General features: G+C 50.9%; 3 protein-coding genes across 3 annotated transcripts; 1 reads left to right on the forward strand and 2 right to left on the reverse strand.

The window, feature by feature from the left end:
• Positions 1–27,301: 27,301 nt before the first annotated feature.
• On the reverse strand, positions 27,302–31,068 carry CUNH8orf90 (chromosome unknown C8orf90 homolog). The gene is made up of 2 exons (XM_055626319.1): positions 31,002–31,068; positions 27,302–27,762 (listed from the first exon to the last, which is right to left on the reverse strand). Exons 1-2 carry the CDS (start codon positions 31,066–31,068, stop codon positions 27,302–27,304), a joined length of 528 nt encoding a protein of 175 aa, XP_055482294.1.
• Positions 31,069–44,638: 13,570 nt separating this feature from the next.
• LOC129690806 (maestro heat-like repeat family member 5) lies at positions 44,639–109,857 on the forward strand. Its single transcript, XM_055626656.1, has 30 exons — positions 44,639–44,709; positions 44,949–45,052; positions 45,896–46,041; positions 46,849–46,977; positions 64,743–64,902; positions 66,035–66,087; positions 73,050–73,157; positions 73,448–73,564; positions 74,498–74,617; positions 75,455–75,601; positions 76,219–76,341; positions 77,020–77,099; positions 78,226–78,361; positions 80,234–80,329; positions 81,414–81,518; positions 82,635–82,770; positions 83,025–83,197; positions 85,954–86,103; positions 86,697–86,851; positions 95,553–95,712; positions 96,639–96,820; positions 103,428–103,589; positions 104,028–104,142; positions 104,907–105,050; positions 107,550–107,726; positions 108,215–108,370; positions 108,864–108,986; positions 109,151–109,253; positions 109,380–109,454; positions 109,698–109,857. The coding sequence occupies exons 1-30, from the start codon at positions 44,639–44,641 to the stop codon at positions 109,796–109,798; spliced, it is 3,807 nt and encodes a 1,268-aa protein (XP_055482631.1). The 3' UTR covers positions 109,799–109,857.
• A 1,122-nt stretch (positions 109,858–110,979) lies between these two features.
• Positions 110,980–119,931, reverse strand: Ptp4a3 (protein tyrosine phosphatase 4A3). Its single transcript, XM_055626782.1, has 6 exons — positions 119,874–119,931; positions 116,257–117,172; positions 114,459–114,551; positions 112,812–112,942; positions 112,174–112,248; positions 110,980–111,418 (listed from the first exon to the last, which is right to left on the reverse strand). Exons 2-6 carry the CDS (start codon positions 116,359–116,361, stop codon positions 111,301–111,303), a joined length of 522 nt encoding a protein of 173 aa, XP_055482757.1. The 5' UTR covers positions 116,362–117,172; positions 119,874–119,931; the 3' UTR covers positions 110,980–111,300.
• Positions 119,932–142,199: the final 22,268 nt, after the last annotated feature.

The raw sequence follows: 142,199 nt of genomic DNA on the forward strand, positions 1-142,199 counted from the left end.
TGTCCATTGTCTTCTATCTCTTTATCCATCTATCATCATCTCGCTATGTGTGTATCAAATATCAGTCTCTCTAGACATCCATCTGTCATCTTCTTCCCTATCATTGTTACCTGTCTATATGTCCATCTATCACCTCGCATTTCTACCCATCTATCTACCTGTCATCTCCCTCTCTCTGTGTCTAGCTATATATCCATTTGCCTATTCATCTTGTTGGTGTCTGGAGACCCTGAAAAACTCACAACCCAATGGCAAGAAGAGATTCCAAGATTAACAGTGACCGCATAAAAGCAGTATTAACAGGGATGTGGGGAACACATTGAACCACTGAGCTATCTCCAGTCTGAGGCTAAGAGTATATCTGCCCAGGGTGTCATAGCCATGGGTGGCAGTGCCAGTCAGAACACTATGGGCATACAGTGCCAAAGCCCAGCCTTCTAGGGCCCAGGGCTCATTGGCAAGGCACAGTCACATCTGGCTTCAGAATTTTATCTGCTTCCTGCAGCTTACAGCTCTTGTTCCTATATGGGTTGAATTTAGCACCACCCATAGTCCCTCTACAGTCACCTAGATGCTGGCTGGGAGTTTGGACTGAATTTGCAGCAAAGAGAAGCTAGCAGCCTGTAGGCCGTGCATGGGGATGGGACATTTATCTTGTTTGACGGTTCTTGGAATGCCAACAATAAACGCCAAAATGAACATGCATTAAAAATATTTCCTAAAACAGCAACAGAGTTGACCCCCTCAGGCAGTCCCATGGAGGGTCTGAGAGAAGCAGGGACTGGGTAGGAAAGTTTTTTACTAGAAACCCTCCATTCTAGGATGACAGGAACCCAAGGATGAGACAAGGAGTCCCTCATAGGCAAGATGGTGCTTGTAGCAAAGAGAAGGGGCCTGGGAACCCTCGCTCTCCCATTACCTGCCTGCCATGTGCCTCTTACCCACACACAGGGAGGTGGTGCCAGGAACGGTTTCCTCCAGCAGCAGAGCAGCTGTGTCTACTCTTCTGGTTTGCACTGGCCCCAGAGAACCAGGAGGCTTAAGACCTGCTTCTGTGCACGGCATCTGCTAACTCACCACCCTGCACCAGGGTAAAAGGCGTGTCGGTCAGAGCTGACCTTAGACGTTGAGCCTCGAGACATCACCACGGTCACGAGCTCTAGCTAGCTCTCAGGCTGAACAAGGATGCAGAAGGTGACAAGTGTCCTCAAAGGACACGGACATGAAGGGAAGAGGGCCAGGTGAAAAGGGCCAAAAGTGGGAGGACGTATCACATGCCAGGGGCTGGGGGCTTGCAGGGCCGGAGGAGACAAAAAGGACCACCACCAATAGACCAGTGACACTTGACCCCTCCCTACAGAGCTCCAGGGTGTCAGGAGGACAAGTATCTCCTGTCCAGTTGCCTGTTTTCTACTACTTGGCTGTGGCCACAAGGCTTCACAGCTCACTCACCTTGACCATGGGTTTACCCAGGACCCTTCTGGGCTTGTGGCTCCAAACTGCGGGTGCCAACTGTCGCACACACACACACACACACACACACATCCACACACATGCTGTTCACTGTTTGGAGGTGCTGGGCTTAGTGTATGAACCGCGGAAGCTCAGGCATTGAAACCTCAGTTGCTCTCTATGCAGTGTTGGGAGGTAGACCTGGAGAGCAACTTGGCTCTGGAGGCAATGGGGGTGGGAACAAGCCATTCTTCTCTCCCACCCCACCCACCTTTCTGCTCCCCACTCTGGGTTGCCGCTGCGCCAGACCCCTATGCCCCTTCCCTATAACGCCATGATGAAGCAGCCTGACTCTGACCCTCCCAGCTCCTTGAATGAACTTCCTTTCTTCTTAGTTACCCAGGTACAGGTATTTTGTCTCAGCAGTAGAAAATGAGCTAGGACAAGGTGAGGAGGTCACAGGACTGCATTCTCATTGGTGTGGTTGCTGCTGGGAACAGTAAATTTTTTTTTAATTTAATTTCTAACAAGGATACTAAGAGACTAGACCCATGAACCCGTGTCAGGTCAGGCCAGACTGAGCAAATGCAAGCACAGGAAGCTTAGGCCACTGAAAGGACATGGTACCTCAGAGGAAGGAAGGTGTTTATTGAATGGCCAGAGTGACTAAATCTCCGAGGGAGCTGCCACTCCATCCACTGCACAAACCTCCAAATCCCAAGGACCTCTTGAAGGATCCCTCCCTGTGGATAGTTCCGGGCATTGTGGTCTGAGCCTGTGTCCCTTCTGTCCCCGAGGAACTGTCACAGGGGCAGTGGTCAAGGAGGAAAGCTGTAGACCGGGAGTGCGCAGCAGGGAGGAGGGCGTGGGAGTAGAAGGATGCCTTGTTAGCCATGCTCTTTTGCCTCCCGCCGTCCATTTGCTCTGAGTAATTGTGTGCAGGGTTGGCCTGGAGCAAAGCAAACACATGAAGCAATTCTGTGTCCTGATCAAAATGAGATGAGGTTAAGTAGGAGACCAAGTCCATGGGAAATTCAACTCGGCAACCCACTTAGTCCACTTTGGCATTGAGAAGGCATGCACATGGAAGCAGAGACAGAGAGAGTCCTGCCAGTGTGGGCAGGACAAGACTCCAATTCCGGAGAAGCAGGAACTGCAGTGGGGGAGCAGGCTGTGTTCAAGCAGAAAGGGGGTGGAATGGGTCTGCACAGCATCCCCGTTGGACTGGATGAGTTCATCACACAAAGAGGGCATATGTCATACCTATGTATGTGCTGCACACCTACTGCACGTGGCCTTACTCAGACCAGGGCAGAGGCCAAAAGTCCCCAGAGTTCCCAAAATCTGCTATGCAATGTCTCAGCTCCTGGTATCAGTGGAGACACTCCTGGCCAGGTGTGTCCTGCTCCAGGCCATGCACACCATTTGCCAATCACTGACTCACCCAGCTCATCTTGCTAACTATGGTGTTTCCCTGCAGAACCTAGAACTAAACCATACAGACTTTGAGATAAGAAGGCTGACCCCCATGGAGTGCCAGGAAGGACAGGAGGCCCAGCTTCATGACACTACTCGATGGTTGAACAAAGGACAAAAGCCCCATAGAGCCTGCCACACAGACAGACAGACAGACAGACACACACACACACACACACACACACACACAAGCATGCTCATACTGCTTGGATACCAGAAGCTAGGTTTTGCCTCTTCAGAAGAGCTAATATGAGAAGCCATAATGAAACCATAATGAAGTGAGCCCAAGCTGCCTAGACCTCTGGACTTACAGAGAAGGTGACTTCGTGGAGTCCCTAGTTCTGTGACCTGCATTCTATGGCTGAGGCTACAGTAACCAGCACAGATCAGAAGTCAGCCTAGGATCCAGATGAGGAAACTTCCCAGGGAACTATATCCCAGCCCGACCTCAGAAAAGCAGGTAGGAAATGTGGCATAAGGATGGAATGGCCAGGAAGGTGGGATCAGGCCCCAACTTGTAGGGACTCAGCCCATGGAGAGGAAAAAAAAAAAAGCATGGACCAGTTCTGCCTTTCAGAGCTGGTGCAGCAAAAGCAACAGAGGCCTTTGCCCTTGCTCGTGTCCTCAGTCCCAGCTGCATCTACTAGAAGAGGCAGGAAGAGCAGGTGAGGCCTGGCTGGTTCCTCGGCCTATGCCTCAGGGGATGGCCTGCAGGGTTCTTCCTATGGCCAAGGGAAGAGCTAAATCTTTCTACACAGATCCTTGCTTCACACCACGCACAGCCGCAGCAGAAAGGGGTCCCAAGGTGAACAATACACCACACCACATGGCCATACCTAAGCCTCTGCCCTTGCTTAGTGTGATGGTTAGTTTGGGTCCTGATTGAAAATGAGAAATGCCAGGGGGTTAGGAAGCAAGGCTCCAGGGTGTGTTTGAGTGCTTACGAAGGCACTGGTTTAATCTGTTGGTAGATTCAAGTTTGAATGGACCTTTTGGGGGGAGGTGGTAGAACTGTAAACAGTGGGGCCTGGGGAGGATGACTCACCAGGGCGTGTCTTTGAGAGGCCCTGGTCTCTTCTGATTTCTCTCCTCTCCCTCCTGCTGTGAGTGAGCAACTCTACCACCACCATACTCTCTTCGTTGAGGTCCAGAAGACACAGAGGCAAAAGGCCCTGAACTTAAACCATTAACCAAACTAAATCCTTCCACCTTTAGCCTATGTCTGTCCTGTATTTGGTCATCATGGTGGAACTTTGACTAATATAGAGGCCCAGGGTTGGGAGGGATTGATATGATGTGAGTTATTTCCACATCAGTAGCTGAAGCTACTGCTACAGAAAACTAACTCTCCGTATATCACCCCTGACTTACTGGGCCTGGGGGGCATCTCGCTCTACCCAGTGATGACTGCAAGACCAGTTCCAACGTCCGGCTCTGAGGCCCCTGTGTGGTGGGGTGCCACTCACCACACTGTACCGAGCAACAGAAAGCACTAAGCGCCCTGGCCTTCCCATCGGGGAGGCACCAGTCTCACGCGAGTCATTTCCAGTATCTATGGGTACCGCCCTCCACAAAAGACAGCACTGACCCCCGACCCACAGAGCCGTCGAAGAGCTGGGAAAACAAAAAGGGTGGTCTTTCTGCGGTCCTAATTCCTCACTCTGCTCCTACGGATGTTCAGCCTCCGTGGACTCCAAAGGGGCAGCCTGGGCAAAGAGCAGGATGCAGAGTACTGATGATCAGCACATGGAAGAGTCAGTTAGAGCATCACGTTGGAAGACCTCGGGACGCTGCCAGAGTAAGGACTTGGGGGTCTCAACCCTGAGCCAGACTCTGTAAACTGCTTCAGGACACCATGAGGGAGGGAGGGCCAGATCCCCCACTCCCATCCCACCCCACCCCACCCGTGTACTCTACTTCACCTTTCATCCCCCTGCATCCTCAGTGGGGCCTCTGCTTACGAAGAGAGGACAGGGCCTTATCAGTGTTAACTCAGCAGCTGTATTTAGCTCTGAGATCCTGCCTGCATGTGCCATACCAACCTGTGCCAGGTGACACGTCACTGCAAACGCAGCTGCTGCTGCCCCTGGGAACACTCACAGTGACACTCAAATGCTAAATGTGCTCCAGGCTGCCTCCTTCAAACGTCACTTTCTGAAGATGATGGTGGCTCTGTCGTGGGGCTCCCTACCCACCCCTATCCTTACATTCCTTACCCTGGAACACAGAACACGACCCTCCATTCTCCCCACACATTGTGATGGAGACCTTTAATGGAGGCCACTGAGACCCCAAAGATCAGGTAGCTGAATCTGCCATCCCTCTTTTATTTTCTGAGGCACAGCAGCATCCAGAATTAGGATCTCTATTGTTCATTGTTCCCCAGCCATGTGACTCCGAAAGTAGAGCTCCTGTGTCCCCATGTCCCCACCCTGTAGCATACAGCATGAACAGGAAGCAGATCCTAACTGTCCACGCCGAGGTGAGGGCTGGCATCACATTGAGCCCTCTACAGACTGATCGGGTGAGTCTGGGTCAAAACAGGCTCTGAAGCCCCAGATGATCCATAGAGTCCAACAAGAAGGAGCATGATCATAAGATTCATTTCTTGGCTTTCTCCTGCTCATCTGTCCTCAGCAGCCCATGGTCCAGTGGTGGGCCCCCGACACTGCCAACACAAGATGGAGCAGAAGGCTGATTCTGAAGCTGAAAATACCTCTGAGGCATTTTTGACAACTAAAATGCCATGTCTGGAATGGAGATCCTAACTACTCTTTCACGGGTCATGGCACCATCCAAGGGTCAGAAAGCAGCCATCAAAGGATCTTGGACTTCCAGCCTCCAGCACTGGGGAACAAACGTCTGTTGTTTTTGGAGCACTTAGTCTGCGATATTTTGTCAAAATGCCAAATGGACCAAGATACCAGCTTGTAGCACACTTTGCTTGAGCAAGAGACTTGCATTGTATTGTCCTGGGCTGGGCGTGTTTGTTTCTGCAGCCAGACCTCATTTGGCTGACTGCTACACCTTTAACTCAGGCTGGGCATAGAGCAGCAGCCAGAAACAGCCCAGCAAGTAGCCTAGGGGGGAGACAGGACAATTGAGACTTCTACTAGGATTTCACTTTTCCCATTTTTTAGAGGAGCCTCACCCACCCCACAGAGCTACATTTGAAGGGTCAGACACTGTAACCCAACTTCATCCATGCCCCAAAGCCAATCTTTACTTCACAGCCCCATCACCTTCGCACAAGAGAAGAGGCTTTCTTTAGGTTCAGAGGCAGGCCTCTGGCTCACTAGTCAAACAAATGTTGACTGCTCCAGGCCCTTCCTGTGAACACACAGGCATTGGTCAAAGGGTGGAAGGCTTCGACATAAAACCGTGGTGAGTCTTATCCTGAAAGTCCTCTCTTTGGCGGGTCTCCACCCACAAACTCCATAAACCCAGTGTTTTCCATTTCATGCCTGTTACATAGATGGTTGGGTTTGTGAAGAAGCTCTGTAACCGTTAAACCACCTCAAAGCTTTCTGGATTTGAGTGGCAGGTCAAAGTGGTGGTTTCCCTCAGGGAGATGCAGAGGACGGCACAGCCGGGGCCAGAGGCAGGACACAGGACACTTTGAAAGTTCAGGCAGCCTCCTCACCTCCCCCTGCTTAAGCCAGTTGTCCCACTGCGAGGACAGCCCGTTATAGGTGAAAGAGATAGATAGTCTATGAGCACAATCTTTTCTTTGTACACACACATACACACACACACACACACACACACACACATACAAAAGCAGTCAGGGTCTGGTGAGAAGCGAGCAGGCCTTTGGAGGCTGTGTTAGCTGTCTATGATGTGTAACAAACAAGTAGCCACAGGACCCCATGCCTTCAAACATCTCCAGTTATACTAGGTTTGAGTATCCCCTTGTAATCACAGCAGCTGGGAGGTGGAGATAGAAGGGCTTCAAATTCAAGGCCAGCCTGGGCTGCATAGTAAGACACTATCTAAACGAAATAAAAATAAATCTCTGTTTGTGAACCCTAGGTTCCTCCCGAGTCCAGTGCTGCCGGGGTGGCGCTTGGCTCAGTTGCACAGTCAGAAGCCATGGTTGTCCTGTCAGCTTCCGGCAGCCTTGTAGGAAGAATTAGGGACTGAGGTTGCAGGACCAAGACTAGTCTGCTGCTGTGTGATCCAGACTGCTGTCAGCAGCCCTGCTCTACACAGCAGGACTATGAGCAGTTGTAACATTATGAGGACCTTGCTCCGGGCTTCCCTCAGCTCCCTGATTCAGTCCTCATGATCTCCATCATGAGACACAGCCAGCGGGATACAAAAGACAGACAGACTCTATTCCAAGGTAATGTGGGACATTCTCAAGGGTGAAAGTGGGCAGTGGCCACGGGGACCCCTGCGGAGAGAAACATTCTCAGAGATGCAGTGAATGGTACCAGAAGGACCACTGTACCAGCTTGCGTGTTTACAAAGGCTCTGTACTATTTTCTTGAGGTCTCTAGACTTTGTGGCAGCTGCTGGAGGGGCATTCTCCCACCCGGGTGATTGACAGGATCATTTGGATTAACTCTGAAGGGAGGGGGGACATTGGTCTCTATCGGAAAGCCTCTGCTGGACAGCAATCTTACAATCTTTTAGACAGTTTAAAATACTCTGCCTCCACACAAGCCCAGATATTCAACTAAGATCCTTGTCATCAAAGCCATGCAGCTCCTGGTGCTAGCTGTGTGGATTATGAGGGAGGAGTTCATCTTCAGTGACCTTCAAGACAGACTAACATTAGGGTAAAGCCCAGCTCTGACTGCCCCCAAAGGCCACTTGTCCAATGATGTCAATGGAAGGGATGAGGGATGGCGAAAGGCAAATAGTCAAATGCTAGAAAGAGGAACAAAGCAAAACACACACCCGTCTCCAGGATGTTGACATGAGGTTTAGGTTTAAAGAGAGGAAGAACTGAGGAGGTGGGTGATGTAAGAAATCTGAGTAATTAGGCAGTCCAGGTCAAGTATGGTCCTTTGTCAATCTTCATGATTCGATAAGATGATAGGAAAAAGTTCTTGTTGCCTGAGGGAAACCAGGTGGTTCCTACCAGATGATCTGTCCCACGGAGGAGGAAACTCTTCATCATTAGTAAATACCCCATTCTACAGCTCTGATGCTCTGGAATCTAGAACTCGGAGGCCACGGCATCCAACACAAGGATGGCTTCAGCACCATCACCCTGCCTGGTCCACAGGTGGAGAGACAAGACTTTAGGGACATATGTCTCACCCTCACAAGGTACAGGGAAAGCTGAATGGGCAGGCTTCCCAGGACACAGAAATCCTGAGGCCGCCTTGACAACCAGAGGCTTAAGAGCTAGGTGTCAGAGCTTGGGCCTCTGGTCTCTCCCAGGCTCCCACAGCACAGTGAGTTGTGTGGAAAAGCAGCGTCAGAGGGCTGTGGCCATGGGAAGGTCCTACTTTGCCTTCTCTGTTTCTGTGATCAATACAATGACCAAAAGCAACCTGGTGAGGAGAGGGTTTACTCATCTCATCTTACACGTTACAGTCCGTCTTGGAGGGAAGCCATGGAAGGAACTCAAGTCAGAAAGAAATCTGAAGGCGGGAACTGAAGCAGGGATGGCAGAGGTACTAGCTTGAGCCCACAGCTTGTTCAGCTACCCTTCTTATGCAACCCAGGCCCACCTTCCCAGGGATGGGACTGCCTACAGAGGGGCTATCCAGACCACATCAACCGGTAATCAAGAAAATGTCCTACATACATGCACACAAGCCAACCTGATGGAGTTAGTCAATAGAGATTCCCTCTTCCCAGGTGTGTCTAGATCTGTATCAAGAGGACTAGAACTGTGACAGGTTGATTCTGGAGACAGCATAGCCTTGACCCTTTCCCTCCCATCTCTTGGGCAGAATTCTGCCAAATGCTTCAAGAGCACTGAGGTGGGTTAGGTTTGGTGCGGTGTGAGGATGGCAGTGCCCCTGATGCAGGCAGCAGCCTCTGTTCAGGGTAGGATCAAAGGACACCGCTAGCGTGCAGTCGCGTCCTGTAAACGCAAGGATCATAGCGATGCTGCCACCTAGAAAGAAAAGACCCGGGAGGAAGGAAGCCTGTGCCCAATGCCTAGTTTCCTTCCGCCCAAAGAGGAGTCAAATTTTCCACTCCCAATATCTGTAGCTCTGCAAATGGAAAGACCGCACACAGCACAAGGCTCTGAGGGATTTCCACATACTGACCGTGCTGTGTGCCATGAGGCTTGGGGCAGAGGAGCCAAAGGATGTGAGCACACCTGAAGCAGGCCTGATTGCTGCAGTCCTCAGACCCAGCCATCTGGGGCGACACTGGGTGCAAAAGACTGGGTGCCCTTGGCTGAGCAGGAAAACTCCAGAACAGGCTGGGGCCAGGAGACGGGCACTTCCTGCCTGATCCTCATTTCTCTCCTTTTCATGGCAAATTTCCGCCTCAATTTCAGTAATTACTCTCCACTCAGCCTCATTCTTTCCTTCATTCAAGAAGGGGAAAAGCATACTAGAGTCTCTTTGGAGAAGGAAACTCTTTGAGATGGTGCATCTGTTCCCTTCATGGGGGCGGCGGGGTGGGGGTAGTGCCTCCGAAATTTCACTCTCTGTCCTTGTCCCTTCTCCACATGGCTTCTAGCCTACTACCCAGACATCCTTACAGGCCCAGAGCTGTGTAATGCAAAGGTGGTATGTAGTGGCCATTTCAGGCTGGCAGGTGGGATGGGTCATCTCCTCTGGGAGAAGATGAAGAGAATAGGGTCAGGGAGGCCACAGTTAGCCAGCACCCACCAGCTCTGTCTGAGACATGAGGACTTAACCACAGGTTCTGGAAACTAAAACTTGAGAGCTTCATTCAGCATTCTGCTGACCCAGGGTGCCCTGTGCTAACCACGGGGAAAGGAGATCAAGTCATACATTCACAAGTTTGGCCAACAATTACCAGGCACTATGTGGGGAACAGGCTGGGGGACGCTGTCACTGAGGCTCTCAAGAAATGTACAGTCCTGTGGGGGAAGAAAACAGAAATCACAGCCACACCCAAGGAAGAGGTGGCATCCCAGAACAGGGACCACAGGGCCCAGACACAAAGCTAGGGAAAGATCTCCAGAGCAGACAGGGTTTAGACAGGCCAGGGACACCTTGGCACAGACCACTCAGGGCAGCCCCTGAAGGCACCACACCTCACCTCCCACAGAGGCTCAGAGCTCCCGACACACTGCTAAATTCGAGAGCACTTAGCATGATTCATTAATCTGCCAGGAGCTTTTTTGAGATCTTAATGTGGTGTTTAGAATCTATTTAACTGGGCAACAAAAACCTCCAACACCAGGCAAAAGTAGATCATGTACACTGAGCCTTCCAGGCCCTGGCTGCCACTCCCCCTCTGTACGCTCCATGGCCCTCATTTAAAACAAGTGTCCAGTGCATCAAAGAAGGTGTCACTGTGGGCTGGGGAGGGTGACATAAATAGCCCTGTACATCTGTGATTAGAATGCAAGACGGATGGTCAAGGTAATTCATTGTTTCTAACTTAAAAAAAAAAAACAAAAAAAACTAAGTTTTCCATCAGCTCCCACACGCCTGCGTGAATCCTATCTGCTTATGTAAATAACGCTAACAGTGATAACATTAATTAGCAGAATAAGGCTTGTGCTCACTCAGCTGCAGATAGCAGGTAGTTGGGGAGAGGATTAATTTCTATTTTAATTAGAAATGTATGTTTTCGGCAGCTTGGCCTCCAGCACCGAACAGTGTCCATGTCCAGGGACAAACTCTGATTCCTTCCAAATGTGGTGACTTCCTAAAGGACACTGGGGGACATCTGCTTCTGAATGGCATCCCTTGCCAGCACAGAGCTGGCTAATGACAAAGGAAGGGATGGGATGAAGGCAGTCTTGTCCGAGGGGCCACAGCCTGTGCAGGACCAGCTCCTCACCTGATCCGCCCACACTATTCCATCTACAGCAGCTGCCCCAGGTAGCTCAGAGGGCTGAGGTGCAGTCAGCCCTGTGATGCCATGAGGATGCTATGAAGAGGAGCTGCAAGGAGGTGGAGGGGTACCAACCATAAGGTGGGGGTCATTTGCCTCTAATGCACCCAGTACCGGAAGGAGCCATGAGGCGAGACTGGATATAATGGACTACATAGAGCCCCGGCCCTAAAGGGCATAAGGTCAGGCCTGCTCCACCGTGCTCCTGTGCTGTGCTCACATGAAGAGGGGACCAAGCAACTCCTACATTCCACGCATCTGCAGCACTGTGCTGGTGCGCATGCTGGGCTGTGGCTTTGTATTGGTTTAACAGGAATGGGTGGTGACGGATAGGTCTTGCTTCTGTTTGAGTCTGCAGCTATACAGAAGGTTAAAGGACACTACCAAATGGACAGTGATGGTCAGGCAGTGAATGCCTCTCCTCTGATTGCCTCCTAGGAGGAGGTTAAGCAAGTAGTCCCCAAATCTAGAGAAAAACTGTGTGCCTCAGATTCCCACTCTGAGCAGCAGCTGGACCCTTAGGCTGGAACTGGATTTTGAAGCTAAGCTTTAAGGTGGTGGCCGAGGCAATATGGGGCTATTAGACTCCCATCTGTGACATTTGTCACACAGCCTGTCAAACCATACTGGAATGGGAATCTGCCCTTCACAGACCAAAGACAACTAAGGTGCCATGTGGCAGGAAGTTGGTCCCAGCGTGGGCTGGCCACCCCACCCCAATGCAGAAAAACAGAGGCTGGATGGCAGCAGGGGGGGGTGACCTTGGAGCAGGAGTAGTTGCCAAGATCCAGGCGTCCATAGGGACACTCTTGCTCAGTCTACCTGGAGCTTGCCACTCTCCCCCTGTAGCAATCAATCTCCAACTGTGTAGGGAACCATGGCACTAGTGAGAAGTGTACCAGTGTGTTTATGGGCCTAGTTAGACCCTCTGATCACTGTCCCTCACAAGCTGAACAGTCAGGGACAGGACATCCTGGGCCTGTTGCCAGGCATACTCAGGCTCTCAAGGAGTCACATAGGTGAGTGAGCCCGTGTGTATATTTGTGTGATATGCGTACATGTGTCTGAGTGGGTACGAGAGGTGGGTATGTCCGTATGTGTCATTGTATGTTCGTTTTGTAAGTGTGTGTGTGTTGGCATCTCCATGAGTTGATATCCATGTAGCATGTGTGAACGTGGGTCCCTGGCTGCCTAAGTTCACACCATTCTCTTCACTTCACCCACAATTAGGCAGCTTTGGTCAGGCCTGGGAGCCCTTGACCCTCTCCTTCCTTATCAGAACACATGGGAGGGGACCAACCCATGAGAGATCCACAGCCTCCTTGTCCAAGGCTCTCACATACAGAGTCGTTTGAGACGAAGGCACAGCCTTGACCACTTCTGCTGGGCACGCTCTCAGACTAGCCATCCTGATGAGCTGCCCTCTGCCTGCCCTCCCTGATAACCCCTCTCAGCTCATGAAATCTGCCCATGAACCTCATCATCTGGCTGGGACCAGAACATGCCCAGTGTTCCCAGAGGGCTCCATCATACCCTGACCTAACACCTTCCATGGCTCCTCCACACCCCAGCAAGGAGGCAACAGATGTGTGAACTAACCTCCTTCAGAGACGACACCTGTTATTGGGTAGGGGAGTAACAGGCTCCCCACATCTGGCCAGCAGCATATACAGAGTGAGGCACCGTTTATGAACCAGCCCATCAAAACCCCAAGTCCTCAGCTGACAGCTGCACCCCTTAAGCAGCTCTATGGGAGACCACTCACTCGGTGGCCAGCCATGGACCACCTGTCCTGTACCAGGTTTCAGGATGTGATGCGAACAAGAAGACTTCCCTAAGAACCTGGCATGGAGGGGGAAAAGGCCGTGGACTTGGGGCCTGGAACTACCATGAGGTCACAAGCCATGGTCAAAGGAGTTTCCACCTGACCAAGAACCTGAGACCCTCATGCCCCCTCTGTGAGTTTCCTAGGCACCCCCCACGCAGAGCAACCCAGTGCCTGAGATACCCTGCCTCTCTATTTCTGAGCTCGGTTTCCCCATTTGTGAAATGCACTGCGGAGAGTCTGTGTCTTAAACTGTCCACTACTCAGCAGTGTGGGGTGTGCCAGACTCCTTTAGGCCCCTAGCTATTGCTCTGACTTCAGGTGACCAACCTACCCTTCCTCCAATGACTCCTGAGCCCCAGAAGCTTCCAGAATCCAACCTCCTGCCCTCAAGTGGTCTTTAGAGCCCCTGAAAGCCCTCAGGAGCTGTCTAAGAGAGCCATCCAAGCTTCTGAAGCCAGCTTAGACCTAGGACTACAGACCAGCATCCCGGCTGAGGACAAGGAGCTCTAGGAAGCCTGGGGTTGTTCTCGGGGGGGGGGGGGGGTTGTCGGGGTGCAACCAATTTTCTCTCATGAAGCTGTAACAAGACATCAAGGAAGAAAATAATGTCCACTATCCCTACCTCACTCTAGAGGTGAAAGCAGAGCTGGGCAGGGACAGCTTTGTTCCCAGCAACAGCTAATTGTTGCTCTTACCCAGCTCAGCACTGCACCTTGGCAGAAGGCAAGAACACTGTCTCTCCAAGTGGGTGACTGAGTGCAAGCACCTTTTACAGCCCTCTCAACCAATCAGGTTCCAGAGAGGAGGCTGGTGGATAGCACAGCATGCAGTTACCAGGATGAGTGACTTCCCAGTCCCCAGAGGTGACACCAGGAAGCAGGAGGGGGTGACTGATTAGAGCCTAGAGTGTGCCTCAAACCTTGCTCAGGTCACACAGATTGATCATCCAGCCCTGAACCCCTAAACTAACCAAGACACAGGCCTCACACCACTAGACCTGAGGTTCAAAAGACGATTTATTACTGGCTCCCTGGGTCCGTCCCTACCTGGTACCGGGAAGATTCTGACCATGATAATATATCTCATCCCTGGGAACTTGCATGTACCAGGCCCTCCTGTCCTGTCCCCAGAGCTTCAGCTCCAGGGCCCCATTTCATATAACCCTTTGCTGATATGGGATCTATCAGCCTCCTAGTTTACAGAGGGGGAAACTGAGTCACTGAGAGGTTGGCTTGATGGAGTCAGGTAGCCATCTGAGCCTTTTGGCTCCATGTCAGGCCACCTGTGCTGGGAGTAGGCAGAAATAAAGAGAAACAAGAAAGAGGGGCAAGGGTAGCCTTGTTTCAAGCAGCCCCAGGTTTGACAAACATCCAGCCTAGGAGCTGGGCAGCCACATGTGTGAACCACCTAAGCTCTAAAAGGGCCTTTGGGAGAGGCCCGCTAACTGCAATCCCTCTGTTTCACACATGACCAACTTGAGTCCCTGAGGTAAACTCAACATAGCTCCCAGTCCCCAATGAGCCAGGCCAAGTACAGATGAGAATTTAGCCCCCCAGCAAGGTAACCAGTGAACAAAAGAATAAATAAATGAGTCTGCTCCCCACCCTACCAAGGACAGTGTGCTCTGTCCCCCAAAACCCCGCTCTGTCTTGTGACTTCCGGCAGCCCAGTCCCATTCTGTCTCACCTTCCATGGGACCTGGTGGACTCTCGAACTCACTCCCCAGGTTTCCTTACCTAAGGAAGGGAACATTACACCTGCCAGGCTAGTCCTTTGGAATGCCCTAGAAACAAAGGTGCAGCAGCTAGCACAGCCTCCCAGCCTCAGGCCCCACCCATCCTCCTACTGTCTGAGTCAGTGACACAAGGCCAGCAGTACCCAGGCCCACAGTGCTCTGGCCGGAAGCTAGAGAACTGCAGCAAACAGCAGAGCCCCTCCTGCTGCTGGCCTCCTGCCGCCCCCTTGAGGCAGCATCTGTTCCCAGCAGGGATGGAGCTGGCACCCAGCTGCTATTTTTGTGCATGTAGGGAGTCTGAGAGCTTTGTCTAGACAGCTCCAGGCACACAGGGTCAATCCTACCCTCCTCTGTCCCATCCTGGCAGAAGCAAAGGGCACCCTCAAAGCCAGATTTCCACTCCAGAGTCATCTCGAATACCCAGTGAAAAGGAAGCAAGGCTACAAACTCACCCTGCAGGTCACAGGAAGGGTTGGGACAAGAACCCAGAGAGTACCAGATCCTACCATGCTACCCCAGTCACAGCCATTCCTATCCAGCCAGCCCATTCTCCCTCTATCATCATGCAGCAGTAAGAAAGCAGGTCACATGGTGGCCAGGTTGCCAGCTGCAAGAAAGAGGACCAGTTGCTCACTATGTGGCCCTGGAGGAGTCAGGCCCTCCATAGCCTCAGATTCCCCTGAAAAACAAAAGGATACTCCTTTCTTAAGGTCTACAGGAAGGTTGTCACTCCTGGCAGGCACCGGTATCCAGCACTCTGCATACACCTAGGCCCAGAGAAAACTTTCCAGCAGTGTGGCAGTACAGCTTCAGCACTGCCAACAGCAGCCGGGAGCATGGCATCTCTTGAGCATGGGGATACAGTGATACCGGGCTCTTGGCCCATCATTTTTGGACCCAGGAGAGCTTATGGCAGCGGCAGAGCAATGGAAGGAGCATTATGCTTTACAATTCCTAGTCCTCCCAGGAAAAATACAACTATTGGTGCTTGTCACTCAAACAAGGATACAAGAGCTCTCTGAGGACCTCTGCCCTCATGGAGTGTGGTGCTTCAGGAGAGCCCTTGTACTTCAGGAAGCTGGGAACGGGGCTGGAATGTGTCTAGCTAGTTGGTTTGAGCAGATAGGGGAGGGCCCCAGGGAGAAGGAAGGCTAGGACCTGCCCCACAGATCCAGGCTCAAGGTCAAGATTTTGTAAAAACAGATTCTTTTCCCATGCATCTTCAAAAGCAGCTGTAAGTGAAATGGACCACTTTTGGTGTGTTGGATGTTTGCAAGTGTGAGTGGCTGAGGACGTGCTGCCTGCCTGAGGCACCACTCCAGTCCACCACTTTGATCTCCCTCCTGACTCAGGAACTTGCCCTTGCTCCTGCCTAGACCACAAGGGCAGGTAGTACCCAGCATGGACACAGAGAAGGGCAGGTGCAGAGAAGCCTAGAGCATGTGTGTAGAAGCTGCCAGGAAAACAGGGCTGGCACTCCAATCATGCTGTGTGTGCACAAGCCAGAGAGAAACAACCTCAGAAGGATCTTGGGCTACACAGTCTGAGCATTGCATGCTGGAGCCAACCAGAACTTGGGATGGGGAGACTTCGGTGGACCCTGTGTAGGAGGAGAGGCAGCTCTTCCGGAGGTAGAAAGTCCCAGTACTATGTTTGACTTGAGGCCCAAAAGTCACCAGGAATCTTCAGGAGAGGGATGTTCCTGGGAGAGGGCAGAGTAAAATGAAACACCTTGAAGTAGGAAAGACTGGAATGGAGTGAGATCTGCCAAGCCTTCCACAATAAAGCGGGAGGGTCATGGAAGATGTGGTGAGCCCTCTCCAACTATGTGATTGTGTGAACCCCGGGATCTTCAGCAATCTTCAGGCTGCCAGAATCTCACATCAGCATACTAGAGGAATGGCCAAGGAAACCACCATTCACTCATGCACTCGCCCAACAATTACCAAGCACCCCATCAGAGCAAGACTCTCCGGAGGAAGGAAGGAGAGTCTTGTGGACACTGAGGAAGCTGGAGGAAGGACTCAGGAAGCCAGATAGCAGCGTTAGCTTCCTCCTCTGAACTGTGTGAACCAATGAAGGTTCCTGAGCGAGGAGGAACCACAGAAACTTCACCTCTGTGCAACAGCATCTTTTGGCTGTGAAGTCGGGAGACTTGCTGGCAGGCCAGCAGTGTGGGAAACATGGCTAGGCAGGTTACCTGGGAGTTGTTTCTGCCATACCTTGCTGGTGCCTACAGGATTCGAGCACAGGAAAACCCATGGGATTCCGGCTGAGTCTCTACTCAGAAAGGTGTCACTTTTTGAAAAATGTGAAAAGAGGGCTTGTTAAAGAGTCAATTGCACCAATTAAAGCAGCTTTTCTTTGGGCAAAAAAAACTCATAAATACGACAGTAAAATATGTAATTTGCATAATGTCTTCATTAATTCGCTGTTTTCATTATTGCCACAAAATAAAAGTGACAGATCCCAACAGCGGAGACCCTCTGCCAGCACCCAGCTGGGCACCGTCCCTGCAGTGACCATGTACTAGCACTGAGTCTCTGCAGTCATCATCTGCTGGCACCAGGCCAGACAAGATCCCTGCATTGATGCCTTCCTCCATATGACTGGGTGACAGCTAGTCCCATGCTTCTTCCTGGTAACCCACTAGGGAAGGCAGCAACTCATGGGGCTGTGGGTAGCCATGGATTGAACAGAGGGTCATCAACACATCTCCCACAGTGGCTTGAATGACACCCACCAGCGATCGGATCCCAGCCCAGCCACCTTCCCCACCTTACCATTCCAGAGCCCAAAGGTCTTCCCCGGACGTCCCACCTGCCAAGTTTACCTGCACGAGAGACACCAGCAGAGGGCACTGAGGCCTTGGTCCGGATCTGATGTGAGCAAGATTCTGTTCGGCTGAGGTCAGAGCTCAGACCGTGATCAGCAAGGAGACTGTGTTTGTAACCAAGACTAAGGTTCCGATAGTGCCCGATATCAGCTCTCAGGCTATGGCTGACATCACAGCTCAGCCTAAGACCAGGGTCAATGCTCAATAGGTTACTGGGATCAAGGCTTAGCCTGTAGGTGGGGATTAGGGCTCAGTGCATGGCCGAGATCAAGTTTAACATGCAGCCAGGATCAGGGCTAATGCAGTAGCTAGGAAATGAGTCTTAAGAAGAGGGAGCCACCTCACCCTAGCCCCACTCAGCTCCAGGGCCCGTGCCATCAAGGCAACGGCTGAGGAGACCCAAAGGAACCAACTTTCACTTCTATTGGCCAACCACACTGTTTTCTGGTTGTCTCTCTCCCTTTCCCCAGCCCAGCCCAGCCAGGCAGCAGGAGAAGGTGTAATTAAAAATCAGGTTTGTTAACACGAACGCAACATACATAATATTTAAAACATCCGAGCGCCTTTAACTCGCTACCAACGTGCGCTCGCTCATTAAGCAGGCATTTTTTTCTACGGCAGCAACACTGCAAATAGCTCTTATTAAAATGCTCAAAACACCATCTGGTCCTTCACCAAGACTCCAAAGCTGGTGGAGGTGGCCCAGCACGCTTGGAGATGCAGAGATTCCTGGCTTTATCTGCTCCTGACCCCAACCAGCTGTTCTGGGTTCTCATCGGCAACCTCACCCTCCAGCCCACGCCATCATCACAACACCCTGCTTTACGGGTCAGGATGCAAGACTCCCCAGTCACCAACTAGGAGAGGCTGTACAGAGCTGAGTCTGGGTCCTTCTGATGTTGGGTCATCGTCTTCTAGCTCTCTCCAGAAGTATATGAGGTAGCAAAGAGGAAGGAGATGGGAGCCTTACCAGTCTATTCAGCCAGAAATAAAGATGGCACTGTCCCCTCAGAATGTCCACCACCATCACTGAGGCTTGGAGGTGTAGGGTAGAAGCCTACACCTCGGTCAAAAGACCGAAGAAGCACATGCAGAAGTGTTTTTCAAACTCTGTGATAAACACAAGGGCTCCCAATTGGACCAGGGGGACTCTGGAGCTGTCCTTGGAAATGAGGCCATAACCTGCTGGGGTCTCAGGAGGAGCTGGAGCTGTCCACGACTGCTGACTTCCAGTGCTGGACCTCAGCAGCGGAAGGAGTGGGTAAGATCACTCTGAGAGGTGGAGCTACAAGAAGGGCAGAGAGACCTGATGGGACCCGAGAGCTCATGAGCCTGGGGGAGCCTCAGGGTGCTGTGTCCCGCCTGTCGTCTGCTCTGCAGCCTGCCAGCTCTGTGCGTCCGTGTGACATGAAGGTCAGGACTAAAAACCAGGGATCCCACATTCTCCTGGGCCAGTTCCCAGTACAGAGACCAAACCAGCCCTCCGCACACCATCTCAATCATAAAGTCTGCAGAGCTACAGTGACAGAATAAGAACCACAAAGCATGGGGAACCCAGAACCACAGAGGCCTTCCTGTTACGCCCACAGAAAGTAGCGTGCATGGGAGCCCAGAAACACAAGCACGTAAGTGCACTGACTCTTACACACTGCTGTGTCCACAAGCAAGAACGTGTGTACGCAGAGGTATACACGCACACGCTGGCTGGCGATACGGCATGATGTATATACATCAGCAAAGATGCTTGCACACATGTGCCTGTGTACGCGTGTTCACGGCACAAGCAAGCAGGCAGCAGTGCACAGGCATGCCAGCAAAAACTCACACACACACACACACACACACACAGAGAGAGAGAGAGAGAGAGAGAGAGAGAGAGAGCAGCATCATGCATGCACTTGGAGGCAGAGCGCTTAAGTTCCATATGTGTGTTACACTCCCGTCTCATGTTCCCCGTGTTTGTGGCTTCAGTCAGTACTGACGGACATGAGGCGTTGATAACTCTGTAAGAAAACAACAGTCAAAATTCCAGTTTAAAAAAAAAAAAACTGATTTAAGACATGTGCCAATGCTACACAAGTATAGGAAAGGTCTTTTAAAGGACATGAAGAATATCCCCCTGGCCCATCTGTTTTCTGGGTCCTTCAAGGAGAGGAGGCCTCAAAGCCCACAGGATAAACCTCACATGTAAAACCAGTCCTGTGTCCCTCCGCCATCCCTACTGACCACTTAGAAAGCCTACGAGCCTGGCCGCCAGTTCTAGAAACCCCAAAGACAGAGTAGATCTTGGCTAGGGGAGGGGGATATGGGACCGGGGGCTGGCAAGCGTAGCCCCCTTTCCCTGCACCAGTCCCCGCAATAAGCAGAAAGTGTCAACTTATTCCCAGCTGTTGTTGCCAAAAAAAGAAAAGAAGAAGAAGAAAAAAAAAAAGCCCTCAGGGTTTCAAGGAAACTCACAACAACTTTAGAAAATGTGAGAGCAAGATCGATGGTTCTGTTTCTCTGCGCATTCAGCCAAAGCCAGGAACCTGAGTCTGTCACACGCATTTTGGAAACCCCTGGAAGTGGGCTGGGCCAGGGGACCTCCTTCAGGCCTGTCGTTGTTCCTCCGCAGGCCAAGCTGCCTTCCTGAAAGGGGACATCTTTTCTTTTTCTTTATTCCCAGGAATAATGGCTCTTGACAGGAACGACTCCCACTAGCAATTAGCAGTGATTAATGTAGAAGTCCACTGCAGCCTGGAGAAAGCTCTACAGGAGGGGTGGGCGATGCTGGCATAATCATGGCCTTGGCACTGGTGCCGAGGCCCAGTGGGGGCGATGTGGGGACTCCCCGGCTCTAGTCAGTGCTCTGGGCCTGGGACTGGGCCGACAGCATGATGAAATGACAGGCTGAGGTCAGAAGCCACGATGGCTCCTCCTATCACAGACACACATACTGAACACACAGGCAGATCCAAGCCCTGAGTGCCTGGAGAGTCGTCAGTCCTCAGGATAAATTAGGCAGAGTCCTTCGGTCTACACAGTGGTCACTTGACTTCCCAGGGAGAACAGGACTCAGAGATCCATTTGCCCAGGACTTTGGGACCCCAAAGTTAGTGCCAGACACTCTTTTTGTTTGTTTTTCAAGACAGGGTTTCTCCGTGCAGCCTTGGCTGTCCTAGACTCACTTTCTAGACCAGGCTTGTCTCAAACTCACAGAGATCTGCCTGCCTCTGCCTCCCAAGTACAGGGATTACAGGCTCATGCCAGACACTTTTCTTGCCTTTGCTGTATGCCTCAGTTTTCACAACTGGGACTGTGGGAGCCACCGTGAGGCCTGGGGCCTCAAGTGTCAGGACCTACTGTCCCTCTATGTCAATCCATTCATCTCTGTCTCTTGGGGCCCACAGCTGTGCACACCTGAACTCCAAATATCTGGAAACCCATCTCATCTGCCCCAGCCCCTGAGGTTCTTGCTTCTCTAGCAAAGCTTGGAGAGAAAGGACATAGGGCTGTCAGCTCTCTCTCTTAATTGAATTTTAGGGCTCATTAGTACTCAGTAATTAGGGGAGCAGGGAGCACTCGTCACCCCAGCAACAGCCCAACCATTTGGGTTTGAACTGGGCAAACCGTAAGGAACAGCCCTGAAGTGAAGAGCCCCACATAGGAACTAGTGTTCACCCGTCCATTTCACTGACTAGAAGCCCAGGGCCTGCCAAGAACAGGGATCTGAGGACAGTTACCCTGGCCCTTTCAGCTCTCAACCACCTGTGCAGTCCTCGCTCCTAGGGCTCAGATGCCCAGTTCACCCTGCAAGGCCTCCAAAGCTGAGCCTGGGCTGTCCCTCTAGCCTCAGCCTCCCCACTCCATCCCAAGCGTGGTAATGACCGCCACCTTTGGGCATCAGGACATCACCCCTGAAGCAACCGTTCTCGTCTTCAGGTAACTCCTGCTGGCCCCAGATCCCTCCTCCACCTGATGTGAAAATCTAGAGCAGCCCCTGCCCCACCAGCTCACTAATGTGACTCCCCCACCTAGTCCTGTAGTCTGGCCTTGCCCTCAGCAACTAGACATCCTTCTGGTTTCCAGGTCTGCCGACCCCAACCTTGAATTCACCTTCACTGCCCTACCGAACAAGCCCTCTAGCTTGTTGCCCTGCAAAAACTGTCACTGACTGTGTCTGTGTGTGTCTGTCTGTGTGTGCATACCTGTGTGCGTCTTGTGTGTGTTTGTGTGTGTGTGTCTGTGTATATCTTTGTGTGTCTGTGTGTCTGTGTGTGTGTCTGTGTGTCTGTCTCTCTATGTGTGTTTATGTCTGTGTCCTTGTGTGTCTATCTCTCTCGCTGTCTGTGTCTGTGTGTCTTTCTCTCTCTGTGTGTCTGTGTGTTTGTGTGTCTCTATGTATGTCTGTGTGTGTCTGCATGTCTATCTGTCTCTCTCTCTGTGTGTCTGTGTGTGTGTGTCTGTCTGTCTGTGTGTGTGTGTTTTTGTCTGTTTGTGTCTGTGTGTGTCTATGTGTGTGTCTGTCTCTATGTATGCATGCACATGCGTTTGTGTGTGTGTGTGTGTGTGTGTGTGTGTGTGTGCGCGCGCGCGCACGCGCGCGCACGTGCAAATTGTACACAAAGTTGGGTGTCTTCAGCTCCCAAAACCTTAGTGATCCCCTAGGGGTGAGACACCCTCAGCCTTAAGAACACATATCTATTCATGTCATTGCTAGGTTCCATGCCTATTCCCAGGCTTGAGTCCCTCACTCAGCCTCAGAGTCCTTGGAGAGTGCACACATTACTTCTGCTGACCATCTCTAGATCCCACTGGCCAGCCACCTTGCCATTCCTTCCTGTGTTTCCTCTTTTACAGCAGGCCCGTACCTTCCTCCCGACTCTGCTCAGATCTCCACCCACTGGAGCCTGTGGATGGCTGCAGTGAGGTAGAGCCTCCTGTCAGGGGATCCTAGGTTCTCCCTGAGGAGCAGGAAGGGTTGAAAGTTGGGCTTAGGAAAGAGCATTCTGAGATTCTGTTCCGTGAGCTACATACTGCCTGCTCACACTCTTCCAACCCCAGATTTACAGGTGAGGAAACCGAGGCACAGAGAAAGTAAATCACACAAACATACAAAAAAAAAAAAAAGCTTCCCAAATGAGCCTAGGTGTGTGGCAGGGCAGCCTGGCTGTCACACAGAGTCCCATCCCAGAAGAACCCAAGCTGCTTTGGTGAGCCCGGCAGCCAGAGTGTCCTTGTTCCATATGCTATGCTGCTGAGAAACAACCTCACGTCTCAGAGGTTTGTTTCCTGTTCTCTCTACAGAGCTCTAACCCCAGTCAGCCCCAGGACCCAGACTATGGGCAACCTGTGTGCAAGCACCCTCAATCAAGACAGATAAAAAAAAAAAAAAAAGAGGATTTCCATGTGCTCGCTCTGACCAGGATGCTTTGGCCCACAAGTGGCAAGGTCACGGTGCCTGAATCTCAGTGGCTGTCAAAGGTGGCCTACTGTATAGCTCAGGAGCAGCAGCCACACCCAGAACTGCCAGTAGATTTAAACAGGCTGCTCATTAACCTGCAGAGGTGACCACAGCAAGCCCAACTGACCGTTCACAAAAGATCTCTGCAACCAGCCGTCTCCCTTGATCTTGAGGTCTTTATCCAGGCCTTAGTGTCTTGCCCTGTGCCTCTCTCATTGCCAGCCCAACTCCCCTGCCTTTGCTGAACACAGGCTTTATCTTCAGGGGAGGGACGTAAAGTGGGTCCTCACAGCAACTCAATTACGCCTCCATTGGAAAGTCTAACACAATCAATTCAGGGAGCCGGCCGACATCATAACACAGTAATTAGGAACAACTTCCAACTCAGGGTTTCCTTTGAAGATGGTAATTGCAATTAATTAAACATCCTCACTGCTCCTCAGAATCTGTTCCTGGGGAAACCTGGGGAGATGGGTCCTACCTCTATTCCTAACAGCCTGGGACTCAAAGCATGTCTGTCTCCTTTGAATCTGGCAAGGCATGGAGTTACCTGGAGCAGCTGTGAGGTGGGAGGGACCCGGCTTCTTGATTCTGCATCTGTATCTCCCCTCCCCCCTTTTCTGCCATTCCCTGAATGGAAAGGGCCCCAGGATGCCCTGCGTTGGCCCAGAAAGGTGATACCCCAGATTATATGGCTGCTCGAGATACTGAGCACCTGCTGTGTACAATTCTGCCGTGTATGCACCAGGACAGAAGCCCCACCACAGAGAGGTGGGTGCTTCTCCCGGGAGTCAGGGCTCCTCACTAGGTGGATGCATCCTGAGGTATCTCAAGAGGATGAGGGGCCCCGGGAGACATTGGGGCAGAAGGCTGGCTAGCCCTTAAGATATGGTAACATATATGGAACAGCTTACAAACCCTAGTGTGGATGTTGGCTTGAAACCCCTGAAACGTTGAAAGGTGGAGGTAAGTGCCACCATCCAAGGTGACCCTAGAAGAAATGCTTTCCCTTCAACATCTGATAATTTGAAGGCTTGTTTGGTTTTTGGTGGTGGTGGTGGTGGTGGTGGTGGTGTTTGAGACAGGCTATCCCTAGGCAGCCATGGCTAGCCTGGAGCTCACTATATAAGCCAGGCTAAACTTGAATTCATAGAACTCAGCCACCTCTGTCTTCTAAATGATGGAATTAAAGGCATGTGCTGCTATACCTGGCTTTGTTTGAGGCCTTAGGATAGTTAGTTTTGCCCACTTGACACAATCTAAAATCATCTGGGAAGAGGGTCTCTCTCACTGACCCTCTGGCCTGTGGAAAAGGTTGTCGGAATTAAGCTCATGGATGTGGGATAATCCAGCCCACTGCGGGCAGCTCCATTCCCTAGGCAGGGGTTCCTAACTTTACAAGAGTGGAGGACTGTGCTGAGCATAAGTAATCAAGCAGTCTTTCTGCCCTTGACTGTGGATATGATGTGACTAGTTAAATTCCCGCCTTGATTCCCCGCAGTGATGGACTGTAACCTAGAACTGCTCTCTGAAGAAACCCTTTCTCTCCTAAGTTGCTTTTGTTTTTTTGTTTTTTTTTTTTTTAATCACAGCTACAGAATTGAAACTAGGACATGCCTCATGTATTTATGATCCAGACATCATGAGACTTGGAAGGCAGACAGCTAGAGGCAGCATCAGCGGTAGAGAGAAGGGGCCAAGAGCCCCAGAAGATGAAGCACAAGGGAAGTTAAGCCAGTGGCCATAGCAAAAACAGCACTGTGAGTGCTCTCCCTGTGTAATGAGGAGAGCAATGTAGGCGGAGGTCAGGAAGGGCTGCCCAGGCCTTCCTACCTCCATGGCCCCACCCTCCTAGGGGCAGAATCTGCCTTCACAGCCTCAGCACCACTCAGCACACATAGGCGTCTAGCCAGGCTTTACACAACAGCAAATAGACCCCAGTCTGAACTGTGTGGGACAGAATGCTCCCTGGGAGTATAGGGGAAGGTGGGAGATTTAGCAGGAGCAGGCCATGGGGTCACAACCCTTGAACTTCCTGCCCATGGTTCAGCTCCTATCATCCTTTCCAACCTTTGCTACTGTGGACAGGTCCTTAGAGAAGCAGTGATTAAGTGCCTGGCTTCCCGGACCTGGGAGCATGGCTCTGAAGCACAACCAATACAACCTTCATGCCAAAGGGACTAACTCTGGTAGCACAGACCAATGTCAACTGGTGTGTGGTACTCTCTGAGACATGGGAATGCATTCACCATGGGGCACATTTGAGTTCCTGCAGCTTCTAAACATGTGGCTGTTCTTTCTGAAACAGTTCATGGAAGCCAGCGGCCTTTGGCCAGGGAGACGATGAAGGTACATAACATACCAGTTGAGCTAGCCTGGTGGGAAAGGCAGTCTAAGGACACAGCCAGGAGGCTAGGAGGCAGGGCTTCCATGATAACCCTGAGCCTGGGGAGCAAACTTCCCTGAAGCTTGTGTTACTGGCCATTCCAATGACCTGATCCTCCAGTCCTTCCTGTGGTCGAGGCTAGCCTGAGCTGTCTCTTTAGCTTGGCAGAACTCCTGCTGGGGCATTTGACCCCTGCTCCACTCCCTGGGACTGCCCCGTCTTTACCTACACTGTCCCCTCTGCCTCCAGCACCTTTCCCGACCTACAAGGCAGGCTCCCCCTCACCTCTGCATTCTTAGCTGAAGTGCCACCCCCTGCAAAAGGCTTTCACATCCTGCTTAAAATAGTGTGTATCATTATTTCTCATGTCACTCCTATGTTTCCTTGTGATGTTTAATTTCCCGTTTGGTAACTCACTGTGTGTTGGGGGGGGGGGGGTCTTGGTGCCTTGTATTCTCAGATTGGACCAAGGCTCTGTCTCTGAGCTCTCAACCACAGGCTTTTGAAAACCGCTTTGAAAATAAATTTCTAGAAAGTGGGGTTAAAAACATAAAAGGTACAACCCCTGGATGTTCATTATGATACCATAGTCATAAAATGACTCCATCACTGCTGTGAGAGAGGAGGTGTGTGCTCCATCTCCTGCAGGGCAAGCTGACCTGGGGGGACTTACTGGCCTGGAGGACTCCTCATGATGTCAAGAAGGCAGTGATTAAGGGCTTGGCTTCCTGTCCCTGGGAGCATGGCTTTGAGGCATGCCCCATGATGGTTGTTGGAGGGGTTGTTTGTTTTTGTTTTGTTTTGTTTTCGGGGGCTGAGGGGACCAGCTTCCAGCTGTCCACAGTGTGATCTGATTTGCATCCATCCATCTTCCCCATTGGTTTCTGGATACCCTGCCTGTGTTTGGAGGAGAACCTCCACCCTCATCTAGGGGTTGTTTTTAAGGAGCCTAAGCAGCCAATAGACCATATGGACAAACACTAGCACACAGTCAAAATGGAAGCTGCCTTATTAGGAATCAAATGCCGGATGGCGTTATAAGGATGCTGTTGGGCATCTCTGTAGAGCTGAAGAGATGCCCAAAGGTTTGAGAAGGCCCCTAGAGGAGAGGCTGGAGTCAGGCCAGCGCAGTGGAGGAGGAGAGGGACAGAGAGAGACCCTTCCTCCATAGCCCCAAGCTGTCTTTGGTTGCTGTGCTGTGTCCTTCTCATGCTGTTTCCTCCTTCTCCTCCTCCTTTCCCTGCTTCTCCCTCACATCCCCGAAAGTGAACATTCCATCTAAGTTGTTCTGCCAGGACTTGGGAAATTTTTTCTTCCCAGCACTGGGAAATTATAAATAACTCCTGGATTAGAAGAAACAAACAAAAGCAAAAGCAAAAAAATCTCTGAGTCCAGCTGCTCTTGGGTAGGAATGGGCCTCCAGCCCACCAGGAACCCAAAGCCCCCAGGCAGAATGGAGTCCTTCCACTAAGAGCCACTCGACCTTACTACGTGATAATATCCCACGATTTAGGATACCAGGGCTAGGCAGTCCTCCCTTGCAGCCCACCTACTACTGGCATAAAAAATAAAAATAAAATAAAAACCTGCCTGGAATTTGCCACCTAGAAAGGGACAAGCCGGAAGCCCAGGTCCCAAGAAATCGTCTCGGATTTTCAAGGGGAGTAGACAGCACCCTTCAGGGAGGGGACAGAGAGGAAGGCAGGCTGTCAGAATCCCTTCCTGACACTGCCTCTCACATACTTTCCACGCTTACACTCTACCCCTGTACGCCCCTAGCAGCTGTCATAGAAACCAGCGACGCTGTGGCACTTGGAGTGAGGCAGCACCCAGCTACTCCTTGGAAGCCAGGCTGTCCTCTTCTTCCTATCTGCCAGGTGAGATCGTAAATTCCCATCCTAGTGCTGGGCAGGAGAGCGGACAACTGGGGCGGAGACCTGACCTCCTACTCTCCCCGGATCTTCTCCTCCTCGCAGCCTGCCTGGGTCACCTTTTCCATCTGGCTCTCAGACTCATTGGGCGCTTGAGTTCGTGCAAGGCATGATGTCCCGCGCGCCCCCCTCCCCGGATTTCCCGACGCACGGAGCAGGGCGAGGCCCGGACGCGACGCGGAGGGGACTGGAGAGGCAGAGGCTTTATTCGCTGTCGCGGGCGAGGCCGCGCCAAGGAGGACGGCCGGCTTCGGGAGGGAAGGCGGCGGCCGCAGGCGCCAGCAGGACCAAGCCGGGCGGCCGTCTGGCGCCCACGTAGCTCAGCGCCAAGCGCTCCAGGCGCCGCTTGCGCTCGGCTGCCTGCGCCGTGGCGTGCAGGGGTCGCAGCAGAGCCGGGGGCGGCGCGCCGGGGCCGCGCAGCAGGAAATCGAAGCCCGCGCGATCCCGCGGGTCGTAGAAGAGCGGCCCGGTAGCCGGGTCGGGGCCTGGCGGCCAGGCGAACGGAAAGGGCAACGTGAAGTCCTCAGTGAGCACGCGGATGGCGAAGTCGTCCTCTTTGCCCAAAGCGCGGTAGGCGCGCCCGATGCCGCGGAAATGGGCCTCCCAGAGCTGCGCGTCGCCGCCGTAGATGTCTGGGAAGCGGGGCGCGGGGGGCACAGCGGGACCTGCGGCGGGCGCGACAGTTAGCGGGGGGGGGGAACCCTACGCTTGTCCCCGGCGCGGGGAGGCTGGGGAGGGGAGCGCCGGGACACGGAAAGAGAGGCCACTCGGAGACAAGAACCCAGGTGAGGGCCACCTGAGCCCTGAGGAGTGAGACCTGAGCCCCTCTCAACACCGAGGACAGCGCCTACGAGGCTGAGAAGGGGCTCTCAAGCCCAAATGGGACCAAGGGGGGGGTCTACCTCCATCTCTGACCTCTCTCCTGCCTCTTTGGTCACCTCTCCTTCCAAAGGGGAAGTTGTCCACTTTGCTGAGGGGACAGCATCGACAGACTGTGGAGGCCTGCAAAGGTCCTGAGAGTATGAGAAAGTCAGGCCCCTGAGCACAAAGTTCAGGGTGGGGAGGAGGCTAGTTTAGCCAGGAAGCTCAGTAGGATTCACCCAGCAGGTGGTGGCATGCAGCAGTTGGTGCAGGTGTCTGAGTCACTCGGCAAGAACGACTCTGACTACTGCGGATACAGCGGACTAGTCCCCCGGCCTGGGGTCTTAAGCTTCATCCCCATGAGGACGGAAGTAAGGATGGTGGAGCACTCGGCTGGAGATATGGGGTGTGGGAACTTGGCATGACAGCAGATGCTAGGTCCCCAAGACAAGGACCAATGCCAGGAGCTGGAGGACTCATGCTGGAAAGTATGTGGGTTCCCACAATGCAATGGGAGTCACCATTCCATTTTTGCTACAGGCAAGGGTCTAAGAACAGGAAAGTCATGTGGGAGTGGCTGCAATAACCCCCCCCCCTCCACAGTGCCACACCATGCCATGCCCAGGAGCCTCTTGGTTATAATTCTTACACAGTGCACTTACTGAGCATCTGCTGTGTGCAGACAGGAGCTGCACTATATACTGTCTGTAGCCATGAGCCAGACAACAAAGCCCATTCTTCCACCTTCATAGATAAGCAAATGCCTTCTTGAGTCAGAACCTCGGGCAGCACAAGGGGTGTTATGCCAGGAGGAGAGATGAAGCGGAGGTGATCTCCCCAGTGAGGAGAGCCAGGCCTGCAGATGGCTTGTGATGAGTGGGCAGGACCTGCAGGGCCACACCCTGAGTCCACAGCTCAGAGGACCAATGAGGTCTCGGCCTCCAGCCCTGCAAGCCTATCCTGACTTTCTGGCAGCCTTCTGAAGTCCTTATCTTAACTGCTCAGTACCAAGGTGGGGTGCAGCCACAGAAGGGGCCATGAGAATTCCTCTGAGAGGTAGAGAGAAGCTTTGGAAAAGAAAGGTGGGTCCTGGGAGAGAAGACGGAGACTCTCTCACAGTCCCAGGCATGGACATGGTAGTTTTATCAGGTGAGTGTAGCTTGTAGAGGTAGGGGGAGGGAGGGCAGTAGCAGGGAGACCAGGAAGACACAGCAGTCTCTCGTCTAGATGAAGGCAGCTGGGGCCAGGACAGCTATCAGAAGAGGGCTGCTTCTGGACGTGTCTTGAAGCTAGTTAGTGTGGAGGTGTGGAGTAGGAGCACTATAGAAAATGTAAACCCCAGGCCACCATATGCTGAAGAAGGGGGAAGCTGAAAGGGAAGCAGCTGAGGACAGGGGATTGAGATTTTGATTTGGGACAGGTTGGGTTGAAGCCCTCAGATGGGCTGATGGGCTGATGGAGAGCACAATTGGCTGGAGACAGACCTGGGGAAATGGCATTTAGGGTCAAAAGAGTGGATGAAACCACCAGGGAAGGGAGGGAAGAAGGGAGAGAGGGAGAAAGGGAGAGAGGGAGGGAGGGGCGGAGGGAGGAAGTAGGGTAGGAAAGGGGAGAGGAGAGACAAGGAGAGGAGAGAAAAGAGGGGAAGAGAGGGGAGGACAGAGGAGAGGAGATCCAGAGCCAAACCTGGGGCCATCTGTCCTTGCCAGGTCAGGGAGAGGAGAAGCCAGTGAGGGGACCAAGAAAGAGACAGTGATATAGGAGCAGTGTGGGAGATTCTGGAAACCAGACAGAAGCTGAATCACATGCTGCCAGTGGGTCACATCAAATAAGGCCTCGGAGCTGGCCTCAGATTTAACATCCTGGAGGTCATCAGTGACCTTGACCTGAATCGCTTCAGGGAAGTACAGAAATTAAGCCTGATTAGAGTAGGTTCAAGAGCAAATGGGAAAGAAAGATTTGGAGGCAGCAAGGACAAGTGACCTTCTGTCAGGTTTTTGTTAATAAATGAGGAGCAGAGAAATGGGGCAGTCACTACGAGGGAGGTGAGCTTGAGAGAGAGAACAGAGAGCCACCCACCTCTGTGGTAACAGCAAAGGAAACCCAATGCTTCTGCCTGAGGCAGAGGGTGGCTTGGGTGTGGCTGAGTAAGACAGAAGGGCAGGCAGCGGGCCTTGGATGGGAGGGCAGGTGACCAGAGTCAGTGATGGAGGGGGAACAATTCCTAAGTCCTCCTATGATGGCTTCAGTGCGGGGTGGGGGGCTCACAGCCAGCTGTGCTGAGGAAGGGCACACAGAAAGAAGGCATCTGGCTGTTGCTAGGAGAGAGACCAGGCAACCAAGGAAGTAGTCAGGGGCCTGGCCTGGTGGAGGCACCCGGCAGGCAGCTGTTAAGAAAAGAGAGTGAAGCCAGATTAATGGACACAAACAAGGGTGGGGTGGCATGGGGGGGGGAGTTGCCAGGCAAGGACAGGAGAAAGAGGAGGCTGAACGGGTGGGAAGTGAGTGAGATGAAGCTGGGAATGCAGGGAGATGGCTAAAAACAAAGGGTGTGCTCCCCCCAAGTGGGGAGCTTCCTCAAGGGAGCAGAACAGAGAGGAATCCCAAGATGGATGTAGAGGAGCTGTAGTGTGCATGCTGACCAGGCCTTGACCGAGCGGAAGGAATGGATGGCTTGGAGCAGATGAAAGAGGCCGGAGCCTGGGGAAGGGAAGAAGTCAACCAGACAGATGGGAAAAGTCAGTGAACAGAGAGGGTGGTGTCTCCACTAGGGCAAAGGGGTTGAGGGCCTGGGGTCCTAGAGGGTTTTAAGGAGGTGTGGCTAGAATAAAGAAGGCCTGTCTACTCTTCCCCAGGAGGGAATCCTAGAGCAAAGCAGAGAGAGGAAGCAGGAAGGAATGGAAAAGAAAAGACTGATGCCCTCACCTTTAGAAAGTGAGCGCCACCCCCACTTCCTGGAGGCTATCTGGACTGCTGCTCCCTGTCCCCACATTCGCAGACACCCACCCACCCCCTTATCACTCATATTCCCCAAGTGTCTCACCTGGAGTGGTGACAGGGGGTGGAGGCAGACCAGCAGGGCTAAGGTCTCCAGAACAAGGAGAAGCCATGTCAGAAGCCAGGGTCCCACTTCTGTTTACTTGGCTTCCCAGGAGACTGGGTAGGGCCTTCTGGAAGACAGAACTTTGCGTTTAAAGGGGCCCCATCTGGAAAAGGGTTGGGGTCTGGGGACAGGGGTCATGAGAGCCAGAAGGCACCTACATATTGTCTTGTCTCAGATCACTCTAGTATTCACATCCCAGTCTGGGCCCACAGGGCCACTGAGAACTTGATTCCCCTCAGCCACACTAGCTAGAACCTCAGGAGTGTTCCCAGAGCCCAGGAGCCAGATCATTACATCTCCTGCTTCAAGAAGCCTCTGTGGACTTGTATTTCCCTCTCCATCCCCACCAATGAACACAGCACCAGTAGAGAGACCAAGGATATGGGGCTGGGGCTGAAAAGGTAGGACTCTACAGCAGGAGAGTGGGCAGAAGGGCTCCCTTCATTGGAGCGCTGGGCACTGTGGCATAGCCTCCCTGTGGTGCCACCCTTAGCATTCATGGTCCAGAAACTAACCATCGTCCCTGAAAGAGGCTGGAAGGTATCACTCTCCTCCGTACATGCCTGCAGGCTGTAGAAACCAAGACAACTTCAGAAGAAATGAATGTCCATGTTTGTAGCTGGGTCTGGGGCCTGGAAGAGAGAAGACCCAAGCTCCAGCCACCATGTGAGAAAGCTCACTGTCAGGGGCTATTTGTTACACGGCCAAACTGACTGATACAGCAGCACTGCAGTGGGAGAATGGGGCCAGCTTTGTGGAAGAGTAGCCTATTTATCATGCCACCACCATCACATCTGCATTTTCACAGCTCCTGCAGTGCCTTGCCATCCTCTGCAGGGCAAGCACACTCTTGTCCTTCAGGTACCATTCTCTGCTCCCCCTTCCAAGATGCACTTGTAGTCTTTTCTGCATCTCCAAGCCCACAGAGCCTTCAAGGGAAGTCACCTGTCTGAATTAGTTCCTCCCTTGACTTCTGTGGCCTCGTGCATCGTGGTGTGGAGTGTGTCTTGCTCTAGGCAGCCCATACTAGGACCGTGCCCTTTCCTCCATTCAGTCACAGTGAGAGGGCTGAATACCCTCCCAGTCCCCAAACAGTCAGAGCAGGAGGTAAAATGCAACTTGCTCCCATGACTTCCCTGCCTGTTAGGGAGTGCTGGTCCTGGGTAGAGCCACCCATGATGCTCCACTCCAACAGAGCTTTGGTTCTGTGCCCCATGTGCATGAGCCCCACTTACATAAGCTTACACTCTCAGTGCCACATCAGTGTGCCACCCTGTTCATCCTCCAAAGCCATGAGCCAGTAGCCCCCATCCTTCCCCAGCCCTAGCAGCCACTGCTCCCCATTGTTGGGAGTCCACTGACTTCAGATATTTTGTAGGAATGAGACCAGCTGTGGTAGCTCTTTTCACTTAGCACAGTGTCTTCACGGGCAGCCACACACCCAAGACATCAGCTTTCCTCCTTGTTAAAGGCTGGATGATATTCCTCTGGGTGCCTAGTCATGTGTCCCCATCCATTCAGTCGTAGATGGACGCAGGCTGCTCCTACACCTTGGCCTTGAGGCAGCTGCTGCAAGGAAGGAGTAATACCTCATGAGATCCTAATCTTGATGTTTTGGATGTGTGCCCAGAAGGCCAATTACTATATCATATGGTGGTGCTATTTTTAATTTTCTGAGGAACCTCCATACTGTTTCCTTTACTGGTTGCACCATGTGACATTTCACCTACAAGGCAGGAGTGTTCCCCTCCCCCATGTCCCTTAGTCTTCCTTCCTGACAGTCTGTCCTGATAGGTGAGAACTGACAGATCACCATGGCCCTGATGGCACTGCCTGGGTTTCTGGTGATGGAGGCACCTGTTCATGTACCTGCTGGCCCGGTGTCTGTCTGCTCTGGAGAATGTCACCCTGCCCGGCTCTTTCATTGGGTTTTTCTGTCTGTTGATGACTTGTCTGTTTTCTTTTACTGTTTGGCTGTAGCACCTTATCAGAAAGATGGTTGCCAGTACCTTTTTCCCCTGGAGGGGGAGAAGGAGAAGGGGGAGAGCTGCTTTTCTGTTTTGCTGTTTTCTGTGCTTTACCAAGGTGTTTTGCTTGAACACTGTCTTCCCCATCTATCTCCACCTTTTTTCACCTGTGTTTTTGGTCTCATATCCAGGGAGATCAATGACAAGCCACTTGACCCTTAAAGGTCTTGCAATTCCCAGCCTGAGCGGATGTCTCTGGAGGGTATGAGCTGGCCAAAGGGACTGCACTGTGCTGCTGAGAAGAGGGGTGCAGACACATGCCTGGCCCCTCCAACAGCAAAGCAGCTCTTCCATCCTCCTCCCACTGGGCCCAGCACAGTTCAAGGATCTGCAGCCCAACAGCTCAGGGAAACCAGGGCTGGCTTCCCAGAGGACAAGAAGATGTAGGAACGTGTATAGCGTTTCCTTATGAAGGGAGCAAATTCCAGGACACATGAGTTGCAGGGGGCGGGAAAAACGCATCGCTAGAACATTGAGGGCTTGGGAAAAGCAGAAGGTAGGCCTGCCCTAATGTGGGTCAGGTTCCTCTGCTAATGGAGCCAGTATGCAAGGGGTTGGTAGTAGCTCTCAAGACAAAACCAACCCAAGTCTACTACCCTGAGGAGGTAAGAGGCTGGACTCCGAGCCTGTAACTGCACGAGGAGGGTGCTATTAGGGAAGCAGCTCACTACAGGGGCTCCAAGGTTGGACAGCAGGCTCAGAGGAGTTCCAGCCTTCATACCCCCTCCTCATAACTCCCCCCACTGCAGCCTTCTGATCACAGTCCTGTCTGTGACCACAGCGCCACCTACTGGCTGCACGGGGGAGCCAAGCAGGTGAGATACTTGAGGTAAAAAGGGGAGCCTAGTACCCTGGAAAGAGGGTGTCAGGTGGCCATGACGCCTCACGCCCACTTGTTTAGTGGCTTGAGTTTGCATCCTGCTTCTGCCGCTGACAGCTGTGTGACCTCGACCAATGTATGCCCCGCTCTAAATTTCATCCCAGACCAGGACCGTGGGCACATCTGACCTTTGTATGACATGAGCAAGAAGTGAACCCTAGGAGCACGGCCGAATTCAGGTCCTCAAACACCAAGGATGCTCATGACTCACACAAAGTCGCCGGTACAGTTTCCCATCCACACAGGTATGGCGTACAGTTAACGGTCTCAGCATAGAGAGAGGACGGTGACACAGCCACAAACCCCGGAAGGGACAGGTGTGGGAACTTGTGATACTCTGCTTAAGCTTCCTGTGGCTTTATTTAGCAACCAACCCGCAAACTTTCTGAAAATTCAGGACTCACGAAGCCTGTTGAGCTGGCTTCCACACACCCTTGTTCAAGGGCTCCAGACAGAAAATGGCGATCAGATCCCAGGATCCACCACACACAGAAGCCACAGAACCAGCTATGCCATGGCCTCCCTCGTGAATGGGTAAGTAAGAAGGTATGAGCCTCCTGAAACAGACCTGGGGTCCCGACTCTGCCAGAAGCAAAACTCATGGCCTGGGGCTCATGAGCATCAGGAAGTCTGAACTGACAAGATCAAGGTGTCAGCCTACACCATGTCAGCTAAGGGTCTCTTTCTGGTTGCAGACGGTCCCTTCTCCAGGGTGTCCTTGCATGGCAAGGGCCCTTGGGCCTCGTTCACCTGGTTACTACTTCCAGTGTTTTGTCCTAGGCAGGGAAACTAAACTAGGGCAATCATGGGGTCTTGCAGGTCGGAGCCAGGGCCTCTTACAGCAGACTCTGAAGCAAAGGTGACCAGTCCTCAGTCTCCAGGGACTTCGCCCAGACCACTGGCCTTTGCAGGCGTCATCCACGCATGCAGTCTCAAAAGATGTCGAGGTTGCACTCAGCTCTGTGGTGAGCCAGACGCCTGATGGGTCACACCTGGCTTTTCTCTCTACCTTCCTCGGGTGCCCCAGCCGCCAGAGCTGTCTTGACCATTCCAGAAGAGCAGACCCCAAACCCTCAGGCTGTCTGCACAGGCTGACCCTCAGTACTTCACAGGTCTCCAGCCCAATATCCTCAACTGCACCCCCCCCCCCCCCCCCGCTCAAGGCCTGTCTTCCTGCTTTGCATCCCACATTTTGTTGGTGAGAGTGAACTATCAGCCAGGTCTGCCATTGCTGCCGTCTCCTGCATCCTATTGTTGGACTGGGATGGTGTCCACCATTTGTCGACAGAACCAAGATGTCCCTAGCCTGTCCAGGCACTGTGCTGGAGTACTCTGTCCTTACTGAGCCTCAGAGCAGCGCAGGAGCTTGGTAGATGTGCTCCCATTTCACAGGTGGGGATACTGAGGCACAGAGAGGTTGAATGCCAACACGAAGCCACAGGGTCAGTAAATGGGAAGGCTGAATTTGGTGTGGGGCAGTTTGCTTCTCCCTGTACTTGGAACCTCAGTCTCGCCTCACCCCAAGAGCCGTGTCCTTGAGAGGATTTGGGTAGGGGGAGGTATCTATGCAACAGCACCCAGACATGAGGGCATAGCACCCCATGTGCTCACCTGGAGCCCTCGAGAGCAGTCACAGCCCCGGCCTAGGCCCTACTATCACCACAGGGTCCTGGACTCATATAACAGATGCTTCACTTAGCCACAAGTCACAGAGAATGTCAGTGATCTAAGGAACCAAGAGACGGACAGGAGGCCTCTATGGGGACAGATGTCCTCATTGCATGTGTAGCCCAAAGCACACTTCCTCAACCTACCATCCTCAGACAGTGCTGGCTCCACAATACTGTCCCTACAAGGGTGCTGTGGATACTGGAGCCATTGTGACCTCAGGGTGAGGTCAGGGCCACTCAAGGCACCAGATAAGGGACAATGCCCAGGATGGAACTAGCCTGTCAGTGAGGATAGGGCTGGAAACTGAGACCTGTGGGTCTCCTGCTCGGAACCTCAACATGGATGGGCAGCCTCCTGACAGGTCACTCAGCCGAAACTCAAATGATGCTACGTCATCAGCCATGTCCCACAACCCCAGGTCAGTTCAGCTTTGGAGGACGTGGGAGAGGCAGGGGCCACTTAGCCCACAGGCACCTGGCTTCCTCTTCCAGGGCAGCAACACACGATCTCAGAGGGTGCATCATGGGCTGGCTATTCCGGCACAGCGTCTAGGGGTCTTGCCTCCAAGAGCAGCCCAGGAGAGACTTGGGTCCCGTGAAGCCACTGCCTTCAGCGTGGTGGAAGGAACGGTAGAGCTGGACCACAAGTAGCTCTACCCTTATCAAGAGAGGAGAGGACAGAAACCGCTCAGGAGGAGCAGAGATGAAGATGGGCGAGGGCCACAGCAGTGTGAGCCAGTGAATGAACAGCCAGACAGACAGGGACAGGCCGCTGCCTACTTCAGAGCGGGGGTGGGAAGGACACACTTGACCCCTGAAAGAGACACTGCTGTTCATTTGTTTTACACACACACATATGTACATGCATATACATACACATATACACACATTATGTACACTCATGTAAATATGTAAACACATACACATATATATACATACACATACATATATGCATACACATATACACGCAGATATATATGTATAAATGCACATGTGTGTATACATGTATATATGCACACACATAATACATGTATGCACACACAAGTACATACACATGTGCACACAAAGGAGCCCCCAAGGGTGGATTTGCCCACAGGCCTGCTGTTTGAGTTGATTTCTTCCTCTACCACTTGGTCCCCTCTATCTTGGTCCAGCCAACAGTGTCCACAGCTCCCTTGTGCGGTCCCTTTCCTGTGTGTCCCACCTCACTGCAATGTGATTCCCCAGGAGGGGAAGTTGGGGGTCATAGTTGCAGACAGACTCTGGTCTGTGCACAGGGCACAGCTTCCAGATGCCACCTCTATGAAGACTCTGTTTATTCAGTCCAGTGACGGAGCACCAAGGACTGGGCATCTCCAACCATGCTCATCTGCCATAGTGTCAGAGCAGGAGTTCAAAGTGTGAGGGCTTCTGGTGAGTGCCAGGTCCTAGCTCACCCACAGCCACCCTTCGGCTGAGCGCTCACACGGGAGAAAGAGACGGCTTCCTGGAAATTCCTCCTGTGGCAGCAGTAGCCCTGTGCTTGGGCCCAATCCTCAGAACCCATCTAAACACCTGTAATGCAAGTTTGGGTTTCTTTAAAAACTCAGTTATGTTATATAAAATACGTTTTTGTTTTAATGCCAAGTGTGGGATTTTAGTTTGGGCTTTAGTTTGTCCACAGCTGATAATTGCCTCCTGCGGGGCCATGGTCTGTGCCAGCTGGTAACAGCCTGCTTTGTGCAGCACAGAGAGGGGCGTGGTCTAGGACTCAAAGGGATATAAATATGAAAGTCCAAGGAGAAGGTATGGCAGTTTGGAGAAACCTGATGGTGTGGCAGCTTGGAGGAGACAGATGGAGAGGCTGCTGGGTTTGGTGTTGACGGCGATTGATGTAGCCCTGAAAGAACCCTAAACAGCTGGGAGAAGTAAAGGGGTCTGTGCCTCTCTCCCTACTAACCTCTCTCTTAAAGGGTTAGTGGAAGGGAGGTAGAGGCCTTAATACCCCCAAATAAAATAGAGTTTAACAATGAGTGCAACAAACACCAATAATTTGGATGGTCCAAACTCCAAGGACCTGTGGTGCAATGAAGTTTCCACCTGGAGCAAGTACAGAAGTCAGTCCATAGGAGGGCAGCAGCCTGCTCTGCAGCCAGGGTCTCCCGTCTGGACAGGTGCCTGGACCCTCTCTGTCCAACTTTATAACAGTTTCTCCTCCAGCTTGTCCTCAGGACCAGGGAGACAGTCCCACCCAAGAGCACCCTGCCAGGTCAGAGGGAAAAGAGGAAGGCATACAAGCCCAAGCGTGATACCTGGGTTAACATTCTGAAGGCTATTGCAGGGCTCTCTCCAAAGATTCAGAGGGACTAGGGGTTGCCTTGGAGATGAGAACTGAGAACTAGTAGGATACTAGTAGGATAAGCCACCTTACAAGCTGAGAAGTGGTGGCAGAAATTGGACAGGCAAGATGTAGAGGGAGGGGTCAGGCTGAAGTTTCAGACAAGTTCATCAAGGTAACAAGTAAGAATTGAAAGAAGGGAGCAGCCGGGAGCTACAGAGATGGCTCAGCCTTTAAGAGTGTATACTGCTCTTGCAAAGAACCTGAGTCTGGTTCTCAAGTATCTATGTCAGAGGACTCATGGCTTCTGTAACTCCAGCTCCAGGGGATCGTGACACCTTTTTCCGGCCTCTGCAGGCACATGTATACATGCACATATATTAAGTGATTTAAATTTTTAAAACAAGAAGTGAGGGACCAGGAGAGCAGTGATAGGGGATGGGTGATCTCCAGATAGAAGAAGGGAGCAGCCAGTGCAAGTGTCCTGAGGTTACAGCACACCTGCTGGTTAAAAAACATCTCAGGCTCATTGGACTAGGATGGAGTGAGCGGGAAGCAGGATGAAAGCCCCAGGGTGGGCTCCCTAAGTCCTGTTATGTTTTGTTTCCTTTTCCTGTATAGTCTGACTAACATATGATAGAATTCACTGGTCTGAATGTGTCCTAGACCACAAATGAGACAAACAGCTCAGCCTCCAAACCCTTCCCCACAACAGCCTGCTAGTGAGTGAGCACCTAACAACACTCAGCCCAGGGGTCACCAATCAATGTCACATTTTCCGTAATGTCATAAAAACAACATGGAGTGTAGCCTCAGGACCTGGCTTCTTTCACGTGGCATGCTGTGCTTTTGATGTCTGTGTCATCCATCCGGTTTTTACCAGATTTCTGGGAGCGTGCTACGGCCTGTTTAGAAAGCGCTAAACATCTAAACACTAAAATCTGCATGCTTTGCGTTTTTAGCTGGCGCAACTCAGGCACTATCAAACATTTGATTTTTATGTGGCTTAACTCACTTGAGTGAATGCACAGGGCTGCGGGCTAAGTCACATGTCCACTCTGGGTTCAACTTCACCCAACTTTTTTCCTCAAGTACTGCAGGGACTTCCTGCTTCCACACTCCCACAGCTTTTGATGTATTCAGTTTTCCTGGTTTTCTTATTTTAGGGTTGCACCATGCTCCCCTCCTATGGCTTTGGGTTTGTTGTTTGTTGTTTTTTTCTATCCTTCAAGGGGGACAGTATGGCCCCGTTCACCTGCTCCTCTGCCCTCTGTTTCTCTCCACAGGTGACTAGCCCATCAACTCTTTTGCCTGTGTTGTGTTCAGTTGTCTGTGTTTGGCTTTGGCTTAGAGTTCTTGGTCTGTGTGGATGCATCCCTCTGTTACCTGTGTGAGCTACAAGGATTGTTTCCAGGCCGGTAGCTCACCTTCCCTTCTGGATACCCTTCATAGGTTCTGTTTCTATTAAATAAAGTGCGTGCGTGTGTGTGTGTGTGTGTGTGTGTGTGTGTTTCTTTTTGTGAGTAATGCTTTTGGCGTCACATCTAAGAATTCTTTGTCACTCAAGGTCATAAAGATTTTTCTCTTCTTTTCTTCTAGAACTTTCAAGAGTTCAGCCTTTATTTTATTTTTTTTTCAGCCTTCTTTTAACTCCATGCTGTTTTGAGTTATTTTTTGCATGTGTTTGAAATATAGATAGGGTTTTGTTTTGTTTTGTTTTGTTTTGTTTTGTTTTGTTTTGTTTGCGGGTGGATGTTGGAGTGTTTCAGTGGGATGTACTGGCAAATTCAGCCTTCCTTTTCTATTGGAATTGCTTTGACATATTTGTCAAAAATCAGTTGTTCTGGTCTGGGGAGGTTGGTTGCTCAGTGGTTTGAGCACTTGTCTAGCAAGCATAAGGACTAGAACTTGGATCTTCAGAAACCCATGGATATGCTGGGTGTCCATGGCAGCCTGCCTGTAATCCCAGACTCAGAAGGAATGTCTTTGTTGGGAAATTATCTTGACTGTTAATTGACACTTCCGCTGCAGGCAGCATCATTCCCACAGTGCAATGTTTAATGGAATGACAAGACCATATGCCCTTGCCTCATTCTTAATTGGGAAGGAAAGAGCCTGTCTTTCACGGTTAAAGGTGATATGAGCTGGGGTCGGGGTTATATTCTCTAGGTTCATTTGAGGAGGCTTTTCTAATTTTCAGTTCTATTGTAATTTAGTGGTTGCATTCTTCAAACATGTTCTCTGTTGGTTGTGATTTTCTTCTTTAGTCAGTTGGCAGGGGAAGTTACTTCGATTTTCTTGCATTCTCAAGAGAAGCCCCAGTTGGAGATGGTTAATGAGTTCTCTCTATTTTTTAGAAAGCTTGTGTCTGTAGATGAAGTGTATGAGCCTATTCTTTCCTTTTTTTTTTTTTCCAAGTTCATTGATGGCCAGCTGTGGTGGCACATTCCTTTAATCCCAGCACTCAAGAAGCAGAGTTCCAGACCACAGACCAGCTACGGCTAAACAGTGAGACCCTGTCAGAAAGAGGAGATGGAGGAGGAGACTTGAGTATCTCACAGAATGACTTGGACTGTGTTCTTTCTTCTGCTCTCTAGATGAATGTCAGTATTTTCCTCCCAAAAGCTTTGTAAAAAGCGAGAAGCTAGTAAGCATGACATCTTCACTGCAAGAAATTTCATTATAAAATAAGTTTCATCATAAGATTCTTTGTTATTTGCCTCTTGAATGAGTGTTAGGATTTTATGGCCTTAAGGGATTTGTTCAGTCTGTTTAAGTTGTCATCTTGCTTGAGTGAAGTTATTTGTGGTATTTCCTCATCATCCTACAAACAACTGTAGGATCTATAGTTATGTACCACTCTCTTAAATTCATTCCTTCTCTCTTCTCTTTTTTGCTTTTCTGGTTCAATAGTCTCACAAGGAATTTGTCAATAATTTGGCTTTTCAAAAAAAACCAGTATCAGGACTCGGTTTTATTTGTGTGGAAGGAGGGGGATCACTTTTAATTTTGAATTTTTTATTCATACAGCATATTTTGATAATATTCTTTCCCCTGTTTTAATTCATTCCAGATCCTCCCCACCCTGATTGCCACTATTTCTTTATTTTATTTTGTTTCTGTTTTACTTTCCATTCTCTCCTTCCATCATGCGAATCTTGGGAGTTGATCTCAGGTCATTTCCAGCCTGACAGAAATGTCCTCACTGCTTGGCCACCTCACCAGCCCTCTAGTTCTCATTATTTCTTTCCATGGGTTTAATATGTGCTGTTTTCGTTTTACTGGTAGAATCCTAATCCCTGGAGCTTCTTTTATTTTATGTGTGTGAGTGTTTTGTCTGTGCACTGCATACATGCCTGGCACCCACAGAATTCAGAAGAGAATTGTCAGATACCCCTCAAAATGGAGCTATATTCAGTTGTGAGCCACCATGTCAGCTCTAGGAATCCAAGCTGGCTCTTCTGCAAGAACAAATACTCCTAACATCTGAGCCATCTCTCCAGCACCTATTTTGTTTATTTTTAAACAAGATCTCACAATGTAGCCCAGGCTAACCTTGAACTCAATTTCCCTGCCTCAGTCTTGTGAGTACAGACTTCAGCTGAGCACTGCCGCCCTCAGCACAAATAGAGTTCATGCAGGAAACACAGACGTGAATCTCACTTTCTTCCTTCCCTTTGGCAGTCTCTGCTGCTAGACTGCAGTGTTTGAATCACTTATATTTAATGTGACTGTTGATATAACTTGGTTCGTCTTGACCTATGTCCTTTACTGTCTTTTTGCAGTTTTGATTTTGTGTTGATGTCCTGCTTAGGTATTTATAAGTACACAATTCAGCATTAGTACTGTCTCCCTTTGAATTGTATCACACCACTTACAATTCCAGAACTGTGAACACACCATTACAACCTGCCCCTGATCTTACACTGATGTTATGCATCTTAATTCGACATTTGTTATAAACCACAATGTCTTCTTTCACGATGCATTGTCACATTTTAAGAATTAGCGAAGACCTTTTCTACTTTGCTGCCTACTTAGCCTCTTTGGCGTTCTTCTTTTCTGGTATTTCCATACATCCATCAGTCAGCCTCCTGCCTCAGAGGGCTCCTCTAACACTGTCTGCAGTCTGGGACTTCATCCCGAATTCATGGGGGTTGGAGTGCATCTATGGAAGTGCCATATCTCACCTGAAGGTTTCAAAGATACTTTCTTGGGTAGAGCCTTCTAGATATCTGGGATTCCCCCCCCCAACCCACCCCCACTTTCTGGTCTTCTGTTTTACATTGTCCTCATTTTCTTTAATGGATTCCCCCTTCCTTTGTGGGTTTTTTGTTTTGTTTTGTTTTTTCTTGCCTTTGGCTTCAGGTGGCATGTTCTTGATATCATTTTGGTGTGTTCTTTGTGTTTCTTTGCTTGAGGCTCACTTATGTTCTTACACATGTGGACCTGTAGTTTATATCAAACCTGGAAAGTGATGAGATATTGTAAGTTGTCCCACGGCTTGAGAACTCTGTTCCATCTTTTCCAGTCTGTCTGTGTTTTCATTTTCAGACCTTTTCTGTTAGCCAGCGTCTCCTTCCAAGGTATCTAATCTCCTGTTCAAGTCACCCCACTGGAGTCATGACTTCCATCCTTTTTCTCTCTTCCCTGTCTCTCCTGAGCACCCTAGGCCTCACTCTACCATGCAGAGCATGACTGTTTTAATGTCCTTGTCTAATGATTTCATGATTCCTGAATTGGTATGTATCTGCTTGTCTGTGACAGGATTGCACACTGTAGCCCTGGCTAGCCTGGTCTATCTAGACCAAACTTGCTGAGATCCCACCCTGCCACCAACTCAGCCTTTCTAATGCTGGATATACCTCATACTTGGCCTTCCATATTGATTATGGTCCATTAATTTTCTTCCCTTTGTGGATCGCTTTCTTGCTATGTTACATGCCTGGTAAGTCTTGAGTGACTACCAGACACCGTGAGCGACACCTTGCTGGGCGTAGTGCTGTTTCCAAACACATAAATATTCTTCATCTCTGTCTGGAATAGGAATTGTTAAAACCACAGGTCCTTTTGAGTCTCACTTTTTAGAGCTTTGACAAGGGAGAGTAAGTGGATCCTGCATGCATTAAGTGCAGATAGATGAAGATGGGGCCAGAGGGGACTCTGTAGACCTTCAGAGCTCCTCCTGGCTCTTCTGTCCTCAAACACTGACCCCTGAGGTCTCCCCACACTGTTACCTTCAGGTCAGCAACTCGCCAAAGTCATAGGCTTTCCTGGTCCCCATGGGGAACCGACTGGGTTGTGTCTCAGCATCCAGTTTTCACAACCTGAAGCTCACTCTATAGGTAGCACATTCCTTAGAGATCATTGTCCTGTACTGATGGTGTCTACTGATGATCATGATCTTGTATATCGGGTGGCAGTTTCTGATTTCATAAGGCAAGGAAGAAATTTGGTCCTGGTTGCTCCATCACAGATGTGCTGTTGGCAGGAATCAGAGACATGGCATGATAAGCGTCACATACGAAACATAATTAAATAAAAATTAGAGACTGCTACCTTCTAGTATAACCATGATGGCTGACTTTCAATACTCTCATGATGACTGCCTTCTAGTATACACCATGATGGCTGCTTTATTATATGTCTCGCGATCTTCTCGTTTAGCCTGCAGGCGTGTTTATCCTCCTCAACTATGGACCCAAGGAGCAGCCTAGAACAGGCCCTCTCCTTGGGAAGTGTGTGGAACTGAGAATTACCCAAGAACAAGCAGATAAGGTCTTGATGCAGAGTACAGAAGCGAAGATGGAGCCATGGAAGAACTAGACTTTGGTAACATCCAAAGCAAGAGTGTCCTTTTTTTGGCCCTTCATGGCAACTGCAGTCTAGGGAAATACTTTTCACCCTTTTGCAAAACATAAAGACCATCATCTGTGCCCTTACGGCTACTGCCCACATAAAAACCTTCTCAAGGGATATCTGGGTGGTAGGCAGGTTATCGCCTATGCTGCTTTGAAAAGCCTGGCTATCCAAGTCAATATCAGAGATAAAGCTGGCATGAGACACTCTGAGCCCTTCTGGACTCCTAGTGTGCCTGTCTACCACCCTGCTGGGCCTGGCTGCCTACTCCAGGCCTTCAACTTCTCCACTCATAAGAACCTTTTGCCTAAAAAACTTTTTATGAGACTCCAGGGATACAAATGTATGCAATAAACATACAAGCCAAACATCTGCAAAGATATGTTTATACAATGGGCATACAAGTCAAACACTGGCTGATCATAAAACCATAAAGCAATTTATCTTAATCAATTTTTTGGTGTGTAGGATCTTAACCATTTATTAAAGATGAAAGCAAATTGGTTACTAATGAGATGGATGTGCTTGTTTGTCTAACACAATACAATCCAAAGTTATGCTAACTTGATACCTAAAAGCTGAGTGATACTTGCAGGAAAATATTCAGTGTCTTTGCTTTCCATGATACTGTGTCCAGTGCAGAATGTATGGGTGGAGTGTTCAGAACCTAGGCTGTGGTGCAGTCACACAGCGCAGCACAGGCAAACACTTTCAGAAGCACCTCCAAATCGAGCGTGCTTGATTTTGAATTTGGTTTTGGTGTTGTGTGTCCAGAAATATTTTACTGTTAACAAAAAATTTTTGAGGCTCCAATATGCAGTCACATGACCCTGTATGGGGGTCAGACCCAGTTTAAGAAGCTTCGGCTTATTCAACAGTGTCCTGGAGCCTCGAGGTACCTCCATTCCAGGCTCACTAGCCCACTAAACAGAAGGTCAGACACTCGGAAGAACCTTGCTGAGCCTGACCCAGAGCCAAATGGTGCCAGTGCCCCCTGCACTTGAACACACACATAAGTGCACGGGATGTTTACACACAGAACTTGCTCCATTTCAGAATCTTCTCCCCCGTTTCCGTTTGTACGAAGAAGTCCTCATGGACCCAGGAACCTCAAGACTATGTTTCCTGGGACAGAGAGTCCCACCCTGCCACCATCCTGCTGTGCAAATCCAAGAGCAGTCAGGATTCCCTGGTGCCCAAAGAACACCAGATATTAGTGGAGGTTGCCTACAACTCAGGTGAGGATGGCCTGGAATACAGGACAACAGGCCCCACCAGGTCCCTCGACAGAAGCAGACCTGAGGGTGAAAAGTGGAAGGAGACCCTCTCTAAGACTTTGGCCATCACAAAGGCTGCGGACATGTACAGCTGTCTGTGAGCCCCATGGCTTGCTTTTGGCTCCTGAGGCACCCACGAATAAATAAAAAATGCCCTCTCCTCCCCATAACTAAACCTCCCCTCCACCCATTTTATACCTCAGAACTTCAGCTTAGACCTGGACCCCTCTTCCTAGAATAAGCATTCCAGTGCCAAGGAGTGTAAGATGACTGGATAGACATCAAAAGAAATCAAAAAATTGGTGTATGGAAGGATAAAGAGATGGGGTTTTTTTTGAGTGAATTTATGACTACATGGGCAGATATATTGTTAAATGGATCAAAATATGCATTAATAGATACAGTTCACTAGGTGTATGAATGGACAGATCTACTGAATGGTGGATTCGGGAGTGCCTGAGTAAATGGATGGTTAAATAAATATGAACTGGACAGACAGGAAATAAAGAGCTAGATCACTGGATACAGAGAAGTAAGGATGAATGGGTGGGTGGAGGGTGGGTGGATAAATAAGTGGCTAGAGGGAAATATGATGAGAATAAGAATATGCAGATGAGCATGCATTCCTACTCTGTCTCATCTTTAACCCCATGAGGGACCAGCTATCAGAATATCAGATGACTTCCCAATGTGCCCAGCTCTCACTCTCATTATATGCTTGTCCCTCCCTCCCCATCCAACCCTCTGCCACAATATGACTTCCCAAAGGCCCACCAATCCTCACACTCTTCTTGTAAACTTTAGCAATCTGCTTCAAGATGCTCCGGGACATAGGCACCTCAGACATTCTCCAACTCAAGTACATCACCAAGAAGATAAAGAAGATGGCTCAAAGGTCCCCCAACCTAGTGATGGAAACCATCTATGATTACTTCAGAGACAACCCAGAGGTAGTGTTGCTTAGTCCCCTAGAGCAGACATGGGAGCAAAGAGCAACACTGAACCACAAGGGGTGTTCAGACCTTGAATCCTACATGGAGACAGTGCATCATTCTGACAAAATCTCAGTCTCTTTGCATGCCAATAGGCTAAGGAGGAAGGAAATGTCCCCACTTACCTTCACCATGCTCAGAGCACTCTTGTGAGGTAGAGGCAATAACTCTCAAAGATGAGAAACTCTGGCTTAGGGGAGAGGAGGGATTTGCCTAAGGTCACAGAATCAGTAAATGGTAGAAACTGATGGGTGAATACATCGGTGGGTGGAAGGTAAACAAATGGGTGGATGATGGATTGACGGGTAGATATAGGGTTGGGTGGACAGATTGGCAAGCAGATGGACATAGTGATTGATGGAGAGGTGGGTTGATGTAGGGGGGAAAGAAGGAATCCGTGGGTGGTGAGTAAATATGGGGATGGATGGGTTCACTTATAAATGCTTGGATACATAAGTGCATTCATGCATGAATGAGGGAAACCTGCCTAAGTGTTGATGAGGAGATGACATCACTTTGGAGGTGGAGTTTTTAAATCCACAGCAGCTCCCTGGGGACAGAAGCAAGATTTCCTTCCTCTAGGGTCTGTAGGTCAGGCTTAAGGTCTGCGTATGCAGCAGGTATCTCCTAAGAGTTGCCAAATGAATGCACCCTCTTGTGCTCCCTCCCTCCAGCCTCCTTTTCAAATCCTCCCACCGGTGTTCTCCTTGGCATCCCCTGTACTGTCAGACACCGTGGTCTCAACATAAGCTCTGTCTTCCACAGATCTCCAACCGGCACAGATTCCGGCTGTTCCAGGTCCTGAAGGCCGTTATTCGAGCCCGTGACGTCTTGGAGGAGAACTGGCAGGAGTACTTCATGCAACTGGCCCTGGAGCACATGACCAAGTCCACAGTAGGTCTCCGTCCCGTGCACACAGACTGGCTCCCCAAGAGCTTTCGGGTTCAGTCAGTTGACTGGGGGTGTCCAAACCTGTGGGTGCAGACTTCTTGAGCTCTCCCTGGTGTTGTTTTTGTTTTGTATGTTCGTGTCCTTGAAGTGGTCTCTTCAGGGGAACTGTCTAGACTCATATGCAGAAACCAGCCATCTGGCTGCCTGCCCACCCTCTCTCTCTTAGAATGTCTCTTCCTCACCATCCCTTCTCTGATGGCCCATACACCAGTATCTGAAAGGCTTATTGCCAGTCTCATCCACTCTTCAGTCCCTAACCCAGCTGCAGCTCCTGCCTCTTGGGTTCCTCCTTGTTGGAGACGCCCAAGCTTGGGTCTCAGCTGCCGCAGCCCACCAAACCAGGTGTGAACCGGAGGTATCAATGCCCCGCCACCACCATTTTGTAGGCCATAATGGCCTCCAGGGTCTTGGGGTAGGTGGCTTTCTTTAGATCCACTGGCCCCGGGAAGTCCCGTGTTGAACTACTGTATACATGAGGCACAAATGATGTCCAGAGAACAGTGACTTTCACCAAGGCGTACCAAAGTCCAAGCCCTGGTCTTCTACAAGTGAGACCTCGCTTATTTCTCTGGCTGTATCACATTGAGTAGCTCAAAAGACCAGTGTCAATAGGGAGAAATTTTGTAATGCCATCCTCGCTGCCACATCAAAACCATACCCAGCACAGTGCTATACTGAGCCGTGGAAGCTATTCCCACTCAAGGGCAGGAGGCAGACAGAGGTTCTAAAGGACTATGGGTATGATAAGTAGCTAGATGGAAATGGACCCTAGGTTGCTGATGGGACACAGGTGGTCCGGGCCCTATGCAAAACTCACACACCCATCAGGATGGAAGAACTTTGGCTCCTTGGGTGTTTTGCATAGCCCTGAGCTCAGCCAATTTACTGGGTGGTTGTTATTACAGAAAGAGGTGCATCAGCCCCCATCAAGAGGTTCTTATGCCACAGTTTTACAGAATGAGGAATGGCAGCTTGAAGAGTTAGCCCAGGTGGCAGAGAGCAGACTTGATGAGCTGCCTGGTTTCCAGCGAAATCTGAACAGTCTCATTGTGGACTTCAGAGGGAGCAAAGGCTATGATCACCCCATTCCTTTTTTTCTCGAGTACTTTTTATTATTATTTCATCATTGGGAAGTATATTGGATTCATTGAAGAACTACACAGCAAAGCTGAGTCTGACATGAGTGTCTGTCATACCAGCACATGAGAGGCTGAGGCAGGAGGATCACGATGAAGTCGAAGCCAACCTGGACCACCGAGTGTGTTCCATGGCAGCCTGGGTGACAAAGGAAGGCCCTGTGTCAAGAAATTGAAAGAAAACAAGCAAACAAAAAGAGTACCATGCAAGTGGGTACAGTTATAGATTCATTGAAGTAACTCTCCAGCCAGGGACAGTGGCTGGAGGTGAGGGCAGCTGGAGCTGGAGGTCAGCCTGGGGCATGGTCTGGCCTCATCTCCCTGGAATGGATAAGGTCTCTTCTGACATGGGGCTGGGGTTTGGCAAGCTAAATGTGGGCATGGTGAAGGGGCCAGGGCCACTCAACACTTTCTGCCTCTGAACACTCCCAGAGGTACCCCGACCTCTGCAGCATAGGGTTTTCCAGGACAGTTAGTTTTAGAACTTGCCACAGTGGCTTATGCTATCCAAGCAGAGATAGCCTTCAGGCAGCCCAAAGCCAGGATGCTCACATTTCCTGACAATTTCTTCACCAAAAAGCATTTGGCAAGTGCAGTTTTGAGTCCTCAGTTTCCAGGAATCTCTCCACCCTCTTGCACCATGAACTGAAAATCACCGCCCTTAGTCTTTGTGCCCTCAGCATGATTGTTAAAATCCAGAGCAGTCTGATCACGCATCCTTCATGTCCTATTCTTCCTCCAAGAGCCCAGCATGGCTTTGCCATGCGTGCTCCAGACTTCTACTCTGAGTCTGATCACAGAGCCACTGGTCATGGCCATGTGTCCTCAGCCTGGCATCAGTATCCTTTGATTCCAGAAAACTGCTCAGCGTCCTGTCCCGATGGCACTGTCCCTTCCTCTCCACGTCAGTGCTGATACATGGAACTCCCTCTCCAAGCTTCTCACCTCTCCTCTCCTCGTATCCCATCTCCCTGCACTGAGAGTTCATGACATTTCAAACCCTTCACCAAGTACTGTAGTGTTGCATCTAGAACTCTTGTGAGGAAATGGTTCTATCTTTTTGGGATATATTCATTGTTCAACGGGTTTTTCTATGACGAGTAGAAACGCGTGTCATGCATTTTGCCTTTATTCATCCTTGTTATTCTTTCCTGCCCAACTCCCACTAATCATCTTCCTCTCCCCAAGCAGTCTCCTGTCCGTTTTCACATCTTTTTATGTATCCTTTAATCTAGATCCCAGGTATGAAACAGGCTATATTCATCTTTTTCCATCTGGCTTATTTCACTTGATCTCCTGCTCCATCCATTTTCCTGCAAAAATGAAAAATGAAAAATTCATCCTTTGCAGGTCTGAATAAAACTCCATTGTGTGTTCATGCTGCATTTTCTTTATCCACTCACCTTCTGATGGAGAAGGGAGCTAAGTCCATGCCTTGGCTATTGCAAACAGTGCCATATAAACAAAGATGCGTTCAAGTGTCTGTGGTGTGTTGACTTAAGATCCGGGAATGGGAATGGTGGAGCATGTTACACAACTGCTTTTAGTTCTTTGAGGAACGGCCATACTTATTTCCACAGGTACTGCACAAGTATAAGTGCACCAGCCAGCAGGGTATAAGCCCCAGGACTTGGTTATTTTCTTGATGATATCCTGCACTGCTTGGATTTTATTGTCAGCTTGACATAAGCTAGAGTCAACTGGGGAAAGAAAATCTCATCGAAATGGCCTGACAGCCTACTGTGGGTCATTGATTTGACTGCTAATTGATGTAGGAGGGCACAGCCCACTGTGGGAAGAACCATCCCTAGGCAGAAAGATAGCTGAGCATAAGCCAGTGAATGAAGCAACAGCAAGCAACGTTCCTCCGTGGCTTCTGCTTCAGTTCCTGCTTGAGTTCCTGCCCTGACTTCCCTTAGTAATGATTGTGAGCTGGGAGTATAAGCCAAATAAACCTGTTCCTGCTCTAAATTGATTTCAGTCCGTGGGTATTTCATCACAGCAACAGAAAAGCAAGCTATAACACAGCCTTTCTTAGTAGGATGATAGGTAGTCTCCATGTAGTTCTGACTAGGATTTCCCAGATGGCTAAGGATGTTGAGCTTTTTTTTTTTTTTTTTTTTTTTTTAGGCTCTTATCGACCATTTGTGCTACTTCTTTTGAGAACTGCCTGCTCAATTCATTATTGGATGATTTGTCTTTTGGTGTTTAATTTCTTTAGTTCCTTAAATGCTCCTGATATTAATCCCCTGTCAGATGAATAGCTACCAACGATTTTCCCCCATCCTGTAGGCTGACTTTTCACCCTGATAATTGTTTCTTTTGCTGTGCCAAAGCTTTTTAATTTCATGCAATCCCCATTTGTCAATTCCTGCAGTTGTTGCCTGAGCTATTAGAGTCCTTTTCAGAAAGTCCTTGCCTGTGCCTATGTGAACGAGAATTCCTGGAAAGAAGCTGTGTCTCCAAAGGCTGATGGACTGACGAGAACTTCAGCCACCTAGACAGCATGGTACTGCAGACCCAAAGCCTGGCTGCAGTTTATCTTGAGCTGTCTTCAGTCTACAAAATAACCCTTTCTTGCCCTCCTTGGTATCAGAACAAATACTCCATCACTAACAGATAAAGCCAGGTTTAAAAAAATGGAATGTATTAACTTATCAAAACCCTAGTTTCCCACCAGCCAAAGGGAGAAGGCATTATCAGAAAGCATTAAAGGCTTAAAGCAGAGTTCCATCTTGCTTTAGTCCACATCCTTGCTCTACCCACCAAACTATTTGGGAAATACCTTGGCTATGACTTTCTTTTGTTCTCTCACTGTAAGAAGTTCATTAAAATGCTACCTCATTGGCACACAGAATTTGGAGTAAACTAAATCTATGTTGTGGAGCCATGGTCACTTATACTTGGCTCCAAAATAAACAATTGCTTATCCCCTTGTAGATGAGAGCTCTGTTTTTGTGTCAACACCTACATCTTGAAATTTTTCCTTGTTGTTCATTTTGTTGGTTTTTTTGTTTGTTGGTTGGTTTGTTTGTTTGGCTTTTGTTGTTGTTGTTGTTGTTTTTACCTTCTACCTGTTTTAAATTTTCAGGTCTTACACGAAGGTCTTTGATTCACTATAAATCGACTTGTACACAGGGTGAGAGAATGATCTAGTTTCAGATTCACACATGTGAACGGCCTGTTTTGTTTATCAACACTACTTGTTGAAAGCTATCTTTTCTCTAACATATATTTTGGGCATATTTGTTGTAAATCAAGAAGCTATAGGGGGTTTATTTCTGGAGTCTCTGGTTTATTCCATTGGCTTGTTTGTCTAGTTTTGTATCCGTACCATGCTGGTATTGTTACTGTAGCCCTCTAATATAATCTGAAATACTTCCAGCATTGCTGTCACTGCTTAGGGTTACTTTGGTATTCAGCATCTTTTGTGAGTCCATATTAATTTAAGGATGTTTCCTCTTTCTGTGAAGAGCAACATTAACTTTTGATAGGGGCATCTGTGAGCTCAAGACTAGCCTAGTCTACAAAGTGACAGCCAAGGTTACATGGAGAAACCCTGTCTCAAAAAAAAAAATTTGATAAAGGCCATACTGAATCTGTAGACTGTTTTTGGCAATATAGCCGTTAATCTATTAAGAGTTTCTTCTTTAAATCTTTATCCACTATTTTAGAGTTTCTATGATATAAGTCTCTTATTTCCTTTGTTAAGTTTATGTTTGGTTTTTGTTACTGTTTTTGAGGCTACTATGAATAAGATTCGTTTTTTTCTTGGTAGCATATGCGCTATTGATATAAGGGCATATTGATATGCAAAAAACTGCTGGGTTTGAATGTTGATTTTTTTTTTTTATCCTGCTACTTGAAGGACTTAAAGTTTTTCAGATCTAAGAGTGTTCTAGTGGAGTCTTTAAGGTCTTTAGTGTAGAGCAGTGGTTCTCAACCTGTGGGTCTCGACCCCATTGGGAGCTGACTGACCCTTTCACAGGGGTCACATTTCAGATATCCTGCATATCAGACATTCACATTACAATTCATAACAATAGCAAAATTACAGTCATGAAGTAGCAACAATAATAATTTTATGGTTGGGGGTCACCACAACATGAGGAACTGTATTAAAGGGCCGCAGCATTAGGAAGGTTGAGAACCACTGGAGTAGAGAATCATGTCATCTGTAAATAGCATGAAGACAATTTGAGTTCTTAATTTCCCCCTTTGCGTCACTTGTTTCTTTATTTTGTCTTCGTACACTAACAAGTAATTCAAGCTGTGTATTGGATACAAAGGTAAAGAGTTGACATGTTTATCTTGTGCCTGATTTTAGTGGAAATGTTCTCATTGTCTTCATTTATTGAACGTTAGCTATAGGATTTGAATGTATGGCCTGTATTATGTTGAGGTATGCTCCTTTCCATCCTAACTTCTTTAGAGCTTTTATTATGGAGGGATGTGAATGTTATTAGTTGCCTTTTCTGCATTTGTCCTTATGTAATTTCCAACCCTGATTCTATTTATATCCTCTAGACCTTTAATTGAATCTGCATATATTAAACTATTCTTACATCCCTGAAGTAAAATCAGCTTGGATTATGCTGTATGACTCTCTTTGTTACTGTTCTATTCCTATGACGCCATGACCAAAGCAACGCCTATAAAAGAAAACATTTAACTTGAAGACTGTTCACGGTCTCAGAGAGTTAGCCTGTGACCATCATCACAGGGAACATGTTGGCAGGAAGGCAGGAATGGTGCTGGAGAAGTAGCTGAGCACTGCCTCCTATCCACAGGCAGCAGGGAGGGAAAGAAAGAGACCTCCAAATCCTTCCCAGCCAGAAAGTTCCCAACTGAACCAAGCATGTAACTATGGAAGACAATCATATTCAAACCACAACATTCTTCTTCCTGGCTGCCATAGACTGACTCATGGCCATATCGTCATGCAAAATCCATTCAGCCCAACTTCAAAAGTCCCCATCGTCTACCACAGTCTCAACACTGTTTAAAAGTCCAAAGTGTCTCCTGATGCTCAAAGGAATCCCTTAACTGGAACTCCCTATAAAAATTTACAAAAAAAAAAAATTTTTTTTAAAGGCCACATACATTCAAACATACAATGGCACAGAATATCCATTTCCATTCCAAAAGGAGAAAAGGGATAGTAAAGAAATACTGGACCAAAGCAAATTCAAAACCCAGCTGGGCAAACTCCACGTGTCTGCATCTCCGGTGTCAGATCGCCAACTCCTTCCAGTTTTGTTGGCTGCAACACGCTTCTCTCTTGGGTTGTTTCCACAGCCAGTCGGCAGCTCTCCTCGGCAGACATCTCAGGGCTCTGGCATTTCCAACATCTTGAGGTCTCCAACACTCTGCCTTCACCTTCACAGCTCCACACAATGGCCCCTCCAGATATCCACACAGGACCTCCCCAATGACATGCCTGGCTTCAGCAGCTCTCCTTAACCGGAGAGGGAAATTCCACAACCCCTTTCCTGTGGACTCTTTACTCTAAAGCCAGAACCACACGGCCGAAGTCACCAACCTCTTCTGCTTGCTTGGAGCTGGGCTGGAACCTGAGCCCCTCCTTTAATTACATCTGCATCAGCTTTCCTTGGTTGCTGGTTCCCTCTGCTGCTTAAGCTTTCCTTTAAGTCCTTCTCACAAATTGGAAGTCTGCATAGGTGGGATCTTGCCCTGAGATTATTGCTCTTTTTTTTCCACTTAGCACCAGTCTTTTCTTTAAACTTTTTCTCTTTCAGCACAGGATTTCGCTCCACTATTACATTTTCTTGTGCTCCTTTTCTCTCCAAACCATGCCTTTTCTATTTCTCTTTACCCTGTTTGCTCACTGTTAGACTGCATAAAAGTGATCACTAATGACCACACGATACAGTCCATACTAATGTCTTAAAATCTGCTCTGCCAGTGTGACATTCACCCCAAAGTCTTCCATTTAGCCTCTGGCAGGCTTTTAAGACAAGGGCAAAAAGAAGCCACATTTCTTGCCAATATCACAAAAAAAAAAAAAAAAAATGGTCGCTAATATTCTTCCACCCTGAAACCTCTTGAGTTTGGCTCCAATAGTGCATGTGACCCTCAGCACCACTGTCTCTGTGATTCTACTAGGATGGACCAGGAAGCTCTACTTAGCACATTCAACCACTTTTCCAATCCAAAGTCCCAAAATCTTCTATATCCCTCCAAACAAAAGCATGGTCAGGCCTGTCACAGCAATACTCCACTCCCTGGTACTTCTGTCGAAGTCACTGTTCTGATGCTATAAAGAAACACCATGACCAAGGCAACTCTTACAAAAGAAACCATTTAATTGGAGGCTTGCTTACAGTTTCAGAGGGCTATTTCATTGTCACCATGGCAGGAAGCATTGTGGCAGTAAGGCAGACATGGTGCTGGAAAAGTAGCTGAGAGTTCTAATATCCTGATCCATAGGCAGCAGGCACAGAGAGAGAGGAGAGAGAGGAGAAAAGAGAGAGAGAGAGAGAGAGAGACTGGGCCTGGTGCCGGCTTTTGAAAGCTCAAAGCTCTTCCCCAATGAATGACACATCACCTCCAACAAGGACACACCTTCTAATCCTTCCCAACAGCCCACTAACTGGGAACCAAGCATTCAAATACATAAACCTATGGAGGCCATTCTCATTCAAACCACCACAATGATCTTAATGTGTTCTTGAGTTTGGTCTGATACTATTTTACTGAGAGTTTTTCTATGTTCATGTGGGAAATTAGTCTGCCTGTCTCTGTCTGTTTGGTGTGTGTGCACGCACCTACCTTTATCTGATTTAAGTATTGTTACTGTTTGAGCATGAAATGTCCCTCACAAGTTCTTCTGTTTGAAGACTTGTTTTCTTAGGAGGTGGTGGGGCCTTTATCAGGTAGGGCCTTGTTATAGAAAAGGGGCCATGGGAGAACAGGCCTTGAAAATGTATAGACTTAACCTACACTGGTTCAAGTTCTCTCTGCTGTCTAATACAGCAAGATGTAAGGAATCCCACGCGCATGTTCTGTCATGCTTTCCCCACCATGAGCGACGATATCCTCTCACTGAACCAATGTCAGTCTATCTTCCCTTGAGTTAGCTATTTTTGTCAGATTTTTTTGTCACAAGAATGTGAAAAGTTACTAACTCAGGCACCAAGATAACATAGGCTTCATAGAATGAGGTTGGTGGTCTTCTCCCTCTCTCTCTCTCTCTCTCTCTCTCTCTCTCTCTCTCTCTCTCCCCCCCCCACGGAATGGTACAATGTGAGGAGGCCTGGAGTTAATTCTTTAAAGGTTCATCGAGCTCTGGGATTCCTTTGTTAGGAGACTCCTCACTACTGTCTCGCCTTCACTGCTCATTAGACATCTCTTTGGGTTGTTTCCGGCCACTTGATTTAACTTTGTCTGGTCATATGTTTCTAGGAATGTGTCTGTGTCTCGGAGGTATTCTCTAATAATCCTCTGAATTCCATTGATATCTGCTGTGATGCCCCACCCATGCCCCCACTTCATCTCTAACTTCTTGAATGTGTCATCTCTCCTTCTTTTGGTTAGTTTTGCTAAGAGTTGCAGGGGTCTCTGCAACCTCCAGGAAAGCAGAGTAATGAGCTGTGGGAGGCAAGAAGGCAGTCCACATGACTCAGTATCTGGTGTTCATTCCAACTTGAGGAGTCTGACTCTCAGGTGGTTTATTTTAGGCTTATTTAAGCACAGAACAATCTGGTGAGAACTATTTTTGTGATAATCAACTAAATCCCACATGAACAACAAAGCTTACCTAAATCTCTCTGAGGAACAAAATAAGATAAATACAAATCCATGTGACTACGTGGAAACTCTTTGTAAAGTACCTGTTGCAGCTTCCATAAAGATAGGTGCCATAGATTGACTGAGAAAAACAAGCTTTAAAGATGGGTCTGGAGGAGGAGCTGGTGCCAGAAGGTCTCCGGCTACACAGATTGTGCAAAGGTCACCAGGCTAGAAAGCATATCTGCTCCAGACTTCTGGGCCAACAACAAGTTTTCCATTCTTTCCCTTGAAGGAACAACTCTGTGTGCTTAACCTTCCAGTTCCCCTAGCATGTCTGTGAGCACAGAGACCTCTGTGCCCCCTACAAGAGTTTGTAAAACTGGTTATCTTTTCAAAGAACCACTCCATCGATTCATTGATCCCTTTTATTGTTTGTATAGATCCCCGTTTCACATATTTCTTCCCCAATATTTAAAGGTCGTTTCCCTCCCTTTGCTGTAGCTTATTCTTGTTCTCTCAGCACTGTTGAGTTTTTTATTTGCTTTGTTTCTCTCTCTGCTTGTTGTTGTTTTAGCCTGAGCACTCGCCCGTGAGCCTCCCTTTTAGAACCACCTTTGCTGCATTTATGGAAAGCTGTGTTTTCATTTTCATTTGATTTTTTGTTGTTGTTAGGAATTTTTAAAATTTCCTCCACAATTTCTTCAGCAACTCGTGTCAAGAATGTACCATTTAGCCACCGTATGTTTGTATGGTTTCTCTCGATATTTTTTCTAGTTTTGTTCTATTATGATCTGACAAAGTGCAATGTGTTTTGTATATACTGACTTGATTTATAAACTATAAATAGAATTTGTTTGGGGGGAAAAAAAAGAACCCCTGTGGATGTTGAGTAGACATAGTTATAGCTGCCCCTGCTTGCTTTGGATTTCTGCTGCTTGACATATTAACCTTTCACTTTTAATCTGTGTGTATGTTGGCCAGAGAGTATGTTTCTTTTTCTTTCTTTGTTTTTTTTTTTCTCCCCAGCAGGACTGCTTTCTTTATTAGGTTGCTTGCTTGGATTTTATGTATCTCAGGCTTACTAAATTTAACTTTTGAAAATACCATAAATTAGCTTGTCAGAATGACTTAAACCATAAAATGTTGAATGATTTATAGAATTGTTTGTTGGGCTCATAGTTTGCATACACATATCTATTAGAAAAAACATACAGCTCTAGTGTAGCTCATTCAACATCATCAAGTTTGTATTATATACCTGCCTTCTGTTTTTCCTCACTTATTATGAAATTAAGTCTTTTGAACTTTTTATCAGTGAATCACTTTTAAACTGAATGGAATTACTCTTCTCATTGTGGTCACACTGAATAAATCTCCCCTTTCTGATTTTACCTAAAAAAAAAAATATATTATTTCCTAAAGTAGTATCATTCACATACATTATATGTAAATAATTGTCAGCAAAATGAAGTAAATAACTCTGGCTTTCATAGGCATTCCTGCAAGGATTGAATTTTCCATAATGTGAACTCTAAACACAGTGTTTTCAATTGGCTACATTGTCTTTAGGAAGAGTTCAGTGTCTGATAGGCAACAAATCAATCTTGTTAGTAAATCCAATCAGAAAGTCTGTATCTTTTCATTGGAGAATTGAGATCATTTATATTTAGTTCATTGTTGGGAGGTATTTGCTGATTTCTACGGTTGTTGTTGTTTTTTTGTCTTCATATTTTATTTAAACAGTATTCTTTTCTTCTCTCTTATTCATCTCATCCCTGCTTGTTTATTGGATGGAACATGTTTGATCATTTCCAACTTCTCATTTGATCATCTGTTTCTCTGATGAAACTCACTCTTTTCTGAGCTCCTAAATCTGTGACTATCTTTCTTCTCTTTTAAGTATCTTCTGAAACACAGCCTAGTAGTCACTAAATTTTTCTGGTTTGTGTTTATGTTGGGAAGTCTTTATTTCTCCATTGATTTTTAAAGATAAGATTAGTGGGTATGGTAATCTTGGTTGGCAGCTATTTACTCTCAGAGCTTTTCTTTTTCTTTTTTTTTTTTATTCACTTCACTAGTAAGCCCCTCCCTCCTCTCCTCCTGGTCCCACCCTCCCTCTCTCTTTCCCCATCCTCCTACTCTTCAACCCACCAACCCACCCCACTCCAGCACATCAAGTCACATTAGGACTGAGCACATACTCTTTCACTGAGGCCTGCCAAGGCAGCCCTGCCAAAGAAAAAGTGATCAAACAGCAGGCAAGAGAGTCCATGTCAGAGACAGCACCCGCTCCCCTTACTAGGGAACCCACATGAAACCTGAGCTCTGCCCATTGGCTACATCTGTGTAGAGGGGCGTAGGTCTAGTCCATGCATGGTCCTTGATTGCTGCTTCAGTCTTTGTATGACCCCCTAAGCTCAGGTTAATTGACTCTGATGGTCTTCTTGCAGAGTTCCTGTCCCTCCTGGGTTCTTTTATCCCCCGCCCCCCCCCCCGCACTTTTCCACAAGGCTCCCCACACTCTGCCTAATGTTTGGCTGTGAGTCTCAGCATCTGTTTTGATCTGCTGCTGGGTGGAGCCTCTCAGAGGACAACTGTAAAAGGAACTTTTATTCTCCTGAGGTAATTGTCATCTAGGAGGCTTACTCCCTTACTGTCTGCTAGTCTAGGCCTAGTCCTGGAAGCTTCTAGCCTCCATACAATCTAACCTAGGCCTAGAATGTTTTCAGCCTCTGAGACAGACTTACAGCTTAATAAGCTCACTCTTTCTTGTTCTTTCTGAGCTCTGGGCTGGCTAGTTCAACTCAGCTGTCCTGGCTCAAACTCTTCTCCCAGCTGACTTATTCAAAATGGCTTCTCTCTCAGCACCTGAATTGTTCCGCTTGGCCTCATACTAACTCCAGCAATCTGTCCTAATCTCCTGGTTCCTTCTCATTCTCTGGCTCATTTGGTCTAGTTTGTTCTCTCTCTGCAACCTGTCTCTCTATTACTGTCCCAGTAAAACTGCCTCCTCTCTCTCTCTCTCTCTCTTTCTCTCTGCATTGTCCCTTAAGTAGCTTCCTTTTCCTCTTTCTTTCTTCTCATGAGAGTTGATCATATCCTATTCCATCAAATCTTCTCTGATTCATCACTTTTTCTGCCACTCAGTTAGACATCACTTTCAAACCTATGTGCTTTCTTCTATAAACTAACTTTACCTTCATTGTTTGGAATTAAAGGTGTGTACCACCACACCTGGAGTTTTCTTTACCTGAAACTTGATATGTATAAGGCTGGCCTTGAACTCAGAGATCTGCTTGCTTCTGTCTCCTGGATTAAAGGTGTGTTTCGCACTCCAGCTGGATCATACAGACCTAGATTTTTAGATGTGATCTGTTGCCAGAGCAGACATGTTCTAAACTAAAATGCCTCTACAGACAACTATGCTAGGCTTCTGTCTGCAAGTATAGCAGAGGATCATTAATTGTGTCAGGGGTTAGCTTTCTCCCATGGGATGGGTCTCAGGTTGGACCAGGCATTGGCTGGATATTCCCTCGGTCTCTGCTTTAAGTTTATCCCTTATAGGCAGGGTAAATTTTGGGTCGAAGTTATTGTTGGTAGTTTGGTGTTCCCCTCTGTCCACTAGAAGTCCCATCTGCCTAGAAGGTGGCCTCTTCAGTCTCTATGACTCCCACTACTAGAGTCACCCCCATATCCTCCCAGGAGCCTACCATACCATAGGTCTCCAGCTTGTCTCAGCCATGTTCCCACCTTTAGTTCTTTTCTCTCTCCAAGCCCTCTGACCTCCTGCCACATTGGAGACAGCACCTACTCTCAGAGCTTAAAGACAGTTTGAAGCTACTGCCCTGAGAAAGCTGGTATCAGTCTTACCAGTTAGTCTTTCAGTTGGCATCTTTCTCTTGAACATTCAGTATTATGTCTTTGTTCTGTAGTCCTGGCTTTTTAACTACAGTGATATTAAGTGATTCTTTCCTAATCATGACTTTTCGGGGTTCTAAATAACTCTTGTTTTTGGATACCCTCTTTCCCTGGATTGAAGGGTTTTCCACTATATTTCTCACTGAATCGGTTTTCTGTACCTTCCATTTGTATGCTAACCTCTTTTCCTCCCTATTGGTTCCCTATTTGGTTTTGTGATTGTGCCTAAGAATTCCCACAAGTTATGGCCATGGTTATTTGTTCTTTTACTGGTCTCTGAATATAAAATCTCTTCACCAGGTGGTGATAGCTCACACCCTTAATCCCAGCACTCAGAAAGCAGAGAGAGGCAGGCAGATCTCTGTGAGTCCAAGACCAGCATGGTCTACAGAGTGAGTTCCAGGACAGCCAGTTCCACACAGAGAAACACTGTATCAAAAAAAAAAAAAAAAAAAAAACTCTTCAACCTCATGTTAAATTCCTAATATTTTTTTTCTTGGTCTATTGGTGGTTCTTTCTTTCCATTGTTCTCTTTTTGATATACTGAGTTTTTCATTTCCAGTATTTCTATTCAGCTGTTTTGTTTGTTGTATCAGCTTTCTTACTAAATTCCTCAGTGTTGCTGACTTTCTTGCCCAGGTGCTAGGATGTGTTTTTACTTCTTTATCTGCTTGTCTGAAACCACTTTAGTGTCACTTAATTTTCCTATTAATACTTTGGCATATCAACTATGTCATATCTTTGATTTAGTAGTTGAAGAGTCATGATCTTCTGCAGGAGTGACAATGCCTTGCTTTTTCATACGTCTTGTGTTTCTGAGCTGTGACTTGCTTGTCTATTGAGATATTTGTCTCTTCCAATTTTAGTGTGGAGTCTTCCTAGTCTTTCTCTTTTAAGGTTTAATCCCAAGTACCACTCAGAGAAGAGAAAACAAACTATTATAACAGCAACGAAAAGCCAAACCAGATAAAGAAACATAATTAAATTCAGTTAAAGCTAACTGCCATGCCACCAATAACTGTAGAGAAGAAAGTGGCAAACAAATGATACAGGTAGAATAAGCTGTGAAGGTACCATGATGAAGGTAAGCAATAAAGCATGTATATAATAGCAATGAAATAAAGGAAGGAGACAGGAACAGGGAAAAAAAGAAGGAAGCTTAAATAAAAGAAGACAAGAAAAGACAAAGGTGAGGAAAAGTGAGGGAACAAGAAATGAAAATCTAAACAAGAAAGAACGATTTGTAAATAATATTAGACAGGGTTTGGGATGAAAAATACAGCTTTCTTAAAGTAAAATAAAATAAACAAGCCTGAGCTGGTGAGAAGGCTTGATGCAAACCTAGAAATCTGAGTTTTATTCCTGGAACCTACACAGAGGTGGAATAGAAAGCCAGCTCTGCAAAACTGACCTCTGACCTCCACGTGCGTACACACACACACTCGCACGCACACACGCTAACCATTTTTAAAGATTTGTTTTAATTTTTTAATTATGTGTATAGATGTGTATGCGTACGTGAGGGCAGGTGCTCAGAGAGGCCAGAAGAGAGTGTTGGATTCCTAGAGCTAGAGTTACAGGTGGCTGTGAGCTGCCCAATGTGAATGCTGGGAACTGGGAGTCCTCTGCGAGAGCAGTATGTCCTCTTAACTGCTGAGCTCTCCCCAGCCTCCAACAGCCCTCCCTGACCTCTGTTTTGTTTTGTCTTGTTTTCGAATTTTGCAACATATGTAAATGAGGCTTTGCCCTCACCTCATACCACCCCAGTGGGGGGGGGGGGCAGAGCGTGGGCTCGAGCTTAGGCTCATGCCTGTTCCCTCTGCCGCTTGTCTTTCTCTGTCACCTCATTTCAGGAGTCGCGCTGCTCTTCTCTCTTCCTCTCTGGAATAAAATCCGCCCTCCCTTACCGTGACATTTCTCCTTCACAGTCACACACAGGCGGCTTCTAACATGACACCTTATTCAGAAGTCTAATTTTCAAGAGATCTCGATTTCGTTCACAGAATCGTCGTCCTCTTTCATGTCCCCCTGGGTGCTAGGGAAAACCAACATATTGTCTTCACTTTCCCACTTGAGTCACTGCAGAAGCCTGTGACCTTGGAGGCGTGGGGGCGGCTCCAACATCAGGCAGCTCTGAGGCTGTAGGCCCCAGCAGGGTTTCCCCCAAACCTAGGAGGCTCTGACACTCACCAACGGGTGGCCGGCTGCCTCTGTTTCCACAGGCTGGGCTCAGTTCCCAGGCTGCCTGACCCCTTCAGATACTGTCACAGCCCCAGCTGTCATGGCGGATCCCCGACCAATGGTCTCAGATCGGGACTCCCACAACCACCCCCAAATCTTCACTTAATTTTCTCAAGCAGCTAAGGGAACTCAGGGGAGGGGAGCGGGGGCGACTCTCTTGAGCCTATTCATTTGTTAGAAGAGAAACTGAGAAGCGCACAGTTGGAAAGATGGTGAGGTGTGGGGAAGGACGGAAGCACCCCTCCCCCTCTGGGTACTCTCAATTTCCAGAAACTTCTTCGGGTTGAGCTGTCAAGGAATCGGTGAACTCTGACCTTTTGGTTCCTGTGCAGACTCTATTTCGTGTGCAGTGGTGGCTGGGGGCGGAGGGGGGGGTTGCCAATCAAGGGCTGTCTGCTCAGGTGCTCAGGTGTTTGGCATTCCTTTTTCCAGGGCATTGGGCAGGAACTCTCTGGAATAAAGAGATCATATGACCCACCATGGGACTAGGCAGATCTGAGGGTCTCTAGGACCCACTCCAAGACAAAAAAGGCAGGGAAAAAAAACAAAAAACAAAAAAACAAAACAAGGGCTCTGCAGCCTGCCTTGGCGAATGTGATAGTTCACCCTCTCGCTTGATATGTCTGGGAACAGGGAACCCAGCTGAGGAACTGCTTCCATCAGACTGGCCTGCCCTGCAGTCTGTGGGGCATGCTCTTGATTGTTAATTGATGTAGGAGGCCTAGCCCCCTTTGGGCAGTACCATACCTAGGTAGATAAGACGGGGCTGTGTAAATAAGGTAGCTGGCTGTGAACCTGGGAGAGAGCCAAGCAGTATTCCTCCATGGTTTCTGCTTCAAGGTCCTGCCTTGAGTTCCCGCTTTGGCTTCCAAACATGGCAGACTGTAACCTATAAGGTGAAATAAACCCTTCCCTCCCCAAGTGTTTCGGTCCTGGTGTTTATCATGGCAACAGGAAGCAAACCAGGACATGGAAGATAATTTTGTGCCCCACCTTAGGGAGAGGCCTGTGAGCAAGGAACCATGGGTAAAAACAAAAGGTGCATCTTGCACCATGCACTGCTTTGTGACATTCAGAGACGTCATCTCCTCTTCTTGTTCTGATGACATCAGTTTTCACTTTTTGTTTAGCCTGAGTACCATGTCCCTGTGCACACGTACGTGGAGGCCACAGGTCAACTTCAGGTGACATTCTTCTGGAGGACGTTGTTTCTTGAGAACACTGTCTCTCACTGGTTAGGTAAGGCTGGCTGACCAGCCAACCCTAGGGGTCTACCCATTCCTGTCTCCCCACCGCTAGCATGCATCACCATGCCCAGCTTTACACGTGGGATACCATGAATTGAACTCAGGTCCTTGCACTTACCACAGTGAATGCATTACCAACTGAGAGGACTCTCCTGCCCTCAGAGTTTTACCCGATGTTTTTGTCTGTATTCAGCCTCTGGCTTCTCCTTTCAGCTGTTTCTGGGTTGTACTGGGTAGCACGTTGTATGGTTTCCTCCCGGTCATGCCCAGAACTCTGCACAGTATGGCTTGTTTTCAAGCCTCTTCACTGCTTACCCCAGTTCCAAAAGTTAAGGAGCCAAGACTGCCCTTGCCTCCAGCTTGGAGGGTATGGTGCCCAGTGAGAAGGACCAGATCCCATTGCTCCCTGCTGCTGGCAGAGCTCTAGGTTTTCAGTTCCATTGTCCTTCAGTTCCTGCCTTTTAGAATATGATTGCTGTTGCTCCCTCTTTTTAATCTCCTAAATATAGTTTTAGATGAGGGACTTATGTTTTTGGTTTTGTTGTTGTTGTTGTTGTTTTCTTTTTCAATCGCAAAATCAGATTCAATCCAGTGTGCTAACAAGAGGCCCTCACAGCCGTGCCTATAATAAGCCGTAAGTGGTGTATTGATTTCATACGACAATTTCCTGCATCGCAGGGAGAGCAGGAGGCGGGGGGGTGGGGGTGGGGGGAGTATCAGCTCAGACATCTACCCCTACAGATGCTGCCAAACCCTCAAATGTAGTCAGGCAGCTGTACCCTGCTGGAACCACCTCTCTCTAACCCCGCCCCAGGGCACCCTGAGTGTGTGGGAGCAGGTTTGGCAAAACGTAGCTTGCTGAGAAGAGCCAGCTGAGCTGCAGGTACTGGGCTCCTAGCTGTCTGGGAATGAGCCCCATGCCACAGACAGGTAGCTGGTGGAGCTTTACAAACACTGGCTGTCCAGGCTGAGGTCTTAAGGTGGAAATATGGGCACTGACCAAAACTCACGGTGACAAAGAATTAGTGGGTATGATTGATGTCCTAAGCTGCCTGGGCTCCATGGGGAAGGTAGCTTCAGCCAGAAGGCCTATGAATGGGTGTCCTGAAAACAGTCTTGGGGGTGGGCTTACAAATGAACATAGATTTGAACAGAGCAAGCAGAATTGGAGTTCCAGGCAGGGTCAGAGTAGTAGCAAAGGCTAGGGAGCAAAAAACAGTACCTGTGTTCTGGGACTCTAGAAAGCCAGCATCAGGAGACAGACCATCTCAGGCTATCTTAGCCTGTGCTCCATTCAAAAGATGGCTTGGTGAAGCCGATACATGTGGAATTATCCAGCTTGGTACAGACCACTGTCACCCTGTTCCATCTGTTCCCACTGCCCCCTGACCACTGTTCCTCCTCCCCCACCCAGGAACTGGATGATATATATCAAGATGCAGCTAGCAATGTGTTACTGGCCCTCTGCTGGCATTCATGGCCAGCAGTGGCCAAGCACTTGGAGACGGAGTTCCTGACGGGTGTCTTCCCACACCGCAGCCTACTGTATGTGATGGGCATCCTGTCCTCTCAAGGTATGTGCTGCCATAGGGTGGCTCAAGGGCTCTGCAATAGAAGGAGACCTGGAAAGGCCTATGGGACCACCCTCTCCTCGTGGCTATGGCATGGTTCATGCAGGCTGAAGCCCTAACCCCCTGCAGTCCAACAAACCCTCTCAATGACTCTGATATTCATGTCCCCACAAACCCTCAGTAGCCCCGGCCATTCTAGGGACCTTCCCATGGAGGGGGAAAGAACCTCCATACCACTGTCTGATAGAGTCATGTTGTTAGTCGTGACAGGACAGGAGTTGGCCCAGACCCTGTGAGGCTGTTACTCTACCCAGACACCCACGCTGGCTATTTCATGGTCTCCCTTGGCTGCATAAGGCAGATGAGAATCCCAGATCAAAGAAGTAGTTTTGATGGCTAGGGTCACCCATGTTGCCTTACCTCAGACCCTGGGCTTCTGCCTACTTCATTCATTCACTCTTTTCATAAGCATGTGTTATCCTTAAAAGTGCCAGTTGGGAAGGTGCTGGCTGTGACCGGGCCAGTTGCCCAGAAGGCCACTAGAGAGGCTTCCAGTAGGAGGTTGCCAGCGTGAGCCACACCTAGCCAGGCCCTGGGAGCAGCAGGTCAGCAGCCAGTAAGGTCAAGCAGGGAGGAGAAGCAGGGGCTCCAAAGATAATTCTGGAGAGTTTGTGCTCAGGCCTGGGACAAGGCAGGATATGGTTTAGCTCAGCCTGTCCTTCTCCAAATTGGCAGGGTGGGTGGGGGCCCTCCTAATGCAGAGGGATCCCCAAAAGCCCTCCCTACATGGTAGAACTTCCAAACTTCCTAAAAGGTTTTCCAGCCCCATAAAGTGTCCCTTCCCAGCCTTACTCTTCCATACTTGAACAGACCACAGCACATCCCAAAAGGCCCCTCCATTTACCAGTGAAACACGAGGTCCAGAGAAGGCAAACAGCCTGCCTGGACACGGCATGCAGGCAGTGCCAGAATTCCAGCCCAGCTCTCTGGAGACTGATCCCCATTCCAGCTCATGTTCTTCCTGCTGGAGGCTGTCCTACCCTCCCCAATTTTCTGTGGATCAAACAGGAAGGAGCAGGCTGGTATCTGAGGGATGTGCAAGACCTGGCCTTTAGCACAACCCCTTTTCCCACAGAGGATTTTCTCAAGAAAGAAGACAGAGAGAGCTGGAAAAGTCTGATTGCCCAGGTACAGAGTGAGCCCATCACCCCAGGCCTTCTGAGGGACAGCAACAAGTGAGAGTCAGCAAGCTGACTGTTGTGGCCTTGGAGGAAGAGGGAAAGGGGGAGGTGGGGAGAATAAAGGAGTGGGAAGGGGGAAGGGGAAATAGGGATGGCAGGGAGCGGGGGAGGCAAGAAATCTTCCACTCACAGATGAGCACACAGCATAAGGGCAGGATTGGCTTGACCAAGGTCACTGGGGGAGTATTTTAATCTTCGTCTCTAGACACTTGGCACAGAGCAGATGCTCAACCCAGACAAGCTCATGCCACTCACACTTGGGGGACTAGAAAAGACACAAGAGCCGGAGTGAAGATCTGGGAAGAACAGAGATAGGCTGGGGTAGACTAAAGATGGGACATCCCCAGACGCAGTGTCAGGGCAGGCCCATCTCTGACCTTCTCCCAATTGAGGAGCTTGTACCAGGTTCGAGTCCAAGGTCAACTACTCACAACTGTGGCCTGAGCTGACTTCCCTTACCTCTCTGTTGTTTAGTTTGCTCATCTGTGAAATGGGGTTAGAGGTGGTTGTGCAGGTCCTGTCCAGTGCAGAACACGAGGGGCCCTGTTCATTGCTGATTGTCGGCAGTGTGACAGGTAGCAGACAGAGAAGCAGGAGTGGGTTGCAGAAATGAAACAGAGCAGCAAGAAATAAATCACTGAGGACTGGAAGACCAGAGATATTGTCAACCACATCCATCTGACTGGCCATCCTTGCTGCTATGAATAGGACTTGCTTCTCTCCAGCACACACTGGCTGTGTTTCAAAAATCCAATACATTTAAAGGGTCTAAAACCAAACAGAAGACTTCTATGACCAAAATTTAAACTAGAGGTCAGTGTTAAAATACATCTGAAAGCATTCCAAATGCTTGGAGATTAAACCACTCACTTCTCAGTAAAATGTAAGGGAAAGGCGTCTGAAGGAGAATTAGAAAATATTTTTAAGTGAGTATTAATGAAAACATATTTGAACATCCTGCAGTACAAAAAGCTTTTTATAGTAGAAAGGGCTTAAAACCTCACTGTTAGAAGCTACTGATAAAGAACAAACTAAACTCAAAATGAACAGAAGGAAAGGAAAAAATAATGCACTCAGAATGCAGAGGCAGGAGGGGTGTCCTAAGTTTGAGGCCAGCCTGGTCTACATAGCAAGTACAAAGAAAAGAAAGCAAGTTAATTAAAAAAAAAATCACTATACTTATTAAGAGGAGAAAAATGGTCACTTTCAACACAGAATAATTAACAACTGCACAAACACTTTAGGCATTAAAGGATTCTCTGCAAAACACAGATTATCAGAACTGAAACAAGAAGAAACAGAAGGTCTCAATAGTCCTGTGTAACAATGTGGAATCTTCCTATTCCAAGCCAAGCCCATTTTGCTGGCTGTACAGCCAGCATGCCAGTCACTGACATGCTTGCAAGGGCAAAGAATTTATTCATTAGCTGCCCAGCAAGTGGACACACCAAAGTAGATCTGAAACCCACCTCCAAGCCTGGGGAGAGGTGACTGGAGGTGTCACCCCAGCCAGCTGATGACGACTAAGAGCACGTGAGGTCTGAAGGGACCCCCCTAAGGTCTATTCAGGACCCCAGTGGGCTTGTTTGGGTTTTCACCTGACTTTTGCTTCCAGCGAAGAAAACTCCCAGTTTTACCTGGGGGAGTCCAGCAGAGTTGTTCTGTGGATCCCGAGAAATCCTGTGGAGTTGTTCTGTGGACCCTGCACGCTCCTACAAAAAGTGCACAGCAGCCATACTTACTCTAGCCTCAAAGTGGAGACGCGTAGGGCTGAGCAGAGCAGCGTCTACAACCGGAGATCGGAAGCCATGACCCAGTGTCCACCTTAGGAAGCCAGACAAGGGGAAGCCACCTGAGCTCAAAGCAATTAAGAACAACCGAGTTTTTTTTTATATATTAATCACAGGTTATTTACTTTGTATCCTAGCCATAGCCCCCTCCCTCATTCCCTCCCAATCCCACCCTCCCTCCCTTCCTCATCTCCTCCCTGCCTCTTTCCAAGTCCACTGATAGGGAAGGACCTCCTCCCCTTCCATCTGACCCTAGCTTATCAGTTCTCTTCAGGACTGGCTGCAATGTCCTCTTCTGTGGCCTAGCAAGGCTGCTCCTCTTGGGGGGGGGGGGGTTGAAGAGCTCGCCATTGAGTTCACGTCAGAAATAGTCCCTGTTTCCCTTACTAGAGAACCCACTTGGATACTGAGCTACCATGAGCTATATCCAAGCAGGGGTTCTAGGTTATGTCCATCCATGGTCATAAGGATGACCATGGTTATCCTTATTGGTTAGAGAAACAGTCTCATGAAAGACCCTGAGCCCTGATATATTTGGTTCTTGTGGAACTCCTGTCCTCTCCAGGTCTTACTAACTCCCCCTTCTTTCATATGATTCCCTGCACTCTGCCGAAGGTTTGGTTATGAGTCTTACTATCTGCTTTGATACACTGCTAGGCAGAGTCTTTCAGAGCTCCTCTGTGGTAGGTTCCTGTCCTGTTACTTGTTTTCTCCTACATCCAATGTTCATCCCATTTGTCTTTCTAAGTGAGGATTGATCATCTTACCCCGGGTCTTCTTTCTTGTTTATCTTCTTTAGGTGTATAGATTTCAGTATATTTATCCTATCTTATAGGTCTGCATGAGTGAGTATATACCATGTGTGTCTTTCTGCTTTGGGGATACCTTACTCAGGATGATCGTTTCTAGGTTCCACCATTTACCTACAAATTTCATGATTTCCTCATTTTTAATTGCTGAGTAGTATTCCATTGTGTAAAAGTACCACAATTTCTGTATCCATTCCTCAACTGAGGGACATCTGGGTTAAGAACAACCAAGTTTTAAAATTAAAAAAAAAAAAAATCCAGTTTGCTGCAGGGAGCAGCATGGATACATCCCAGAAATGCTCACTTAGTAAAAAAAAAAAAAAAAAAAAAAAAAACATCATGCACACACACAAGAACACACACTGAAGGACTCTAGATTTATTTATTATTTATACAGTGTTCTGCCTGCAAGCCAGAGAGGGCACCAGAGCTCATGATAGATGCTTAGAAGCCACCATATGGTTGCTAGGAATTGAACTCAGGACCTTTGGAAGAACTGTCAGTGTTCTCAACCCCCGAGCCACCTCTCCAGCCCTGATAGACTCTAAATACATACAATTGCAGGAAAGTTGACACTAATTTAGCATCAGAAAGGGTCATGCTGGAGGTGAGTCTTGGCAGCTCTGTGCCAAGCTAGGAGACATGTGAATCCCACAGTTCTAATGTATGTTCCGATCCCTTGCACGCTGCACTGTGAACCTCACTGTAGGTTAACTAGGCCTGAATGTTTTAAATGAGGAGAAAGCTCTGTGAGTGACGGTGCTTGCAGCAGCCCTCATGACCCGAGTTCAGTCTCTAGGATGCACATGAGGGAGAGGACTGACTCCCTCCTGTTGTCATCTGACCTCACGTGCCATAGTCTATGTATACACACACAGAGAGAGGTAATGATGTCATCGTAGTAATAACTGATAATAAGTTCAATGCATTTTTAGTTCGTTTTAATTGTATGTCTGTGGGTTTCCTACCTTCATGTATGTCTGCGCACCATGCATGTGCAGTACCTTCAGAAAAGGGCAATGGATTCTCTGAAACTGGAGTTACAGATGGTTGTGAACCACCAAGTAGGTGCTGGGAACGGAACTCGGTTCCTCTAGAAGAGCAGCCAGGGCTCTTAACCGCTAAGCTGTCTCCCCGACCCATATGTCTGTGTGTGTGTGTGTGTTGCATATGTGTTATATACACATATGTAACATATATATATGCATGCATAACATATAATACCTATATAATATATATAGTATAGACTATATATATTAATCGAGACTAAATGGGCTTTGAAGTTTCAAGTGTTTAGACTTTTCTAAGTGAAATGGTGCCTGCCCTATACAATCCCTAGAAGCTCTGAAGAGAGTGTACAGCGCACACACGGACAGAAGCACTAGCAATGCCTCAGTTGCAGAGACGGTCGGGTATGCACAAGTCCTAACATCTACGCCATATCACCTTGGGTCAGACTGGGCCACACACGGAGGAGGCTCCAGAGCTACAGGGAGGGAAATGCTGGATTTTATGGGTTTTGAAAGTTGCATTGCAGGCAAGAGGCTCTGGTGCCTAGCACAGTGAGCAGACAGAAGGGAGTGGGCGAGACCGGAATACACACACACACACACACACACACACACACACACACACACCTGCTTCTGGGTAACCCGGAAGCTTCCCAGGGACCACAGCACTGTGGAATCAACCTGACATCTGTTCTGTATCCTAGAATGCAGGGAGAGGACCAAGGGCAGGGCCCAAGCCAGATAAGCAAGATTTTTATTAGGCTCTGCCATCTGTGGAGAGCAATTTCTATGTCTGGGACGGAAGACTAAGGCTAGGAATAACACAGTCTTCCCTACAGGGGGTGCTCTAAGGCTTCTGCCCTGCAAGACACTCCCCCTTTGGTTCACAGTGTCTCTAATTCAGGACTTCTTTAGGATAAAGCCCTGAACGTTTAGTTGCTTAGACAAACATATTTTGGGTTTTGATTGATGTCAATATTGCTTTTTTTTTTTTAATTTCAGTTTCCAAAATGTTCACACATGCACATCCAAAAAGCTGTCAGTTCAATCACCCTGCTACCAAAGAACACTTCTTTTCAGTTACAGATCTGTTGGGCATTTTTCAGTGCTGTGCAAACGGGGCCTTGAAAGAGACAGTACTTACAAGCTGTGTGGGGCTGCTGCCTGCTGACACTGTTGTACAGAGCGGGTTTTTTTGTTTTGTTTTGTTTTGTTTAATATATAAGCAGGAAGTATACTCAAATAACGATCAAAGGTGGAATGGATACATAAGCCAGCAAGAGTCATTTATCATGATCAAGGAGTACAAACCACACCATAATTGTGTGTGTCGGCTTTGACAGGACTGGTGGCGCATAAGCCTGTTCCTCACCACGTTATCACAAGAAAACACACGAGCAAAGACACCACGACAGCTGTACTAGAAATCTCCCAGCTCCATTTTAACTCAGTGGGACATTGCCTATGGCCCGCAGCTGATGGAAATGACTTTATGCATGCACTCTTGTCCCAACTTACATGTTACTTTAATTTCCATTTTTTTTTTCAGTATTCATTATCTACTTATTTGGGGTAGATTGTAGAGCATTATGTGGGTGTATCTGTGTTCAGACCCATCTGAACAAGGCTGGCTGACTAGTAAGTTCCCAGAATCCACCTGAATTCACACCCTGCCACCCACACTATGTTACATACACATGCAACAATGCCTGCCTTGTTTGTTGTTGTTGTGTTATGTTGGGTTGGGTTGGGTTGGGTTGGGTTGGGTTGGGTTGGGTTGGGTTGGGTTGGGTTGAGCTGAGTTGAGTTGGGTTGTTTGTTTGTTTGTTTGTTTGTTTGTTTGTTTGTTTGTTTTTATGTGAATTCAAACTCAGGTCCTCAAGTTTGCCCAGCAAGGTCCCTTAGCCATTGCCTCAGCCTCTAATTTCCACTTCTTAAACACCAGCAAGGTTGAGCTTATGCCATCTTCATCGTATGTTCCCTTTTGCCATTTTCAAATGGATTATTGTAGTTATTTTTCCATTATTGAGAAGGGACACTATGACCAAGGCAACTTGTAAAAGAAAGCATGTAAATAGGAGTTTGCTTGCAGTTTTAGAAGGTCCATGACCATCATGGCAGGGCACATGGTGGCAGGCAGGCATGGCACTAGAGCAGTAGATGAGAGCTTACATCTAGTCCACAAACAGGAGACAGAGAGAGAGAGAGAGCAAACTGGAAAATTGTGGGCTTTTAAAATATCAAAGCCCGCCCTCAGGGACACACCTCTGCCAAAAAAAAAAAGAAAGGCGCACCTCCTAATCCTTCCTAAATAGTTCCACCAACTAGGGGCCAAGCATTCACATATATAACCTGTGAGGGACGTTCTCATTCAAACCACCACATTCTATTCCTGGTCCTCACAGGCTTGTAGCCATATCATAATGCAAAATGCATTTACTCCAAATCCAAGAGTCTCCATAGCCTTTCACAGACTCAACACTGTTGAAAAATACAAAGTTCAAAGTCTCTTTCAGGGCTCAAGGCAATCTCTTAATTGTAACCTACAAAATCAAAAAGCAAATTACATACTTCCAAGATGCAACAGCACAGACTATACATTACCATTCCAAAAGAGAGGAAAGGGGACATCTCATTCGCTACTGTATCTTTCAACTTAATTTGCATTTTTGAACAAATTTTTTGAACATTCATCAATATTTTCTAAGATTTGGGGGTTAGAAAGGGTGTCCCTAACACCAGAAGAAGGTTGGGAACAAAAACCTCCGGCTGTTGACTTGTGGCGTCTGGGAACATTGGAAATGGAGCTCTTGTAACCATTATTACAGCCATCCTGTTGAGCTAGGTGGGAAGTTCTACAATCATGTATTTAGAAAGGCTAGTTACGTTCATTCACTTGATCACTCACTCATGTCATTAGAAAACGGGGGAGCACCTACCACAGGCTGGCACCATGCCAGGCACTGAAAACACACTGGAAAACAGACTGAGCCCCGCCTATGGTGCCAACCCTGTCTCCGAGCCACTTTCACTGGCACTGAACATGTCTGGGCTGAGACCTCTCAGCTCATGTTGGGACCGTGGCTAGATGCTACAGTGCAGCCCCCCACCCAGGCTTTGTGGATATCCTGAGAACATCTAGGAGTACCTTAAGAAATGTGTTCCCCAACTCTGAGATTCATCCAACAAGAAAAAGTGATGAGTCCTGGAAACCTAAGGGTGGGAGGGACAGAGGGTGATGGAGCCAGGGCTCTTGGGCTGGGGGTAAGTGCCAGCCCTGCTTACCCCACCTGCTCACAGATGGCCAAGAAGTCGGTGCCATTCCTGAACACAGATGTGTGGTCCAAGGAATTGCTGTGGACCCTCACCAAGTCTGGCTGGATGCAGCAAGAGCATACCCCAGAGAAGGTAGGCCCCACTGCCCATAAGGGACCCAACATGTTCACCACACAGGCCCATAGGCTCTGTCATAGGACAAACAAGGCCCTTGAACAACGGGGCCTTCGGTGGGTCTAAAGGGAGCAGGAACTTGGCCTGGGCAGCTGAACTAGAACTGTCTCCCTTCCTCACCACAGTCTGGAGTTTAGGCTATCCTGGGCAACATAGGAAGGGTGGCCTCAGGGTGAGGGAATCCAGGGAAATTGGTCATAGGAGCTCAAGCTGGGTAGGTCCTGCAACAGGATGTTGAACCCCACCAGGACTTCCTGTTCACCTACTACGGGCTAATCCTTCAAGCTGAGGACAACAGCACTACCATAAGGACGCACCTAAAAACCCTCTTGGAAACATCTCACCAGTGGCCCAAGCAGAGGGAGGTGAGGACCCAATCAGGGCAGGTGAAGACCCAAGCAGAGGGAGGTGAGGGTACAGTCTCCTTTAATCCTCTGTCCAGCCCAAACCACAGTTTTGGTCATGGTTACATACTAAGCCCTAATCCTCGTCATAAACTGAATTGTGCTGGTCCCTTACCAATCCCTGATTTCCATCATGCAGAGCCCTGATCCTCATCGCACACTGTTCCTTGATTCTGTCGCACACTGAGCCCAGACCCCGTTTGTATTTAGCCTCGTCCCTAGTCACAAAATGAGTCCTCTACCTAGTCACCATACGTTGCTGTTAATCCTGCTTCCCGAGTGACCCCTGAAGGACATGCACACTGAACCTTGCTCCTGTCACACCTATGTCTTGACCCTGGTAGTACACTGAGATCTCCTCAGTCTAGGCACATAGTGAGCCCCTATCCTGGTTACACACTGAGCCCTTCTATAATTCCCATACAGTGGGCTCTTGATCCAGTCATCCTGGCTCCATGCTGAGTGCTGATCCCGGTCATACACTGAGCCCGGTGGCTGCTCACCATCTGAGGCCTGACTGTGAACACACACTGAGGCCTGATCCTTATACTAAGCCCTGATCCTGCTCATGTCCTGAGCCCTGATCACAGCATGAAAACCCTCACTCAGGCACAAACCAAGCTGTAGTAAGCTCATCTCTCTCTTCTCATACGTATCTTTTTCACCACCACTCCTGAGCATGTCTGCTCAGATCTGCCATGAGAGACAACCAAGCCCAAAGGCTCCCTCTCTCCCTCTTTCCTCCCCCAACTCTACCCACCAGACTCCACAAAAGACACCTCGTGAGTGTCTCTGAGCTGCAGGTCCTAAAGTGTGTGTGAGTTCCTGGCCCCTGCTGATGGACCAGGAAGGCATTGAGTCCAGGTCACAGACTCAGGGCACTCTGCCCAACAGGGCATGGCTCTCACAGTGGGGCTGGCTGCCGTACGCCACTTGGATGATACCTGGGCCATCCTAGAGCAGTTTGGACGGAGCACACCCATCAAATGGAGCCTCCAGAACCTTTCCCTGAAGGTATCGACTCGGGGCTCCTGGGGTTGTGGGGTGGGGGTAGGAGGATGCCAAATACCACACTGCATGAAGGGACGAGTAGCAACCTCTGTAAGAGTATGGCCGTCATTGAGGCAAGGGTTTATCCGAATAGTGAGGGGGTGCCACTCCTGAGCCACCTTACTGCACCCAACATGATTCCCCCTGGAAGACAGTGACTGGGGGCCCCTCCGCGGGGATTCCTTGGTTGGGGAGGCCTCGCAATGCTCCTGCAGGTCTGCTCATGGCTAGCCCTGCAACTAGAGAAATCCAGTGGCCTCCGGTGGGTCTTCACATCCGGCAAGTGGCAGAATTTCAGTGTATGCCTCAGATTCTCAGCGGGTGCCTGGCCCTGTTACACGATGTCCCCGTGTACCCTAGTGACGTCTGAGAGGAGAGATGACTCTGGACCACACCCAGGCCGGAGATGCCACTTTGCCCATGCCTGTCTGTCTGGATAGATGCATGTCCTTTCCACGCCCCCAGCAGCCCAAAAGTGTCTGGTGTACCCAGCTCTGATCATCCAGGAAGACAGGGATGTGCTGGGCTATGGGGAAAGAGCTACTGTCACAGGAGAGGCCCCGCTCTTGCAGTTCCAGTACAACCAAGCGCCCTGCACATAGCCCTTGGTGTCCCAGTATAATCAACCCAACCCCCTAAAACTCCAATTCTACCTCTGCTGTTCTCATATGTTGAACAAAGACCCTCTAGACACCTCTCTCCCCCACCTTGCTGGGATCAGGACACCCCTCTCACAACTCCTCAAGTAGACTGTGGACAAGCCCTGAAACCAAATCCACTCCTACCCAGCCCCATGGCCAGAGCCTCGAGAACCTTCGGTGGAAGTGGGCTGGCAGCACTATCCTCCTCTCCTACGGCCAGATGGCAGCCAAGGCCAAGAGCCAAATCCTGCCGTGGGTGGACAACATCTTGTCCAGGATGATCTTCTACTTCCGCTTCAGCTCCTGGGTACAGGGCCCCTTGCTCACCATCCCCCCACCCTGCCCAGCCCTGCACTTCCCCTAGAACAGAGCCCGGCACTCCAGCTCTGCCCTGCCCTAACTGCAGTGTCAAAGAGGCCCAGGGATGTCACTGGCCTGTGCCCAACTCCCTACTGCCCTCCCCTTCTGAATCGAAAGGGGTGGGGGGAAGGCTCATCCTCCCCTGCATTGTCCCAGGACCTTTATTATCCCTGGAAAATTCTCTAGTCTTTCATGAGGACCCCATCCCCACTTCCTACAAAGCAAATGCTGGGGTTTTCACTGGGGGAGGGGTAGATCCTGAGAGGCCAGGGTGATGGATGCCTCTGAGGAGCACCATAGCCTGGGTTGTTTTAAGGGCTGGCAATAAGTCTTAACCATCCAGGCTGCAGCCACCACACTCCAGAAGCCCCCTCGAGCCCCAGGCTTACAGAATGTTTGTGCCCCTTCCGAAAGAAAACCTCACCCATGAACTCCCAGCCCAATGGTCTCACTCTGACCCAACTGGGCCTGGAGATGGTGGCCTTGGTCTGCTGGCTTCTTGCTCTCTCCCACAAGTTCCTGGGCTCTCAGCCTGATCTGTGCCCTGGGGCCTGACCTACGCAGGATGAGACCCTGAAACAAAGCTTCTTGATGGCCACCATGATGCTGGTAGAGTCCATCAGCCGGAGTGAGGGTGCCCACAGCTACGAGTTCTCCCAGACTTCAGAGCTCCTGGAGTGTCTGACAGTACGTGCCAGACCCTGGGTACAGGAAGCCCTAACCCTCCCTCAGAGCAGCCCTCCTAGGCAAAGCTTCCTCTCTCAGACCAGCAGCTTTCCCAGGTACAGGAAGCCTCCTCCCTCAGACCTGGGAAAGGGCAAGGACCATCCCAGTTCCATCTGGAAATACTCCGTGTCCTCCTAAGGTTACTTGGGTCTGACCGGGACCCTGAGCAGACCAGGTATGCCCACATTACAGGCAATGCCACTGAGGACTGGAAAGGCCAGCACCTCAGGTCCCAGACTAATCACTTTGGATTTTGGTTTTCTAGATGGATTCTTTGGGATAGTGGGAAATGCACAGGAAACTGGGCAGTAGTGTCAGGAGCAAAGGGTAATGATCAAGACAGGGTGCCTCCTATCCCCTGCCTGGGCCCCAACAGCAAAGTGGACTCATTTCTAAGGAAGCAAGTGTCAGAGCAACCTGGATCAACCAGAGCAACCTAGTCCAAAGGCAAACAACTAGGACTATGTACCCAGAACTCAGACCTAGCCTGTCTCACCCCAGAGGCCATGCTGGCTCTCTAAGGGTGGACAAAGACAGGCAGCAGCACCACCCAGGCTGCATGGGGTGGGGCTAAGACTTGGTGTCAGAGGTGGTGTCAGCTAGGCCTGAGCCTCTGGCCCTACTCCTGTGGACTTACAGATACTGATGGAGAAAGAGCCGCAAGACACGCTGTTCACCAACATTCGCCAGCAGGTCATCCACATTACCTCCAGACTCTGGTAGGTTACAGTCTGTGAGGGCTGCCTTGGTCCAACAACCAGCTCTCAGCCTAGGATGCTAGCAGGGAAGCCAGACATCAAGGCCCTACTGGGCAAGAGAGCTTGGTGCTGAGCCACTGAAGGCCACAGGGGGGTGGTGAGGGTTCTGAACCTTTTAAGCCTGAGCAGAGCCACTCCATACAGTGAGCTGTCTTCCCTACCCCAGGTATTCAAGTAGGGAAGGATCTAGAAGGGGACCAAAGGGAAGCTGCATCTAGAGCCAGCCAAGCCCCCGGGGACAAGGGAGTGAAGCTGGGTACAGAGAGCTCAGGGACCCCAGAGCCAGGGATCTAGGACCCCATTTATCTCTCCACCTACAGATCAGGGAGGAGGTTAGACCAGGGGCCTCAGAGCTGCCTGCTCTCAGACCAAAACAGGCAATCCACATGGCCCTTGACAGGGTGCCAGGTGGAACCGGATGGGCATCCACTCCAACTGCATTTCCCAGGGGCTTTGCCTCTGCCAGCCCTCACTTCCTATTCACCCACTGCACAGTCACTGTTGATCTCTAGGCGCTGGACACTCTGGTCTCTGGGGACACAGCTGGAGGCCAGCAGGGAACACCCCTGTACTCCTAGAGATGGGATGTATACACTACATAAGGCTAGGAATGGTGCTGAAAGAGACTGGAGCAGGAAGTGAGACAGGGCGGGATGTAACATCTTCGTGGGGAAGAGAAGCATAGCAGCCTCAAGCACTGGGTCAAGGAAGCTGATTGACAACTGGTTAAGTATTGATTCACCGAATGCTCCTCTAAGCCTGGTGCTCTGCTAGAGTCCGGGGCATGGCCTGAGGCTGACTTAGGTTGGCTGAAATGGGACTGTGAAGGCAAAGCCTTTCATGGATGAGTCAGTGAACCCTGCAGGTGGTTGGCTGCAGGAACGGCACCTTCGGAAGCCCTTAGCTAGCACGTGCTTGAGCTGAGAGACCAGCAGGAGACTGGGGAGGCTGATGTGTGCATTAACCCCAGTAAGAAGCAAAGGGCTGTAAAGTCTGCATGGTCGGAAACAGATGCACGGGGCTTTCTGAGCCCTTGACCACTGCCCTCGCAGCCCCAGGCCCTCAGGATCCTTTACCCTCCCAACAGTGCGCTGAGGCCACCCATGGATATGGACAGGAAATTCCAGCTCCTCTCCTCCTGCTTCCGCAGTGTCTTTACCCTGCCACTGATGGATGTCCTGGAGAAGCACACCTGCCTCTTCCTGGAACCACCCAACATCCAGGTGCAGCCTACACTTAAGCCCAGGGGACAGCAGGCTCGGCCTGCTGGGTGTGGCAGGATGGGGGTGCATGGGCTGGCCCCAGCTAGTTGCCTAAAGGCTCTGGGTCTCCATTTTCTACCTGGACATCATTTGGGCCATGATTACTAATGGTGTGCACAGGCTCCTTGCTGATCCATCCCGTGTAAAATAGGCAGGGTCACCACTGTGTTTCCCTCGCCCCGAGCGCATGGCAACCCAAGGAATCCGCAGAAGACTGGGGATGCTCTCTCAAAGGGATGAGTTCCCTAATGTCGCAGGAAATGGCCACGTCACACTAAGGTGACTTAGGGAGGGTGGGCTCCATTTTACCACATCTGCCTACCTGGGACGCTGCTTTACAGGTTTCCCCTGGTCCACCCTGTTCAATACTAGCAGGCCCTGGAGAAAAAAAGTGCCTGCCATGTCTCATGGCTACCACGAGAGGGCGCATGAGATTTCCAGGCATGGTTCTGGCCCTGCCTGTCAGTGGCAAAGGGCAGGACAGCTTTGAAGAGAGCTCTACAGGCACCAGGCCGCCTGTGGGCCCTTCCCACCTTCCCACCATGACCTGGAGACAAGGGGTACACAGCTAAGAAGAATAAAGTTGACAGTGAGGATCCCAAGATCTGAATCCTACCCGAGGCCCCACTTGTGTTATACATCCATAAAGCTATGCCCAGACTAGATCTGGACAGATGAGCTCTGTGGGACAGGTGGTGACAGAGGAAATAGTGTCTACCACATCTTACAAAGCACCTGGTGACGAGAAGACTCCTCGACCCCACAGAAAATGCAGCCTAGGACTGGGTGTCCACACTGGGAGCCAGTGACATCTGTCCAGGCTCCTGCTTGATACTACTCCTTATATCGCCTGTCCTGTCACATGGCACCGGCTGCCTGTCACCCCTGTGGAGGTACACTGGCCTAAGAAATGAAGCCATCTCTTCAGGTCACCAGATAACACCAGATAGCTCTGGCCAGAGCTCCTAACGGCCTCTTGAGAGTCTGGCTGGGCATTTCTGTGACTCCCCCTTCCCTGAACATGCCAGACCGCACAATGTTGAAGATCCTTATATGATTCCCAGAAATCCCATAAGCTAGATCCTCCATGGGACCAGGGAAAGGTGTGTATCCGGGCCCATTCTAAAAACTTTTAAGAGGACCAGTGAGATGGCTATTGTATAAAAGCACTTGACACTCAAGCTCCGAGTTTGATCCCAGATCCATAATAAGAACAAATTTCTGAAAGCTGTCCTCTGATTTCCACACACATGCTCCAGGATGCATGCTTGTGCACAGGTATACACATGCTAAATAAATAATGAAATTAAACGTTGTAGGCTGGAGAGATGGCTCAGAGGTTAAGAGCACTGGTTGTTCTTCCAAAGGTCCTGAGTTCAATTCTCAGCAACCACATGGTGGCTCATCACCATCTATAGTAAGATCCGATGTCCTCTTCTGTCCCTGCAGGCACACATGCAGGCAGAACACTGTATAAATAATAAATAAATAAATCTTTTTTAAAAAGAAATTAAAATTTGCTGAGACCTCTGAGATGAATAAAAAAAATGCAGAAAAATAATTTCAGTAATTACATCCCTTTTGCCCTGAGGGTCCTGGGGCAAGACCGCCCTGGTCACATGTCTACATGTCTGTGGAGACAGCCCCTCTGGAACTGAACCTTGCTACACCTGTTGGTGGTTTCCCAAGGCCTTCTGGACGAAATCCGCACCTGTGTGGGAAGCCCCTTTTCGAATACAGTGATGAGCTCTGTCGGTTGTGGGAGCCACTGGACACTGCAGAAGTCTCGGGCCTTGTGCCCACGGGATCTGACCGAGCTCCTCTCTCCTGCAGGGCCTGTACACCCAGACCATGGAGGCGATGGACCAAATGCTGCAGTCCTTCATGGTGCAGAACCCCACAGCCGATGAGCTGTACTTCCTGCTGGCGGTGAGGGCTTCTGGCAGCTGGGGGACAGGCCATGGATGCCCAGCTGTGGCCCGAGAGTCCCAAAGAGGATGCTCCACAGAAAACAAGGCCTGGCCAGGAGGCTTCCCCTGTCTAGAGGTTTGGGGCATCTGGAGGAGACAGGGAAGCAATAGCCAGCCTGGCCAGAAAGGAATCTGCTAAGGAAGTAGCTTCCCCTAACACCTATATGCCCGATCCCACAAACCTCCTCATCAGCCCACTAGGTGTCCATGGGAGAGAGACCACTCAGCAGATAGTAAAGACCTGGGAGTAGGGCCTAGGCCCAAAGAACATGTCAGATCCATCCAGGCCAGAGGTCAGGACCAATGGAGGGTCACTAAAGATCCCTCAATGAAAACCATAGCCATCCCTGGGAAGAAAGGACCACAAGAGTAGCCTGGGGCCAGGAAGAGACAGGAGTGATGGCAACAGGTCAGAGTAGAGGTTACTCTGCCCTCTGGAACATGGAGGGTAAAAGGTTATGTGGTAAGGTTCACCCCAGCAGGACCAGGGCCTCATCAAGAAGCCAAGGGAGGCAGGAGCTCCAAGCATTGGGGTGCACAGGTAGATGTCAGAAGGGAGAACACAGTCAACGGAACCCCCCAAGCGACAAGGTAGCATACCGCTCTAGGAATGTGCCCAGGTGGCACTGGTTTCTACCAGTCGAAGTCACAATGGTTTCGCCCCCCATTCACTGGGCCACTCTACCTCCAAGTGCCCTGTGTCTAGCTCAGCTCACCACACCATCCCTCAGCTATGTGGTCATCTAAAGAGCAGTGACCAGCCTCTACCAGAGGCGGCTGCATCCCTGCCGGTGTGCGTGGCAAAAAGGTTCTAGAAAGGGCCATTTTGGCACAGAGCAGGCTGAGAGCTTATGGGAAAGGAAACGTGTCTGCTGCACAGGAAGTAAGCAAACCTGAAGGGTGGCTCTAAGGACAGAGACTGACGAGGGGACAGGAAAAGCTGCACCTGAAAGTGATGAAAGACAAGGAGCCTTGCTGCGGGGTGGGCAGGGATGGCCATTTCTGGGTGTCAGGGAAAACACGTGACCAAATCCACCCTGCAGCACCTGTACATCTGGCTGACGTCAGAGAAGACCCACGAACGGCAACGGGCTCTGCACAGATGCACCAACCTCTTCAAATTCCTGAACTATAAACGCTGCCTAAGTGTAAGCTCCAGCTTCTCGCCTCCCCAGCTTCTCACGGGGGGGGGGGGGGGGCGAGGGGAGCTCCCGCTCAGAACACCTGTGTCCCTGCCTCCAGGCCAGGGTGGACCCTGAACCCCTTGACTGAGCTCCATGGCAGGGGAGTCTAAATAATATGCCTTGGTTTTTTTGTTCTTTTATTTTTTTTAATTTTTTATTATTATTATTAATTACACTTTATTCATTTTGTATTGTTCTTTTATTTTTAATAGAGTAAATAACCTTTTAAATTTAATTTTCTGGGATTGAGGGGGAAAAAAAACCTCCATAATGAAGATGAATCGCGTGATCAGACGTGACTATGGGGTCTGGAGAAAAGGCTCAGCAGTCAGAACAGCAGTCACTGGCTGTTCTTGCAAAGGACTGGATTCAGTTCCCAGCATCTGTAACTCTAGTTTCATGGGATCGGGCAGTCCAGCACCAGACATGCACATGGCATACAAATATACATGTATACACAAAATATATACACATACACATAAAAGAAAGATAAATCTTAGACAGGGTTTCTCTCTGTGGCTTTATCTATCCTGGAACTTACTCTGTAGACCAGGCTGGCCTCAGAGATCTGCCTGCCTCTGTCTCCCAAGTACTGGGATTAAAGGCATGTACACCACCACCGCCCTTTGGTAATTTTTTTTTTTTTAATGTGACTGTGGTTCAGAGTGGCTACTTATTCTGGAAATATTTTTATGGGCTTTAGAGCTGAGATCAGAATAAGAATTTAGATAGTGTCCTACAAGTTCGTGGTTGGATCCTGTCCTAAGACCTCAACACTCTATTTACCTGGGAGTTTTCTGCAACTGTTTTGAGGTTTGGGGGTTTTTGTTGTTGTTGTTTATTTATACATATATGTGTGTGTATTATAATATTATTATATATTATATCATATAATATATTATACTACCTCATTCTTTCCTTTTGATGACCAAGTTTTAGAGTCAAGTCCTTATATTTTATCTAACCCCAACCCTACCACACAATTCAAGAGACCCGCTGGTGGATGCCGTTCTGGGAAGCAGGAGTAGCCAGTGAGCTAGTGTAGGTAGGCTCACCACCAGTGCCATTCTCTCCACATAGACCACGGAGAACTTCAGAAGGATCGGGCAGCTGGTGGCCATGCTGGGAATCCTGTGCCTGGACTCTGACAGGACCATCCAGTGCTTCAGTGTAGAAGCCGTGGGCCATCTCTACCAGCTCCTGTTGCACCAGAAAGGCGAGTTTTCTCAGCAGCACCACACACCTGGTCCCTCCCCACCTCAGCCTGGGTGAACTCCCACCAGCACCCCTGACCTCCACCTTTCCCCAAGCCCACCCTTAGCCCAGCCTTGACCTCAGCTACTAATGTAACTCCCAGGCCCAAATATACACAGGCCTGATGCCAGTTACAAATACCCGGCTAGACTCCTGCCCTGTCCCAAAAACCCCTGCCAACTCTCCCCTCCCCACACCCCTGCCTGCCCTGACCAGCAGGAGACATTCCAAAGGTGGAGAAGGAGACCCCTCAGGAACTCCTCCTGCCCGATGCAGTTGGAGCTTCCCTGTGGAGCAGTGGAGACCAGAGGGGCACTCTTCTGATCCCCCAGAAGATGGCATCCAACCACGTCAGCATCTTCTACATGGACAGCAATCACGCCATCAAGGTCAAAGCCTTTAGAGTCTTTCCGGCTGGGTGGGTGCAAAGCCAGACCAGACAGCCACATCTGTGGGTGGTGATAAATGGGCTCTTTTCTAAGCTTTCGAAGGGGATGCAGGCAGGTTGGAGGGACAGCAACACGCATTAGACCACATGTGCCTTATAGGGGAGCCTTCAAGGTTTTCTCAAATCCCTTTCTCAAGTTTTCCAACCTTCTCTAGACCATTTCCTCACTTACAGTTCTCCCACACCTTTCACACCAGGGTGTGAATTGTGTCTTCCTCAGAAGCCACAACCTGAGGCTATGAGCTAGATACTGGCCTTAGCTGGATGATCCTTGCTAAAGCAGCATCAGGCCCGTGAGTTCAGGAAGTCTGAGAGCTGTGACCTCTTCCTTGCTCAGGTTGGATTGCACTTTGGCTAAGAATGATCCCCGTGGTTGACAAACTTGTCCATCTTTGTCAGACCCTAGTCTTCCCCATCTCAACAGAGTCCATGTAGGGTCTGGTGGTTGAACTGGACTTCAGTTAAGCACCCATGGCATATGGTGGGGAAGGCGGGTACATGGCTAGTGAGTGTCCCAGAAAGACTTGGTCTGAACCCATGAACTCCAGGCCTCAGCAGCTGCAGCGAGCTGTCCAAGTGCTGGCGCTCCTTAGAAGTTTAGTGCCGAAACTCTGAGCCCCTAAGGACAGCACCTCAATGGGCCTGCCTAGAACGAAGAAAAATCTCACTTAGCCATGGTTTTGCACCAGAAAACCTGGGCTTGGGGCAGAGGCAAAACAAAGAGGGGTGGGTTCCAATGGCTGCCAGCCCAGCAAGTGCCCCGGGAAAGGTGAGCCACTGGGAAGCATAGTGTCCAGGGCCTGGAGAAAGGCAGCCTGCTCTGGAGGTATTCTGGGCCTCAATTCTAGTCACAAGTTTTTGTACAGACATCTCATGAGATATTGAAATACATTACAGTTTTATCATCATTGACATCATCATCACCACCACCACCTAATGCCACGACAGTCACCGCTATCACCATCATCACCACCACTGTCGTCACTATACCCCATTCATCACCACCATCACCACCGCCATTGTATTACCGTTACCTCCATCACCACCACCATCATCACCACCCCACACCGTCATGATCACCATCACCTTCGACATCATTTTTGCCATCACCACAATCAACCACCACACCACCTCTCGTTCACTCATGGCCTTCATTTAAAAGCTCAGCATCGCAGGGCTCCTTTCCATTCCTGGGTCTGTAGTACTCTGGATGCTGAGCATCTCACCACCATTCTGACTTGAACACTTTGTAGGGTGGACGATCTACATCTGTGCTGATCAAAGAAGCCACTGGCCAAATAGAGCCACTGGGCTCCTGAAATAAATATAGGGCTACCAAAGATCAAATGAGAAGTTTAACTTAAGTCTATCATGGATGCAAACTTCTAGGAGTGGCGAGGCTATTATGTTGAATGGTCATAGTCCAATTCTTTCTAGAAGGTTCTGTCTGTACGTTGATCTAGACCAGCTCTACTCTCCAGCGCACTAGGGGAGGAGGACTTAGATGTATCACCTGGTATTTATTTCCTCAAGAGTCCTTTCTACCCCACCCCCTATCCCCAAGCATAGCTAGGGGCTCAGAAGGCCCTACATGGGACTGTAGTCCTGGGTTCCACACCAGCCTGACCCCACATATTCCCACCCTGTTCCATGGTACCTCTCTAGGGCTAGAGGTCAGACCAGGTGGCCTGGAAGATCCTTCACAGCTCTGAAGTTCAATTCTCTTTGATTAATACCCTCAGAAGGTACCCAGCAGGGTATTAAAGCCGATAGCCAAACTTTGGGCAGAGTGCAGGGAATCTTATGAAAGAAGGGGGAGATAGAAAGACCTGCAAGGGTCTGGAGCTCCACAAGGAGGACAACAGAACCAAAAACATCTGGGCCCAAGGGTCCTTTCTGAGACTGATACTCCAATCAAGGACCATTCATGGAGATAACCTAGACCCCTTGCACAAAGTATCTTGTGGCAGCTCAGTCTCCAAATGGGCTCTAAGGGGAGCAGAGGCTATCTCTGACATGACCTCAGTGGCTGGCTCTTAGATCACTTCCCCCTTAGGAGGGAGCAGCCTTACCAGGCCACAGAGGAAGAAGACAATGCAGCCAGTCCTGATGAGACCTGATAGGCTAGGGTCAGATGGAAGGGGAGGAGGACCTCCCCTATCAGTGGACTGGGGGAGGGGGATGGGAGGAGATGAGGGAGGGAGGGAGGGAGGGAGGGGGGGAGGGAGGGAGGGAGGGAGGGAGGGAGGGAGGGGGGGGGGGAGGGAGGGATTGGGAGGGACTGAAGGGAGGGCTACAGCTGTGATACAAAGTGAATAAATTGTAATAAATAAAAAAAATTATTAAAAAAAAAAAACCCTCAGAAGGTCCTGACCATGGGCAGTACTCCTAGGGCCAAGATGGGAGCAAGAGGGGAATGAGACAAAGCTTCTAGGACCACCAGTTCCAAGAACAAGCCAACACTGATTGGGGAAAAGAGCCTTGTACCTGCCCAGTACTGGACACCATACTCTCCCTTCCTGTCCCTAGGCATTGGCTAGGGTAGGGAGGTGTGGAAGAGATTGTGTACTGGGCCCACATAGAGAGCCTAGAGGAGTGGGTCCCCAGAGATTTAAGGAGCCTGAAAAAGGAGGATGGTAAAATGGGGCAGCCACGGGGGCTTGAAGTGAGAAGGTGACAGGCTTTTCACTCTCACAGGAGATAGTGAGTCATCTCTCAATGGCAGAACTGACCGACCTCATCTGGACAGCCATCGATGGCTTGGGCTCTACCAGCATTTCCTGGGTGCAGGCGGCTGCCGATTTGCTTTTTCTTGTCATCCAGGAGCATGGGGACAACCTGGAGACTGTGAGGGGTTGGGGCTCTACCCAGGGAGGAAAGGGGTTTGGTTGGGGACAAGGCAGCAGGCAGCATCTAGGGACTTTCTCTGGACCATGATGGTATCTCACTGCAGGCAGCAGACAATCCCACTAATGTATAGATGGATTGGTGGGTGGTTGGATGGTCGGATAGATAGATGGTTGGGTGGGTGAGTAGGTGGCAGATATATGGGTGGGTGGGTGAGAGAGTGGGTGGGCAGATGGGTAGATGGATAAGTGGGTGCATAGGTAATTACAGGGGTGACTCAAAGGATCCCTGGTAGCCCAGATGACCACTGTGGGTCATGGGGTAAATGTACATTAGTTAAGCACAGCTATGGCCCATAGAGAAATGAGGTGACCGAGAAAAAAATCACACCAGAACTTCTATATCTTACGGTCTGCTGGGGGTAACAGGATACAGACAGAGTAGTACAGAGAGATTAATGAGCCTATGGGATGAGAAGGGTCCCCTGACAGGAGACAACAGATGCCAACTTTTCCAGATGCCCCATTTTGCTTCAGGCCAGCTGTGCAGAGTGGGTGGGGACCCCCATCACACCTTCCACTACCCCTAAACAGGTTGGTAAAATGGGCCAGGCCATCCACCACCACCTCTGTACCATCAAAATGCCCCAAGCCAAGACCAGTGTCCTGCGTGTCATCACCGTACTGGCCCGGAACCACATCCCAGAGCTGGTGGCTGCCTTCCTAGACTTTTCCTTGCCCCTGGACAGGTACCTAGCTGCATCCTCCTCACTGACCCCATTACCTACCTTCCATCCTCCCCTAGGCCAGGGTCACGGCTTCTGCCCTCCTGTCTGTCCATCACAGCCACGGGAAACCCAGAATGCTTGGTGTAGGGAGGGAGTCAGCACCCTGTTCGTGTGCCTCCGGTCAGCATTCCGTATGAAATATCTGCCTTGGCCTCCAAAACCCATCCTAAGTGGTCTTTAATTCCAGAGGGCTGCTGGTGGGACGCCAGCCGACCACAAAGCCTCACCATCCGTCGGCATAGCCCCTCTTACTTGCCCTACTCTTCATTTTCTTCTTCCTACTCTTCCAACAGACCCCCTGCAGCCACCTCTGCCCTCACAGGTGGGCCTGGGTTTTCTCCTATGACACCGCACTCCTAGGGAGAGAGCAGGGTTCTCGGCACTGCTTGTGATCACTCCTCCCTAAGATCCCACCTCTGGATCCCACATCCTCCGTCTGTGCCACCCATCAGTCATCCACCACACCTGGCCTGAGTCACCCCTCACTTCTTGGTGTAATACCTGCTCAAGGATAGACTACTATCTCTCCTTTCCAGACCAGAATTCCCCTCTGCCCCTCACCCAAACTTCTGCATGGATCTCTTACTTTCTCCATGATCAGCAAGCTTCTATTTGGTGGGACCAGCATGCTGCTGTCCTGCCTGACTTCTCACCCTCCTCCTGGCTCTACCAATTAGTCACACCTCACAAAGCCAGGTCCTTGACTGGGGTGCTAACTTTGCTCTGTACTGCTCTGGGAACTCTGGAAACCGGTAAAAGAGCTCTCCCAGAGCCTAGAGTCTTCTCCAGGGAGAATTCTCACCTCAGTATGAGCAACTTGTTACTTCCATTGTGCTCAGGTTCAAATACAGGTTATTACATCTCAGGACTTCCCCGATCCTTTTATCTGTTTTTGTGAACGTCACCTGGATCTTCAAGAAAAAAGTATATTTTATCAGTTCAATGTGGAGTTTAATATATCCATCAAGTTCAGCTTGATTAAAAAAAAAGTTTACATTTTATTTTGTGGAAGTCAGAGGACAACGTGTAGGAGTCATTTCTCGTCTTCACCGTATGAGTCCTGGAGCTAGGACTCATCAGGCTTGTGGGCAAGCGCCTGTACCCGCTGAGCCATAAAGATGGCTCACGTTTTACCTTGTGAGTTACTTGGTCATGTCGCCTGGACGATATTTTTTTTTTATATGTCTTTGAAATCTAGTTCTTACTAGGTGAGGTACTCCAGACTAGTTTTCCCAAGTACCTGGAGCATCTTTGATTATGTAATTAAGTCTTTTCGTTCTTATTTCTGGGAAGTTTGCCTGACTATGTTCAAATGTAGCCTGCCCAAGTCACTGTCTCTGTTCCGATGCTGTTTCTCTTCCACCCCCTCCTTCACAGTCTCTAGTTCTACTTCACCCTCTGATGCTCTTGGCTTTTCCCCTAAATTTACAGTCCTCTTCATATCACTCTTCTGCCTTCCCTAAATGCCTTGATAGCTTATCTTCACAGATGAAATGAGCCAATACGAGCCAAATTAGAGTTTATAATTACAGGTTTATTAGGGGCAGCTCTTGGGTGAGTTCATCGGTTCCAAGGAATGGGGCCAGGGAAGTCGCCATGCAGAGAGAGACAGAAAAGGAGGGAGGGGCAGAGAGAGAAAGCACTCGTGCAGAGAGAGAAAGAGAAGAGGAAAAAATGCAGAGAGAGGAGAAAGAGCAAGGGGGACAGAGGAGAAAGAAGGGAACCAAATGTCTGATTTATAGAGTGAAGAGCCTCTGGAGGAAAGGAAGCCTCACCCTTGGGCTGGAAAGTTCAAAGTAGAGGGCTGGGTATGATAGCCATGCCCAGGTAGGGACTGAGGGATGCTGGGAGAACCTGGAGGTCAGGTCTGCTTTGGTTAAATGGGCACCTCAGCCGCTTGTCCCGGGTCTGAATCCCAACAACTCTTATTAAATGTTCATTTGAACCTTACCTCACTTGAACGCCCTTTAATTTTTTTCCCATTCCCAAGATTTTTTATGTGTGTTATACACACAAATGTATATGATGTATATGTATCTGTGGAGGCCAGAACTTGACCCTGGGTCTTCCTCAGTTTCTCTCCACCTTATACTGAGGCAGGCACTCACAGCTGAAACCAGAGCTCACTGATATGGCTAGTCTGTCCAGCTTGCTCTGGGTGTCCCACCTCTGCCTACCAAGTACTGGAATTAAAAATGGGCTGCTACCCCCACCTGGCATTCATGTGGATTCTGGGTATCTGAACTCTGGTCTATTCACTTCCAAAGCAGCCTCTGTGAACTACTGAGCTTGAACTCCCGGGCTTGAAAGTTTGTTGTTTGTTTGTTTGTTTGTTTTGAGACAGGCCTTGCCAGACTGGCCTTGAACTCATTCTTCTCTCTCAGCCCTAGAGTTCTAGGATAACCTAACTGAAGTCAGTGCTTTATTCCTGCCATTTCTTTCCTGAGTTCAGTGAGTTCCTGTCAGGTCCTACTGAAGATCTATCCTTTCTTGAGCTTATTCAAGCGGTCCACTCTCCAAGCACTCACTCATTGTGGGACGAGTGAGTCCAGGATTCCTCTGTAGTGCTAGCATTCTCAGGGTATCTTCACTTTGCCAGCTCATATCTTCTAGTTTTTGCAGTAACTATAGAGCTGATCGCCTTAGCCAATGTTCTATTGCTGTGAAGAGACACCATGACCAAAACAACTCTTCTAAAAGCGAGCATTTCATTGGAGTCGTGCATAGAGTTGCAGAGAGTTAGTCCAGTGTCATCATGGCAGGGAGTATGGTGGCAGGCAAGTGGGGTTGGTGCTGGAGAAGGACCTGAGAGCTACATCCTGACCTATAGGTCAAGAGAAAGAGACTGACCCTCAGCCTGGCTTGGACTTTTGAAACCTCAAAGTCCACCCCTAGTGACACACAATTCCTCCAACAAGGCCACACCTCCTAATCCTTCTCAAGTAGTGCCACTCCCTGATGACTAAGCACTTAAATATATGAGCCTATGGGGGCCATTATTATTCAAACCACCTCCCTGTTCATTTCGTTCCTGCTGTTAGAGCTGTTGGAGTGTTTCTTGGAATTTCAAGTTCAATGGCTCCATCTTCTGTCAGTATAGGAAAGGCCAAGCCATCTAGAACACTTTGGGGAGGCACCACACACCCTCTAATTCTTTTGGCTCCTTTCCTCTTCTTTGACAGTAATGTTTTCTTCTTTCCTCTTCCCTCTTTCCCTTTCAGCACCAAGTCTCTTCCCCTCTTCGTCCTCCTCCCTTTCATCCTTCCTCCTCCTTTCTTTTTCTTCCCTCTTTCTTCCTTCTCCTCCCTCATCCTCCCCTTTCCCCTTTTTTCTCCCAATGTCCTTTGAAAAGGGCATACTGTTTAACTCCCTCCCCCTGTGCCCAGTGTTCTGCCCTACCAGAGTTCTCACTCCTCTGGTGTATTTTAAGACTTCAAGTGGATTCATCCTACTGAAGGTGATTTTTGATCTAGTCCCAGCCTCCCTTGCCCTGTGTTCATTTTCCAGAAGTTTCTCTTATCTGCCTCTATCTGTCACAGAGCCTTGAGGTAGGGGGTGGAGCTTCCCTGTTAGGGCTGATGAGTTTTTTTTCTCTCTTTACTCCCAGTGAAGAGGCCACAGTTGCACGGCTCCCACCAAGTTACACAGTTCCTGCCAGGCTCTGTGCTGTCTTTCAAGGAATCAAGGAAAGTGCAGATCTCAGCAAGCAGCACCTTTCCTGATGCCCAGCAGTTTACAGTTCCATTCACTGCTGAAATTTATGTCTTTCTTCCTCAGTTTCAAACACTGTCCCCATGACAACATTTACAGAGCCTGTGTGATGTGCACCGATGGAGTCTCATGGCTAGATTTATCTGGATTTACATCGGCTCCTACCGGTCACCTGGGCATGGTCATTTGTGATGGTTTTAAACATAAAAGTCCCTTCTGGGTCGTTTGGGGGCTGCATTGGTGATGGAAATTTGGACATTAAAATAGGCCTTATGATTCACATTCCCAGAACTGCATTCTCCTTCCACCTAGGGTGCCAAAGCAGGAAGGATTCCTCACTCTTTTCTTTTTTTTTAACAGAGCAGAGATTTGTTTGTTTGTTGCTTCCTTTTTCTCTTCCCTAAACCATTCACATAAGTCTATAGAGAGATCACTTATTAGACGCCTATCAAAAAACTACATGTCCTAGCTAGATATGGTGGTGAACACCCAGAATCCAAACACTCAAGAGGCTGAGACAGAAAGATTACAACTTTAAGGAGAGTCTATGTACAAAAAGGTCTCAGAAAGAAAAAACAAATTGCCACCTTGCCTGGGGTCGTGGTATTGCTAGAAGTGGTAAGACATGAGTTCTCCAGGTTCAAAGACGGCCAGATCTACATAGCAAGTTCCAGGCCAGCCAGGGAGACAAGAAAGACCCTGTCTCAAAAGCACATACCCATCCCAGTGGTCCATGTGTGCTGAAAGTGTGAACAGAACTGTACTGTCTGGTCTCTTCCAACGTCTTTCTTTTTGCCTGGCTTTGTTTCCCTCTGGCTTCATGTTTAAATCTTACTGTGTCCCAGGGCAGCTCCCTCTTCTTTGTTGTTCTGTGGCACTAATGTCGTGAATGCCAAGGGTACCCTTTACTGCAGATGAACATTTCATTATTTCCCGCTAGAGACCTCGATGCACAGTGCATCTGTGAACTTGCTTGTGTGTGTCCTAACATACTTGAGGACTGGATTTCCTCTCTCTCCCTCCCTCTCTCTCTCTTTCTGTGTGTGTGTGTGTATGTGTGTGTGTGTGTGTGTGTGTGTGTGTGTGTGTGTGTGTGTGTTAATGGAGACAAAAAGCTATGCTGTATTCCCCCATGGAGGAAGCAAGGCATTTCCCAATGTGTTCTTGCCGAGTCACACTCCAGAAACAGACTGCTATTCTCTGAGCATCCCTCTTGCTCTGCAGCTTCACTGATACTCTGCGCCTGAGTTTTAGTCAATCGTCCAAGTTTTAGCCGATCTGGTGGGTGCTGACCATCTATAGGTCACTGTTATGTCCATGATTGAACTTGACTTAATATCTTCCCGTTCCCTTTATTTTCCTTTGTGCATGTGTGTACAGATGTGTGTGTGCGTGTACGTGCCCATGTACATGGGCACGTGTGTGTGGATGAGTGTAAATGTGACTGAGGTTGGAGTCAGGGACCATCTTCAATTGTTCTTTCTCTGTATTCATTGAAGTGGGATCGCTCTGTCAAGCCACTGACACTAGTCTCATTAGCAGCTTACTCTGGGGACCGTCTGTCTCAGCCTTTGGAGCCGGGAATCATTGATGGATCATTACACCCACCTGGTATCTCTGGTTTCTGGGGATAAATCCTGGTCCTCATACTTACTTAGCAAGCTGAGCCACCGCCCCTCCTCCACTTCCACTTGCCCTTTGACAAGGAGACTATGCAAAGGTCTTGCCTGCCTTTTCACCAGCTGTCCCTGTTATAATATGGAACATAAGACTCTTTCCTAAAAGCTGGACATAATCCCTTCTGGTCTGTGATGTTAGGAATATCTTCTCCCACAAAGCAGCAGCTTCCCCACCCCTACCACATCCTTTCGTGAGCAGATGCCACGAAAGTCCACATTGTCCTCTGGCACTGCCTTGTAAGGTTCTCTTGTTGGCTGTCAAAGCTGATCTTTCCAGCCCGTCTGGAATGATTCCTCTATGAGGCAGATATGGTCCCAGCATCAGTAACCCAGCCCTCTCCCTCCTCAGCTTTCCTCAAAGGGCTCTACTTCTCCATCCCCAGGCCAACATGCAGAGTCCTAATCGTGGCAGCTCTGTAGCAACTGACCTCCCTACACAGAGCAGCCTCCCTCTCTGACCTTCCAAGGAGGACTTCTCTACCCTTGGCCCTTTGCATTTCCATAAAAACACTTAGAGTCAGGTATGAGAGCTGTCTTTCTTCTCTTCTGCCTTTGATGCTTTTACTTGAGTGCTCTGAAGCCTGGCTCGAAGAGCTAGAGGGATGTCTTGGTGCTTATGGACATTTACTGTTCTTCCGGAGGACCACAATTTGTCTCCCAGCACCAGTGTTGGGTGGCTCACAACCACCTATAACCCCAGCTCCACGAGATCTGACACCTCCTTGTGGCCCTCCTTGGCACTCAATGGTATGTACACAGACACAGATACTTATACTCACACACATGCACACTGGGACAGAACTTTAGTGTCCACACTGCCTAGAACTTAGACTAGTCTAGCCGTGGTCTAGCCACAACAGTTCCCTTTGTTGGTGTTGCAGCCTTGAGTTTCCAAATCATTGTTTCAGACTTGCCTTTTTAAATTTTACTTTGCTTTTGTGTGTGTGTGTGTGTGTGTGTGTGTGTGTGTGTGTGTGTGTGTATGCACACACAGGTGCCTGGGGATCCAGAAGAGGGCATTCCATCACTGAAGCTAGAGTTAAGGGTGGTTGTGAATGGCCGCATGTAGGTGCTAGGAACACAACTCAGGTCCTCTGCAAGGACAAAAGCTCTTAACTGTGGAGCCATCCCTCCAGCACCCAGACCTGTCTATTGTACACAGAATTGTATGAGACTTGTCACAGCCAGTCTTTGTCTTTGGTTGGAGTACACGCTATATTTGCATGTACTATAACTGTCAACGTGTTTGGGACTGACTTTGCTGTCTTTACTTTTTTCCCAACAAGAAGAGAACCTTCAAAGCCCTCAGGTGAATGGATATGGCCCTGTGTTGATGCTTAGACTCCCCCCTGTGTATTGAACCCTTCAGGTTTCTCTACACTAAAACATGTCATAGCTTCATCCTTCTGGCCGGGCAGTGTTCTACTGTGTATACTCTGGCGTGTGTGTGTATATATATCGTTGTGTGTCAGAGTTGAATTCTGCTCATCAGTTCACCTGCTGATGGACATCCAAGTGGTCTACACCTTCACTCTGCATGAATAATCTGCTGTCAACATTGGCATACATGAATTCTGCCCTCTACACCTGCAGCCCCCATATCCACGGAGTCACAGAACATGCCTCCAGAAACATGATGCCTACGCTGACCCCACACAGGCTCCTCATTACCACCCAAGCAATGCAGCTTAATGACTGCTTACATGGAATCTGCCTCATATTAGGTAGTCCATATAATGGGGTTGGGGGTTAAAGGACACCTGGAAAAGGGTGGCTTATTTTGGTTCGGATTGGATTTTTGAGATAAGGTGTCACTGTAGCCTAGACTGGTCTAGAACTCAGTGTGTATGCCACGCTACACTTGAACACTTGCAGTGTTCCTGTATCAGCCTCCTAAGTTCTAGAATGGCAGACACAGGCCACCATGCCCGGCTAGAGCATCTATAGATTTTCATTCCCAAGGGAAACTCTGAAACTAACCCCCTACTGATATCATGGCACAACTACATATCTTTCATTTGATCTGTTCTATGCTTTCTGGGGTGCGTGCATTTAGTGAAAGTACAAGGCTGCATGGCAATATCACATCTAATCCCTTGAAGAACTGCTCTGACTTTCCAAAGCGGTTTTGTTTCTTTCCGCTCCACCAAGAGCGTATAGATTCCAATTTCTCCACATCTTCTTCAAGGCTTGTGCTGTTCCCTCCTTGAGGCCATGCAGTGGCTGTAAAGTCACATGAGCTAGTCCCCACGGGGGTCCTTGTCTTCCATGTGCTTCTTCGTTGGACATGTATCTCTCCTTCTTGAGAGCTGTCTATTCAGGTCTGTCGCTTTGTGAATTCTAGCTAGGTTTCCTTTCTCCTTTGCTCACCGCTCCCATCCCTCCCAAGCCTGCTTAGGTCCATCTTTCCCACCGCAGCTGAGCTGAAAAGGTTCATATCAACAACTTCACACTGCTGGGACAATACCCCCCTTGGCTCGCTGTCAGCAATCACTTCGTCATCCATGCTTGTCCCATTGGCTCCTAGGTTTCTCCCCTCTTTTCTTTACCCCTCACTTCGTTCTTGCCCTCAGCACTTAGCATGCAACATACCCGTGTTCGCCACTAGGCCGTCACTCCTAAGGCATCAAGGATTTTTATCCATGCTGCCATGTCTTGCTCTTCTGAAATTGGCCTCCGAAGGCTGCTGCCTAGCACAAAGGTACAGGTGGAGAGACAGAAGCCCCAGGGAGCAGACTGGAAGTCTCACCCTCCAGGCTCTTACACTCAGGGAGGGCTCTGTCACGCTGGCGTCTTGATGCAGCCATCCCAGGACCACACTGTAAAAGATCCCTGGGATCTTCCCTGCCCACCCAGCAAGGGTAAACCAGGCCTTGGTGGTTTCCACAGGGCCTTAAGGGTGCCCCCCTCAGGTCTGCCGTGACATTTGTGAGGCCACTCAACTATGGCCTTCCTGGTCTTGCCAAATTAGAGCCTCTGCCACCCAACACTCAAGCCTAAAGAACACTAGGGCAAGGCTCAGAGGATACCATAGTTCCCTCTGAGGATAGCTCTTATCTGCCGTCCCTACCCTGGGCTTCAGATGGCTGCAGGGCCAGTGCCCAGATACCAGACAGAATTGTGATCTGAGCAAGCCACTCTCTGGAGGCCTCAGTGTCCACCTCCCTGCAAAGTAGGGTCACCCTACCCTTCACTGGGGTCCTAGGCCAAGAGCCTAGTAGCCAAGCCAAGCAAGCTTGAGCTGCAGTTTGACCACTTCTCTCTATCCACAGCCATGCCTTCTGCCTGTGGAGGGCCCTGGGAGCTGAAGAGCCTGCGAGCCACTTGGTTCTGACTGTGCTGCTGGCTTGGCTGCAGAAGAGGCCTCTGCCTCCTAGTGTCGGCAACGGCATCTCCTGTCCCAATGAGAGGCCCTACATGCGTTCACTGGCTGTGAGTCTCTGACCCCATCCCAGGCAGGCAGCTGTGTGAACACATGGGTCAGTACCAGACTGCAGGGAGGAGGACTGATACCCAGTCTACTTCCTATCTGGAGGAGAAGGGCACAGGGCAGCCCCGCCCACAGACTGATCTCACAGGCCTTGTCCCCAGGCTCAGTTCCCCATGACCTGGCTCAGGACTCTGAGCCCGTGGCAAGTAAGTCAGGAGGTTCTGCCCATAGGACTGCTAAGGAGACTGTATGAGGCAGCCTTGGAGGGGAGGGGGCCTCTGGCCATGTACAAACAGAAACCTAGAGTTTGGGGCTCAAAGCCATGCCCCACATTGGGGTCATAGATTTTGGAGGAGCCGAACTGTCATCAGAACACTGTCCCCGTAGGGCTGTGTCTCCAGTCTTCTCCATTAGCCCACATCATACCTACACACCCAGGAACAGGACACCTGCTTACTAAGGTGGTCGTGTCCACATCTGTCTCCTTTGGCTGGCCTCTTGCAACAAGGCAGTAGCTGTACCAAACTCCGTATTGTGAGTTGCCTCCCCAAGTCTTCCCTAGACAACCAGCCACCTGCAGACACAGAGCTGAGAAGGCAGAGAAGGCAGGAGATCCTTAGGCTTAGACAGGTTGGGGACCATAGGTTGGGGGAGCACGTCCGGCTATAGACATGGCTATATCAGCTAAAGAGCACAGGTCAGGGAGCAGCACTTGGGGAGCATCAGCGCAGCAGGCCCAGAGGCTCTGGTGGAGACTGCACAGATGGCATAAACTGGTACGGTCAAGGGACATTGCCTGGACACTTAGACTTGGTCCTTGAGCCTTGAGAACGGGGAGGGGAGAGGTGTGTTAGAGTGTGGGTTTTGATTAAGCATCCAGGGCCTGGAATCCCAGCACTTTCCGTCCATCCTCACCCAACTCCAACAGGCCATGCACGCAATTCACGAACTACAGTTCGCGCGAGAGTTCAAGAAAGCCGTGAGGGATATTTTTCCCCAGCTGTTCCTGGCCCTTCTGGCCCAAATGCACTATATCCTGGAGTTGAACCAACCCAAAGAGCCTGAGCAGAATCAGAAAGTCTGGGAAGCAATCACGCCAAGTCCCCAAAGGTAAGACCAAGGCCTCAGAGGCAGCTAAGTGCTGGGCCTTACACATACCTGTAGTGTGTGCAGGAATACCCAGGACAAAGTTAGCTTCCTGCCCAAGGAACAAGTGGGCACAGAGAGTGGGTAGGGGAACGTAGGTACAAGATATTATCGTTTAGTTCAGGGGCGAGAAGTCAAAAGTCAGAGGGTCTGCAGACTTGTCCTTTATTCCTTCCCTAGCTTTGCTGTCCCTGCAATATGTTGGTAGTCTGTAGCTTAAAGCTGCATGACCTTAATCTCAGTTTCCACCATCCCATAATACTGTCCCCTGCCTGGGTCTAAATGCCTACTTTTTTTATGTTGTTGTTTTTGTTTTTCAAGACAGGGTTTCTCTGTGTAGGCCTGGCTGTCCTGGAACTTGCCCTGTAAACCAGGCTGGCCTTGCACTCACAGAGATCTGCCTGTCTCTGCCTCCCAAGTGCTGAGATTAAAGGCATGCGCCACCACTGCCTGGCTAATGCCCACTTCTTATAAGGACACCAACCAATGAGTTTGGGCTATGCTAACTACTTACTCTCTGCCAAATGGTTGGGCAGCTATGGGAACTATCTCCAGCACATCTTCTTTTGGGGGAAAAAGGGACAGACAAAATGTCTTTCTTTTCAAGTGTTAGATATTGATTGTTTGACATATGACGCCCATTTTCATAATACGTTCACACATGAAATTAGATACAGCACACCGTTTTTTGTTTTTTTGTTTTTTGTTTTTTTTTTTTTTTTTTTTTTTTTTTGGTGCTAAGAAAATTATATTTCAGGAGAGTTAAATAATTTTACCAAATCCCTGTAACACATTTAAAGCCCAAAGTGTAGCTTCAAAAGCAGATTGAGCTGGTTCTTTCTGAGAGGAAATTATTCCACTCATTATAGAATATCCTGAGTAGCCCAGACACAGCCTGGCTGGGAGCTTGAACTGTCCCGGTGACTGAAATAATTTGCTTTATAAGTCATATAGTATATCAGTGTCCCAACAGTCCAGCACGCCTTTTTCAAAAGGACAGTGTCTTAGTTAGGGTTTCTATTGCTATGACAAAAACTCCATGACCAAAAGGGCAAGCTGGGAAGGAAAGAGTTTATTCAGCTTACACTTCTAGATCCACGAATCATCACCGGAGGAAGCCAGCACAGGAACTCGAGCCGGATGGAAACCTGGAGGCAGGAGCTGATGCAGAGGCCATGGAGGAGTGCTGCTAACTGGCTTGCTTCCCATGACTTGCTCAGCCTGCTTTCTTATAGAACCCAGGGCCACCAGCCCAAAGGTGGTACTATCCACAATGGGCTGAGCCCTCCCACATCAATCACTAATTGAGAAAATGCCTTACAGCTGGAACTCATGGAGGCATTTTTCCTCAGTGGAGGCTCTGTTCTCTCTGGTGACTCTAGTTTGTGTCAAGTTGACACACAAAACCAGCCAGTGCAGTTAAGTCATAACAGTCACGATCCCAAATGTCACGCGTGGCCAGGATAGTAACCAGCACAAACTGTCCTAAAGACGGGTGTGTGTCTGCTTTCTTTGTCCCCCTAGGAGGGTACCTGGCCACACAGACACATGGCCCCTGAACACAGCTACCCAGTTATAATACAGAGCGCTTTTGGTTTTGGTTTTGGTTTTGTTTTTTCAAGACAGGGTTTCTCTGTGTAGCCCTAGCTGTCCTAGAACTCACGCTATAGACCAAGCTGGTCTTGAACCCAGAGACCCACCTGCCTGTGCCTCCCAAGTGCTAGGATTAAAGGCACGCACCATCATCACCCAACAGGACACCTCTTCTTGATCCATGTGCTCCTTGTAGTGGGTCCAGGACACAGCCATCCCTCCACACATCAGAGATTCAGGAACAGAGGTTCAGGGTGGCTCTGACGTTTCTCTAGCCAAGAGGCAATGAGCTGGACCACAGATTACCATCCAGCCCTCACCAACGCTATGCCTACCTGAGTGGATTGTGGCTTGTCTCTGTGCAATGTCATGGATAGGAATGCCCCGCCCCTCACCCACCTGACCAGGATTTGAGGGACACTCCATCCTGTCACAGTAGGCTTCCCTCGGGCTTCCCTTTGCACCTGGTCATATTTTCCAAAATCCAATAATCAAGTCTTTTTAAAACCACTGGGGTTCACTCTTTTCATTTGTTTGTGTGATGATGTGCTTCATGCAATTTGTCAATTTTAACAGCTCTCCCCGAGGCATGTCACAGAAGAAAAAAAATGTCACTTACTCAGATTGCCTCTGAATTCCAATATGCGCAAAATCTCTTTTTTATTCACATCAACCATGCAAAATGCATGAATCTTCCCTAATAAGCTAATGAAACATTTTCCTCCCAGAGCTCAGCAAGATGGGGAGAATGCAAAGATGCCTGCTTCCTCCCTTCTGCTTCTCTACCTTACTCTTCCCCCAACTCCTCAGGGCTCTGCTCACCTGAGAGTCACCTATGAAGGCTTCTACAGCCGCCCCTATGAACAGCAGCCCCTATGAACAGCAGCCCCTCCCCTAGCCCCTCCCCTCCCCTGCACCAGGCCCTTAACATGTAGCAACTTGTATCTCTGCTCCCTTTCTGATTTGTTGTCTCCACCCCATGGATAGAAGATTCTAGAAGACAGGGATGTCTGTTTCCATGCTCCAGGAAAGTCCCACACTTCAGGGCCCATGGGTGGCTTTCCCTGTGGATGGAAAGCCTAATGTGCACCCCTCTCTGCCTCAGCTCCCTGTTCCTCACTGGCCACCCTGAAGGTCCTAAGGGTGGTCCAGCAGCCAAAGGCCCTGAAACATAGCCTGGGTAGAGTCCATGCTCTCTGATCTGCCCATATTCAGACTTACTCCCATCCCTGAACCAATGGAAACATTTAAGGCTCTGATTGACTAGATGTGGCTCCCATGTCCACCTCTAGCTGAATGAAACTTGGACCTCATTCAGCTCAGAGGAAAGCAGCCTGGCTGGGACCAACCAAAGGAGCCCAAGCATAGGCAGGCACATAAGCAGAGGTGATAGTGGGAAGTCGGGGAATCTGGGTGGCACTCTTTAGGCCTCAAAGGCTAGGTGGCATCAGTGAGATGTATCACAGTTTAGGGCCTGATACCTTGCTGACTGGCACTGTGGAGAGAAAAAAGGGTGTGCTGAGGAGGGGATATCTGAACCCACTTCTGAGTCTATCACTGACTGTGGGTGCCCCACAGGGGGGTGGGGGGCACAGAGTACTTGATGACAGAGTCTTGGCACTGGATGCTCCTGATGTCCTGCTCAGCTGGACTGGGCCCCAATCTACCCAGGATTGGACCTTTGGGTAGAGCATGCCTTTGACAGGTATGGGACCGCCCTGAGTCCCACTTGCTCTAGAGACTTCTTCTGCCCAGGTCATTTCTCGACTGTGTCCATCTCAGTGTCCATCCCCTGCCTCTTTAAGGACTCCCACTTACTCACTGCTAGCCTCATGAGACATGTCATTTCTCTATTGCTAACTCCCTCTCATCCTGGCCTCAGAGTTGACCTTTGCCTTGCTGAGCCAAGGGACAAGGACTAGTGACGGGAGAAGAGAAGCGAGTGTGCAGTCACACCAATCTCAGCATCTAGTTTCACACCTTCACCAGGAGGATCCCAAGTTTGAGGCCCCTCACTGAAAGAATTTGAGGCTAGCCTGAGCTACACAGCAAGATTTTATCTTTTTTTAAAAAAATGAAGTAGAAGTTAAGTGGAGGAGGAAGAATCTCACATTTGTCAGGGTGCTTAGTAAAGATGTGAAGAAATGAAGCCCTAGATGGAACTGTGAGGTGCAAGATGGAGCAGCTGTATCAACTTCAAAAATGCCAACTATAGCGTAAGGTGCTATGACACTTGCTTGTCATGTCAGTACTTAGGAAGCTGAGGCAGAAGGATCATGAGTACAAGACCTGCCTGGGACATACAGAGACTGTATCTCCAGGAGGAAAAATATCTACAGAATGTTCATTTGGCCCAGCACTCATACTTCTCTAAATTTATACCTGAAAAAAAAAAAAAAACCTGAAAGCAGAGACTCTGGAGTCTGGAAAACTTACTGAGACACTATTCATAGTGGCCAAAACTTGACATGTGCCAAGAGTCAGGGATGGCTGGCTGGGTAAGTGGGTGGGTGGATGGATGGATAGATGGATGGATGGATGGAATATGATCCATCCAGACAATGGGATAACACATTAATTACTTTTCTCGATGCTTTGATAAAACACCTGAAAAAAAAAACTTAAAAGAAGGAATTCTTCATTTTCGTCCATGTCATCTGAGAGCTCAGTCCATGGGCGCTCAGCCCCGTGAATTCAGAATATCATGAATATCATGGCAGAAGGAGTGTGTGGCTGGGGCTGTTTTTCACGACTTGGTGGATAAGCAGAAAGGGGTGGTAAACCAGAAGAAAAAGGCATGTACTAATCTTCTAAGATGCTTAGAAATCCAATCAAGATGACCCCTCACAGACAATACTCAGAACCAAAGGGAAATTCCAACCTGTGGAACATCACAGATGAACCTGGAAGACATTACCCTGAGTGAGTTTCCATCCAGGAAAAGGGAGGTAGTAAAGATTAGGATGGCTGTGCTTACTGCCACTGGCTCGCGCTTAATTAAAATTAACTATGATGGCAAACTGCACTTGTAATGTAATATAAACTGCACTTGACCTTAATTTGAAAAATAAAATAAAATAAAATAAAATAAGGAGCTGAGGGAGGGGAAAGGCTCCCCGGGTAAGTAAGGCACTTGCTGAACAAGCATAGGGACCTCAGTTCGAATCCCTGCTGCTGGTGGACACAATAGCACAGATCTGTAATCTGAACACTCTTACAGGAGAAGAGAGGCTGAAACAGAATTCCTGTGAGCTCGCCTGACACACAGCAGTGAGCCTTCTCAAGGTGGAAGATGAGAGATGAGGATTGGTACCCTGTGGTTGTCTGACCACATACACATTGTAGCATACTCACAACCACGTGCACACAGATACACAGACACACAGACACAGACACACACACACACACACACACACACACACACACACACACCATCATCCCCACCACCACCATATGCATAATCTATTTATTAAGCAAATAAGTAAAAACAAAGTAAAACCAGAAAAGAGGGCAATCGGGACTGTGAAAGAGTATACTGGTGTCTGGGTGACCCTCGGGGAGCACACAGGCACTGCCTTCTCTTTCTGAGGAGCCTCTGTCCCCCTGGGGGCCACAGCAGATAGAGAGAGTGGCACTACGGCTGCCATCACCGGGATACTGGAATGTGGAGAGTCTGAGGAAGAGGTAGTGTGAGCTTCTGCCTGGTCAAGGGGACTGCCCTATGGCGGGTGTCTCCTCTTCACTGCTTTTGAGGACGAATGTGAACTTCAAAGGGCACACTGCCGTTGGGGAGTTCTGGACTTGGGGAGCAAGAGCTGTAGGGATCTCCAGAGATCGTGGTTTTCTCCTGGAATCAGGCAGAGATTCCCAACAGCGCTTCGTGGGTTTCCTTCTGAAGCCCTGCTGTGGCCACGAGGACAAATCAGCCGTGAAGAAGAAGCTGTCCCCATGGGCCCAAGGTGCTCCAAGACTAGAAGATTCCAGAGCGTCCCAAAATGAACAAAATACCCTCTCACCCCCTTCCCTTCTGAAAGCCATCGTCTCTCTGTGGGCATGATCAGTGACTGATATAGACGATGTTGCTTCCTTTTAACGGCAGCTGTAGATGAGAGCTCAGCCAGCTGGCTCTTAAGTTGGCACCATCAGGATAAAATGGAATTTTATCCTCTGACACTTGGTTTTGCAAATCTGCCCTGAAACAGTGCTGATCTACCAGACAGCCCTATGGCACAGTATTCCCACACAATCAGGGTCCAGAACTCCCAGCAACCAGGCCAGGGACGGCAAGGAGCAGTCAGATGGTCAAGGAGCCAGGCCAGCCTGGGCTTCATGGAGCTGCATGACCCAGCTTCCTATTTGTGTTCAGTAGCACACTGGACACTGGGGGCCCTCATAGGTATGCTGCAGCTGGCAAACACCAGGTCATTTTCACAGGTCAGAGAGTCTCAGACTTGGCCTGCTCCAAAAGCATGCTTGGCCTCTCACTGTGGTGGTTTGCATGAGAATGACCCCACAGCACTTGGATATTTTAAAGGCTTGGTTCCCAGTTGGTAGAACTATCTGGGAAAGTTTAAGAGGTATAGCCTTTGTTGAAGGAGGTTATGTCACTGAGGCTGGGCTTTGAGGTTTCAAAATCCCAGGCTCTTCCCGGTTAGCTCGTACTCTCTGCCTCACCCTTGTGGCTCAGATGCAAGCTCTCAGCTCCTGCTCCAGCACCATGCCTGCCTGCCCGCTGCCATGCTTCCCACCATGATGGCCATGGACTCTCTTAACTTCCTGGAACTGTGAGCCCCCTAATTAAATGCTTTCTTTTATAAGCAGGACCTAGTGATGAATGTGCTCTGCTGTGCCCTTGTGCCCAGCACAGCTCTCCTCACCCTGGGCCTTAGCAGGAGGCAGGCTCCAGGGCTGGCAGAACCCGGGGTAACACCCCAAGAGCAGGAGGAAACTCAGGTGGCATTTGCAAGTCTGGATAGAGCCTGGCCTCTCTACCTGGTTGCAGCACGTCACTGGAGGCACTGAAGAGTCTGCTGTCCACCACGGGACACTGGCATGACTTTGCTCACCTGGAACTGCAGAGTGCCTGGGAGTACTTCACCGCCATCCACACCTATCCACAGGGCGTGGGCCTCCTTGCCAGGTAACAGTGGGGCAAGGGAAGGGCAGGCTGAGCATATGGACCATAGTGATCCATACCACTGAGCTTCGTGGATCACTTGAGGCCACACAGGGCAGCACCCCTTGGACCTACTGTGTGCTGACAGCACTCTGGAGCCCAAGAGGCACATGCCACACACACTCCAAGGCACAGACCACACTCAGAATATACAGGTGCAGATTCCTCCTCCAGCCTCCCCCCCCCCCCACCCCCGGGACCTCAGGAACAAGGGCTAGCTGTTCCTTCTCTGCCTTCCCCGCCCTTGCACAGCCCAGGCCTGGCACATGGGAGAGGAACACACAGAGACACATGCCTGCTCCACCATATTGGGATGTGCCTGGCTACCCAATCTGGCCAGCCTGGGAGGTGGTAGAAGGTATACTCTTGGGCAGGGATTGCAAAAGCAGGCCCTGCCCCCAGGGCCATGGTGCAGAACCGCTGCACACAGATCAAGGCGGTTCTCGGCTTCTTGCTGCCCAGCCTGCAGAGCCCGCAGGAGCGAGAGAGGAAGATAGCCATCCTGCTCCTCATTGAGGTAGGGCAGGGAGGGGGCGGAGGGCCCCACACAGCCTATGTCCTACCCTGTACCTTTCTTGACCCCAGACGAGATGCCTGCCTGACTCACCTTGTGGGGACAACTGCCCCGACTGACTCCTTCCAGCTCTGCAGGTCCTCAGCCTCTCAGGACTGTCAGCCTAAATAGCCTTGGGGACCTGTCTCTCCACCTTTCCCCGCCCACAAGGAGCTAAGCAGAATACGAGCTCAGCGGCTCGGCTCGTATTCAAGTGTGGCATCATCCCGCTCACATGTAGCTCGGGGCTCCACCCACTCCCACCCTAGAACCCTTAGCTACAAAGGTAATGGTTGGAAATGTGGCCACTTCACCACTGAGGGCTCTGGCAGAGGCAGAGCTTTGAAGGAGAGGTCATTTCTGTAACTGGTACCAGCGACCTGGTCTCTAAGCCAAGCAAGGGATCTTCCTCCACCCTCCACCAGAAGGATTTGTGAGCTTCTCTTCCGGGGACCCTGTTTCCATATGTCCCACAAGCCCACCATGGGTGTGAGTTGGCTCCAGACTAGCTAAATAACCTCTCTGGGCCTTAGTTTCACCAGCCATACATAGAAGGGTTTAAGCATCAAAAAGTTGCAAATGCTTGCTAACCCTGGTACCCTGGGGATGCTGGTCAACCATCCTTTCCTAAGCCCTGCACAGAGACCCAAGCCTCACAGCCCCCAACAAAGACATAGGCTGCTCAAGAGGGTGCCAAGCCTGAGTCACCTGCTCTCCGGGGCTCCCAGTTCCTATATAGCCCTGCCTTGTTGGAGGTGCTTTCTAAACAGGCTGCCCTGACTATACTGGCTCAAAGTCTCCAGGACACCAGCTCTGAGATCCGTGTGGCCAGTCTGCAGGGCCTTGGAAACATACTCTTCCACCCGGAGAAGGTGAGGGCCAGAGGGCCAGGCATCAAGGGTGGGCAAGGTCCAATGGGTTGGAAGCCTAGCTCTGTCACCTGGGACAGTGACTTTCCCTCTCTGGGCCTCACCTTCCTCACCTTCAGAAACGGACCTATTTTAGGAGAGGACCCTCCTGTTTCCCAGGAACTTGGCTCCTTACTGTGAGGAGGGACAAGCTCTCCTGCACAGCTCCAGAGGCCCACTGAGGAGCCAGCACCCTTTACCTGGCACAGAGAGAGAGAGTTCCCCTTGAGAATCACGTGTCCCTTGCCCTTAAATTCTCCATTCCCAACTAAGTTTCCTAGGCCATCACCATAGCACATGCTGTATGGACAGTTGTGTTGAGAAAGATTGCAATGCTGCCTTTGGAGGACCTGCCCTTCCCTCACTCTGGTCCCCCAGTTCAGGCCCTAAGGTTCCTGACACCTTCCTTACTGTAGGCACCATGTAATGAGCAAGGCCTGAAACCCTGGATAACCCCCTTCCCAAACTCTAGTGAGAATGCCTGTTCAGTACTCAGCAGTCACATCTGTAAAATGGGATGGAAATTGGACCTGCTTTGTGTGATAGGCAGGTCATGAGACTAGTGATGGTCGTAATCATCATGCTGGTCATGGTCAGCCCTCAAGCCACTGCCATCTGAAGCAGCAGCAGTACCCTCTTAGGGCCAGGATGCTGTGGGCCAGTCAGTGGACTCCATCTGATAAAGATATTGAGAAAGGTAGACGTGTTCTTACTAGCACAGAAGTGTCTACTCATCTACCCTAGGCAGTGAGAGATGTGCAGCCCATTCTGTTGCTGCTGTAGGAGACTGCTGTCAACCTCAGGACTTTCAGAGAAACTGTGGTCATGGGAATGCCACAGAAATTACATCCTAAAGAGGCCCCCAAACCTCCTTGACCAATGGTCCAACCATTAGTCACCATGAACACCAAAGCCCTTTGGCACTGCATGTAGCAAGAAGAGGCTTAGTAACTGGGATGTGGGGGGAGGCAATGTAGCACTCACTCATGGACCCACCCACCTAGCCACCTGCCTTTCCATCCATCCATCCATCCATCCATCCATCCATCCATCCATCCATCCATCCATCCATCTGTCCATGCATGGAGCCATCAATCTACCCATACACCTACCTCCCCCCATCCATTACCCACCCGTCCCTCCATCTCTTCACTAACCCACCCAGACACTCATCTGCCCACACATCCATCTATTGCCTACCTGCCCGTCTACCCACCCTCCAGCTCATGTGCCTATCCATCTGCTGAACCAACCATCCATTCATTTTTCCATGCCTGGATCCATCCATCTACCCATACACTTATCCCTCCCCATCCATTATCCACCCATTCCTACATTTATTCCCTAACCCATCCATACACTCGTCTGCCCATCTATCTGCCCACCCATCCATCTACCCGTCCATCCATTCTATGCACCAAGCCACCCACCCACCCATCCATTTGTCCCTAGGGCCCTTTTGTCTGGCTTGTCCTTCCTTCACATGCTCATTCTGTTCACTCAGCCACTTACTCGGTTATACACAGTCCCTCATGCCTCCATTCACTCATTCAGTGCTCTGTCCTTTCTCCCTTGCTCCAGCTGTTCTCCCAGACCCAAAATCAGCAGACAGGCTGATTTCGCCCTGTACCCTTTCTGTGCCCTGCACCGAGGAGGACTCTATAGGGAATGAAAGAGGCAGACAAGGGCACTTACTAAACCAGGAGGACTGGGTCAAGGAAAGGGAACAGGTCCTCGCCCCAAATCATGGTGTGGGAAGCAGTCACAGCAAGACCAGAAGGAGAGGGTAGGTTCACAAACATTCCCAGTCAGGCTTGCTGGAGTCAAGGAAGGAAGGAAGGACTGGCCAGAGTGGGACAGAGCAAGCCGCCTGCTTCCAACCAGCAGGCATACCATGCTGTGCGTGCCCAGTTTCTCTCTTGGCTCTTTCTATCAGAAACCCTATCCTACCAGACTAGACCCCAGATCCCAGCACACTGACTACACCCAAAAATGCCCAGGTGTATGCTGCCATCAAACAACTCTGAAAGTGAATTTAACATTTCTAACCAAACAGATCTTAAAGAGACAAAGTTTACTTAAAATTTATTTAGAAGTTGGGAGGAAAAAAGTCTGATAAAAGTCCCAAAGGTAGGGATGTCCTGGTACTCTCTGACCATTGATCTAGAGTTCAGGACAGACAGCCAAAAAAAAAAAAAAAAAAGTATAAAAGGGCCCCCAATGGTCCTACTTCAGTAAATGCAAACTGACCTTTCCTGGTCCAGCTAGTCCCACCTGACCTGAGGGGAGCCAGATATGAGAGGGTAGGTAGCCCATGTGTGAGGTTCAGAGGAAGGGAAAAGTGGCCCCAGGCCCAAGAATGACAAGGAGCTGGGACTCAAGGGCAAGACGGAGGCAGAAACTGAAGCCAGGTGAAGGCACAGGCCTGGGCCTTCCACCCACTGTCCACTGCTTTCCCTACAGGGCGCCCTTCTCCAGGGTCAACTGTCAGCCTTCCTCGATGGCTTCTTCCAACACAGTGAGACAGTAGTGGTGGGCATGATGGGCATGGTGTCGGATGTACTGCACCGCCTGGGCACACAGGGCACAGGTGCCCAGAGCCTCAGCATCGCTACCAACGCCAGCTGTTTCTTTGATAACGTGAGCATAGAGACAGGCATGACTGGGCATGCTCCCCTGGGCCCACCCCACACTTCCCTGTGCCTCAGGACCCCTTCTGCCCTCTTCCTGCACCTGACACCAAACCCAAAGGAACTGCCAAGCTGTGAGTCCTCAGGTGCACCAGATCTGGCCAAGTGACCACCAGGTAGTTCTCAGCCCCTCCTCACGGCTGAAGAGTGCCAAGACTCACTTGTTCAACCCCTCTGTGTCCTGGCCTACTACACATCACTCATAGGCAGTGTCCAAAATGACTGCCCCCTCCCAATGAGGAAACGGAGACCAAGTCACCCAGCTGCCTTCATGGTCCTGGCTGTCAGGGTAACAGTGGGTACCAGAGTATGGCCTGAGGCCTTGTCTGAAGGAAGGCCTGACCCTCTTCTGAATCCAAGGGAGGAGAGACAACCTTACCCTGGGTCCCTAAGCCTGACTGGGAAGCACTGGAACCTCTCTAAGTCCCTGCCTCATAGGAGCAGGACAATATTCGAGCAGCCGCTATAGCACTGTTTGGGGATCTGGTAGCAACGATGACAGACAGGGAGTTGAACGGCCTGCGGTCCCAAGTATGCCAGAGTATGGTGCCTTTGCTCCTGCACCTGAAGGACCAGTGTCCAGCTGTTGTCATGGTCAGTGTCAACCTACAAGCCTTTCATCTTGGGCAAAGGGACAGGGCAGCCAGCCTGGTTGCCTGAGGGTAGAACAGAGGGTAGTGGCAGGAGAGGCTGGCACCCACAGGCCTCCCCAGATCCCTGTCCTCTTCCCATGCACTCCCTCCCATATGTGGCCAGCCACAGCTGTGGGATCTACCCGCCATAGCAGAGCATGGTAGGACACGGACCCACAGCGTACCTGATGATACACAGACAGTGCCCTCCTTATTGCACTCCTCCACTCTCTGGACTCCCTGTCACAGGGGGAGGGGACAAAAGCAGCCAGCTCCCCAACAAACTAAGACAGAGCTAGGTACCTCCCTACCTTCCACAGGGCACTATGAGCCTTGGGTTGGGGCAGCTTCCCAGACACCACCACACCTGGCAGCTGAGACGCTCACTGCAGCTGCGGTCTTGGGAGTGAAAACCCCGGGCAGTGGGTGACCCCCTCCTCCGGCTGTCTCCGCAGCAGGCCAAGTTCACTTTCTACCGCTGTGCTGTGTTGCTCCGTTGGCAGCCACGGCACACCCTGTTCTGCTCGCTGGCCTGGGAGACGGGCCTCAGCGCCCGCCACTTCCTCTGGACCTGCCTGGTGAGGGACAAGGGTGCAGGGTCAAGTAGTGGGGGCCTGAGGTAGCTGCACCGCCCCCACACACACACACGGACTGTCCTTACCGGGGAAGTGAGGCTGGCAGCGGGAGGGGTCAACAGTCTCCGAGGGCCCTGGCAGTGACAGACAAGCTCTCCCCTGGCCAGATGACCCAGAGCCAGGAGGAGTTCAGCATCCACCTGTCGCAGGCCATCAACTACCTGCACAGCCACCAGCACCGCATCAAGACCTGGGCAGCTCTTTTTATAGGTGGGCAACATGGGCCAGTCTTGGAATCCTCGTTCACCCTGCCCACCCATAAAGCAGGTGGGGAGGAGGGCCTGGGGCTGAGCAGCCTCCACCCAATAGCCATGGCTCTCCTTCCATCTTTCACAGGGTACACCGCCTGCTACCAACCCCAGGCCATGTCACAGATGATAAATGACATGGACACCGAGCTGCTATTCTCCAGTAAGTGGCCCACACCCTCGGCCTGTCTCCATACCTGCCATCTTTCTGAAGCATGCCACCTCAGATGGTGGCACAGACAGGAACCCAGACCCCCTGAGTAGACCCCACCCCACCAGGGCACTCCACGCTGGCCAATGGATGAAAAGCACCCTCTTAGACTCCTACCCATATAGAACTGGAGTGGGGGTTGGGGCGTTGCTCCTAGGCCAGGATAACCTCTGACTTGTCCTTTCTCTCCTGCAGCTTTTAAAGACCTCAAAAAAGACCCAGAACCCAGCATCCGGGAATTTGCCACCAGACAGCTGCCATTACTTCAGGAGGTGTCAAGCAGACCCAAGAAGTGACTTGGAGCCATCCTCCCCATCTCTACCCTCAGAACAGCCCTGTCCCTACCCTGTCCACAGAGCTTGATTCTATAACATTTTTCCATTTGAAAGAAAAATCTAGACTCAAAAAGTTGGAGTAGCCGCCAGCTTCCTGCCCGCCACCTGGAAGCCCTCTTCCGTGGCCAAAGCCAAGTCCTTAGAAGATACTAGGAAGGCTCGGGGTCACAGACGGGAACAGACAAGGATGGGCAGGGCAGAGACAAACTGCAAGATCTGTGGTAGACTCTGCTAATGACAGCTCAGGGATGGGAAAACTGCACATGATCAAAGCCCAGGCCATAATATGCACAGCTGAGCAGGCCATTCAGTGGGAGTGGGGCCTGAGAGGAAAGTCTGCAGCATCCCTAGGTGAGAGGTTTGCAGGGGCTGTGGAGCAGGTGGATGTGAAAGGCAGCCTAGCAGGCCTCTCTACCCCAGGGCAGGCTCTTCCTCCAGGGCAGGGCCCATCAGCCAGCCCCAGACAAAGCTCCATGGTAGGCCCCTCAAGTTTGCAAGAGTCCAGAAGAGGGGCCTGAGACTCCCTGAGGTTACCCTCCCCCAATCCCTTCTCAGGCAGAACCCTTCCCCCTCAGTCTCAGTCCCTAAGGGTAGAGTTTAGGGGACCTCACCACAGCCTGTCTCCTTTCCTCAGCTAAGGGAAGAGCCAGCCCACTGCTCAGAACTTGTGAGCAGGACAATGAGGCCCCAAACAGGCCCATGTCACCCAAGCATACCCTTTACCCCACCCTGCTGCCCTGACCCTGTCCTCCTCCTCCTCTGAGCAATAGAGGTCATTTCCTAGGCCAGTGGCCACTGTGGCCAAATCTCAGCCCACCACCCCTCACTGGTTGCATGGGGGCAAAGGGTGGACACCATTGAAAGTTCCAAGTGGCCCCCACTCTGTCCCTCAGAGGTAACACAGCCTCACCTTCTAATGTTCCAATCCCCAAACTGTGACCAGTCCAAGCTGCTGATGCTCAGCGCTGATGTGTCAAGAATTTGTAAAAACAAGGCAGGGTGCAGAGCATTACATGGCCACCAGAGGGTGCCAGAGAGGCAGGCAGCAGGAGGACGGACACAGGACAGCAGAGAGATGGGGACCACAGCTTCCCAGGATCCGCACCCCACTCCTCAGCTTTGCACCACTCTTCACACACATCCACAGCTCCTGATTTATTGCCTTGAGAGTCCAGAGCACCCGGTAACAAAGGTGCCGAAAAAAGGTGAGGGTGAGGGCGGCGCCGCTGAGGCACTGGGCCCAGTGGTTAAAAACACCCACCTGCAATCCACAGGCCAGGGAGCAGGCCTGGTCAGGGGGGTGGAGGGGTGGGACAGGACTGGCAGGAGGTTCAGGGACAGCCTCAAAAAGACAGCCGTGGGCACAGACAGGGACAGAGCAGGAACGCACACAGCCATTGGACTCCTCAGACGCAGATGCAATGAGGCACAGGAGTAAAGGGTACACAGGGCCAGGACCTGTGCTACATGACGCAGCACCTGGTCTTGTGCGTGTGTGGGTCTTTGAACCGCAGTCTCTGCTTAGGCCGGTACTTCTCCAGGTAGGTAAGCTGCTTGCTGTTGATGGCCCCACGGCGCTTCCTGAAGACAAGGACAGGATGGGGGGGGGGGGGGGGTCATAAACCCTGGCTTTGGGCACCTTGCCTGCTCCAGGGAGCTCCAGACTCTTCGGGCCAGTAGGACTGAAGCAGGCCCTTTCTTGTCCTTATCTGTGCGACCTTGAGTGGACAGACTCAGAGGAGGCAGGCTAAACGGGGGCTCTGGGAGAAAGCTGGGTGGCCTGGGCTTCGTGCAGGCTAGGGAGCACAGCTCATCCTAGCCAGCTGGCACCTCCTCGGTGCTGTGCCAAGGTACAGAGAACCTCGAGAGTGTGTTTGGTGTAGTTCTTCAGGTTGTATACTAGTCTTCATATCCCAAGCTCCCCTAAGGACACCCGCAGGCCAGTGGGCCCACGTTACTACGGCCGTACAGGGCCTGCCCCAGGGAGAAAAGACATGGCTGTGCCTATTTCAGGTAGCACAAAGGTGTCCACCTATCCACAGTGGATATGTCACATACTTGCACACACATGTGCCTCAGGCTAGGGGTGCAGCGTCAACTTGGAAGTTCCTGCCCAGATGATCAGGAAGATGGGGGCTCCTCCAGGGAGGCCACCATACCCCAAGGAAATACTGGCCCTGGGAACATAAAGGGGGGACTTCACAAGGAACAGCTACAGAAGTGAAAGGTGAGGGGCAAGGAGAGGCCGTGGTGACAGCCCGGGCCCCGCCCAGCTGTCAGGACCCACCACAGATCCCCAAGTGCCACCCACCCGCCCGCGCACACAGGCTACTCACTGCCGGATGAACTGGATGGCATCCTCATACTTCATCCCGCTCTCGATGAGGGCGAGCGCCACGAGCACGGGAGCCCTGCGGGAACAAGCACAGCTGAGGTCGGCTGAGACCCGGCACCCCTTCTCACCCCTGCCTCATGCCACCTGACAGAGACACAGGGCATGAGGGATGGACTACTGCCCCAGGCCCGTCCCCGATTCCCTCAGCTGCCCGTGGAAGGCGCAGACTCTAGACGGCTGTCTGCTCTAGTCCGCTCCTCCCGCCCCTCCTGTGCAACATGAGGGGATACAGACCACCTCTCTGAGTCTAAGCACCTAGAAAAAGAGCTATGAGCATACTGGCTATTGAGTCCAGCCTCCATCTCCCCTGCAATAGGGGTGTGTGCATGGGGCAGGGAGGGGTGCTTCCCTGACTGGCCAGCATGTTTTTGAGGCAGCTCTTTTCTTCATGAGGCGCAATGACTGGATCATAGCAGGAAGCCCTCCCTGCCAGGCTGTGAAGGACCTTGCCTGGGAACCCCTGGGGCCTTACACATAGTGGATGTGGCCCACATTCAAATGCACGAAGCAAAACAGTTAGGCCATGGAAGCACAAGCTGAGGTCCCAGCAGCGGGCAGTGAGCCCCACCTGTCACTCACCTTCCCAGACCCGCCACGCAGTGCACAGCTACGCAGCTGCCTGGGTCATTGTAGAACTTGGCCTTCAGCAGACTCAGCCAGTCCTCCACCACCTTTCCAGGAGGGGGCGCTCCGTCATCAAAGGGCCAGTCCTGAAGAGGAAGAGGCTTGAGAGCCTGCCCTCCCGATGTTAGCTTTCCTTCCCCTGTCCCTTAGAGTTCTAGGTGGGAGGGTGAGGCTAGCCCACATGGAGAAGGCTCCAGCCCAGGGTGAACCGGGGCGCGGTGTGGGGAAGAGAGGGATGGAACCCATCTACCGGCCCAGACTTGGACCTGTTGGTACCAACAGGTGAACTAACATAGGTCTGCAGGAGCTAAATGATGGAGGGCGGCTCTTGGGGTCTCTGTACCTCCAAACAGAGCAGCTCCTGGAGGCCACCAGTTTACACGGGTGGCCTGAGTCTGACCCAAGTCCCTCCTGTGGCTGAGGAAGGGAGATCTGTTAACCTTGCACTAAGGGATGCTGACACACCTTCGTCTCATGCTCACCCCCCTCCCCCAAACATCCACACTATGGGTGGCTCGAGGCTCAGAATGGCCTTTGAGATCTCACAGCAGGGAAGAGTCACATAGGATTCCTCCCAGGCCTGGGAGACCCAAAGTTCTTCCTTCCTCTGCCAACTGCCAGGGAGTGGATATGAGACCCCATCGACACAGGGCCCTCACGAGGGAGGCAACCTAGGGTCACTCTGCTGCTGAGGACAGGGCACTGGGACCTCAGCACAGTCAGTCAGGGTCTGCCGCCCGAGGCCTGACTCATCCAGGCTCTGCATGGAGAAGAGAGGCCTTGTTCCAGGACACTGCAATAGGCCAGATTAGAGGTGGCCTCTATGGCTGGCTCTCCTCTGACCCTCCAAGCACCATGCCCACTTCCTTTATGCCCCTCCTCCCCTTAGCTGAGGCCCCAGGGTTGAGAAGCCAAGGAAACAGCAGCTAGGATCCCTACCCATGGCCTCTGCACAGGTTCTCCTAGGACCCACTGCTGCCAGGAGACAGGCTCCCATGGGCAAGCAATGAGAGGCTGAAGGGGGGCCCCTGGGAGCCACAGAGGAGCCAGGCAGGCACCTGCTAAGCCCCACCTCATCTATACGAAAGGGTCTCCATGGGCTGTCATGGTCTCTAGGGCTGTCAGGGCTCAAGCCTCAACCCATACTGCCAAATACACCCAGTAGGTGGAAAATCAACACAACTCAGGGAATGCCTGCCTCTCTCCGGGTGAGCCCTTCCACCTCTTGCCGTGGTCTCAGAGAATGTCTGACTCCAAGACTCAGTTGTTCCAAAAAGGAAACACAAGAGGCTACAGGATGCCAATGGACTTGGAGCGCCTGGTAGGACCCACAGGCCCCAATCCAGACAAGCCAAGTGCTGGGATGCTATGACCAACAGCATCAAGCATGCGCCACCTCACCTCAGGGCGAGGCTGGGTAATGGGTGCAGTCGGAGGTGACTTCTTCAGAGTCATCTGTTCCACATACCAGAACAGACACAGATAGCCCAGGATGGATCTGGCGGCAGAGAGGCCTCAAATTCACAGTGAAGGGCCCCAAATCTACTGCCCAGCCCCTGCTTGTGGCAGCCACAAGTGCCCAGAGCCACACACGCCCCTCACCACAACAGTGATGCCATCCTTCTCCAGAGGTGTCTTGTCATAGGTCACTTCGCACACACGCACCACAGTGGTAGCCCCGTACTTCTTCAGGTCCTGGGGTGGAGAGAGGGAAAGGCCGGGAAATTCAGAAGCCAGAGCTGGCTCCAGAGCCCAGAGCTCTGCCCATGCTGAGTCCCCACAGGCCTGTCCCTCTGGAACTCCTAAACAGAGCTGTGTCCCCTCAAGCTGCCTCCCCTGAGACAAGTGGACTCCATAAATCAGCAGGTGGGCTTGGATGCTTAGTGACTAGCAGGGTAGCCTCTGCTGGTGCTTCCGGGTCACCTGTCCCACCTGGAGAATCGAAGGAGCCCACCCTCGTTCACTAAAGCGCCCAGCTCAACCTCTGTGATTCAACCCCCTCCTGTCCCTCACACCTGTGCAGCACCCAAGACAATGGGTCTTGGTAGCAAAGCCTGGCTCTCCAGATAAAGCCACTCAGTCCCCAGCAGAGTGGCCTGGGCCTCAGGTAGCCTCCTTGCATCTGCACAATCCCCCACCCCCTTCCTGGGGATGGGTGGGTCCCACATAGTCCCTTTGGAGTCTCCAGCAAGCGGACCTCAGGAGCTGGAACCTCAGTGAGCTGGGTGGCACCACTCAGACACCACTGAGGAAGCCCCATTCCTACAGAGACAAGTTCACCCAGCTAACAGCCAACATGGGGTATTTATACCCACAGCCACAAGCAGGGCCAACCCCCACCTACCTGCTCCCAGTGGGTATTTTGGGAGTGGTGAGGAATGACTAGGTCTCGCTAGCCATGTGATGGGAACAGCAGACACTATTCTGAGAGTGCAAGAAAAATGAGGGAGTGTCCACCTCAAAGACCATGGGGACCTTGTAGGAGAAAGCCACCATCAGCTCAGGACTCAGTCCCAGCCGTGCTCACGTCCTGAGCCCTCATCATGTCTGATCCCTCACCCTAGTTGTGTACTGAGCCTTGACTTTAGTCATGAAGCCCTCACCCTGGTCACCCTGAGCCCTTGTCCTGGTCACTTACAGTGCTTTTTATCTAGTCCCTCGTCAAGCCCTGATGTCATCTCAAGGTTCTCAACTGAGAGAGGAGCAGACTCCCCTAGCAGAGCACCCACCTATGTGTCCAGGGCCCAGGTTCCCTGACTTGGGGTGCCCATTGCCTTCCTCAATGCAGTCTTTCCTGTTTTGATGCCCAAAGGCCCACGGGACTTAGCTCATGCCCCAGAGAAGCCACACAAGTCCATCCCACAAACTGCCCAGCACACAGCTGCAGGCTGTGCAAGCAGCTCCAGGTCTGCAGCAAGGAGCCCAGCACAGGGTCCCCAGAGAGGCCATACTGACAGCCCTCAACTCTTTCCCCCACACAGGCTCTGAAAAAAATACCTAGTCACATCTGGGGATAGAGTAAGGGTGGCTACAGACAACAAACATCTGTAGACTCTTCACAGGTCACCTCCCCAGGCTGCAGTGGCCACTCTCCTTTCCCTAAGGCTTCCTAGCACCTGAGCTTGTGGGCTGGACTAGCCTTGAGGTAGCCCTCCCAACCCATCTTCCATGTGCCTGCCTCCAAGCCATTTCCCCACCAGCCCTTGCCTCATCACCCTCTCTCTTGCTCGGTTTCTGCACAGGCCAAGGTCACCCAGGACCTGGACAACTGCAGCCTAGGCAATGTCCAGTGCCCACAAGCCTGAATGCTGCCAGCCCTCCAGGAAAGCCAGCTGACCATCAGCACCCATCGCACCCTGAGCCAGGCAAGACACCCACCCAGCCCCGAAAGCCCACTCACCTCGATGAAAGTGCTGAGCGTGGCGTTGCTGGGGTTGTGCGTGATGAGGAAACGCATGTTTCGGTAGCTCACCTCCACAGGCGCGGGCCTGTTCATGCGGGCCATGCCTCCCCCGGGGACCCAGAGAGGACTGGCCAGCAAGGGCTGCGCGGGGGGTCCCCCAGCCCCCCACACCAAGTCCAGTGAGATCCCCGTGCTTGTCCAAAAAGAAAAGACTTCTTAAAACCTCACCCCCACAACCCGCACAAATATTGTGCAAATACTTGGGAGACAGAGAGGAAGCTGCCTGGTGGTGGATAATTCCAAAAAAACCCAATTGTTAAAAAAGAGAGAGAGAGAGAGAGAGAGAGAAAGAGGCAAACAACCCCCTCCTCCAGCAAGATTGGCAGTTCCAAAGTCCTGTCTCTCAGAGTGGAGTAGTTACAAGGAGACAAAAATAAAAATAACAACAACCCAAAAAACCGAGCAAAGAAAACTTCAAGTTGATGGCTCTGGCCTCGGAGCAGTGTCCTCTATGGGGCCGTCGCTGGGGACACCCTCTCTGCATAGGTGGATAGAGGAGAGTCCCCTTTGCTCAGAGCTGGACTCCAGCACTCAGGACCAAAGGGAAAATGAACTTGAACTCAACCAGCTCTGGCGGCCCTGGGCCGTGGTGGGCAGGCAGCCTCTGATCCGGGCGTCTGTCACGTTACCCCATCAGGGAACGGCAAGTCCTGGAGAGGGGCAGCGGGCTCAGGCAGCAGTGCTGGCCTCTGGCCTGACAGCAGAGGCCATTGGGAGGCAAGGGCAATGGTGAGGGCCAGAGGGGCGCAGGCCTCCTCAGCAGCAGCACCCACGATGTTGGGAACGGCAGTAGTCAGAGCTGCCCTCCTGGGGCTCCTCCATCAATCTCACACTGGTCTTCAGAAGGCACAGTCTACGGGAGGAGAGAAAGAAATGGGAGGTCCTCCTTGGGCCTTAGATTCTCCATGTGAAAACAGAACAACAGACAGCTCCTGCCGGGACTGTCCCAGACCCCAGGGGTGACAGGAGAGCTACACACAGCCACCAAGATAGGGTGAAGAGGGTATCAAGTCTCACCCCATAAGCATGGACACCCCACAAGCAGAGTACACCTACAACAACAGACGCCAAGTCTCGGAGCCTGGTCCTCCATCTCAAAGCCCATGAGAGCAACGGTCCTTCTCTTGGGACTGCTGGCCACAGCACAAAATAAAGCTCAGATCGTCCTGCAAAGGCAGGTCTCGGGGACAATGGGTACCGCCAGAGGACAGGGGCACGAGTGGCCTTAATAGCTGCCCCCTCAGGTTTCCTGAAATCTCCACCCGAAGCCACTACTTACTGGGTGGGACTTGCCAGGCACTGGAGGTAAACAAGATATTCTGCCCTGCAGGAGACCACAGGCCAAAGGGCCAGCCGCCAGGCTCATGCCAAGGAGGTGACAGCACAGGTGGCCAGGAAGAGGATCACGCCGTGACAGGGCCCTGGGGAAGGACACTACTGGAGGGCATCAGTCTCAACCCTTTCGCCCATCTTCCCCTCTCCAAATCTACCAGCTTCAAGGGCTCAAAAGAGCAGCTGGCTCCCTGCCACCCCCTGGAGGGACTGGGAGACCTTGGGCATGTCACTGGCCTCCCTGGACCTAGTTCCCACCTATCCAGTAAGGGGTGAACAAAATGTCACCACAGTCCCTTGGGCTATGACCCAGTGGTTAGCAGAGCCTGAGCCCCTGGATTCAGCCCATACCCCACCCAGCATTCCTCTTTCCAAAGGAAGGTCCCTCCTGGACCCCATCTGGAAGAGTTCTGCCCATTCCACTCACCTCCCTGCCTCTGCCCCAATGCCCACTTCTCCAGCTGCCCACCAAGCAAACCAGACCCTTGGAGCCTCAGCCTGGCTATAGGAAGGACCCAGCATAGGACCCTGGACTCTGGTCCCAAGCTGTGGGCACAGGCCCCACCGCCCAAGGCTCAGCTGTGCCAGACAGCGCAGACTCACCACCTTCTATGCCTGGGAACAGCTCGGCACTCCACTCGGAGTCAGTGCCACGGCTCGCAGCTAGTCCCTGCCGCCATTCTGGCAGGGGTAAGATAGAGGGGCGCTTTTGGAGGAGGGTGCAAAAAAGGAGTCCTATGCCCGCTTTGATAGGTCAGGTTCTCAACCCCTGTGCACACAGAGCCACGACTAGCCTGGTGTAAGCAAGGAGAGCCTTCTCGGATGCTCTGACACAAACACCTGGGCCTCCTGGGGGAGGCATCCCATGTGTGTGCACTGCAATGCGTGTGTGTGTGTGTGTGTGTGTGTGTGTGTGTGTAGAAGAAAAGAAGAGAAGGCCCCAGGAAGCTACGGCAGGGGCAACAGCCTCGGCCTAGTTCTGCTACCCATAGTTACAGACTGGCTGTGTGGGCAAAGGAACCCTGAACCTACCATGTTTCCCCACCACTCCCCCAGGCCTAAGAGGATGGAGGCCAGGAATCCAGGGTCACCAGGCTGAACTGCATCTTATAATGTTTGCATAGCCCACTGGGTCACACCCCCTAAGACAGGGCAAAGGAGCATGCTCACAGCATGCCTCTCTCACTTTTACCCAGGCTCAACCACATGGTGGCGAGCCCCCAAAAGGAGGGTTTCTCTGCATTAACAGCCCTGGCTCCTGGAACTCACTCTAGACTAGGCCCACCGCGAACTCACAGAGATCCACCTGCCTCTGCCTCCTCAGCCCTACGATTAAAGGCGTCACATTACTTCTAGAGGATTAAGAAGCTGGACACATTACTTCTAGAGGATTAAGAAACCCAGAGAACAAGGGAGAGGGTGGCGCCAGAGCTCTTCCTCAGGGGTACCTACTGCACCCCAGCAGGCCTGACCCAAGGCTTGTGCGCCCACCCACCAACCACCTACACCCCTATCCCAGCAGCTCTGAGTGAGCGGAAGCAGATCTCACCTTGCTCGCCACCGTGGGTTCAAGCCCTCAAACAAGCCACACCCTCACCATCCCTCATGCCTATGGATCCTAATAAGGCCTGGGCCCTTCCTCCGACTGGCCCTTCTCTATCCCTGCCCAGCCTCCTCTAGCAGTACCCTAAGTCCTCAGCTGCTCCCAGAACCCGCATGTTTTTCAAGACCCATTTTTGTCCCTGTTTGCCACAAGAGGACATGGGCCAGAGGGGCGTGGAAGGATCTTCTCTGGACCCTGGCCAGCTCTGGCCTTCCAGCAACACGGGTTTTCTCAACATTGCGTCTAATAATTGGGAACACTTGAACCCCAGGGAAAAAGAAGACTCAGAGGTTCACATAGGCCCCACCCTCGAGTGCTGGAGTGGGAGTGCGGCTAGTTTCAGGACGGACTTAAATGGGACCCTGTGTGACACTCAGGGTCTGGGGTTCTCAGTTCAGGACTCTGTACCGTCACGACAGGTAAGGCCGTTCTGTGGGTGGGCTGGGGACCCCCAAGGGCCAGTAGTAGGGTGTGGTGAGGGCGCACAGCTCCCGGACCTCAGCGGGGCTTCCCACCCAGCCCGCCGCGGAGCCGCCATCCCGCGCAGAGCCCCTGCCAGTAGGATTAGGGTTCGGGAGTGTCCTCGAGGCCGGTCCCCGCCGCCCGCAGCCCGGCTCACCCGCGCCCGCAGGCGTGCGGCCGCCTCCATGCGCCGGCCGGCCGGGCCGGGACCCGCGCGCGCCCTCCGCAGCGGCGCCGGCTCCGGGCGGATGCTGGGCGGCCCGCGGCCCAGCTATTTATAGCGCCCAGCGTCACGTGGGGGGCGGTGACCGGCGGGCGACCCGACTCATAGCGGCTCCCGCACCTGCTGCCTAAAGATAGCGCGCTGGCCGGGCAAACAAAGACACGGCCAGCAGAGGAAGAGGAAGGAGGAAGGGGGTGGGGGGACCAGAGCCGACCCGCCAGCTATTCCCTCTGCATCCTACTGGGCAGGAGACGTCACTCTGCAGAGGGGCCACCGGCCTGGAGGAACCCTTCCAGCTCTCCAGCTTCGTATGCATTTACTGAGCAGCTACTGTGTGCTAGGTACCACTAGCCCTCACTTCACCTTAAGAGCCACCACTCCCAGCCTACAGCTGAAGACACTGACGCACTGAACCTAGGCAAACTCGAGTCTCGCAGGAGACTGGAGCTCATCTCCAAGGCAACTGACACCCACCCAGCTCTCCTGAAGTCTTCCAGAAGGATCTTCTCCTGGGCTGCACTGCTTCCACAGCCAGGACAGAGTCCTGTGCAGGAACCCTGCGCTCCCCAGCCCAAGAATGGAGACAGATGTCAGTCTCCACCTGCCCCAGTGGCTGCATAACCCTGACAGCCTTCTGGAGCAGGGCTTGTTGGGCTCCTGCTCACAGAATCCCCAGAGGCCTTGCCTTGCTGGGAACCCAGCTGCAAACCTAGCTCCCAGACAGACGCCTGGCCCTTTAATCAATGGTTGGTGCTGGGGGAGAGGAATGGGCCCCTAAAGGCTGGACCTGGGCCAGGAGAGGCCATACCCCACCTTACACTCCCAGAGAGCAATCTTATTAGCCAGCCTTGCACAGTGAAGCCTGCTAGCCCCCACTCTCGCCTGGCCAAGGTAAGTAGGGTTGTTAAGGTCCAGAGTGTCCCACTGGAGCCTCATCCTGACTAACCCCAGAGAGCCAGGCAGCCACATGAGATCCCCAAAATATGCCACCCTTATACGTGCACAGTACCTGCCCTGATGCTGCGTCCCAGTCCCGTGATTTCAGCTGTCCCACCAGCTCTCATCCTGCCCATAGACCATGTGCCCTGTACACGGCACCAGCATCCAGCAACTCAGAGACACCGAGTAGATGGTCCAAGTCAACCAGCCAGGAAGCTGGACTATGCTTGGAGGTTTGCCCACCCCCAGAGGTCTTACTGGTCTTATCCCCAGGTGGCACGTCAAACCACCTCTGGTGGCCCACCAGTTTTCTTGTCTAGAAAAGGGTTTGTTAGTGACAGGCCCAGCAATTTCTGAGATCCTGCACCAGCCAGGGCTGCAAATAGGGCTCTAAGTATCCCCTCCCTGTGTGCGCTGGGGCCTCTAGCTAGGCCTGGGGGCACCTGCTACAGCTGGCAGGGCCCCAGGCCTTTCGGAGAAGTCTATATATAACACATCCAGCTTTCTTGGAGCCCTACCAGAGCGCCCATCTCTGGGGCCAGGAGGGGAGACCCTAGCAGGCTCCACCAATACCAGTCCCTAGGAAGCCATCCAAAGCTCTTACATCCCTGTGCCCCATGGTTCCGAGGGTGCAACCCCTCACAAAACAGGTGCCCTAACCCCATGCCACCTCCATCCACCTTGGCCATGTGCCCAGCCCATGGAAGGCGTCCCTAATGGGAGGAGGGACCTAGCACTCAGCTCCACCCACACCCCAACTTCCCACCCAGGCCTGGCACCAAGACGCTCCCACTTGTTTATGGAAGGAACAAATGACCCAGCGTTCTAGGCAGAGGTCCAGATTGGGGAACCATCCAGAACCTATCACAAGACCTCAGCCCTCGAGGTCTGGGAGAACCTCAGAGGAGGGGACACCCATGCCACCTAACGACAGCTGCATGACTTCCCAGAGGGAGCCACTCGGTCACCTGCCCCTTTGCCTCCTGCCTCAGGGGAGGGGAGTTTCCCCAACTTAGTCCCTCAAGGGCTACCTGGAACCATGCACAGGACGGGGACCCCACAAGAGCGTCAGGTGGCAGGCTCTCTGGAGGGCACGGTGGGCAGGGAAGGGTTTCCAGAGCAGGTGACCCAAGTGGACACATTCCTGGTGCCTGCACTGACCTGCTGCCCTGTGCCACCTGGGATGAGTGCTGGCCCCTGCTGAGCCTAAAGCCTCCTCTATAAATGGACACAGGGCTAGAGAGGCAAGCCACCTTCCAAGCTGGTGCCAGCACCCTGCTGTGACTTGGAAACAGACCTGTGAGGAGCAGGCCTGGGTTTCCAAAGGGAAGGCACCAAGGCTCAGCTTGAACAGTGTCCCATGGAGCACAGTTGTGATCTGCTGATCCAGGCTCCTGCTCTCTGAGGGCACCCTCATGTTCAACACCAGCTCTGCCTGCACCACTGCCTGTAACTGTCGCTTCTATGGGCTGGCAGCACACAGTGGGCCCAGACACCATGGGTCTCAAAACTTGGGACCTCTGACCCTGAAAGGTCCACCCTGAGCCCTCTGCTTTCTAAGGGTATCAGGTGGACCTGCCTCCCAGGAATTGCCTCAGTCATGGCTGGCAGGGCACCCCTTTCCTGTTCTCACACTGTCCCTCATGGTTCACATATCTTCTGCCTTCTCCAGAAGGCCATGAGCTCCCCTACACTAACCCAGGCATTGGGTTTCCAGTGCCTTGCCAGGAGCAAGGGAGACTAAGCATCCATCCATCCATTCATTCGTTTGTTCATTTCACTCACTCAGTGTGACAAGCATACTGAGCACCTCCTGGTGCCAGTCACAGGGTTGTGTGGGACGAAGACAGGAAAGATGGGGAGAGAACAGTTGGGTTGCCAGGGCTGTGGGCAGGCATCACTACTGATTCGGGGGTGCCTCAGTTGCCGGGGCTGCCACATACAGAACTGGGTGGTGCTTTCCCAGTGCCGCCTCTCACTGAGCTGTCTGCTCAGAGCCAAGGCACGCTGGACCAACTCACACTACCTTCCTCTCTGCGGTTCTTCCCACCAGTGTCCCCACCCCAGAGCCATGGCTCCTGGATCTTTTCTTCCTTCTCCTACCATCAAGCTGAACTCTCCTACAGAGTAACCCCTTGCAGGAACTCTGTGCCTCAGCTTCTCCACCTGTAAATCAGGAAGAAGACAACTCAACTTCCTCACAGAGTCACCTGAAACAAGCATACTTCGAGCTGTATCCACACACAGAGCACCACACTGCCTCCTCTCCTACTTCTACCTGTATCCAGTAAGCAGGGGAGCCCTTGGGCCTGGATGTCCCCCAAGGCCACACGCCCTCAACCTCACCCTTTGTTCAGGTCCAGGTCTCACCCTTGTCATCTGGCCCCTCCCTCCCAACATCTAAGAATCAGCAGGAGGTTTAGAACTCTGCCTGGAGTCCCAGCCTCCTCCAAGGACACCGAGCCACTGTTTCTGCCCCTGCCAACAAAGGGGACCTGAGGGATCCCCAGGTGTCCACAGGCCTCCCCACTCCATTAGGGACTCCTCCACACCAAGGAAGGTGTTAAGTGGATAAGAGACGTGTGTGCTCATCTGGAAGGGCAGCTTGGTGTCTCACCTCAACACAGATTAGCACCAGGATTGAGAACCTGTTCATCTGTCAAGCTGTCCAGAAAGCCATCATGACTGTCTTCAAAGTTTGGTTCAAACTACAGACTGAATGGTGGCTCCCATCTGCCACAGCTCACACACCTTCCATGGCTCCTGTAGCCTACAAAACTCACCACTGCCCTTCAGTGGAAAAAACTAAGGGGTATACGATTCACACCTCCAGGTTCTATTCTTTCCCATGGAATGCCTCAGACACCCCCAAGGCCAGGGCCTCGTCCTCTGGGAAGGAGACTCCATGTCCCCAAGCTCCCAGTCATGTTTACCTGCCAAGCACTTCTGAGTTCCATGCCCCATTGTTGTACTGGGTTGGGGTTGGGGAAGCAAATGTCATAATCTACTCCCAGAGACCACAGAGATAAAGGATACAGACAGCATCAGATACTAGGCAGGGAGTTACAGCAGGGAAGCATGGGCTGGATGGCCCCACCATGAAAAAGATGCAGCATTCAGGCAGACTCAGTTCTCAGGGTAGGAACCAACCACATTGTCCAACAGCAGCAGGCACCAGTGTCTACCTGGCTGGCAGCTCACAATCTGATCCATGTCTTCCCCCAGATATATGTATGAGCCCCACCTGAGACCCAAGACTGAGAATCCCTATTTTACATGTGGCCAGATAGATAAACAAAGAGGAGCAGGGCTGCCTACATCCTGCTTGCCTCGGTCTAGCCCAGGCCTCCTTCCGGTCTCCTATTGTGTGAATTCCACAGCCTCGGAAGCTTCACACCCACTGGGAAGCTGAAGGAAATGGCAGGAGGCCCTTTCCACTCCAATCAGCCATGAAAACCTCCAGAGCTCTCCAGCTACCCCTCAGAGCCCAGGGACTGACACTTTGTATATAGCTATGACCAGACAGATCCTAAGGCTAACTAAGGATGGGAGAGGCTCTAGACCTCCCTGGTCCTTCCGTGCTGCAGGTTCGGGAGGGCTCCTGTGGCTGTGCTGCACCACACCACATCACCACCTACAGTGGTCCTGGCCCACTTTCTGATGATGTGGCTGGCATGGAAGTAGCAGAAGACATGGGCATCAGCTTACGCTGAAGCTGGGGTACCACAGCAGGAAGGACCACGTACCCCTCAACAGACAGAGGGCTGAGAGGAAGGCAGAGCTTGGGTCCTGCTAGAAGAAGATGCCGCTCCGAACACAAGGGTGATACCCTTCCCCACTTGCCCTAGAAAGTGCTGTAACACCTTTCCCTCTGGGATATACTACTCTACCCTGATGGCCCCAACCAAGGACCCTCCCACTCAGGGCCAGTGACGTGACCTGGGTCCTCAGAGCTTACCCTTCCCTTGCAGCTAGTTTTATCTCATCACCTCACTCCATGTCAGAGGTGGAGACAGGAGCCCTGATTTACATAGCAGCCTCAGGACTGAGCTCGGGAACAGCCCAAACAGGGTAGCAACACAGGATCCACGGTCACAGACTGGTACAGTTCTCCCTGCTGAGCAGGGGCCCGGGGGCAGGCAATCCTCAAACAAGAGAAGGTGGATGGCAGGTCATCACAGCCCCAATGGGGTAGGCGACCTGCCTGGTGCAGGCCAGAAATAGAGTCTCAATTCACCCCACCCTCCAAGTAAGCAGCCCCATACCAAAACCACTGGCCAGAAATCCTAACGCCTTTAATATAGTTCCTCATGCCCTGGTGACCTCCCCAACCATTAAAATTATTTTCATTACTACTTCATAACTACAACGTTGCTGCCATTATGAATCATAATGTAAACATCTATGTTTTCCAATGGTCTTAGGTGACCTCTGAGAAAGGGTCCTTCGACCCCCTAAAGGGGTCTTGACACAGAGTTTGAGGACTGCTGCTCTAGTAGGAGAGGAAAGTGGACCAAACCTGCACACCCAGCCTTTCCCCATTCATTCCCCAGGAAGCAGAAACTCCACAAACAGGGCAGGAGCAGCTCCTGCCTCCCAGGACCAACCGCTTGATCCTCCTCAACCAGGATGCTGTTCCAACCACCGTCATGGAAGGAGAGCTGTACACATACCTCCACATGTGGACATGTACACACAGAGACACGCCCCACAGACACACACACATACAGGTAAGTACGTACATACATGCCTCCACGCAGTGATGTAGACACTCGTGGACCTGCACCCATGGCGACATACACAGGCAAATTTCTGGGGGCGGGGAAAGTGATCACCCAGATGGCTGTGCCAGGAGAGAGAACCAGTATCCTGCTGGACCCATCAGAGTCTCCAGGGTGTGCAGGGCTTACCAAGCTCTCCTGCCTTCAGCGGACAGCCCCTTCTTCCACTCTGCCTGTCTCTGCATGGCCAGGAGCCTCACAAAGAGATGTAATGTCACCCTCGCTGCAGTCCCTGTCCACTGGTACATCTTGGGGCAGCCCAGCTCAGCTCTGCATGCAACACTGGACTCAGAGGTTTCCACATGCCATCCATGCATACGGACTCCAAGTCCATTCACGCATGAGGATTACCTGCATTCATATTTACGGCAGATCTTTTGGCCGGGGGTGGGGGGGACCCAACCCAGTTCTACAGCCCTGGAACCCCGATGCTGCCCTGTTGGGAAGCCCAGAGTTCTACCAATGGAACACTGGCTACCATAAGCCTGTGATTCTGGTGAACCAGATGATGGGATATAAGAGTTCTGCAGGTCCAAGATCCCAGCGGGAAGAGTGAGGCTTGAAAGCCCATCACAGCCTCAGCATAAGACTCATTCCCTCGGTCTTGGCATTTCCCTCCTTAGAATCATCCAGGCTGGTACCAACTTCTGGAACAGTGCCCCCCCCCCCAGCTGCAAGGCCCCCAAAGCCCAGGGCCAATGGGTGGGAATGGCATCTGAGAGGGCACAGACTTTCTTGGACTCACTTGGTGCTAACAGCCCCTGGGGGAGATAAAACCACACTCTCACAAAAAGCCCCCATCAGAAACAGAGGTCCAGAGAAGGTCTGGCCCAGAGCTCACCAGGTGACTCCTGCCGCCTCCATGTCACACAAGGAACTGTCCAGTAGATTTCTTTTTTTCCAATTAATGCTTATTTTTATTTCATGTGCATTAGTGTTTTACCTATGTATATGCCTGTGTGAGGGTGTTGGAACCCCTGTAATTGGAGTTACAGGCAGCTGTAAGCTGCCATGTGGGTGCTGGGAAATGAACCCAAGTCCTCTAAAAGGACAGCCAGTGCTTTTAACCACTGAGCCATCTCTCTAGCCCAAATCCTGTGGATTTCAACAGGCACAACCCCTAGAAGGGGACAAGAGCTGCAAGCTGGGACCTCAGAGAGCTGAGTTGGTCCCTGGGCCTGAGAATACCTCTTATTAGTCTTGTTAGCTACCAGATATGGACAGGTGCCAGAGGTCCCAGGGAGACACAGACACCCGCACTGAGAAGTGCTCAACACAGCCTCCGCCTGACGTCCACCAGGCTCTGAGACTGGCTGCCTAGTCAGAATGCCTATGGAATCGGGCTCACATCCAAATGAGAACATAAGCCTATGCATTGTAGCGTAAGTAGAGTTGTCACGGTGGCCAAAAGTAGGTACGAGCTGCGCCAATGCTGCACCTGCCTGCAAGGGGCCAAGCCACATGCCCACAGCTCCTCTGCACAAGGGACAAGCTACAGCTTCTTCTTGGGGCCCTCCTCCAGGAGTCAAAATCTCAGAACCATCCACATGCAGCCAGCAGCCAGGAAGGACCAGTGGTCCTTCCCTCATGCCCAACCCCAACACTGAAAACTGCTTCTAATCCACTCAGCACCCTCACACACAGATGGAGAGTTCTGCTCTTGGGTGGGGATCCAATCTCCACTTCCACCCCACTTGGGAAGTAGGAAGCTGGGCTAGCCGGGCCTTCTAGAGTAGAACCAATCAATCAGCAGTCTACCCAGAAGCTGTGGCCTTCCAGTGTGGCAGGACCTCAAGGAATCTTGGGTCTCTGGTCACTTCGACAGGCAGCACAGCAGAAGTCTCTGGCAGGCAATGAACATGTGTACCCAGGCCATAGAGTAAGAGACTGAGGCCCAGCAGGAACTCAAGTATCTGAGTGGCTCATGGTTCAAAACAGAATTAATCAGTGACCAACTTAGAAGCTGTATCCACCCATGCTGGCTCCTGTCTGGGCCCACTATCAAGACCTGTGAGATGAGAGAACCCCAAAGCTTCTCTGTGTGGTGGTCATATTACACCGTACCGAATCTCAGGACAGTCCTGGAAGGCACTCGTCACCCCATTTTCTGGATGAGGAAACTGAGGCACACACAGAGCCATCCCAGAGTCTCACTTCCTGTGTGTCTTCTCCTTACAGTACTCAAGCCCACTAATGCATGGCACGCTCAGGCAGTCCATCCCTCACCCACAGTCTGCCTCATGGGATTCCTCCTTAGTCCCACCCAGAGCCCAGGACTCTGGGGCCAGACGGGCAGGGGGGGTGGGGGCTGGAGATCACGTAGGGAGCCAGGGCTGCATGCCAAGGCCCCGGGATGCACGTCAGAGGGGCCCAAGGAGCCGCGGGAAAGAGCTCTGACCTGGCCTCAAGAGGCCATGTCCAAAATAGCTGGCCTTCACGGTGAGACGACTCGGCCTGGTGCACGTAGGCCTCTGTTCCCTAGCATTGCCAGGCTGGTCACAGAGGTCACCGCTATTTCTGGGCTGGCCTGGTGGTAAGACACAGCCCCGACACCCCCCCCAAAGGGTTAGTGTGTGAGGGACAGCAGAGGTGCAGCTAAGCGAGAGCCCCAGGACACAGGTGGAAAAGACCAGGTCACCGCAGGTCCTTGACATGCCAAGAGACTGTTGAGAGCCTCGCTCCCTCAGGCCTTCCTGAACACAGACCTCAGAACATCACCCTTTGGCTTCACAGTCCAAGCCTATGCCAGGCACATGGGCGGCAAGGCAGGAGGCCTCCTCCCTGAGACAATCATGGGGCTATCCCCAGCTGCTGTAAACCTGAGCTCACTGCAGGAGACTGGGCACATGTATACACACGCATACATACAAGCCACACTCCGGGGGGGCACACACTGCCAAAGCCAGCGATGGCCCCTAAGTGTGCGGCCTCTGCAGGTCCCTACTTATCCCCAAATCACTTCCCTCCCATTAGCCTTGCTAGCCCCTGTGACATCATGAGTCACTTAGGGAAACTGAGGCAGCTCAGAAAAACTTGGCACTCACCTTCTAGCTGCACACGCCCCCTCCCTCAAAAAAAAGAGCTTCATCTCAAGCCCAAAGCAAACAAGCTCCCTGGGGTTGCAGACAAGGGGGCTTACTCAGTTGGCTGCCTCGTACCCTTGCTCAGTCTTCCACTTCAGACTTCAGGGCCCACTCCTTACAGAGAATCACCAGCTTGGACCTCTGGCTGGTTCCCTGCTTACCCTTCCCTTGTGTGAGCTGTGTGACATTGAGAGGCATCCTCTACCTCTCTGTTTTCTGTCTGGTCATCTGTGAGGTGGGTGGGTGCTCTGGAAGCCTGGCCTTGAGGGAGTTGCCCTTGGTGTCCAGGATCTAAGAGACAGCCCCCTTTCCTAGAATCCTGTGAGCTGTCTCTGGAGCTTTGACTCTGGGCCAGATCCCCACTGGGGCTGAGGACCCACACTCAAGATTGGAAACAGTTTCAGTAACTTCTTTCCCACAAGACTTTCCAGAGACCGAATTCTAGGGAGAGACAGCCAATAGGCTTTCCAGAATGTGTCTGATACCGATTTAAATAAGGTGGAATGATACAGAGGCCCACTGCTGAAACATTGGACTAGGTCACTCCAGGCTCCAGATTTGACACCCAGCAAGAAGGCACCAACCATGGCTCACTGCTGCCCATGCCAATGCCTGGTCACCCTGACCAAGCCAGCAGGGCCAACTTCCCATACACATAAGAGTGGGTCACTAAGCAAGCCCTGGAAAGTGGACATGAACACTGAGCATGCTGGGCCCAGACAGCCTACATGGCCTTCATAAGCAACTGCCCAGATTGCAGAATTGAAACACATCTGGGGGCCAAGTGCAGGCTGGGTTTGCTGGGAGGGACCCGAAGGTACTTCAGGAAGCACTGACATCCTTTGGACTTCCCTACCTATCATGGGTCCTAGCAGGGCTGGGTAAGAGGCACCAATACCGGGTATGAGGCAGATAGGGAGTCATGCATAGAGGGTATTCCCAGGCCAGGATGCAGGGGCCACAGGTCAGGAGGGACGCATGGCCCTGAGAACGGCTCTCAGGATGAGCCGGGACCTTTGCTCTATTTGGCATCACTGTGGCTGGGCCAGACTCAGAGTCTCCCAGGGATCCAGGGCAAAGCCAGGAAAGCACTTGTAGAAGCAACATTGTTGGCACCTTGGGGACCAGAAGCTAGGAAAAAGAGCCCTAGCTGTTCTTGTCATGGCTAGGCTCTGGGGACCCACGGGCAGACATACAGAAGCAAATACCTGCTGCACTGGCCACAAAGACAAAGAACAGGTCCCCCCCCATGGTCCCAGACTCCCCACTGTGCTCACTCAGAGCTCCTCGGGTAGAAGGAGGGCAGCAGCCTAGGCTCAGCACCCCAGTTGCTCGCACCAAACCTTCGTGATCAGAATCCTATCATAACCACTAGGCAAAGCCAAGGGCATCTGGGTCCTTCACAAATCCAGGAACACATGGTCGGCAAATCCCTAGGCAAGGCTGTCTCAATGTCTCCTCTCCGATAAATGCAATAACATGAAATTCACCACCATATTTTATTTATTTATTTATTTTTTTTTTGGCAAGTCTTGCTAGCACAGGCTGGCCTCCACCTCCCTATGTAGCTGAGGCTGACCTTGAATTCCTCTTGCCTCCAGCTCATGTTCTGGGATTCCAGGAGTGCACCAGCACACCCGACTCAGGCTAACCATTTTAACGTATATAGCTTCCCTCCAGGTTCGGTATGCCAGGCATGGTGATGAGCGTCTGCAGTCTCTGCAGTTGGGAAGCTGAGGCGGGGAGATTCTCATGAGTATGTAGCAAATCTGGGCTACAAAGCAAGTTTCAAATCAACCTAATCCACAGCACAAGTTGCTGCAGATGATGATGATGATGATGATGGAGAAGGAGGAGGAGGAGGCTGAGAAGATGGTTCAGCCAGGAAAGTGCTTTGCCACACAAGCATGAAGACCTAAATTCAATCCCAATAAAAAATGTGGTAGCATGAGCTTATGTTCCTAGTGTAGAGGAATATTAATTCAGAACATGGCTGCTCTGGCAAGAGACTGTGTGATCTAGGTCTGTGTGATCCGGCTGGAATACAAACATACCTTTAACCCAGGAGACAGACGCAAGCAGATCTCCGAGTTCAAGGCCAGCCTGGTATAGAGCAAGTTTCAGGTAAAGAAAAGCTTAGATCCATGTGTGGTGGCATGTGCCTCTTATCCCAAACAAGGAGGTAAAGTTAGGTTGTAAAAGGAAGCACACATGTTTGAAAGTGATGTCTAATTGAGTGGCAGAAACTATGACAAATCAGAGAAAGACTTGACAGAATAGGATACACCCAACTCTCACAAGGAGAGAGAGAAAAGGGAAGCTACTTAAAAGCAATGAGAAAGAGAAGAGAGGCAGTTTTACCAGGACAGGAATAGGTTCCTGAGAGAGAATTCAGGTGAAGATAGAATGAGCCAGAGAATGAAAAGGAGCCAGGAAATCAGAGCAGATTGCTGGAGTTAGTTTGAGGCTGAGCAGAGCAATCAGGGACCGAGAGAGAAGCCATATAGAATTAAGTCAGCTAGGAGAGGAGTTTGAGCCAGACAGCTGAGTTGAACCAGCTAGCCCAGAGCTCAATAACAACAAGAAAGGGTGAGCTTACTCAGTAAGTCTCAGAGGCTGAAAACATTTTAGGCCTGGGTTAGATTGTAGAGGCTAGAAGCTTCCAGGAACAGGCCTAGGTTAACAGAAGGAGGCAGTAAGCCTCCCAGACAACAACTGAACCAGCAGCATGAAAATTACTTTTACATCCTAGCACTTGGAAGACGGAGGTAGGTAGATGCTAGGGCCCCTGGCCAGCCTGCCAGCCTAGCCTAATTGATGAGGCCCAGGAGAGATTCTGTCTCAGAAAACAAGGTAGATGGCTCCTGAGAGACTAACTACAGCCAAAGCTAACCCCTCTGGCCTCTACACACACACACACACACACACACACACACACACATACATGCCTACACACCTACACCTACACACTTACAGTATAGAAGGGTTCCAAAATACCTTCATAACTACAGAGACTCCACAGCCACATGTGGTGGACACACCTGTAATGCCAGCACTCAAAGGACCACCAAGATGGCTCAGCAGGTAAAGGTGCTTGCTGCAAAACCTGATGACCTGGGACCCTGGGTTGAAGAAGAAAAACAACTCCTGCAAGTTTTAATCAATAAACCAATCAATTAATCAATCAATGACCCGATAAATAAATTTAACTAAAAATTTAAGGTGGCTTTTTCTTTTAATTCTAGCACTCTAGCTGAGACAAGAAGTCTGTTGCCAGTCTAAGGCCAGTCTCGGGTACACAGCAAGACTGTATTTAAATTGAAAACTTACAAGTCTTGGGGCTGTAGCCTGGTAGGAAAGTGCCGGTTGGGCATGTGTAAGGGTCAGGGTACCTCCACTCAGCACAAAGAACAGCCGCATTCACCTCGTCCCCTGGCCCCCATCTGTGGTTCCCTGTCTGGGTTTTTTAGTAAAAAAGGGATATGATGTGGAACTGTTGGGATGTCTTTTCTGACACAAAGATGTCTTCAAAGATCTCTCCTCTGGTATGCCAATGCTTTCACTCCTTTTATTAGCTGAGTGATATTCCGCTGTAGGAACATGCCATGTTTTAGTGAGTCCTCAGTCGAGGGACATTTAGATGGTTCAGAGCCCAAGTTGGGGGCAGTGGTGAGTATTGCAGGGGTAGAGGAGGTGGAACTTGTCCCCAGTTGCTCCGTGAGATGCTGGGGTCCAAGAGCGCTGTGACAGCCTGAGAGGGACCAGGAAGCCTAGGACTAAATCCAGGCAGGGAAGTGGGTCATGGAAAGAGGGGCAGGATAACAGAATCCAGCCCACACCTGGGGGCACCTGATCAGCCCTGTCCTAGGTCTGGTGGACTTGCAGCAGGGTGCAAGGAGTGCAGGCTGCTGCCGCTGAAGAAGTACAAGATTAACAGAGGAAGGGAGGCAGGAGGAGGGTCCTGATAGGCCACTGGGCAATGGAGACCTCAGGAGAGCCCAGCTCACTCCCCTGAGGACGGGAAATGTTTGGCGAAGCATTTCAAAAGCGGCAACATGCTCTGATAGGGGGAGGGGGAGGGCGGGAAGAGCCCTGGGGGCTGTTTACTGAGCTCATTTGATTTGAACAGAAGTAGTAGCAGGCAGTGCTGGCTCCTGGGGGAATTTGGCAGCTGAGTGTCTCTGGCTGGAGAACCCTGAACACTGGGTTAGGAGGGAAAAGACTTGGCCTGTCACCACTACCATACAGGATGGGGAGGTCACTGTCTGTTTACATAGACCTTCATGGAGTCCACCCAACTGTGTAACAGGGTAGACATCCCAAGACCAGCTTATTGTGGGACTGTCAGATACACAGGACAATGAGGGCCATGCCATCCACATTTTTGTTAATGGAAGAGTGACCGTAGGGTAGGATGCCTACATAAACAGGAAGACCCAGCAGGAGTGAAGGCAGCAACAAAGGGCCGCTGTGAGCTAAGAGAACCTACAGTGAGAGCCAGCTGGGCCAGCACTCAACTCTCAGAGTCAACATGGCCTTCTGTTCTCTGGTCCTCATCCAGGCCTGTCCCAGAGTCCAGCACGAGATGAGTACTCAGTCCCTCCAGCCCCAGACAGAGGGCAGCCCTGGAAGGAAGACTGGTGAGATGCTGAGCCCCGTGTCTAAGGTGGCAGCCTGGATTCTGGCAGTCCCAACTGGGTATCCTAGGTCTGCCATCTTCCCAACACACCTCAGTTAGACCATGACCTCCTCTTGGAGCTCGGTTCTCCAGCTGCCCCCACGACCCAGAAGAAATGCCCCAGAACCCTTGACTGTCCTCTAATCATCCTTTACCACCTGCCTCCCCAGGTTTGTCTACAAGCCACTAAGCACAGTGCTTCCTCCAGGCCTTTGCATGGGCCTCACTGCTCAGTGGTCCTCTCTGCTTCTCCAAGTCTCCTCCTCATCGCTTGGACCTCAGCACGGCCTGACCTGGATCACCATTCTTGCCTGTCAGTCTGTCTCCCCACCGAACGGGAGCCTTACTGAGGTGTTATGCTGGTCTATCTGATTCTGAACACTGCGCCCAATAGGTGTTCAACAGATACGTCCCGTGAGATCTAAGCAGGGTGGGGAGGACCTACCCAGTTCACCAGGCCTTGGTCAGGACCATTGGTCAGTGAAGTAGAGAAGGACTATTGCTGGGCTTGTCCCTTCCCATCAAGCCTCCCAACCCCAGAGATGCCCTCACCAAGACCACCCATGGTGCCCCCAGGAAGACAGTACATGCCAAGAGAGAACCAGAATCACCTGTCGGGAACACAAAGCAAGGAAGCTGAGTGCACAGGACTGAGCAATCCAGGATCTGCATGCAGCTGGGAGCGCCAGGGTACCAACACAAGTCTACAACCCCAGAAACGGGGACCAATAAAGACTATACAGGTTTCCTAGGCATCCCCCATCCCTAACTGCTGGAGGCCTGTTCTTCCCCACACGGGCTGTGAGCAACAGCTGGGGCAGCCTATCGCTGGTGCTAGCTCCTAAAGCTTAGAGAAGGGGGCTCCTGGCATTTTCTCATACTGTCTGGAGACCCTGCTCGGTGAAAGCTGGCATTTGGTGGGAGATAAACACTGACCAGGACTTCTGAACACAGCATGTTCCTACATGGCAGAGGGGAGGTGAAGGGCACGGGCAGGTGAGCTTCCCATTCATGACTATTCTGGCTGCCTCCCTTCTGGAGACCCTTCAGGGTCTTTAAGGAGGCAGCCCCACCCTGGCAAAGACTTCCTGAATGGTGTCTCTGGACTCTCTGGAGGGCACACTGATCACAGAGCTGCTGAGCTGTTGGCCAGGAACCACACACACTCTCCAGACCTCTCCAGCCTGTATGGCCTGTTGTTCTCCATCGGTGTCTCTAGAATCTTGGAGGACCAGCACCCTTCCTTGCACACACGCCTAAGGACCCCAAATTGAGCTGACTCTGTCTACCCAATTGCCCTCTTCTTGGCAGTCAAAGGGAGGAGCAGAGAGAAGTCCTTCTAAGCTGTGGTATCAGTGAGGTGTACTGGGCCTATGGGGCCTGGGGAAACAGCTAATGTGGCCCTGGCACAGCCAGGCTAGGGCAAGGTGGAGTCAGCCTTACCCTGGGCTTTGGACTCTCAGCCCAGCAGCCAATACCTGTCCCACTCTGCTTGATGCCCGTGCTCCTTGGCCACACTTGGAGTTGGTCATTCCACTGGGACTTCCACCCCATCTTAGATTCACTCAGTATCTCATGGGAAGGCAAGATTAATGGGCTGGGCCAGGGTTGACCCCACTCTGAGAGTCTGGCCTCACAGAGACAGCTGATCATCTTCCAATCCTGGCACAGCCTCTGAGGTGGGGTACTCTCAGCCCAGGGCTGCGTGAGGCTGGATCACAGGACGGCATGTCCCCAATGTACACAGCAAATGCTTTGGACTTGCCAGTGGCCCTCCTGGGACAGTCAATTGCCACCACTATGCCTAGGGACAGCCTCCAACCCTACCCAAACTGGCCCAGTCTCCAAGTTCTCATGTTTACTTCCTTCAGCACAGAGCAGAGACTTGGAAGATACTTGCCTGGGAAACCCCAGCACATTTAGGGCTTTACACAGGGTCTTAAGCCACAGCCTCCAGAACTGGGAGGAGAAGAAGGGGAGGGGAGGGGAGGAACTGAGGATCAAGGCTATACCTTGACCTCCCCAAAGCTGGCTGAGGCAGGGCTGTGTGACCCCAGGGCCCACCGAACTCCCCAAGGCACAAGAGAAGCCAGGACAGACACAAGGCTGCCAAGAACCCAGGCCACAGGTCCCAGAGGGTTCAAGGTCCCTCCTGGGGCAGGGCAGGCCCAGCTGGCAGTGTCCGTGGGAACAATCCCCAGGCCCTGTCAGTCACACTTAGGACAGCCACTGGACAGTGGAACTGCCACAAATGCCAGGGCAGCTGGACATGCATGGCCTGTGGGGCAGAAACCCAGGCCCCTAGACCTAAAGAATCAGGCTAATGAGCTAGGAGGACTTGGCCTGAGGAAGGGGCAGAGAGGGGTCTGCAGGGCCCATTCAACTAGTACTAGTGCCATTTGTGCCTCATGATTTGTCTTGCTTCTCTCTCCTCCACCTCCACCCTTCATCTGAAAAGTCAACTTTCCACTCCCAAGGGCCCCTGCCCTCCTAAGGCCACATCCTCTTCCTGTACCTCTTTTCAGCTTCCTTCCCCTAAATCACTCCTCCCCCATCCAGCCTCCATCTGGTGGTCTATACAATGGTAAGTGTCACCTCCTGTTCCCAAGACCCCACACACATCATACAGACCACCCTGGTCTGGAGCCCAAGCGGCTCCGGCTGTGTCTTGTTAAGTCTCGAGAGTAGGGCTAGTGGGCCTCCTCTGGCTGAGGGAGGGGTAGATAGAAAGTGGACAGATGGGCAGATGGCTCCTGAATGACCGTCTCAACCCCACTCCAGCCCACATACCCAGCTCCCAGCCCCGCCTAGTTCTGTTCTCCTGGCTCCCTGCCCCACCTCCTTGATCCACCCGGTACTCCACAGCACAGACCCCCAAGCCACTGGCTGTCCTCACAGGCCTGAAGGGGCCCCTGGGGACGGCTCTTCCGGTGACTTCCTGCAAGAGAGGTTGGGGGAGGGTAAATAAGCCCTCCAGATGGCTTCCTGCACTGGGCAGTCGTGGGAACTGTGGCTAGTAGGAGGAGACAGAGGGGCAGTGGGGACAAGGAAGCCTGCCTCGAATCAGCAGAAGCCTCAGATGTCCCCAGACAGAGGCTTCACACTCACTGACAGGGGAGGAAACTGAGGCCCTGACAGTCAAATGACAGCAGAGGTCAGCAGCAGGACCTCCTAATAGCTAATCACATCCCTGTCACTGAGGGGACGGGAGCCACAGCTGTGTTCAGTTCCTCCCACACACACCTGGAGGTTCCCTTCTCTGGCTCATCATAAACAAAGGGACCAAGAGCTGGGTCAGACCACTCTGCGAGGGCATACCCACAGCCCACCTTCCACTCTGCACTGTCACTTCCCAACTGTGTCACCTGCGGTAGGCCATCCACAGACAGCAGCTTCCTGCCTGAGATATGGAAGAATGGGGTGGTAAATGTGGCCACCTCAGGTTACCCTGAAAATTAAGGAGGTACCCTAGACCAGTGTCCACCACCAACCCAAAATGGCTCGGCCAAAACCTGTCCAGGCAATGTGGGCTGCACCCTTTCTCTATACCATAATGCCACCACCTCCTAGAAGACCACCTGACTACCTGGTGGGGGGCGGGGGATACCCCTTTCCTGCCACATCACTTCTAGGTCATAGAGCCAGGTGCTCCAGGAAGGGGATTATTGTCCCCTGTCATTCTGTTCAGTTTGTGTGAGTTCCTCTGGTACAGGACTACCCTCTGCTTTTCTACTTCCATGAAGCAAATGCAGACCCAGACAGCTTCCAGGAGGCCTGGGGAGGCAGAAGAAGGCCAAGGCAGTAGCCTATGTCTTCATCCTCCATACAGGGGCCAGGACAGTGGGTGGCAATTCGGTGATGTGGGCTCAGGGTGAGCAGACCACACAGGGCCCAAACACACGTCTCTAGCTGTCCAGAACTTTCATTATAAACGGGGGTAGGGAGCCAGGCAAAAAACAACCATCCTTCTAGACCCAGGGACCAGAGGCCCACAGTCAAGGTCATGGGAAAATCCAAGTGCGATGTTGGCATCCTGTTCCTGTAGAGCTGAGCATAAAATGGAAGGCCAACATGCAAGGAGGCTCTTTCCTAGGCTATTCACAATAAACACACCCAACTCTACAAGCTGATCAATGAACAGTGTTTAACTGTTGCCCTCTTCTGTGTGAGCTCTGAAGCCACTGCAGGTCCACACCGGCCCATCACCTGACAGAATGGGAAACCAAGGCACCAGCAGACAGCACCTCCACAGGTCACAGGCCTGAGAGAAATCAGTGTTAGGAGCGTACCTGCTAACATCCAGTTCGGGTGCAGCGGCCCCACTCACAACTTTACACTGATGCGGCCCCAGTCTGCTGTGGGATCCTGTGTTCCCCTCCAAGGGCCTGTCTGCAAATATGAAAACTGAGGCCAGAAAGCACAGGGTAAGTCAAGATCCATCCAAGGTCGGTATATCCAGAGCCATGCCTATGTTCCCCAAGGCCAGTGAAGGGGGCAGGGAGATCACTGCGGAGGGACAACTGGGAATCCTTGGGCACCTCTAAGCTCTGCGCTGCAATTCCCAGCACATGTTGGGCCTCTGGGCAGCCAGCCAGAGGAAAGCTGACCCTGGAGGAGGGGCCTCATTGCTACCCTGACTGGGAGATTAGAGGGAACTGCTTGCTTTGGCAGGGTTTCAGGGCCAGTGGGCTTTGCCAGAGAGGGCTGCCAGGAAGAAGAGGCATCCTCTCTGGGGCACAGGCAACAGGTTCCAGCAAGTGACACTGTGAGCCACTGCAGAAGCCATGATGAATGGGACAGGAGGGCATGATCCTGGGTGGGCCAGGGGATCCTCCAAACACAGCTGAATTTCTTCCGGGAATCCTGAGTCACAGGAAGGCTCAGGCAGAGTGCAGTGGGAGCCCTGGTCCCTTGGGAAGGGGACGGGACAGGCCTGCCTGCTGCAGTTGGCCTATCTCCTCTTCTGGGCCAGCCCTGGCTTTGGATGTGTCTGGTGAACCCAAGACTTTGGGAACAGGCTTTCACAAGATCCCACAGATCCCAGGAGGGAAAAGAGAGAGACGATAAGGAAAGAAGCTCCACAATACATTGCAGAGGGGGAAACTGAGGCTTAACAGGAACCTTCTAGCTAGTACGTGGCCATCTCTCATGCCACTCAGACCTGAAGGCAAGGAGACTGAAGTAGGCTGGCCAGCGAAACCCGAAGTAACCTCACTCTGATTTCTTAGATCGGACCTATGCCAGCATATTGGTCCTTTAGTCATTTGAACCTTCTTCCAGACGCCTTGTTTCCAAGGACCTAAAAAATCTGCTGCCTACACACTGGGCTTCAGCCCACCAGCGCTGCTAGAGTACCCGGTAGCTCTTGCTGATTCCAAGGAGAAACTGAGGAATGGAAACAGCTCTCTGAGGTCCAGGGAAACCAACCTCCCACCTAATGCCACCTGTAGGAGGATGTTAACCTCCTGAGAGTATCCATCTCAAACAATATGACCAGTCAGGGATGCTTCCTGGTCCACAGCCACAGCCATGGGTCTGAACCAGCCTTGAATCTTCAGGACCATTAAGCTGATCCTTAACTGAAGGCCATCCACTAGGGAACCTGGGCCCTCCTCCACCTTCCAGACCCTGATCACTGGCCCACTCAGCTCTTTGTACCTACTAGGACGCAACAGACTCTATCTGTGCCTGTACCTCAACCTGGCCCTGTCCAGGGGATTCAGCCCAGCATGACCAGGCAGGCCTTCTCTCTCTCTACCCAGTCTACAAGGACTACTCAGTGCCAGCAATAGCAAGCAATAAAGGTGGGAACTGAGCAGAGTCAGGACAAAGGCCACGGCAGCCCAAGGGGCCATGTCTAACTTCATGCTGATTTTCGGAATATCTTTTCCTAGACTCCTTTAGGCTCAGGTAGCAGAGGACAGCAATGTCTAGCTCTAGTAGCCGCCAAAGGTCACTGCCTTTAGTTTTCAATTAACAACGATTACACCTCATTGGACAGACCTCACTGGCTATGATACTGCAAAAAAATGGCCACTTCCTTTAGAAGGGTAAATGGCAGTCTGGGAAGACTGGACAGGTCACCCCACTGTGATGCTTGGAACTGGAGGTAGAATCCCCCTTTCTAAAAACCCACCCTGAGCCTCACTTCACCCACAATAACAGCCTCAGCCCTGTCCCCCTAGAGACCCAGGCCATGGGATCCAAAAGTCATCATCACTACGAGGAGCCATTTGACCTCAGGATATGACAGCCTCGCTGAGCCACTCCATGGAGCTCTGCAGGTGGGAGGGGGGCCCTTCTGTGGCAGACACTACCCAGGACAGTGTCCAGCTAGATCCTCAGTCACCTCCAGACAAGTGTCAGGGCCCCGGTTCAGTCCACTGGCTCAAACCAGCTGTACAGTTGCTGTAACATGTAACTGAAGAGACACTGAGATTTATGCCCAAACTGGTCCAGCCAAACTAGGGTCACCTCCCCCACCACCTGTGACCCAACCCTGCTGGCCACTCTCTAGCACATGTAACCTTTACCTTCAACACAGGTGTACCAGCATACCCGGGGCAGCCACGCCATGGCCATCCAAACTCTGCAATAGCCCTGAGCAAGGAAAACCAGACTGACAGCTGGAAGTTGAGTTGTGCACACCTTGGAGGCACCTGATCCTGAGGTCCCCACCCAGACAATGAGAGCCCATACCCTTCCACTAACCCATCCCCCAGAAAGCAGCAGAGTATCACAGTAGGGGCTAGAGCCCTGGGTGGCAATGTCTAAATCCCTCCTCAACCAGCGGGGAGCCCCAAGCACATTCCTGAACCTCTAAGTCCTACACAGCTGTAGGACAGGAACACAGCCTCACCACCTGGGTGAAAGTGTGGAAAAAGATGTCCAAAGGGTCTTGTGGCCACCACTAATGTCAGCAGACACTAGTAAAGAGCCCCCATGTTCACTGGCACCTTCCCCAGCACCTGGTCATGCGGGGATGGAGTGTCCACACCAGGGAAGTCTGAGGGACCTATAGCAGCCAGGTCAGGATGGTGTGTGGTCTGCAGTAAAGACCACACAGCCTCATGCTGACTCTTCTAGCAGACTCCACATCTGGACAGACATCTGGGAAGCACCTCCTCAACCAGCAGGGCGCCCTAGGCACATTCCTGCCCCTCTAAGTGCTCTTGTGGGAGACAGGCAGGTGGGGGGAGGGGGAGAGTCAGGTCTCTGAACTTCAGGGAAGGGTGAGGCTTCCCAGGGAAAACAGCTGTGTTACACACACTCTCACCCTAGTGTCCTTTTCCAGGGTTCTAGAAATAAAAGACCTGAATGCTAATGCTCCCGGGGTGAGCTCCATGGACCATGGACACCAGGAGGCCGACAGAGCTCCTGAGTCTGATTCTGTTGTTATGATGACAGCAGAGAGCCCCTCAGGGCCACTGCCTTCACTAGGCTAGCAGCCTGCTCCTTGTCTGAACTGTCTCTGGCCCAACAGCCTTGGCCCAGCTCAAAATGATTATAGGGAGATTTTGGAGTGCTGGCCTGGGGCAGCCCTCGACAGGAGACACACAATCCCTACCAGATGAACTCCTTCAGAACCCCACAGCCCCATCCTCATCCTTAGCCCCTCAACTGTGCTACATTACCTTGTTCACTGTGACATAACATGGCTTGGGGCCGAATTGTTGGTGGCCACTGGGCAGGCTCTTTATGTGTATGCTGCCAACCCAAGACCAGCCCAGTCCACCGCACACCATACCAAAGCACCACACCACAGCCCTGTCCCAAATGTAAGACCTCGTGATCCCAGAGCCCGACTGGTGGCAGCTGAGTAACAGGGCCATGTGTGCCCCCTATTGATTGAGCCTAATACTCATCTTCCCAGCAATGATATTGCACCCCAATTTTATAGAAGCCAAAGCTTCAGAACTAGGATGCCTAAGACAGGCGGTGGTGGCACACACCTAGGCAGGCGAATCTCTGAGCTTGAAGCCAGCCTGGTCTACAGAGTGAGTTCCATGATAGCCAAAATACTACACAGAAAAACCCTGTCTAAAAAAAAACAAAACAACAACAAAAAGAAACAAGAAAGAAAGAAAGAAAGAAAAAAAGAAAGAAAGAAAGAAAGAAAGAAAGAAAGAAAGAAAGAAAGAAAGAAAGAAAGAGAAAAAACACAAGCTCTGGTGGGTGGGCCCAGCCCCACATAGCTACACATTCAGTTGCTGACGAAGCCACTGTGGGCAGGGAATGTACATGAACCAGGAACAGAAATAGTAAAGGTGGCTACAGTAGAGGTGGTGGGCTGGAAAAGCCTGTTGTAGGAAGCAACAGGTGAGAAGGGCAGGCCAGACAAAGCGTGCACATGGGCTGCTTAAGTGAGAACCACTGCGCACCACCCCATCACAGCTTTCAGGTTCAGTTCCTAGGGAGCAAAGCAAGGCCAGGGGCTTGGGGAAATAGTCAGCACTCTGCCAGCTTCAGGCCCAGTAGCTCCTAGCTCTGCCCCCGAACAAATGCAACGGGGCACTACTTCACCTTCCTAGTGAGGTGCCTCCTGGAGCTTCACCATCACCACTGGGCATCAGGAAGCTTGTGCCACCCCTGAGGCCAGCTCTGTCCACTGTATCCCAACGCAGGGAGGGCAGGCAGGCAACTTGGCACCACTCACACCCCACGGACCAGCCAAGAGTCTGAGTCAGTGAGCGCCAGCTTCCCCGGCCAGAAGTCCTCCTGCCATTTTTCAGCCCACTACCATCCAAGCTGCTTGCTGGTCTGAGGAAGAGGCCCTCCT

The sequence above is a fragment of the Psammomys obesus genome, unplaced genomic scaffold (genome assembly GCF_907164565.1).
Source record: "Psammomys obesus unplaced genomic scaffold, mPsaObe1.curated_primary_1811, whole genome shotgun sequence".
Lineage (NCBI taxonomy): Eukaryota > Metazoa > Chordata > Mammalia > Rodentia > Muridae > Psammomys > Psammomys obesus.

What these genes read in the sequence shown, in the direction of transcription:
- CUNH8orf90 (XM_055626319.1), bottom strand. Translation starts at nt 31,068, where the DNA reads ATGGCTTCTCCTTGTTCTGGAGACCTTAGCCCTGCTGGTCTGCCTCCA. An exon ending in ACCCCCTGTCACCACTCCAG is followed by an intron (nt 27,763 to 31,001) that starts GTGAGACACTTG and finishes CGCCCGCCGCAG; the next exon opens with GTCCCGCTGTGCCCCCCGCG.
- LOC129690806 (XM_055626656.1), top strand. Translation starts at nt 44,639, where the DNA reads ATGACCCTGTATGGGGGTCAGACCCAGTTTAAGAAGCTTCGGCTTATT. An exon ending in ACTATAAACGCTGCCTAAGT is followed by an intron (nt 81,519 to 82,634) that starts GTAAGCTCCAGC and finishes CTCTCCACATAG; the next exon opens with ACCACGGAGAACTTCAGAAG. An exon ending in GCTCCTGTTGCACCAGAAAG is followed by an intron (nt 82,771 to 83,024) that starts GCGAGTTTTCTC and finishes TGCCCTGACCAG; the next exon opens with CAGGAGACATTCCAAAGGTG.
- Ptp4a3 (XM_055626782.1), bottom strand. Translation starts at nt 116,361, where the DNA reads ATGGCCCGCATGAACAGGCCCGCGCCTGTGGAGGTGAGCTACCGAAAC. An exon ending in CGCTCAGCACTTTCATCGAG is followed by an intron (nt 114,552 to 116,256) that starts GTGAGTGGGCTT and finishes TCTCCACCCCAG; the next exon opens with GACCTGAAGAAGTACGGGGC. An exon ending in GCCATCCAGTTCATCCGGCA is followed by an intron (nt 111,419 to 112,173) that starts GTGAGTAGCCTG and finishes CCTTGTCTTCAG; the next exon opens with GAAGCGCCGTGGGGCCATCA.